The sequence below is a fragment of the Lynx rufus genome, unplaced genomic scaffold (genome assembly GCF_022079265.1).
Source record: "Lynx rufus isolate CCGP_SWC_20201006 ecotype Redwood Valley unplaced genomic scaffold, mLynRuf1.p SCAF_6, whole genome shotgun sequence".
Taxonomy (NCBI): Eukaryota; Metazoa; Chordata; class Mammalia; order Carnivora; family Felidae; genus Lynx; species Lynx rufus.
Window position 1 is genome coordinate 103,856,161 of NW_025814878.1, and position 133,142 is coordinate 103,989,302.

The 133,142-nt window shown below is 43.0% G+C and overlaps 2 protein-coding genes across 3 annotated transcripts; both read right to left on the reverse strand.

Moving 5' to 3' along the window:
* Positions 1-31,909: 31,909 nt before the first annotated feature.
* On the reverse strand, positions 31,910-80,285 carry CDC5L (cell division cycle 5 like). Of its 2 annotated transcripts, none has more exons than XM_047101935.1 (16): positions 80,052-80,279; positions 77,423-77,526; positions 75,778-75,939; positions 75,050-75,177; positions 73,613-73,712; positions 65,481-65,699; positions 63,955-64,099; positions 62,167-62,355; positions 57,506-57,654; positions 54,720-54,882; positions 52,048-52,212; positions 49,203-49,283; positions 48,672-48,914; positions 45,459-45,656; positions 33,102-33,314; positions 31,910-32,341 (listed from the first exon to the last, which is right to left on the reverse strand). In XM_047101935.1, the coding sequence occupies exons 1-16, from the start codon at positions 80,094-80,096 to the stop codon at positions 32,237-32,239; spliced, it is 2,409 nt and encodes an 802-aa protein (XP_046957891.1). In that variant the 5' UTR covers positions 80,097-80,279; the 3' UTR covers positions 31,910-32,236. The 2 variants fall into 2 exon arrangements, 1 of the variants encoding a protein (XP_046957891.1); XR_006966152.1 differs by lacking the exon at positions 31,910-32,341 and adding an exon at positions 43,054-43,201 and having other exon boundaries at positions 33,187-33,314; positions 80,052-80,285.
* A 7,104-nt stretch (positions 80,286-87,389) lies between these two features.
* Positions 87,390-119,989, reverse strand: SPATS1 (spermatogenesis associated serine rich 1). The gene is given in 12 exon segments (XM_047103030.1): positions 87,390-87,418; positions 87,669-87,784; positions 94,172-94,234; positions 95,313-95,433; positions 100,716-100,877; positions 103,209-103,333; positions 105,923-106,058; positions 106,610-106,616; positions 113,515-113,708; positions 113,987-114,230; positions 117,552-117,622; positions 119,974-119,989. Coding segments are annotated over 12 exon segments (1,284 nt in total).
* Between the last annotated feature and the right edge of the window lie 13,153 nt (positions 119,990-133,142).

Below are 133,142 nucleotides of genomic sequence, written 5' to 3' on the forward strand. Positions count from 1 at the left end.
ACATCAGCACAGGACGCCTTTGTTTTGAGCTGAGGCTGGTTTTCCCACAAGCGACTGAAATAAATTAGAGCATTTTCAACGAGGGCGGTTGAAAGCAGCACTCTTGGAAAAATCACAGCAGCTGCTCTTTATTGGATTATAACTAGGAGCAAAACACCCCAAACCACACAATCGCCTGCAAAGGGGGGAAAAAATCAAATCAAATGCAACATTGTTGTAGGCTCTGGAAAATGTTTCCCCAGGAAAACCAGCCTGGGAACCTGGTCAATGTTCTCTAGCTCGACTGCTCCGGGAGACAGACACTGCTCCTCGGGGGTCAGATACAGTTTGTCTACACACGGGCGGCCAGAGACACCGACAGACAGCCACACACAGGCAGGCTGGAGACAGGGAACAGGCACCCCAGTGCAGGCTGCCGCCACGGGGGTCTGTGGGGGCCCCACGAGAAGGTCCTATCTGCAAGGTGGCCCAGCCCAGGACCGAGCCACGCCGGCCCTCTTTGCAAGAGATCTTTAAAAGTCGGTGGAACCACCCTGTTTGTGGGGCAAGCAATCCCCACCGTGCCCTGAAAGCCAGAAGTGGGACACCTTCCCTAGGGAGCCCAAGGAGGCATTAAATCCACTGTTCAGTTCAGCAGCTGGCTTGAAATGGAGAGAACACTTGGCTGGCAGACCAGAAACCTGGGTCATTCTAACCCTGCCACCACCGAGCTCCGTGAGCGTAAGCAAGCTACTTGTACTCCTTTGAGCCTCATCCCTCTTATCCATAAAATGGGTATTATCTTGTTTTCCCTCTTTCCAGGGTGGTGTGGGAGGTGGGGGACAGTTGTTCATTAGCCTCCAGTGAGAAGCAAAAGGAGACAGAAATGAGAACAGTGGTTGTTTGGTGGGGGTGGAATGGACCTGGAAGGGGCAGAGGGATCTCTCTGGGTGGATGCAGATGTTCTAGATCTTGACCCGGGGGCCAGGTCCTCGAGTATGTGCGTCTGTCAGAATCGATCGAACTACGCATTTAAGATCTATGCATCGCACTGTGTTTAAAGATGAGAAATAAAGTGGGCTGCCTGGGTGGCTCAGTTGGTTAAGCATCTGATTCTTTATTTTGGCTCAGGTCATGATCCCAGGGTTGTAGGATCGAGCCCCCAGTCGGGCTCTGCACTGAGCATGGAATCTGCTGAAGATTCTCTCTCTCTCTCTCTCTCTCTCTCTCTCTCTCTCTCTTCCGGGGCACCTGTGTGGCTCAGTCAGTTAAGCACCCAACTTTTAATTTCGGCTCAAGTCATGATCTCGCAGTTCGTGAGATCAAGCCCCGCATCAGGTGGGGAGCCTGCTTGGGATTCTCTCTCTCTCTCTCTCTCTCTCTCTCTCTCTCTCTCTCTCTCTGCTTCTCCCATGCTCATGCTCTCTTTCTCTCTCTCAAAATAAACTTTAAAAAAAACCTCTCTCTCTACCCCTCCCCTGCTCACGTGCACACACTCTGTCTCTTAAAAAAAATTAAAATTAAAAAAAAGATGAGAAGTAAAGTTACAGTGCCGAACAAATGAAATAAAGGAAACTCGGCTGGCCTGCTGGGAACAGGACACTCTGAAGCAAATAAAGTCTCACTTCGCCCTCGGATAGGAGATTATTTTGAAGTTCAGGTTCAATAGTTTCAGAAAACACATATGTTTGTGTCTAGTTCAAACTGGCTTGGTAGGTATTTAAGAAAAAAACAGTTCAATTCAGAGTTCAGTTGAAAAATAATAATATTTGGATTCGGTTTTGGGTTCAGTGAATCGGGGCAGTGTTTTCCAATGTGGGGGTCATGGTTCGGTTCAGTTCAAGTTCTTGTTAGAGCGGCCCAGCATGGGGCTTGGCCCCTGGGACACGGCCAGCCTGGCCCACCAACCATTGTGTGCACACTTTCAGCCCCTCCAGATCAGTTTCGGTCAAGGGAGCCCTTTCCAGCCTCTCTCCTGCGCCTTCCAAAAAGAGAAACCAAAATACAAGAGAAAAAGAAAAGAGCTAAATTCTTTGGCTACGTAAAATCAAACTTGGGTCCTCACTGGTGTGCAGGGTGGGTGAGAGGCGGTGGTCGGTCCCTGAGATGCTGCCACCCAGCAGGAGGAAGAGGAAATAATCATGACATCCAGGCAGCTTATGCCCTGGCCATAGGGTGAGTGGGAGCTTCTGGGCCCTTCGGCAAGCAGTGGAACCCCGCGGAAGTGGCTTACCCGGTGCCCTTGTCAGGGGTGAAGACTATGCCCACAGCCAGGTCTACACAGGCAGTGGGCAGGTCTGAGAACCCCTTGCAGACCACCCCAAGCACGGGGCGGACTCCTTCACCCCACACTCTCTGTGCCCTGTCGGTCCTAGCAGGCACACGTGTGGTATCCGAACTCTCTTCTACAGACTTGTCATTTCTGTTGAGAGTAAGGTTCCCAACCTTTATTTCTAAGACTCCCAGCAGGATCAGGCCCGATGGGAGAAGACAGAGCTCAGAACTACCAATGGAGGTTTCTGGACGTCGCATTTATATGGTATGGGAATAAAAATCAGGGGAGCCTACAAAAAGAAGTGTTACCTCCCCGCTCTTCCCTCCTTGCGGCCCCCTTCTCTCCAAGTCCAATTCCTCCCATCCTCAACGACAGAACAACGCACAGAAGCCCAGACCTCTACCCTCTGGCCCCTGCCCACCTCGTCCCCCACTGTCCGCTCCTTGCACCCCACCCTCCAAGCAGCCTGGAGATTTTAGGCCTCTGCGCATCTGCACATGTTATTCCTTTGCCCACGAGGCCCCTCCTCCTCCTTGTCTTCCTGAATAACTTCTTGTGGGTACTTCCCAGGCAGAGGCGGCCACTCCAAGCACACTCCGGCCTCACTCCTGAACCCATTCATGCATGCCTGGCACTCCTCTTTCCTGACAAATTCCCTCCCAAAGGGTTCCTCGGCCCCTGACACAAACAGGCTTCTGTCGGCAGGACCACCATGTGCAGTCGCACAGTTTACGCACTGAACAAAGGCACCCAGCTGAGGGGGTTAGTGGGATCTGAACTTGCAAAGCTGTGCTGCCGAGAGCCGTACACATCCAGAGAGGGCACTTGTCCTTAACTCTCGCCTGTGAAGGCAGTAGCCCTGCTCGGCAGACACACGCAGATCCCAGGAGTGGACGGGTGACACCTTGAGCTCTGTCTTAATGAGCTCGTCACTCGTCCTGGTTGCAGTGACTTGCTGAGGAGTCTGTCTGCTGGGGGCCCAGGAGCTCTCACAGGCAGAGACGGGAAAGCTGGGGCTTCTCTCTGTAACACTGGCCCTGAGCTCGGCAACCAGCCTGGGGGGACAAGAGTTGCTTTTACCGGGTGGATCAAGGACCATGTGGATCATTTCACTTGGGTTTTCACGCTCGTTTGAGTGTTTCCCCAGCTCCCCTGTCAGAACCCAACACCACTTCATGACAAGCTGTGGAGGTAGCTGATGCTGTCCCTGCCCGCCCCACAAGGGGGATGACCGTGAACTTCCTTCAGGATCTGCTTCTTCCTGCTCACCCGATCCTGCTCGGCTCAGCAAGACAAACCCACAAGTCCTGAGCTCACCAGGCGTTTGTTCTTGTACCAAAAGACATTTAAAAGAAAGACAATTTTTTTTAATGTTTATTTATTTTTGAGACAGAGAGAGACAGAGCATGGACGGGGGAGGGTCAGAGAGAGAGGGAGACACAGAATCCGAAGCAGGCTCCGGGCTCGGAACTGTCAGCACAGAGCCCGACGCGGGGGTCGAACTCACGGACCGCGAGATCGTGACCTGAGCCGGAGTCGGACACTTAACCGACTGAGCCACCCAGGTGCCCCAAAAGATACTTTTCTTTAAATATCTGGGCTATCGAGGGGGTACATGAAATTGTCAGAGCCTCCTTGGTGGTGTGGTCTGTCCCCCCTCCGGCTGACGTAACCTGTGTTGTCCCCCCGCGAACCTTGTCGGCCCCAGCAGTGCCCCCTTGGCCTGGCCCGTTGCACATCCTCCTTCTGCGTGTGCCCTCGCCGACATGTCCTCATCTCCCCCCGGTTCCCAACACGCTGCTTCCCTCAGAACTGCAAGCTCTTGAGGGGCTCCCGGGCCGCTGCCCCAGTTCAGGCAGCGGCCGCAGCACACGTTATAATTATCTATGCCCACGACCCACAGCTGCCTACTGTTTGGGCCTCCCAGATTTGCCTCCGAAAGTCACTTCTCAACTCCCAACTTCGGAGGAATCCAGGAGGCTGTGGAGTGCAATGGAAAGAACACCGGTGAAATGGACTTTCATTCCAATGTCAGCTCTTTCCTCCCCATTCTGAGACCTCCGGCAGCCCCTTTAAGCTCTCTGGCCCTCAGTTTCTTCTTCGGAACAACAGAGGTGACAATGCTACCGCCGGTGTGGATTACATGAAACAGTGCCTGAAACGTGGCGGCTACCCAGTTAGGATGACCAGGGTGTTCCCAGCTTCCCTGGGCTTTCCCGGGTGTAGCACCAAAGTCTTGTATCCTAGCAACCCCTCAGCCCCTAGCCACCCGTCGCTGGGCAAATGGGACCACTGGTCACCCTCTAAACCCATTCAGGTGAGCTACTTCCTTTTCTCCTATGGTGCAGAGGAATAACTCAAAACCTAGAACAGGACCCTTCAAGAAAGAAAAACCAGGCTGGGGACTCAGCTTGCCAGACCCAGGCTGGGCCCCTCTTTGTTACACTTACACATCCCCCTTCAAGTTGTCCCATCCCCCTGCCGGATTATGAAGTCCAAAACACCTCTTCATCGGAGCACCCCGACAGCTCCGGGGAGAGCCTGGCAGGCAGTGGTGCCCTGGAGCCCGACGTGGCCAGGAGGCCAGGGAGGACACTGCACAGCCAACCTGCATGGAGTTCTCTTCCGCCCACAGCCTCCCGGCCTCTTTGGGGAAAGGAGGAAGGGGGGTGTCACCCCTTGTCTTAGGCAGAAGTGGGGACGTGGGGGAGAACAGGCTTCTAACCCTGTTATGGCCCAGGGTAAACCCTGCCGGGCGGGAACAGAGCTGTTTGGTCCGTGCGCGGGGCCGTCTGCTGGGGTAGCAGCGACACCTGCTGGTCCGGGCCGCCACCGCCACGCTCGGGATGGGCCGGGACCGGTTTGCCGCCGCACCGCACGGGAGCCTCTCTGCGCGCTCGGGGGCCCGCCTGCTCGAGGCCCTGCTCCCGCCTCCCGCAGCCCGGAAGGAGCACCTGGGGTCCGGACGGAGCTGCGAGGGCGTGTAGCAGCCCACACCATGTCCCCGATTTCCCCATCTCCCCTCGTAGTTCTCCAGATGCCCAAGAACACATCGTTTCTCCTGTAAAACTTTTTTCAACGTGTATTTATTTTGAGAGAGAGAGAGAGTGCAAGCGAGCAGGGGTGGGGCAGAGAGAGAGGGAGAGGGAAAATCCCAAACAGGCTCCCCACTTGTCAGTTCAGAGCCGGACATGGGGCTCGATCCCTCTAACGTCAGGTCATAACTTGAGCCAAAATCAAGAATTGGAGGCTTCGTTGACTGAGCCACCCAGGCAGGCGCCCCTCTCCCATAACACTTCTTAGTTGTAAGAATCATCCCTCTCTCTGAATCTTCTAGCCCTCATAGCTGGTTTTCGCTTCAGGGCTTTTTCCAGAACTTAGCGTTTTCGCAATGAGTGAGCATGACGAGGAGATGCCTCTGCCTGCACTCCAGCCTCACAACAGCAGCTTCGGGAAGATGAGGGCTCAGCAAAGTCACAGGCCATCACGTGCCTCTGGGGCCAATGATCTATACATTATACATCTATACATATCTATGCTAATTCCCATCGGACAGATGGAGAAACTGAGGCTCAGAGAGGTGGAGTGCCTTGCCCAGGCTCTCACAGGTACCTTCCCCCGATGTAGGCCACGCGTTCGGCTCCCGGAAGAAGCCATATACATATTTGGGAGGGTCATGATACCAACGAGAAGAACTGAACACAGCCTTAAATGTTTAGCAGTAGGGGACTGATATAAACAATGCCTATCCACTCAAAGGAATACTGTGGAATACTATGCTCACCTTAAAAAGTAGGTGATAGATACACACATATAGAACTATATGAATGCATTACTACTTTTGGTACACACACACACACACACACACACACACACACATCTGCATACGCAGACTACAAAACAATGTATGTGCTCACCATCAGTCAAGGTCCTACAAAACCTGAGGTGGGGCGATTTGGGGAGAGTTTAATAAAAAGGGTTCAGAAAGGAAGGCGGGAAGGAGGGAAGAGGGTGCCTGGGTGGCTCAGTTGGCTACGCTCCAACTCTTGATTTCGGCTCAGGTCATGAGCTCACCATTCATGGGATTGAGCCCACATTGGGCTCCGAGCTGGGTGTTGAGCCTGCTTAGGATTCTCTCTCTCCCTCTGCCCCTCCCACCCTGCTCATGCACACATGCTCGCTCTCTCTCTTAAAAAAATAAAATAAAACAAACAAAAACACCTAAAAATAAATAATAAATAAATTTTTTAAAAGGGTTCTTTATAGGGTTAAGGGAATGGGCAAGGCGTGATGAAGGACCCAGGGGCCAGCAGCACCCCCTCCCCAGCCCCCCACGCGCTAGAGTAAAGGGAGGAGGCGGCTGTGGGGATGGGCAGGAGGGAAGGAATGCACTTGACAGATGCTCTGACCCAGAACAGACACACCTGGCAGAGAGGAAGGAAAAAAACACCAGGACACTGTCCCTGCAGGGGCAGAGAGAGGCAGAGCAAGCTGGAGGAGTGAGAGTGGGCCTGGAGGTGTGTCCAGGGAAGAAACCACGCAGGTTGTACACAGATGAAAATGTCCAAAGGGACACACGCCAACATGCGAACGTGTGCGGACTGTTACTCTTGGGGGCGGGGGGCCAGAACTGCAGGCAGTAGGGGAAATGACATGTGACCTTTCACTGTCTGTGCCTCTGCCTTTGAGCTGATGACAAGTAGCATATATGAAACGTACCATGGCCACTAAGAATGAAATACTCAATCCTGGGCACCGTACCTGGACTTCAGGGAGCTGTGATGGCAAGAGCCCTGTGGGGGAAGGAGGGTGGCCTCCTTCACAAGGTCCTGCCAGTCTCCCTACTCCAACCACCCTCAGCCCTCCCTTCTCAGAGCGCCACGTGGGCTCCAGCTCACCTCGGGCTGTTCTGGACTGTTCCACTTAAACAAGGCGTGTGTCTCCACGGCTAGACAGCAGCCACCTCAACGTCCTTGCCAGCAGCCCAGCGTGGGGCACAAAGGAGGTGGCTGCGGCAAATACGCGGTCACGACAGACGGACGGAATGCACAGGGCGACCCGCGCTGTGAGTCAGTAACGTGGTGTCCTCGTCTCTCAGGTGCACAGATCGATGGGGGCCCTGCTCGCTGCCCGGGGCTGCTGTGAATGGGGAGCCTTCTGAGAAGGCAAAAGCACACGCAAACCCAATGTGTCAGGAGTAACACGCTTGGATTCATGCACCTTTGCGAACACTTTTCTTTTCGTTACACATTTTTTTTTTTAAGTGTGTTTAAGAAGAGTGATCATTTCTCTTCATTTCCTGCCCTCTCCCCTTCTCGGGGGCATGAGACGTTTCATTCAGGGTCGCAGATTCTGTTTCCGTCTGGGGGAGGCGGGCCTCGGGGGAATGGCCCCCTTTAGGAATTTATACCGGCTGGGAAATATAATCCAGTGTTTTCCAGCCATCATTTAGCAGAGAGTTGTCATCAGAGTGGTTTCCTCCCGCCCGACTTTGCCTCCCACCGCACCCCCTCCCGGCCCCCGATGGACCGACTTGGTGACTCTCTTCGTAGTTATGAACAAATCTGCGAAAACTCAGGAGGCCTCGGCTGAACCAAAACGTTTTTCAAAGAAACACTTTCCAGCCCAAGAAAGGTAATATCCTGGAGGGCTGCCCGCCTTCCTGCAATTAACTAGAATACCACCCAACGGCGCTTTTGTTGGCTACCATTTCCCGTGGAAATACCTCAAATGCTTTTCCTCCTGGTGGTTCAGCAACTAGAGACATGGAAACAGACAGCAGCCCTAAAATGGGACCTTTGTCTCTTTCCTGTTCAAGCCGCAGATGGGCAGCCGGGACCAGCGAGCCCTTCCTCTGCCACCCACCGCAGCCCAGGCGCCGTGGGCAAGGGACAAGGGGCCTGGCTCCCAGGTGGGCTCTGGGGGCCAGGGGCCCGAGGGAGGGAGAGGAGGGGAGAGGAAGGGGCACTGTCTTGAAGACAGGCCAGGGGTTGGGATTGTACCAAATGTGCATGTAAGTGCGGCCCCGCCAGAGAGCCGCCAGCTCTGTGACCTTAACCGAGTAACTGTACCTTCTCAAGCCCCCAAACCTCCACTTCCCTATCTGTTGAATAGGAAAGTAAACCCATCTGTTGTGGGGATGAAATGAGATGATGCTTTGTGCAAAGTTCCTGGCATCCAGTGGGTGCTCATGACACCCAAGTCTTTTCTTAACTTTTTTTTTCTTTTGAGAGAGAGAAAGAGAGAGTGCACGCATGCGTGCCTGAACTGAAATGGGGGAAGGGCAGAGGGAGGGAGAGAGAGAGAGAGAGAGAGAGAGACAGAGTCCTAAGCAGGCTCCATGCTTAGCAAGGAGCCCGACTTGGGGCTCAATCCCACGACTCTGAGGTCAAGACCTGAGTTGAAATCAAGAGTCAGACGCTCAACCGACTGAGCCACCCAGGCGCCCCTCCACCCTAGTGTTCATTGTGTTCTTTGAGTTGGAGCATTGCCCTCTCTGGTTGCCCCACTGTCTCCTTTTATAATATAAAAAGGAAGGGAGACCCTTAGAGGGTTTCCAGGAGCCTATCAGGAAGAGAAAAGGAGGCAGGTGATGGTGTCAGGCGGAGGGTCCCAGAGCAGGCACGTCGGACAAACCGAGCCGCAAGGCAGCCATGCTACCAAATTGGGGCCAGTAGTGGAGAGGTCCCCCCAGGCAAGCATCGGGGTACCTGAGCCCCAGGGACACCGAGAAAATGCCCATCAGACGCAAGGACTACAAGAGCCACCTCCTGTCCCCCCCCCACACCACCAGAGTTTCACCGCTGGCAGGGTGCCCAGGGGAGATGGCACGCAGGCCACGCCTCCAGTTTCCCGCCTGCCCTGCACCCACCTCCAGGGCCCGCTCTCCGGGTCCGCCGTCTCCCTCATCCACCCCGTTTAGCCTGCCTAGCCTCGGGAGGATCTCCTACCCCAAGCAACCTGTCCCAGCTGCAGTGTCTGTACCTGAAATCACACCGCTGGCTGTCGACCTGTTCCAACAGGAAATGTCCAGATCTTGAACACGTTCAGACCATGGGGGAGGAGGGGAAGGGGGAAAAAAAAAAAGTTAGAGAGGGAGGGAGGCAGACCCTAAGAGACTCTTAAAACCTGAGAACAGGGGCTCCTGGGTGGCTCAGTCGGTTAAGCGTCCGACTTCGGCTCAGGTCATGATCTCACGGTCCGTGAGTGAGTTCGAGCCCCGCGTCGGGCTCTGTGCTGACAGCTCAGAGCCTGGGGCCTGCTTCAGATTCTGTGTCTCCCTCTCTCTGACCCTCCCCCGTTCATGCTCTGTCTCTCTCTGTCTCAAAAATAAATAAACATTAAAAAAAATTTTTTTTAAACTTGAGAACAAACTGAGGGCTGATGGGGGGTGGGGGAGGGGCATGGAGGAGGGCACCTGTTGGGATGAGCACTGGGTGTTGTATGGAAACCAATTGGACAATAAATTTCATATTTCAAATAAAATAAAATCAGGAAAAAAATAAAGAAATAAACAAACAAACATTACAAAAAAAATTTTTTTAACTACTTAAGCACCAGCCCCTCATTGGGATGAATAATCTCAATAGCAATGAGAGCTGACACTTACAAAGGGCTTGTTCAATGCCACGCACCTTTTTAAATGTATTAAAATGTATAAATGCCACACACCTTTTTAAATGTATTATGTATTAAAATGTATTAAATGTATTTTAAAGGAGGCACCTGGGTGGCTCCGTTGGTCAAGCGTCTGACTCTTGACTTCAGCTCAGGTCATGATCTCATGGTTTTTAGGTTCAAGCGCTCACAGCTCAGAGCCTGCTTGGGATTTTTTTCCCTCTCCTCTGTCTTCCTCTCCCCCTTCCTGCACACGGTCATACATTTGCACTGGCTCTCTCTCTCTCCCTCCCTCTCTCTCTCAAAATAAATAAACATTTAAAAAAAAGTAAATGTACTATATACCTCACTAAGTACTATCATCACCACCATCCCCATTTTTACAGGTGAGGAATCAGAGGGCAGAGATATTTAAAACTTCAATGGCAGAGTGAGTCCAGGCTTCAAAACAGGCCATCTGGCAACGGAGAGCCCACCCACTCAGCCAAATAGGCTGCCCTCCCTCCAACCGCCTGAAACTTTGCACTTGACCCAACTACACATGACATTTCAAAGAACGACTCCCGGTAATTTTGTCAATAATTAGAGGTATGGAATATAGAAAGCTCAGCTAAGTTTATAAGGCCTAGAAAATGTTTAATTTAATTGCTGTTAGTTTAGCAGAATCGAAGATAAGCATCATTTATAGTATCACTGACATTCAGAATAATTTTCCACTTACGGAGGCTACACGTTGCCCAATGACTATAATTTAAGTAGGGAAATTGCCAGAAGAGCTTGGTGCCATGTCCTGCATCAAATCATTGTCCAGACAGGTTGCATCACTTCAGAAGGGTCAGCCACAGCAACCGGGAGCCCACACCAACGGTTGTTAAACGTGAACAAGTAATGTGGAAATTATCAGATGTGTTTGATGAACCATCTGTGCTACGACTTAGAGAGTAAAAGAGAATATGTTTTTTTTTAATTTATTCTGTCATTCTGAAGAAAGACAGACTTAAAGTCACTCAAGTTCTGTTTGTCTTTATTAATCATTGCACTGTCATTGTCCATTTCAAATCTGTTGTTTAAACCCAGAAGTACTCACCCGGGGGCTGGAGACACGGGCTGCTCACCAAGCCTGAATGCTTTTGAATAGCTGTGAACTTCTTCTCCAAGTGAATGTACACACAGTGAGTTCCCATGGGTCAGGGGCCACCTGTAGAACTGAGTATTCTCCAAATGTACCTCCAGGTAAAATAGTAACCTTCCTTCCTTTCTTTCTTTCTTTTTTTTAAAGTAGGCTTCACGCCCAGCGTGAAGCCCAACACGGGGCTTGAACCCACGACCCCAAGATCAAGACCTGAACTGAGATCAAGAGTTGGGCGTTCAACCGACTGAGCCACCCAGGTGCCCCAAATATTTATTGCTTAAAAGATAAAGGAGGTGCCTGGGTGGCTCAGTCAGTTAAGCGTCTGACTTCAGCTCAGGTCAACATCTCGCGGTCTGTGAGTTCAAGCCCCACGCCGGGCTCTGGGCTGACAGCTCAGAGCCTGAAGCCTGCTTCGGATTCTGTGTCTCCCTCTCTCTCTGCCCCTCCCCTGCTCATGCTCTGTCTCTGTCTCAAAAATAAATAACAAAACCATTAAAAAATTATTTTAAAGATAGATTAAAACAAGCTAATTTAAAGCTTATGTATATGTTACAACAATTGTTTATGACTTAAGCCAACAAAACATTTTTTCAAGGAGTCATGTTATGACTGCCATGGTTCAGAACTGCTGGCTTTATTGCTGATGCACAGTGATCGTGAAAAGCCAGTTTTTGTTGCTGTTGTTGCTTTCATTCTTTAGTCAATGTGCCCCCTTGCCAACTGCTCCCCCCATTCACACCACTGCCATGCTCAGAAGTGTTCCAGTTTAGATGATACATTATTTGGTTAATAATTTATTGGCATCTTTGTTTTTGCTTACATAGGGACCGGAGGGGGAATGGGGAGAAAATGGCCATTGGATACAAGTGGGAGAGGAGAGACACAGCCAGAAGCACAGAAGCTTTGAGACACAGCCCTGCACCTTCTTACCAGGCTGTCCTCTGTCTCTGTGGAACTGCCCCCCGCCCCCAGCCCTGCCTCTCTCCCTTGAGGTCCTGTAGAAGAAAATTAAGCCTCTTTCCCAGGGCCACCCTCCAAGTATTAGAAGAGGGCTTGTTATGGCTTGAATGGTATTCCCTCCAAAAAGGTGCTGAAGCCCTAAGCCCCCAGTACGTGTCAATATCTTATTTGGGAACAGGGTCTTAGCTGATAAGCAAGTAAAATGAGGTCATTATAGAATAAGCCTAACTTAATATGACTGTGTTTGGACACAGAGACATGCACACAGTGAGACGACCCCGTGAAGATAAAGAGATAGGGCTCGCGGGTCTACAAGCCAGGGAATGCCGAAGATTGACGGGAAACCACCAGAAGCTAGGAGAGAGGCACAGAAGAAGGAACCAACCCTACCAACGCCTTGATCTTGGCTTTCTAGCCTCCAGAACCATAAGACCACACATTTCTATCATGTTGGAACTTGGTTTGGGCAGCCCAAGGAAACTAAAGGGGCTCTTGCCTCATTTCACCCCATCCCACCAGCTCTTTCCTCAACCGGATCTCCCATAACACATGTCTGAGTCTCTTCACACTGATGGCCAGTTGCCCCCAAATTCAGAGCTCAACACAATTCCCGCAGTGGGAATTCTACTGAGGCTGCTGGTGTGTGGTTCCCACATCAGGCAGATTCTTCCATTCAGCCTCATCTCGTGGACCATATTGTTACATTCAGCTCATAAGGCTGTTGGATCAAAGTGTGCTTTGCATCTTTCTAATATTTTTCAAAATATCAGCTCTCCCAACTCATTTCAAATCATCGCCAAATGTTGTAAGTGTGCTCTTTAGGGCTTCAGCCAAGTTACTGCGTTATCTATAGGGTCAAGGTCAGAGCCACACCACCAGGTACCACCCTTGGGAGCAGCACTATTCCCGGCACTGGCCGGAGCATTTCGTCTTCCCGTTTCTCTCGCTTACCCACAGCTGAGCTAAACTCACCAGGCACCACCGCAAGCCTGCTTACTCCTGCTGAAATTTTAAGTAGTGCATTGGGAGAGATAATCAGCTTCTTTAGGGATGTCGTTGCATGTTCAGAAGTCCAGAGATGGTCCAACTGGGGCTAGTGTGTCCCTCCCTGGTGTCGGGGACCTAAGCACCTTTTATGTTCTTCTCTCCTAAGCCCGGTTTCCCTTCTCAGCATGTCCCTGTGGGACGGTCGGTGGCTACTGTGTCCTATCCCCAGTTCCTGGCACAGGGCTCCTAATCTGTTTGGAATGTCCTTGAGTGGTAGGGGTGATGGAAATGTCTTTTGTTATTCATAACAAGCCCTTTTAGACCATAAGGTGACTCTAATCTAATAAGGTGACTCTTGGTGGTCCCCTAGATGGTGGTAAGGAGGGAGGCTGGTCGCCAGAGGAACCGACCATGTGACTGATTAGAGGGTTGGAACTTTCAGCCCATCCCCCACGTCCCAGGGAGGGGAAGGGACTGGAGGTTGAGTGCAGTCACTAGTTGATTATGACTTTTTTAATGTTTATTTTTGAGAAGGGGGGGGCGAGTAGCAGAGAGAAGGGGGACAGAAGAGTAGGCTCTGCACTGACAGCAGTGAACCTGACACGGGGCTCGAACTCATGAACCATCTGATCATGACCTGAGCCGAAGTTGGACGCCCAACCAACTGAGCCATCCAGGTGCCCCATGATTTAGTCAACCGTGCCAACATAATGGAACCTCCATAAAAACCTGCAAACGACAGGATTCAGAGAGCTTCCAGATGGCAAATGCATCCGTCTGCTGGGAGGGTGGTGCACCCCAACTCCATGGGGCCAGAAGTACCTGTGCTTGGGACCCATCCAGACCTCATCATACATGTCTCTTCTTATGGCTGTTCACTAGTACTCTTTATCATATCCTTTATATCCCCAACCAGTAATAGTTGGGGCACCTGGGTGGCTCAGTCAGTTGAGCATCCGACTTCTGCTCGGCTCGTGGTCTCACGGTTTGTGGGTTCGAGCCCCGCGTCGGGCTCTGTGCTGACAGCTCAGAGCCTGGAGCCTGTTTCAGATCCTGTGTCTCCCTCTCTCTCTGCCTCTCCCCCACTTGTGCTCTGTCTCTCTCTCTCTCAAAAATAAATAACATGTAAAAAAAAAATTTTTTTTAAATAAACCAGTAATAGTTAAGTCGAGTGCTTTCTTGTGTTCTGTGAGCCATTCTAGCAAATTGTCAAAACTGAAGGGGTCATGGGAACCCCCGATTTGTAGCCGGTTGGTCAGAAGTGCAGGCGCCGGGGTGCCTGGGTGGCTCAGTCCGTTAAGCATCTGACTCTTGATCTTGGCTCTGGTCGTGATCTCAGGATTCTTGAGTTTGAGCCCTGCGTGGGGCTCTCTGCACGATTAGCACAGAGCCTGCTTGGCATTCTCTCTCTCACTCTCTCTCTTCCCCCTACCTCAAAACAAACAAACAAACAAACAAACAAACTTAAAAAAAAAATAGGAAGTGCAGGTGACAGCCCAGGACTTGTGATTGGGCATCTGAAGCGGGGCAGTCTTGTGGGACGGAGCCCTTAACCTGTGGGATCTGACACTAACTCCAGGTCAGTAGTGTTGGAACTGAACTGAATCGTAGGACCCCTGGGTGGTGTGCAGAGAATTGGGAGAATTGGTTGGTGTGGGAAACAAAACCCACACGGTTGGTGTCATAAGTGTTGGAAGTAAACGTGCAGAAAGAGGGACGAAGGGCACCCGGCCTCTTTTTAAGAACACATCTCTCACCTACATTTCTGCTTCCGTCCCACTGGCCAAACCTTAGACACATAGGTCTTTCTTTTCTTTTTTTTAACGTTTATTTTTTATGTTTGAGACAGAGAGAGACAGAGCATGAGCGGGGGAGGGGCAGAGAGAGAGGGAGACACAGATTCGGAAGCAGGCTCCAGGCTCTGAGCCGTCAGCCCAGAGCCCGACGCGGGGCTCAAACTCATAGACCGAGAGATCGTGACCTGAGCCAAAGTCGGATGCTTAACCGACTGAGCCACCCAGGCGCCCCAGACACATAGGTCTTTTATATGGCCTTGAAAACTTACCGCCAAGCCGTGCCGAGAATGTTAACTGAGAAAGTAGTAGTTATTTTAGAAAAATACGAAACAGGCTTAAAGGCTAGGCCGTGTGTAGGAAGTCTGGGGCTCGTAACTTTGGGTTCCTCTCCTAAGAGACGTGCGGAGTTTATTTGTAAAGTGAGTGTATTAGTCAGGATTAAGTTCAGCTGTAACACAAAATCCCAAAGTAACAGTGGTTTGGTTCCGTTTCCCGCTTCTGGGCGTTTTAAGTGACGGTAATACCTACCATTGACTGGAGGCCTGCTGCGTGCTGGGCACAGTCCGAGGCACTTTACATTTCATCGTCACAAGAGCCTGGAAAGGAGGATCTGCTTTACAGGTGAAGAAACAAGAAACCAAAGCTCAGAGAAGGTAGGTCACTCGCCCAAGGTCACACAGCTCCTTCGTGGTAGAGGCTGCATGAATCCAAAGCTCTTTCCACTCTGCTGTCTGGCCTTCTGGGGACAAATGCCCCCCCCACCCTGCCCACTTCTCCCCCATCAGCCTAAGGGAGGAAGGACATCACCCAGCTCACCGTACAGTTGACAGAAGCATGTTTTTCCAGACCGGCTTTCAGAACATATGTGTTAATGGTTGAAAAGGCAAACCGAAATGTGCTTCCACACTCATCACCCCCACACTGCTCTTCCTGTTAATTTGTTTAAATCCCACAAAGGAACATATTTGGGTTGTGCTTCTGGTTCACCAAGTACAACTAATCAGCACATCCACTCACTCAGATACAAACCAATGCCAAGGACTTCTGAGTCAGGACACTGTGGAATGAGGAGTCTGCAGGCACTCCCAGCCTTCCCGGCCAAGTCCCCTTTTCCTCCGCAGTCCCGTGTTTGGGCTCGGAACCTGATAGGGGGCTCGCGCTAGTATCTTTCCCCATGAACGATGGGTCAGGAAGTCGTGAAGAGCTTGGGTGGTAAGGAAGCTTTGCAGGCGTGAGCGCTCGGCAGCTCACAAACCCACCCTAACCGGACTCTCGGGACAATCCACGAGAGCAGAACAGCCGCATCGCGCACAGAGAAGTTCAGAGACATCAAGTAACCTGCCCCAAGTCACACAGCCTGAAAATAAACAGAGGCAAGACTCACACCCACGACTTGAGACTCTGAGAACAGTGGTTTCTCCTTCCCGGGACATTTCTCCTCGACGACTCCCTCTTCCCTTTCCCTTCTGTCCAGCCAGCAAAAGTAATTGTTATTTTCCAGATTGAAGGGCATCTGCTGGCATGGGGGTCAGGGGTGGGGACTGACAAGGGGACCTGTTTATGGGCCAGAGGTGCCAGGACACAACAGGTAGACGGGGAAGAGACACAAAGAGACAGAGACAGAGAGAATGAGCAAGATACTTAGATACCCAAGTATCTTTCTGAGGAGATGCTTGGAAGACATGGTTCGAAGAAGCTCTGGTCTAGCTAAGGAGTCAAGAGGAGACACAGGAAGAAATGAAGCCTAAAATACATGAGGCCAAGGAGCACCTGTGCGGCGCAGTCGGTTAAGCGTCCAACTCTCGATTTTGGCTCAGGTCATGATCCTACAGTTTGGGAGATTGAGCCCCGAGTCCGGCTCGGCACTGACAGTGCAGAGCCTGCTTAGGATTCTCTCTCGCTCCCTCTCTTTCAAAACAAACAAACATTTTTTAAACAAATAATAATAATAAAATTCGTATTTTTTATTCACATTTATTCGTATGGGGGCGCCTGGGGTGGCTCAGTTGGTTGAGCGTCCGGCTTCGGCTCAGGTCATGATCTCGCGGTTTGTGAGTTCGAGCCCCGCGTCGGGCTCTGTGCTGACAGCGCAGAGCCAGTCTCGGATCCTCTGCTTCCCTCTCTCTCTCTGCCCTTCCTCCTCTCTCTCTCTCTCTCTCTCTCTCTCAAAAATAAATAAAACATAAAAGAATTTAATAAAACAAAATGCGTGAGACCAGATACGCGTCAGCACCACAGGTGACAGAGGAGGGCTGAGTGGGGGAGGGTGGGCTGGGGCTGGCCTTGCTGGACTTGAACAGGGCCGAGAGGGAAGACAAAGACAAGACCGGCCTGAAGCAGGGGTGAGCAGGGGCGGGGGGTGCCCCGGCCCCAGGGCACAGGACTGCATAGCGTTCCATGGCGCAGATGTTGCCGTGAAGAATTGGATCCGTTTACGGGCATCTGGGCTGTTCCCAGTACTCAGTGCTGCAACAGAGTACCCTTTCGTCACCGCGGTCTCTGCAGGTGGCTATTCCCAGATGGGCCACTGTGCTAAGACGGCCCCAGAACCGCCCTCCTGCTTCTTTCCAGCTCAGTGGCATGGAAATCGGTGCTCCGATCGTGCATTGGAAGAAATGTAGAGAAATGAAGGTTTACAGGCTTATTCTGACCTTTTCAAATGTCCGAGGGGGCTAGGCAGGTCTGTAAACCCCACCCCGACTCCCACATACAGCAACCACCCTCTCTTTTATGTGCTGCGCGAAAATGTGTGGGGAGGACACCTTCCTCTGGCAGTGACCTCCGTAACCCCAGGCCCGAGAGGGCCACGCGGACATGAGACGGAGAACTGGGCTGAACCGCGAATGCCTCCCAACCTTCGCCCTCATCCTAACCTTATCTGAAGCTGGGGATCCTGACTTGGGCATTCCCTCCCTCGCGCCCACTTCCGTGCTGCTGAGTAAGCAAGCTTCCCCCTGTGATCACCCCGTGTCCATGGGATCTCAACGGAGTGCGAAATATTTTGACATAGGCTTCAAAGACCAAGGCACAGAGAGGAAAGCCTTCGAGACACCGTTTTACTTGTGTATGAGGAGAACCCATCACCAGGGCTAATAACTAAACGCGCCGAAAGAAAAAAAACCTTCTTATTCACAGAGGAAACAACAGCTAAGACGAGGTGCTTTGAGCTTGAGGCAGGAAATGTACAGACACATTTCGTACGTGCAAACCCTCACGCTTAACCGTTAGCCGTAGGAGAACGCGAACCCGCGAACACCTTTGTGTTTGAAAAGTACCATTCTGGGGCGCCTGGGTGGCGCAGTCGGTTAAGCGACCGACTTCAGCCAGGTCGCGATCTCGCGGTCCGTGAGTTCGAGCCCCGCGTCAGGCTCTGGGCTGATGGCTCAGAGCCTGGAGCCTGTTTCCGATTCTGTGTCTCCCTCTCTCTGCCCCTCCCCCGTTCATGCTCTGTCTCTCTCTCTGTCCCAAAAATAAATTAAAAAAAAAAAAAAAAAAAAAACGTTGAAAAGTACCATTCTGAGGAGCTGCCCACCGAGGTTTTGTTCTGTAAAACGGCCTGCATCGGGGTAAGTTTCGAACCTGTTCAAATCAAATCTCTCAAGCAACACGAAACTGGTACAGCTTCCTTGTCTAATACGGTTTCAAGAGCTCCCTTCTGCCATGTTCGCCGTGCCTCGTTTTCTTCCAGAGAGAATAATACGCACATTGCTGGAAGTGCAGGGAGCCAGGAGTGTCTTTTTTGTTATTGTTGTCACTTGTGGCCGTTTTACTTAACTGAATGAGGATCCGTGAGTTGTTGTTTTGTGTGTGTGTGGGGAGGGGGGGTTGGTGTTTTTATTTAGAGACAGAGCATGAGCAGGGGAGGGGCAGAGAGAGAGAGGGAGACACAGAATCGAAAACAGGCTCCAGGTTCTGAGCTGTCAGCACAGAGCCCAATGCAGGGCTCGAACTCGTGAACCGTGAGATCGTGACCTGAGCTGAAGTTGGACGCTCAACCGACTGAGCCACCCAAGGCGCCCCATCCATGAGTTTTCTTCTGATAAGCCTTGTGGGCAATTCAGAACGACACCATCTCTCTCCTCTCTCCCCGCCCCCCCCCCCCCCCGCCGTCTCTCTCTCTCTCTCTCTCTCTCTCTCTCTCTGGCACCCAAGCACACTTCCCAGTTAGTGACACACATTATCCTTAGAGACCACTACTGTCCCCTACTGTCCAGTGTGACACAAGGCAATGAAACATGGCCCACAGTTCCTTATCACTTGGGCAAAATGAGCACGGGTGCCCTGTTTTACTTGGTCTTCAAAGCATTACAGAACTGAAAGGCACACTTATCCCACCACGTCTAGGGAAGACCAGGCAGATCTTCGGGTCCCCTCTTGTAAATTTACTCTTGTGGGTTAATACTGCATGCCAGCAACCGACATGTCAACCCTATACAGCTTTCCCAAATAGCAATGCCCAACAGAACTTTCTTGGTGGAAATGTGGCCGTTGAGCACCTGAAATGTAGCTGAGATCACTGAACATAATTTTATTAAACTTAATTAAAATGTTCATTTTATTTTTTTTTCTTTTTTTTTATTTTATTTATTTTTTATATATATGAAATTTATTGACAAATTGGTTTCCATACAACACCCAGTGCTCATCCCAAAAGGTGCCCTCCTCAATACCCATCACCCACCCTCCCCTCCCTCGCACCCTCCATCAACCCTCAGTTTGTTCTCAGTTTTTTAACAGTCTCTTATGCTTTGGCTCTCTCCCACTCTAACGTCCTTTTTTTTTTTTTTTTTTCTCCTTCCCCTCCCCCATGGGTTCCTGTTAAGTTTCTCAGGATCCACATAAGACTGAAACCATATGGTATCTGTCTTTCTCTGTATGGCTTATTTCACTTAGCATCACACTCTCTAGTTCCATCCACGTTGCTACAAAAGGCCATATTTCATTTTTTCTCATTGCCACGTAGTATTCCATTGTGTATATAAACCACAATTTCTTTATCCATTCATCAGTTGATGGACATTTAGGCTCTTTCCATAATTTGGCTATGGTTGAGAGTGCTGCTATGAACATTGGGGTACAAGTACCCCTATGCATCAGTACTCCTGTATCCCTTGGATAAATTCCTAGCAGTGCTATTGCTGGGTCATAGGGTAGGTCTATTTTTAATTTTCTGAGGAACCTCCACACTGCTTTCCAGAGCGGCTGCACCAATTTGCATTCCCACCAACAGTGCAAGAGGGTTCCCGTTTCTCCACATCCTCTTCAGCATCTATAGTCTCCTGATTTGTTCATTTTGGCCACTCTGACTGGCGTGAGGTGATACCTGATTGTGGTTTTGATTTGTATTTCCCTGATGAGGAGTGACGCTGAACATCTTTTCATGTGCCTGTTGGCCATCTGGATGTCTTCTTTAGAGAAGTGTCTATTCATGTTTTCTGCCCATTTCTTCACTGGGTTATTTGTTTTTCGGGTGTGGAGTTTGGTGAGCTCTTTATAGATTTTGGATACTAGCCCTTTGTGCAATATGTCATTTGCAAATATCTTTTCCCATTCCGTTGGTTGCCTTTTAGTTTTGTTGGTTGTTTCCTTTGCTGTGCAGAAGCTTTTTATCTTCATAAGGTCCCAGTAATTCACTTTTGCTTTTAATTCCCTTGCCTTTGGGGATGTGTCGAGTAAGAGATTGCTACGGCTGAGGTCAAAATGTTCATTTTAATAGCTACATGTAGCTAACGTCCATGTTGGATGGCGTAGTTCTAGAACCGGCACTTTTTTTTTTTAATTTTTTAATGTTTTATTTTTTTATGAATAGTACTTGTCAAATTGGCTTCCATACAACACCCAGCGCTCATCCCAACAAGTGCCCTCCTCAATGCCCATCACGCATTTTCCCCTCTCCCCCACCCCCCTCCCTCCACCCTCAGTTTGTTCTCTGTATTTAAGGGTCTCTTGTGGTTTGCCTCCCTCCCTCTCTGTAACTTTGTTCCCCCCATCCTCTCCCCCATGGTCTTCTGTTAAGTTTCTCAAGATCCACAAACGAGTGAAAACATGTACCTGTCCTTCTCGGACTGACTTATTCCACTCAGCATAATACCTTCCAGTTCCATCCACGTTGCTGCAAGTGGCCAGATCATATTCTTTCTCATTGCCAAGTAGTATTCCATTGTATATATAAACCACAGCTTCTTTATCCATTCGTCAGTCGATGGACATTTGGGCTCTGTCCATAATTTGGCTGCTGTTGAGAGCGCTGCCCTAAACATTGGGGTACACGTGCCCCTACACATCAGCACTCCTGTATCCCTTGAACCACCACCTTTTTGAACTTTTTTCCTTGGATTTCCCGGCCTCTTTGTCAAAGTACAAAAATGGGAATTTACGGATACAGCACGAGTCCTTGTTCTCCCCATCCTCACCCCCTAACCGCCCCTGCCCTTTCTACCTTCCCCCCTTCCACCCAAGTTCTCTAGAGCTTTCTAGGACCAAATATTATTTCTAATAACAGAGCTTTCTCACTCCAGTTATAATCACAAATCCCTCTGGGGAAAAAGTCTTATAGAGAAACAAATGGCCTATCCAAAGGTTTCCGAAAATTGCTTTTTAAAAACTCTTTGGAGTGGACTATGCAGGGAAATGAAATAAGTATCAGGTTGGTTTGAGTAAGTTATCACATAAGCCCCACGAGCTCCAGGGCATGTTTTGAGAAGGCTTTTTTCATGGCTCCCAAATAACGGACAAATTGTTGATATAATGAGTGATCGAAGGAAGGGCTGGTCGGCAGCCTTCAGAGCAGAAAGGCCTCTGCAGAGAGGAGAATATTAATGCAGGCTTCCCGAGAGCAGGGGCAACCGGGAGAGAAACAAGCTTCTCCTTCACGTACAAGGCCGCTCCTGGGTATGTTTCCAGCAGTGTTTCCCGAACTTTAACGTGCATGCACGCCAGTTGGGAATAGCATTAAAACGCAGATTCCCATCCAGTGGGACCGGTGCTCTGAGGCCGCTGGTGCAGAAACCACACCTTGTGTAGTGAGGCTTAAGGCCTCAATGCTGCTGGCATCCACGGAGAGAGCCCACTGACGACAGCCGGCAGCTGGTTCCAGCGCCCTGACTCCCGGCCCACTCCTGCCTGCCGAGGGCTAGGTTCTCTTGCAAGGATCACCTCGAAGCCTGTCTCGCAGAAAATCGGCCCCGCTTTGTAAACTCACCTGCTGCAATCAGCAATCAACAGAACTCTGCGAAGTTGCCAGAACCCATCCGAACACAGAGGACCAACGCCCCGAGAGTCCAGGGTCTCTGGGAGAGCCAGCAGTCTGAGTGAACACATCTGTGCCACAAACTCACCGGCTCACAAGGGGGCTGTGCTGAGGCTTGGGAGTGGGGGAAAGACTCCGGAAGCCACTGTCAGCACAAATCTCGGCCCCACCTTCCAGCCTTATTCCATCGGTAATAATGTTGATATTTTCGCTGATTTCTTCTCGGTTCCTACTCCCTCACACTTAATTCCGTCTAAACTGGGGGTGAAACACTTGGCCCGTTCAAACCACTTTACCTCCATCTGGAAAAGGAGGGTATGAGAGCACCTACGCTTCTCGGTTTTGTGAGGATTAAGTTAGTGCACAGGGGTCTAGCACTGTCCCTCTTATGACAGGTACTTACTACACGCAAGCCATTACTATAGGCACTTTACAATGTTCATTCCATGAATAAATACAGATCAGTCTACAGTTAACGACTGCCCTCTGGGCCTCTAGAGCCAATGCCTGCTCGGTATTTCGCTAGAAGCAAACGTTTCACCTTTTCTCCAAAATCTGGTCCCCTCAGCATCTTCTGTCAGAAATGACTAACACGTAGCTTTTTGTTTGTTTGTTTTGCCTCCATATCCAAATGCCAACACTTTTCAATCCTGCCTTCACCTCTTGAATTCTTCTGCCTTCATTGCCCCCCCGCCCTTGTCACCTCGGGGTGACCTCACCTCAGGCTCCTTCGACAACTTTTCACCAGCCTTCCTGCCTCCACCTCTCTCCTTCCCAACCCCATTACAGAAACAGCCTCCAGGTCAGTCCTCCCCGAGCACCGCTGAAGAAATTCCAAACAATTCCAATAAGCAGTTCCAAAGACTTTTATTTTTAAGCAGTGGCGGCACTGTTGAAGTAAGCGCATGGCTTCCTAGGGGACTGCTTGGGAAAAGGCCACACAAATACACCCTGGCGCTTACGAAATTAGTCCACAATCAGTCATGGTACTTTAGAGCCACATCGCAGGTACTGTGTGACAGAGACGCAGACAGACCTTCGTTGCCTCGTCCACACTCAGGGAGCCCCCGCTAGGGCTAGACGGTGAGGCATTAACAGCTCAGTCTAGTGAGGGACAGACGTAAGTCTCGGGTTGGAGGAGCCCGTTTCTCAGACAGCACTGGTTTTGTTTAGGTTTTTTCCCTTACATATTGGCTGTGATTTTGTCATCAAGAAATCACTGCTTCTATTTCTTCATTACCTGCTAGGGATGTTAGGGCCTAGAATTATTTTGGAATTCATCTGGTTCAAAAATCAGGATTTCCAAAGAAGCAAGTTCCCTTGAAAATAGCAGTGACACTGGAGAATGAACATGTTCTGTTTCTCAGATTTGAAGGTCAAAAAGTCTTAACCCAGTTGTTGGTTCCTTGGTTGAAAAACAATTCCTCCACTTAACCACTAGATGGCACTTGAGCCGTGGTTCGCAGAGACAGCTGGGTGGAGTTTAGGGCCAAACCCCGCGGGGGCTGACAAGAGACTTGGAATTCGGAAGGTATGCAGCTACTTCCTTAACCAGACATAACAAGCATGTCGCTCAGAACTGATTCTTATTAAAGGCAAGAACAAAATACTTGACTATCAGCAAAGAAGTAGCAGAAAAGCAAAGAGATGACTTGGAAAATAATTCCACATAGGAGTCTAGGTCATGATTCTTCCTAGCCCCACCCTCTAGTTTCAGCTCCTCACCCCGTGAAAACGACAGCTTTTGCAGGTTAATTACTTCCAAATCCCTCTGGCTTAGCACCAGGTCCCTATCTGCAGGCCCATCGCCGCTAAGATCCCCGCCTTCCCTCTGAGCCCAATTCTCCAAGATGCTATCCTGTAAGTATTCAGAAACCATTCGTTCACACGGGCTCTTAAGTCATCAACCAGAAAAGTGGCTCATTGCCAAGCCTCAGTTCCCTTAGCCAAATACCAAATTAAAACATGGCTGTCATCCTCTTTCTTCTTCCTTTACTAGATTTTACGAACCCATTCTGAACTTTGAGGGCAGACACTGGACACTTCCACGGTTGTTAAAAACTTCTACATTTCTCAAGCAAGCAAATCCTGAATCTGGGCAGGTTTTCCGGACATCTCCTTCCTCCAGTAAAGAATTTTAAACACAAAACTAATAGTTGGCAGACCTGATGCTTTTTGTTGGGGAGTAGGGAGTTCTCCTTGGGAGAAATCAAGTAACCATCACCTACATATTTTGAACAGCTCTCTTCTCCGTCAGATACTAAATTGCCCTGCAAGGGCTCTTCTGGAAGCAGAGAGTAAATTACACATTTGATCTTCCAATTAATCCATAACATACCTCCTCGAGGCAAGCCATATGCATCACTTCTAAAATCTGGTCCAGCTTCTGTCTTTTGGCCACTTCACTATACCAGGACAATCTTCAAGTACATTCTGTCAGAAACTCTTGGCAAGAAGGGGCACAGGGACAGAACATCAAGTGATGCTCGGTGGGAAAGGGTGACAATTGCTCTTCCCTGAATCAGTTTCAAGGGTAATCAGTACAAGATAATACTCCTAAGATATAGAAGGAAAGTCCGTAATTATTCATTATTAAAGAGGGATTATTCAAAAAGGTGGATTTCTTTAAACTGAAAGGTGGGGCGCCTGGGTGGCTCAGTCGGTTAAGCGTCCAACTTTGACTCAGGTCATGATCTCACAGTCGTGGGTTCGAGCCCTGTGTCGGGCTCTGTGCTGACAGCTAAGTGCCTGGAGCCTGCTTTGGATTCTGTGTCTCCCTCTTTCTCTGCCCCTTCCCTGCTCATGCTCTGTCTCTGTCTCAAAAATAAATAAAACATTAAAAAAAAAATTAAAAAATAAACTGAAGGGTGATGAGTCAGTCCCAAGTTTATTAGATTATAGGAACGTACAGTGTTATTTCATTTAAAAACAAGTGTCCTTGGATGCATCTTCTTTGAGATTTCAGATCCCATGGTGCCTGCCTACAGTAGAAAAACCAGGTCTACACTCTGGACGTGGCTTGAACATCAATTTCACTATTTAGGCAAATCCCTTCCCCTCATGAGATTTCAGTCACCCCATCTGCAAAGGAAATTATACTGCACTAACCGCTTCGGGTTTCCTCATGACTATATTTTGCACACCTAATATCAAGAAAGAAAAAATAACAATAAAAACAACAAAATCTAACTAGTCACTTCTGCTATTTAAGTTGAAAAGCCCCAGAATCCAAGAATGAGTGTAAGGACAGGACAGTGACACAGTGCACACACAGGACACAGCCACCACCAGCCTCTCTCAGGCACATATATGTGGGGTGAGAGGCCCAGGAGGGCAGGGCACACCACACTTGTTTTGTTTTTTAATTTTTTTATTTATTTTTGAAGGAGAGAGAGACAGAGCGTAAGCAGGTGAGGAACAGAGGAAGAGGGAGATAGAATCTGAAGCAGACTCCAGGCTCTGAGCTACTAGCACAGAGCCCAACCCAGGGATCGAACCCATGGACCATGAGATCATGACCTAAGTTGAAGTCGGATGCTTAACGGACTGAAGCAGCCAGGTGCCCCATCTGCATTTTTTTTGTGTAATTTTTTTTGACATTTATTTATTTTTGAAAGACAGAGCAAGACAGAGCATGAGTGGGGGAGGGGCAGAGAGAGGCAGAGACACAGAATCTAAAGCAGGCTCCAGGCTCTGAACTGTCAGCACAGAGCCCGATGCAGGGCTCGAACTCATGGACCATAAGATCATGACATGAGTCGAAGTCAGACACTAAACCGACTAAGCCACCCAGGCGCCCCGCCCCATCTGCACTTCTGATCAAAGAGCAGAGAAAGCTGTGGATTCTCTGAGTAGATGTTCCTTATTTCCAGCCAGCTGGAATTAAGCAGTTCTCAACTGGGGGGGGCGGGGGGGGGTTGGTCTCAGGATCCCTTTATACTTTAAAAAAAATTGAGGACCCCAAACATCTTTTTTGTGAGTCACATCTGTTGATATTTACTGAAAACATCACACTCCCTGATTTCTAACTATATTACAAAGCTACAGTAAGTTAACACAGTATGGTGTTGGCATAAAAACAGACACACAGATCAATGGAACAGATTATAGAGCCTAGAAATAAACCCATGCATATATGGAAAATTAATTTACAACAAAGGAGCCAAAAACATACACCGGGGAAAGAACAGTCTCTTCAATAAATGGTGCTGGGCAATGGGACAGCCACATGCAAAAGAATGAAAGTGGACCCCTGTCTTATACCATTACACAAAAATTAACTCAAAATGGATTAAAGACTTAAATGTAAGCCCTGAAACCATACACCCTCTACAAGAAACATAGGCAGTAAACTCCCTGCCTTGGCAATGATTTTCTGAACCTGCCAAAAGCAACAAAAGGAAAAATAAACAAGTGGGGCTACATCAGACTTAAAGCCTTCTGCACAGCAAAGGAAACCATCAACAAAATTAAAAGGCAAGCTATTGGGTGGGAGAAAATATTTGCAAATCATGTATCTGGTGAGGGTCTAATATCCAAAATATATAAAGAACTCATACAACTCAATAGCCAAAAAAACAAACAATCGATTAAAACATGGGCAGACATTTTTCCAAAGACATACAGATGGCCGATGAGTACATGAAAAGATGCTCATCATCATTAACCATCAGAGAAATGCAAGTCACAACTACAATGAGACATTACCTCACACCTGTCAGAATGACTAGTGTCACAATTACTAGTATCAAAATGACAAGAAATAATAAGAGTTGGCAAGGATGTAGAGAAAAGGGAGCCCTCGTGTACTGTACTCAGGAATGCAAACTGGTGCAGCAAGTATAAAAAACAGTATGGAGCTTCCTCAAAAAAATTAAAAACAGAACTACCCTATGATTCAGCTGTTCCACTTCTGGGTATTTATCCAAAGAAAATGAAAACACTAACTCCAAAAGATATCTGCACCCCCGTGTTCATTGAACCAATAGCCGAGATGTGGAAACCCATCAGTGGGTGAATAGGTAACAAAAACATCACACACACACACACACACACACACACACACACACACACACACAAGAATATTATTCAGCCATAAAAAAGAATGTTCCCTACTTAGGTACTCTCTATCTGTCTACAAGTAGTAGTTCCTCTCTACATCTGCTAGTCCTACATTCTTTAAGGTTGCCTTTGTCCCTCTTAGTGATTGATCTCCTGTTACTAGCAAATAATTCTTCGTATTAAATTTCCCTGTTCAAATTACTGGTATGGTTTCTTTGTCCTGAATGGATCCTGAACCCTAAATGATACCATCATCATCTGTAAAACTTAAAAGAGAATGCATATTTCCTAAATCACTAAGAAAATTAAAGCCCAGGGCATTATAGCCCATTTAGGAAATGAGAGGAATCAGTGAGAAAGCATAAAACATGATCACAAAGACCAAAGTCAGTAATTAACATAAAAGCAAATGGATTAGTCTCCCCTATTAAATTGCAAAACCTCTCCAAATGGGTTGAAGTATAAAATCCAACAAGACATGCTCTTTAGAGAAAACAAAAAATTATATAAAAGTTAAAAAAAAAAATAGACAACTTATTATCAAGCAAGTATAAACAAACAAAGAAAAAGAATATTCCAATCTCAAAGAGATAACACATAAAGGACAAAAAGAATAACTTTATAGATTGCTTGTCTTCTTATGAATGATCCCCAATAGATACAAGTATTTACATACTAAACAACCGTATCAAAATAGACAAAGAAAAAGCTCCAAACAAGATAAAACTGAGAGAAAGAACAATCTAGAAGCCTTTAAGACAACACTACTAGTCTATGGTAGTTTACACCCAAAAATAAGAAGATAAAATTTCAATCATATAATTAAAGTGGTTCAGTACGTGTTCAGCTGTCCCACATACACTGAATAAACCTTCATTTATCCATAGCATGCTTTTTTAAAATGCTGGGCCCCAAAACCTCAATCAATTCTAAAAAAGCAGAAACTACATAAGCCATTTTTCCTTGCTACAAGTAACAATTATTTAAAACAAACAAAAAAAAAGCCAACCACACAGAAAAGTTTAAATATTCTTAATTATTTAACCAAAAGTTTAAACACAATGATAAACTACTTAGAAAAAAAAGACACGTAGCTGGGATAGGAACATATTTGAAATTAAAGATAACTAAAACCCTTCATTTGTATACATATAAAAACAAAAAATAAACATCAGACTCAAAAAGTTACAGGGAAAAATTCTACAGAAAACAAAAGAAATACACGTAAGATGAGAAATTAAAATATTTTAAAATAAATCACATGTGATAAATCCAAACAGCAGGGTGTTTTTTTTTTTTAAGGGAAAAAAGATTATCTTTATCAAGTCTAATCAAGGAAAAAAAGGAATGGTCAAACTAAGAAAAGGTCATTTCTTATAACTTAAAAGTAACAAACTTAATATTGAAAATTTCTTACCCTATTCAAATTCTCTGCTAATAAATGTGTTAAATTTCAACAAAATTCAGTTTTCTGGAAAAACATAAATCACTTAAATTTAACAAATAACAAACACAGAAGGAGAAATACATTTGAAACAAAATTTTAAAATCAGGTATGAAAATACTTAAGTTTAAAAATAGGTAACAGTCACAGAAGAAACTTGACAGTTATCAAGAAATGACTTCCAAACAGGGCTCTCAATTCAAAAGTTTTATAAGCGCAATCCTTCCATGTTTAGTGGAACAAGTCATCCCGATATACGTGCTTGATGCAAATACCCATATTTATCCTATTCACCTCATACAGCTAGCAAAATCTCTACGCCAAAAATTGGACATGAGCCCAAAAGACTAAATTCACTCACATAAAAGTGCCATTTTCCTAAATAACATATTAGCAAATCAAATTTTATAAGACCAATAGGGCGGCCACATTTGAGGAGAAATGCACTGCATGACATCACAAATTGCACAACGGATTTTCCCAGAAAAATAAATGTAAAAATCAGGAGAATAAAACGGTTGGACAGCAGAAGTCTACAATTGATGGTAGCAGAAACGCGGCATCATTCCGAATATTTCAGAGAGGAGATCCCACTCATGCTGGCGGGTTTGAGGGCTCTTTATCACATTTAATGTCTGTCCCAAAGTTACCGCCACTTGAACATGATTTTCAACACTAATGTTACCACGACCATTCAATGAATGCCTATAAGAGAATACGATAAATGTGAAAGTGAAAACAGTCACCAAAATCACTCTCAGAGTGGTACTGGTGAAGAACCCTGGGCTTTACAGGATGCTCACAGAGGAGGATGGCAGAACTCTTTACCAGTTAAAGCTTCACTGCTACAAAGCAAAAGCATGAGCCATCCACGATGCAGACTGCCAGTTATGAAATTACACAAACCGTGGTCATTCTTTAGGCTGGAAGTATGTGTGTACTACTTCAGATTTTGAAAACAAAGGGAGCCTTTAATACGAGAGCAACTATTTTAAATCCATATAATTCAAGTCTACACAAGATGCAAGTAAAATGTAAATCTTTTTTTTTTTTTAATTTTTTTTTTCAACGTTTATTTATTTTTGGGACAGAGAGAGACAGAGCATGAACGGGGGAGGGGCAGAGAGAGAGGGAGACACAGAATCGGAAACAGGCTCCAGGCTCTGAACCGTCAGCCCAGAGCCTGACGCGGGGCTCGAACTCACGGACCGTGAGATCGTGACCTGGCTGAAGTTGGACGCTTAACCGACTGCGCCACCCAGGCGCCCCAATAAAATGTAAATCTTAAAAAAAGTTCTTTTTTTAAATTATCTACCTGATTCCGGGAGTTCAAAGATTGGTTTAATGTTGGAAAAAATCGACTGATGATGTCATCACCAAACTAAATGGAAAAAACCCATATGACTATCTTACAAGATACCCAAAAAGTGTATGTGACAAAATTCCAGAGCCAATCCTAATTCAGATTCTTTAAAAACTAAAAATAGACGGGTATTTCCTTTCTAGATAAAGAAGAACTCAAAACAGCCAACCTCAAACGAAAATATTACGGACATTCCCATGAAAATCAAAAACAAGAATGTCTGCCATCATCGTCGTTTAAAACTGTTCTAAACATTTGTGCCAACAAAATATGCAGCAAAAATGAAACTACTAGAAGAAACATTACTGCTATTCACAGATGATGAAGTGTTTCCTAGAAAACCCATGTGAAATTATTGAAAAAAGTTCTAGAATTAAAGTGACTAGGTAACTAGAAACATATATAGTCTGAGGAGACCGCATACTGATTACTGCTCAAGTCCCTGCACCTGCCCCACGAGGACTGCCTCTATCCTGGTTGGAGTCAGTATTCTTGTTCATCTGCCATTACCTTCATGCTCAACTAAGTGGCTTCCCCACCCCCCGTCAGCCTGGTGAGACGTTATGCACTATGACCACAGGATGTTTCTAAACCAAATCTGATGCCATTCCTTTGCTCAGAATCTTCTCACAGCTTCCCATAATAGAATAAAAACCAAATTTCTTACCAAGGCCTTCTACATATGCCCCTATATGCCCAGGCCTTACTCAAATGCCATTCTTGACACCCTAGCCACCTTGTCTTCCTTCCTCTTCCTCAAATACCCCAAAGGCGCTTTGCCGGCATTGCTCTTCCCCACATCCTATCTTAAATGTTACCCCTTCAAAGACCTCTTCTGATCATCCAAACTAAAGTCGCCATCCAGTCACTGTCTCCCATCACCCGATTTTAATTCCCTCCATAGAATCAAAGTTCATGATCTGATACTTTTCCCTGTATGCTGAGTATCTCATACACTAATGTCACCTCCATGAGAGCAAGAAGTTTGTCTTAACTCTTTATCTCCAGCACTTAAATAAGTGTCTGGCACTTAAGAAGAGTCACTCAAAAAACATCTGAATTTTAGTCGCCTATCATCATTCCCAATGGACTGTAAGCTCCACAAACTAGGAGTCATACCTACTTTACTCATTGTTCTATCTCCATGACTCTTTGACACTGGGCGGTTAATAAATTACCTGATAACTGAATAAATCCCTCCTTCCCTCCTTTTAATCCCTAGGATTAAGATGGGGAAATATTCCTGGTATGTCCAACATACTGTTGGTCTATACTGAACTTGTAGCCAACTAATAACTATCCCAAACGATTTCATGTGAATTATAAAGTCTGGTCTTCCCACTTCTACCAATTCCCAAAATTCTACACTTGTGTAATTAACTTAGGATAAACACAAAGCTTTAATAAAGTGTGATAGCCTTGGGGCGCCTGGGTGGCGCAGTCGGTTAAGCGTCCGACTTCAGCCAGGTCACGATCTCGCGGTCTGTGAGTTCGAGCCCCGCGTCAGGCTCTGGGCTGATGGCTCAGAGCCTGGAGCCTGTTTCCCATTCTGTGTCTCCCTCTCTCTCTGCCCCTCCCCCGTTCATGCTCTGTCTCTCTCTGTCCCAAAAATAAATAAACGTTGAAAAAAAAAAGTGTGATAGCCTTACTGAAATTAATCTTCAACACACCTTTGTAGAAAAGACATTTAAAAGAACCTAACAGGTCAATAAAAATGAAATCTTTTGAGTCCTAATCCATAAACTGTGTGAGTAGCTGGGCAAAGAAGAGAACTTCTTAAAATTATACTTGAAAAAAATCCAAAAAACAAAAAAACAAACCCTGAGGTATTAAAATGTTAATCCATCTTGTCAGTGTATAGAGAAATGAGTGCCCTGTGCTAAAACTAGCGAGGCCACAAAAGGACTGCCTCTGAAGGAATTAAGATACCGGATCACCATTCTGATTACCCAAGAGTTACTCATTAAATATGACACACAGTACATGCTTGCTGGTTTGTGGGCACTCTAAGTATCTAATTACTTCAAACAAAAGGCTACACTCACAATTTTTTTATTTTGTTTTTATTCAAGAGTTTACTCACAGGCAGCACTTTAAAACCAGGCTTTTAAAATTAAAGGCCAAAACTAAAAAAATTTTTGCAAATATGACACTGCTAAAAGAATGATCATCTTAATAATTTAAACCCTAAAACATTTTGTGGAGTTAAAGTCTTTATACATAGACTATGTAAGATCAATATCATTTAAAGTAAACAACTGAAAAACCACAGATCGTAGGCAAATTTGTCAATGAAGATAATCATCAGTTTCAGCCTTCCAGAGTATGAAAACCAGCAATTAATTCATCCTGTGACAGAGTATAAACTATGCTTCAGAATTTGGACTTTAAAGTCTCTTTCTCCAGCAGCAGATCAGCATATCTATGCTGAAGTTCTTTTTCTCTTTCCTGTTGTCGCTGAACATCTTCTTTTAGACACTTGAAGAGACAAAAATATTAAATCATTATTTCGTATGTAAGCACGCAATGAAAATTAAAAATATCTTACGGCACTTTATCATCTTACGAACAGAAGGGTTAAGTCATGACTCTTAAGAGAGACATATTCCCCAGAGAAACAAGGAAGAACAACTACTTATGCTCTAAAGCCAGTACTACAACCGTTCTTTGGTCATACGACTACCACCTTGTTGGGAGAATCTCTGCTAGCTCAAACACACAAGCCACTGCTGCCCTATCAGTACCCACAAATGCACCTCGATAAGCCCTCACGGCCCTTTATCTGGGTAGGGACTATTATGCACACTTTGGAAATAAAAGTTAAACCAGATCTGGCCAGAGGAATTTCATGCTGTACAATGACCAGCTATATTCCCAGCATTCTAAATTACAAAACAGACAACGGTTTAATGTACCTCAGAGAGCTGTAAAAATGGGATGCAATTAGGTTTCAGGGGGACAAATCACAAGGGTTACTTATTCTATTTCACCGTGTATCTATATGCAAACCAGAAAATCAGTAAAGGAAAAGCCATTGTATCCACCACTGGCCTGGTCTATCCACCTATACACAGACAATTCTAGATAAGAAAGTCAAAAACTTCAGGCTCTCACTGAAAAAAGCCAGACAGTATCAACTTCAGAGATAAATCTGCACAGGAGAAAGAAAAAAACAGGAAAGCCCTGGTAATTTTTTGCAGTTCTCTTTTTAAGCAATGCTGCAAGACAATGATGTTACCTCTAGCCTCCGGGGAATAGCAGAATCTTCGTGTTTCTTGAGTTCTTCAAAAGTGCGTAACTCCAAGTAAGCCTGCTCGATTTGGTCCCATAAGTCATTCAACTGTTTCATAAGCCCCATAGCACGAGACTGGTAACCCCCAAGCAAAATTTTCATCTTCTTTTCCATCTTTGCAGCTCTCTTGGCTTCCGTTGTCATGTGACCCCTGTTTATCTGGGGGAACAGGGGAAGATCACATCAGCAGACATGAGAAAAGCAGGCTAAATAACAGAAAAGGCCCTGTTGGTTCATCTACCTCCTCAAAGCCAAGACGCATTAGAATTCCTCATACTTGAGCTACCATAACACAAAATGTGGCCTAAGAAGGATTTGTCTTGCACTGGAAGGGTTGTACAGTGTAGTCCCAAATAATCGATTTGTAATAATCTCACCCATAATTCAATTTCAAAGCAGGCTTGAATTTCACAGTGTAAGAAAAACTAACCTGCACTTCTGAAAATAACTTCTGCTATCATTAATCTGCATGGATTTGGGGACTGGCAGAGACCCGTCTTCACCAGCTTCATCCCGAAAACGCATTGCTATACGATATGACGACTACAGCTAAGACTCCTGTATGACGTACCGGGAAGTTGTTACAAGAGTAAATCTGAAGATCACAAGAGAGAATGTTTTTCTTTCTCTGTTTTCTTCTTCCTTTTCTTTACATTTTATCTATGTGAGATGACAGTTTTTAACTGAGACGAGACCGTGATAATCATTTCACAATATATGGAAGTCAAACCATCATGCTGAATGTCCTAAGTTTATACAAGGATGGATGCCAATTATTTCTCAGTAAAAGTGGAGAAAATGCACTTCTATATTATACATCCAGTACATTTTTAATAACTGAATAACAACCAATTACTGCACCACAGTTGTAATCAAAATGTAACCCCCTCAAACTATAAAACTACTGGTTATTTTTATAATGTTATAATTCTAAATTTGGCATAAAACGCATAAAGGAAAAACAATGCCACATTTGGCAAAGAAAAAAATACTTAGTTTTGGTACAGTGAAAAGACACCATAAAATTGAGAGATGGCAGTTTTCCTATTAAATATGTATACTGGGCACAGATGGGCTGCCTCCTCGGCTCACTCTAAAATTAGGGGAAAAGAGTTCAAAATATATAAACTCACAAAAGAACAGGAGAAGGACAATGAACAGGAGCAAGATATCAACAAAATTCTAGAGCTGAAGCAGGACAGAGAAGGCCCCAGTTGAGAGAGAATGAGAGAGTCCAAGGAGAGATGGATGAGAAGGGTTCGAAAAGGTATGTAATGCAGAATCCCATCCACATGGCACCTACGCCAGGTATCTAGTCTACGTCCCACAGTATAACCACATCATATTTTAAAGTGATCTGCAAATGCACATACGACACTTACAACTGTGAGGTCAAAGCCTTAAGAGTAACTATTAAATCTGTTAGCTTCTTATATTCAATCTGTGTTAATTTATTATCTATGTCTGTCCGTTCTTTTCCTCTCTCCCTCCCTCCCCTTACTTCACCTCTCTCCACTCTCTTCCATTCCCCCTCAAACTGATTTCATCAAGTGACTCCAAAACTAAGTAGTTTCAAGATAACATACACCCAAATGATAACCCATAATTCATAACAATGTAACTATAAACAAGGAAGACCATGTGACAATGTAAATACTCTTTTTTTTCTAAGATACCAAATGTGGAATAAATAGGATAGGGATAAGTAAACAGAAATGGTACCACGGATAAATGTCAAATGCAAAATAACTGATAGGAAAAACTAAACATAGGATGTTTTATTAAAATATTTAGAAACCATATAATCACCAAAACAAATATATAGCTTTCCAAAATAACAACTTTGAAACATCCACTTCAATGCCTAATATCCGATTTAAAAATAAACACATCAATTACAATGCTTTATGGTTAGAATATATAAGAACACCAAAAAATTAAAATGTTCCTCAAGGGCACCTGGGTGGCTCAGTCAGGTAACCATCCAACTCTTGGTTTCGGCTCAGGTCATGATCTCATGGTTCCATGAGTTCAAGCCCCCTCATCGATCTCCGCACTGACAGTGCAAAGCCTGCTTGGGACTCTCTCGCTCTCCCTCTCTCTCTGCCACTCGCTCCCTCCCCCTCTCTCTCTGCCGCTCGCTCCCTCCCCCCCCCTCGCTCTCGCTCTAGCTCTCAAAATAAATAAATAGATAATAAATAAAGTAAAATAAAACATAATAAAATATTCCTCAAAATACAAAGTATAGTTGAGCCTTGAACAACATAGGTTTGAACTGCACGGTTCCTCTCACATGGACTTTTTATAGTACTGTAAATGTATTTTCTCTTATAATTTCAGTAACATATTCTTTTCTCTAGCTTACTTTACTACAGGAACACAGGGCATAATACATACACAATAGAAAATATGCGTAAATTGACTTTATGTTATCGGTAAGGTGCCCCAGTCAACAGCAGGCTGTAAGTTTTGGGGGAGCCAAGCCATGCATGAATTTTGAACTGGGGGGAGGGGGGCGGTCAGCGGCCATAAACCCTGTGTTGTTCAAGGGTCAAGTGTATACTTTTACCGGAAAAGTAACACTTCATACCTATCCACCTCCAGCTTCGTTTATTAAAAGTCAAAGTCAAATAAGCCTGTGGGGTGGAAAGAACGAACATGTTGCATGTCCACGCCTTGCCTTAAAAATGTGAGATGGATCTAAAATTAAAATACAGCTTTTTAACAACCATTTATATCTTCGGCATTTTATACAAGTTAATAAGCTTTTATTCCTCTGCAATTCATTTGAAGAATAAATCCAAGAATAAACAATGTCCTTTATAAAGGGGCCACTTTCCTCTAATAGATAGCAAATCAAAGTAAGTTCCATGGCAGTTGTATGTCTTCTAAGGAAATACTGTGTGAAGTCAAGGCAGCACAGTATAGTGGGAGAGTGAGTCATTCTTTCCTCGCAGCACAGCCACCCAACTGTTGTGAATCGATACAAGTTATTTAACCTGTCTCCATTTCTCCATCAGTAAAATGGCAGTCACTACTAAGTTATTATGAAGCTTAAATAAGATAATGTACGTAAAAGCCCTTAGCCACCCAGTGACTGGCACAGAGTAAGCAGTTAACAAATGTCAGCTCTGATTACAATTATTTCATATATACTAAGAGTTTAACCATTTTGATATCCTCTCTAATGGACCAAGGGACTAATGATGAGGCTTTCAAACCTTCTTTAAAATTCCAACCTTAATTTAAAAATGACCTGGAATCCTTGCTGGAAATAAAACAAGGAAAAATAGCTGTTCCTTCTTTAAGAGAGCAGTTTGCCTCATGAGGACAACCATACCAAGTAACACGTACTCAAACACATCTTCTCAAGCCAGTGGTTTTCAATCCCAGCTAAACTTTAGAATTACCTGTAGAGCTTTTACAATGTACCAGTGTCAGTGCCCTAAACCCAGAGACGCTTATTTAAATGGTCTCAGACTTTGGTATTTTTAAAGCCCCCAAATGATTCTCCTGGGCAATCAGGATAGAGAATCTGTTTCAACCACTGTCATTACAGAAGCTGGACATCAATCAGCTGTTTTCTCTGAACTAGACCCACCAAAAAGCTCTCACTCCCAATAATAAGTGAACTAAATCAATGAGTTGCATGCAGTTCCTTAAATATAATTCAGCACGTTCTAAGATACTCTAATCACATGTGGATTCAAATAAACATTCCAAAAACCTTACCAGTACAGAATTTCAAATACACATAGCACATTTTTAAAAAAATAGACATACAAATTTTCATTTTCATTGGTCAAGACAATCCACTTAACTATACGCTGCACTCCATGGATATTCAATTTCCAGTTTGGTGCAATAGCTTAATACTTATGTTCCAAAAGTGTTTAATTAGTCATCAAGGCACATTTACTATGACTGGTACCTTGAATCCGGGGAATACCTTGCCTTGTACAGTTGAGTCATTTATGCTTCCCAAACTATCAAGGATTTTAAAACTACTAAGCTGCTAGGTTCCATTTCACGCCAACAATTTAATTTAGCTCAAGCTTTATATAAAATCTTCTGGCTCGAACACAGTGCTAAGATTTCAAGCAAATATGGAAATAAATGATACCCCAAAAAATTAAGTACAGGAAAAAATTTAGTCGAGTAACTATATAAATTTAATCACTAAAAGTATAAAGAAGAAATTAAATGCAGCTTTTAATATTCAATTTAAGCTCAGTTACTTTAACACTTATCATCTTATCATCTGATCATTAAAATGTGAAGGAAGAGATCTGTACACTTTGTAAAATGTTCTATGACTGCTCAATGTGCTTTAGGAGGGAAAAAACTAACCTATAAGGCTGGCGTTTTTCTAGCAACAAGAAATCACAAGCATGAAATAAATGCATATGCAAATTAGTCCAACCCCCCGCCCCCCATACACTACAGAAACATTAAAGTCCAACAGGATATAAGACCTTATTGTTTAAAATACAAAAAATCAGGGATGCCTGCTTGGCTCAGTCAGTTGATCACCCAACTTCTGATTTAGGCTCAGGTCATGATCCAAAAGTTGTGGGATCAAGCCCTGCATCTGGCTCCACTGCTTAATATTCTCTCTCCCCCTCTGCCCCTCTCCCACACTTGCTCACTCTTTCTAAAATAAAGAAAATTTTTAAAGATTTTAAAATACAAAAAAAAAAAAAAAAACAAACAGGGGAAAAAAAAGACTCTGATTTAATCATATTCGTGTTTCTAAACCTTTTTTTAAAAATTAAGTATTCACGGGGTGCCTGGAGGGCTCAGTTGGTTGAGCATCTGACTTTAGCTCAGACCATGATCTCACAGTTCGTGGATTCAAGCCCTGCCTCGGGCTCTGTGCTGACAGCTCAGAGCCTGGAGCCTGCTTTGGATTCTGTGTCTCCCTCTCTCTCGGCTCTTCCCCCACTCGCTGTGTCTCCCTCTCAAAAATAAATAAATGTAAAAAAAAAATTTTAATAAAAAAATATATATTAAGTATTAGCAACTGCCCTTCCTGAAGGACAACTTATTTTAATCAAAACGATATTGGCTTAAGGAGCTTGGATGGTATATTAGAGCTGACTTACAAAAAGTTCTCAAAAATTTTTTTCAAATCCTTATCTGCACTATAGATATGCACTTCAAATTCCTCTTCAAACATCTAACAGAGGGGTACAGAGGGGTAGCTGGGTGGCTCAGTCACTTGAGCATCCAGCTGGCGCAGGTCCTGATCTCACAGTTGGTGAGTTTGTGCCCCACATGGGGCTCGCTCCTGTCAGCACAGAGCCCACTCCAGATCCTCTGTCCCCCCCCTCCATCTGCCCCTCTCCCACTCGTGCGCGAGCTCTCTTTCTCTCTCACAAATACTAACAGAGACGGTAGTGGAGACAGGATTAAATACTTTGTTAACTTGTCACTAGACAAACCTACCAAATATGGTTATAATGGAAGTCTATGCTTTAAATACTTATCTGTATTTCTAATATCTATGAGGAAATTAAAGTAGGCAACACTTGATGTAATTAAAGCTGACTACGCCCAAAATGAAAGAGTAAAATTCAATCCAAGAGATGAATGAGAATATATCTACATATAAGTGTGTAGGGACACCAAGACGACAAATTTCATGTACCGTAACTGTTTTACAATACAATGTCTGGAATTTGGTTCAAAATAGTGGGGAAGGGAGAATGCCATATGAAAACAAAAGTGGCAGTGAGTTGATACAGCTGGATGATAACACTGGAGGACTCATTAAACTAATCCACTTCAGGATGTATTTGAAAACTCCCATAATAAAAGGTTTTATAAAATTCAAATTCAAGATCTACTGCAGAGGCTATTTAAGACTGTACACCACAAACCATGAAACACCAATACAATGAAATATAAGAGACATCAAAATTTACATGTCAACGATTTTAGCACACCAGATGTATATATGAAATGTTAAATTAAAATCCACAATTACGTTAAGATCCATTTATACTAACCAAAATCTGAGCCTTCAGTCTTACTCAATCTCTGCGAAAATCAACCCATATCTCCAATTTCAGACAGTCATCAAAACTTCTAGAATAAAAACTCAGCCACCCTGCTGTTCAAGGTAACAAAGTTACTTCATGACACCTAAAAGTATCAAACCAAGTTTAATCCAATTTAGACAACACTAACGGTGGTTAACAGACCTGAAGAGACATGGGAATTCCCATTTGCTAAAACTTGCTATTTGCTAGGCACACAGTATCTCACTTAATCTTACATTATCTCAAACTCTCACTTCCGTGAGATGAGAACTATTACCCACCCTAATTTTACAGGTAAGTATGAGGAAATACGAGGCTCAGAGACGGTAAGTAACTTGCCCTAGGCCACATGGCCACTAAGTGATGAAGCTATGAAGTATGTCCTACTTGAAAGTTCAACACACCACTACTAATAAACCGAATGTCCCCTCTGCCTCAGCCCGTGAAATGCAAACATGCCTGAAGAAATTCAAGCTGTGGGACTGAATGGCTTAATGCCATCAGACAGTTCCCTGAAAAACAAGTTATTCTAGACACATGTAAACAAGATCTTAATTAATGGATCTGCCCATCACTCTTTCCCTGATTGAGACATTAACCTACAAGAGTTTTATTTGCCACTTGAGAAAAGCTTTGACTTTCCTCAGCTTATCCTTTTAAATTCCTAACTCTTCTATTCTTAACAAGCTATAAAATTATAAGAACACAAACATTTCTCAGAAAAAATTTACAGGGAAAAAAAATGTTATTTAACAACTTCTCAAGAAGTTGGGCAGAATATAATTAGCATAATTGGGGATTTCACCAAACCAGATCTTTGCCACAACTCTATAAATGAGAGCAAGTGATCAGGTCTTTTTAAAATGGTATTTGTAAAACTTAACAGGAACCCATGGGGGAGGGGAAGGAAAAAAAAAAAAGGTTAGAGTGGGAGAGAGGCAAAGCATAAGAGACTGTTAAAAACTGAGAACAAACTGAGGGTTGATGGGGGGTGGGAGGGAGGGGAGGGTGGGTGATGGGTATTGAGGAGGGCACCTTTTGGGATGAGCACTGGGTGTTGTATGGAAACCAATTTGTCAATAAATTTCATATATATTAAAAAAATAATAAAATAAAATTTAAAAAAACTACAATGAGAAAAAAAAATAAAAAATAAAATGGTATTTGTAATATGTTATTAAATCTACAAAGTAGTATATGATGATTCCAATTCAGTTTTAAACATCTTCCTCCTTTCATCCACACACAGATGCATACAGTAATTTTTTTCTATATTTAATTATACACACACACACATATATTAATAGATATACACACACATACATATCCCTCAAAATGTATAAGGCGATTATGTTTGGATGGTAGGCTTCTTTTCAAATTGTTTTTTAATTTCTTTTTAAATTTTCTACAAAGTACAGGTATTATTTTTAGAAAAACGCCCACAAATGTTATTTTTTAAATGCATAGAAGAGAAACTGTCTAAAAAAGGCTGGCCAGAGACCAATGGAAAACTGATGGTCCCCAGGAGATGAATCAGTGGAACCATAAGTGTTTCCTCGGGTCATTACAAAAGGGGGCTGTATGGGACTTATAAAAGTGTAATTGTTACTTTCAAACTCACTAAGTTTGTTAAGGTTACTAAGCTTAAGTAATTCCAAAATAAACACATTATCCTTGGGTCTCCAATACTGTCTTCAGTTAAAGTCTGTTACAGTGAGGTTCAGAAACATTAAGAGCATCCCTCAGTGAAACTCTTGCTTGGAGGCCCAGAATATAACTTTACACCACTGGAAAAACAGGTTTAAGGATACCCAAAATAAATACATAGTTGATGGCAGCTCCACTTCCTAGTCCATCGTTTAGCAATATGATCCTATGGTAGTAACGATGTGGTTCAACCACCGAAATGTTTGCAAACAACAGGAGCCCATCAGTGCCTTTCCTTTCATCTCTATACTACTCGCTAGCATTAAATCGTATCAGTGAACCTTCTCCACACTGACGAGATGCAGGTCCAAGCATGTGATTATTGCTTGCATCTACCAGAGTTAGCATCCACCAGACTGCATCCCGGCAAAGCAAGCTAAACAGTAAGGCAAAAAACCTTACCAAAAACCTTTCCAAGAACAGTAATGTACCAACAAAGCAATACCAAGAGCACCTGACATCTGCATGAGCTAGGAAATGAAACACATCAACTGCATGAAAGAAATTCAACTCAACGTTGAGGCATAACAGAAGCAACACGACTGTACCAAGGAGATCTCTGGCCCAGCTCTTCTTGATAGAAAAAGCAAGAAATCTGCCAGTGCCCTTAAGGGTCAAAACACAGAGCAGAATTTGAGAAAGGGAGCATTCCAGAGTACCAGAAACTTCTCTCCTGTGCCCCATGTCACCCCTCCCCCACACGCACAAGAGAACATAAACCTGCCGAGTTACTTCAACATACAGTCCTCCATCCAGATTTGCCCAACAACTTGATCCTTACCCTAAATTTTCACTCTTTAAAGTATTAAGGGGATTTTTTCCTATGTAAAAATATCTGACTTTATAAATAAAATCACTGAGAAAATATGATCCATTGTACAGCTAATTTTGCTGAAATATAACCATTCAGTAAAGTCAGGGGTGCTCCTAAGAGTTCTACAAGTACACTGAGAAAGACGTGTTATCTGTGTTTTTCAAGTTACTTTATTTCCAAGAAGTCGATGTTACATAATATTTCTTGACCAAGCTGACTGTGCCAGTAAAACACAGAGAGAAGTATTACTTCTGGACCTAGTTTCCACCTCTAAGGAAAGCCTTTCCATTTTTATAGCTAACATGACAAAATCTACTTTTCAGCCAAACTTCCTCAACGCAGTTTAGATACTATTTCAAATACTATTAAATTTAATAGCAGGCCTAAATTCAGACTTCTCTTTTCACTTTTGCACCTCCTGGAAATTATTTCACTCAAAATAATTATGTCTTCAGACGATTTCCTATTTCCACTTAAAGTGGAAACAAATTAGAACACTTCAAATTCTATTTGCACTTCCCAAATACAGTAATGACTCATTTATCTGGCATCATCAGAAAATGAGGTTCTCCTCCACATGAAGCATTTTCCAGATAACTGATGTCCACAGAGCATAGAGCTTGTCCGCTTTGTTCCTGCTACATTCCCAGGTGCTAGAACAACGGCTGGCACATATTAGATGCTCAGTAATAGTCACTGAACATACGATCACATCAAGGACTATAAAGTCCTTTTATTTTTTACCATTTGATACAAACTTTTCCTACTATTTTAGGCATCCTTCTTTAAATATATATATATAACAGTGAGCAGAAATTAACCATTTTTTTTAAATATCTGGGGCATCACTACAGATAGCAATCACTCTGCTCTCCCACCACACACCCATAATGCCCTCAGAAGCTAATAAAATACTGTATCTAAATGGCCTCGACATGCTATGCTTTCTAACTTTTCCTTTTCTGATATTAGTTATCATTTCTGTTTGCTGCTGCTGCTGCCTTGTTTGACACACAAATGTATGGCACAGTTCTAAAATTAATTCTGCCTCCAAAGCAGAATAAAACACATGAACTTGGTTACAACTCAGAAGTCTTTCCCACTTACTTCTGACCTGTGACTACTTTCTGATTCCATTTATTTAACAGACTCCTTACACCACCCACCACATTCTACATAAAATCTGAGATGGTTCCATTAGTTTTAAGTGAGTATCCTAAGGATTTTCATTTAAATTCTGCATTTCAAATACTAAACATGGGTAATGGCTCAAAGACCCAGCTCCAATATAAACCTCAGGGCATATTTTTTAATCCATTTAGGAGACACCAACCACGACAAAGCTGGATTTCATCTTGCTTGATACACTGTGATAGGGCCATAATTTAGATTCGCTGTTCCAAAGTTCATGACAGCAAAAATCAAACACACTGGCAGCCATGGTGTATTGTGCTTGCACAGAAAGGCATATCTCCCTGAACCTAAGAGTGGAAAGAATAATTTAAGTATAGCATTTAGTTTATATAATACAACTGGAGTTCCTTCCCCACAACAAACTTTGAATAGTGTTTATAATTTAGCAATCAACTGAAATGATGAAAGAATTACCACAATTGAAATAAAATATTTATGTATTTCAAACCAGGAGAATTGTGTCTTCAAAAACTAAAATAAGCTAACACAAGCCTAGTTCTGAATTAGGGATGGATACAAATAAAATGGGGGAGTTGTTTATTTGGGTTTTTGAGTCTCTTTTCTTCTTTTTAAAGATTTAATGAACTTTCATTTGAAATAAGTGTAGTTTACTAAATTAAAGGATTTGATTACATATTCTTTAAAAGTAACTAGCTGGGTAAACAATAAAGTAAGTTATCCAGAAGTCAAGAAAAGAAAAATTACTTCAGACTGTTTTATGAATATTCTTCCAAAATCACCAATCCTTCAACAAAAATAGTTCAACGGAAGATTTCAGTTCCTGGTACTGAACTGAACAAAGAGAGCCACATGTTTTTAATGGTTGCTCATAAACGACCCAAATAAATCTCCAAAAGAACGGCAGTGGTTCTTTCTGTATTTTTCCCTTCAAAACTCACAAGACCAATTCAACATAAAAATAAAAATTACTGTACTTTATGGCACCACTCACTTCGTGACACATTTATTTGCTGTCACGAAAGTTAGTGCCTCAGCAAAGTAAATGAGATTTAGGGAAAAACTTTTTTTATATTTTAAAGAGCACAAAATGTCCTTACCACGTGGGGCATAAAACGTTTACCCACCTCAAATGAGAAGATTTTCAAACTAAGTGAGAGACCTAAGTATTTATATATAAAGGTTACAAGAAAGCTTTCCAAATAGCTTTCTAATCAATTACAATGCTGACCTTAGATCAGGATTACACTGCTAACTACCACTTACAAATAAACGAAGCCAACACAACAGAAAATGTAACTCAAAATGTGCCCACTAATGTTCTACTTTCCCTGACTTTAAATCCCAAATTAAAACACAGAACAACAGCACACCCTGCTGGAAGTTAGCAGTACAACAGAGTAACGAGCAGCAACTGGACTGCAAAGATTTCACCCACAATGAGAATTACTTCAAAGAGAAACTAATTTCCCACTAAGTGATAAAAGAGGCTCAAAGGCATTAACCACCAGATGCCTATATGTGTAGTCTTAAAGGTAAAATTAAGACTTAGAATAATTTCATATTACAAGAACTCTTTTTCCTGTTCATTTCCCTAGCCCCACATGATATCAACCACTCCAAGTGGTACTGCTATTTTTAACTCTAAATAAAAATATTTTCCAATTTGCTTTCTGCAAAGAGAAATTAGTAATCACAAAGGAGGAAATTGAGGCCATTTCTGCATGTGACTGCCTGAAGCACCCTTTTCTCCCCACCCTACCCTAGCCTCAGAAACATCCCTGAAGACCACCTTGAAAAATCCACAAGACAGCCCAGTGGTCCATGAACCACAATTTACATGCCATTGGCAAAATGCCTACACAGATTCTGGAATTCAAAACCTGCAGACTATATTAAGAAACCATGTGCCATGAAACTCCCATCTAGTACATTTCAACATTTCCTCAGATGTGAAAAAAATCACAGAAGCCATTATCTAAGATAATCCAGCTCGGTGCTCTCTAACAAACCCAAAGGAATCAGAGAATGAACAGAAAGGAACCAAAGTTACATGAATGTGCTCTCTTGGCTCCAGAAAAAAAAGCTCCTTGGTACCACTGAGATCGTTCTTTACAGAAAACAAGCTATTCTAGCATTGATGGACATTTTTCTGGGTGACCAGTGTTAACTTGTCTTCCTTGCTCCCACATTTAAAAGGTCCTGTTTGACCTGTGATCAACCTGGAGGGCACCATTCTTTATCATAAAGGCCAGCAATTCTGAAAAATCAATGAAAGCCAAACAAGACCAAACACTTTAGTACAGTTTTCCCTCCAGAGCTGCAAAAGCAAGGGGCACTCGGCTGGCTCAGTCAGAAGAGCATGCAATTGTTGATCATGGGGTCGTGAGTTTGAGCCCCATACTGAGTGTAGACATCACTAAACAAAAGAAATAGACTTTAAAAAAAAAAAAAAAAAAAAGGCAAGAATTGCAAAACCAGTAACTGCCTCAGGTCTATTTTTCTGTAATTGTCTCCAGTGGTTATTACTTGGTCCATTGTCTCAATCAAGGTACATTTAAATTAGAATTTTAAAAGGATACCAACCTCAAGCCTCTTTTCAAGTGACTCGATTCTGTCCTTTTTGCTAGCTAAGTTGGCCCGTGTGTAGCGGCTCTGCCCAGGAAGATACAAAACTTGACTGTAGCATTCTTCCCACACCTGGTTATAAGCTTCACTTGAGAGTTCTCCGTGGCTCATACCTTGTTTCACCACTTCCATCTCCTGTACCAAAACATCCTGGGCCTGTGTACAGTAATAATTTCAGTAAGCTTGGGTACCAGAATTACTTGTTATCAAGAGAGAACTTTAAAAAACTAATTTTTCCTCTTTCTTTGGGTAAAGGCAAGGTGTTGTGGTTGACTGTTTTTTTTTGTTTTTCATTTTGGAAGGGGGGAACAATATCTAAACAAAATGAATTAAGAAGCCAGTAAGTTGACGCAGACTGATTTGAAAGTCAAGCTTCCATATATCACCAATAAACATCTTTGCCTTCACTCTATTATTAACAGTAGCTACCATTTCTTGGACATCTACTCTATGCCAAGAACTCAATTTAAAAATTTTATCTACATTATCTCCAAACACCATTAACACATTACAAAGTAGCTGGTATTACTCTCTTATTAAAGATGATGAAACTAAGGCTCAGAAAGATTAAGCAATTTTTCAAAAACACATCACACTAGTAAAGGCAAGACAGGATCATGCCCCAAGCCGAATGGTACCTTCGCTTGGGTGTGCTCCTTCCACTCTACCAATTCCTCCATACACTTCAGACTTCACAGAATTATGAAGGGGAACCAGGCATTTATTGCTTCTGATACATGCCTTTTTTCTCATCTGAAGAGATGCCCCTGACATTGCCAAAGAATGAGATGGGGGCACAGATCAAATAATAATGGCTCACACACCAGCTTTTACTTTACTAAAGAGAGTTTAAGATGACAGAATGAGGAGAGATAAAGTTGGACAGGCCTGGGTACATATCATACCTTTACCATTTAAGTAGCTATCTGAACTTGCTTAACATCTCTGAGCCCATTTCTCATCTGTAAAATGAGGATAATACCCACCTGACATGTTTGTTATCAGAATTAAATGATAAAACATACACACAGAGTGTGGCCCAACTCGAGACCCAAGGACTCCACAAGCATACCACATCAACTTTTTCCAGCCCTTTGCATGCTGGCTCAAAACTGACAACTATCGTTTTGTGCCTTAAAGAAAGCTTTCGATCATTCCAGTACATCAAAGACCAAAATATATAATAAAATCAAATACAAAAACTTAAAACAACGGAAAATCATGTCTATAGAAGATAAAGAACGGATATTTTTAAACAAGATCTCTGAGAAAATAACAAAAACAAACCAATTTTAACACACTTAATGAAAACCCAACATTTCATAGTAACAGAAATGGTGTTTCACTCCAAAACTGTACACAGTAAAAATTTACAAATTCAGCTCTTATGATTATTAGAAGACAGTAGTACTAAGTTATCTTTAAATTTTTTTTTTATGTTTATTTATTTTTGATAGAGAGACAGAACATGAGCAGAGGGACAGGCAGAGAGAGAGGGAGACACAGAATCTGAAACAGGCTCCAGGCTCTGAGCTGTCAGCACAGAGCCCGACGCGGGGCTCAAACTCACAGACGCAAAATCATGACCTGAGCTGAAGTCGGACGCTCAACCAACTGAGCCACCCAGGCGCCCTACTAATTTATCTTTAAACTGCCCATAGAGAATCTGCTCGCTAAGTAAATGCTGTTTCAAATTCATTCTGGAACAGAGAAGAATATAAATACATACAATAAAATATGAAAGAATATTTAAACTAAAAAAAAAAAACAAAAACTAGGGCTGCATGGGTGGCTCAGTCAGATAAGCACCCAACTCTTGATTTCAGCTCAGGTCACGATCTCACTCATGGTTCATGGGTTTGAGCCCTGCATAGGGCTGCACACTGACAGCAGAGGCTGCTTGGGATTCTCTCTCTCTTTCTCTCCTCTCTGCCCCTCCCCTACTCACCCTCTCTCTCAAAATAAACTTAAAAAAAAAAAAAAATTCAAACTACTTTGTAATGGTTTCCAATAATTCTAAAGCACTACCTACAACTATTATTTTTAAAAGTTTTATTAGAATCGATTCCCCACAGAACCTTCTGTTACGTAACAATGTGATCCTTATTTCAGGTTTCCATACACACAGTAAATTTCTCAAATCCCATCTTCCCCTATTTTCACTTTAAAAAGAGGAGACTGTTCAAGTATGGAGTTCAGAGTGTAATTCTCAACCCCAGTCCAATGGTAAAATGTGCCTGCCACAAGCGTAAGCATTCAACAGATGTCAGTTTCCTATCATACTTACTAAGAGTAATTCAAGGTTACTCAGAAATCAGGGGCAAACTGTCCTTCCTTTCTCTAATTTCTAAAAATCCTTCAATAAACACGTATTACTTTTGCAAAAAGGAAAATAGAAAGCAAGAAAAAAAATACGGGTAAAGAGCAGGAGAGAAGACAGAAAAAAAATATATATATATTGTAGGGATTCTCTCCCCAAGTATTCAATAACCCATTCCAATCAACAAGTCTATAACTGCCCCTCAGGGCTAAGGACTAAAGAAATAAGACTAAAGCTAATGACCACTCTGCTTCCAACCATGACACCAACTGTATTTTCTCATACCATGGAACAGATTTCTATTCGCAATCACAGCTGTTTGCTCTGTCAGAACAGAAAAATCAAATGCATACGGAGGAAGAGGCAGGACAGACTTTACACAAGAAAATGTTCCTGCATTTCCTTATCTAAAAAGATAGTGGGAAATGATTTAAGGGAAAAAGATTCAATAAACCGTATTTCTTTTCTTTGAATAGGTGAAAAAAACATTTTTTACGCATGCCTGTTTTTTCATATTAATCTAAATAAATGAGGTTTAGGTATTAAAGGTATTCAATTCAACTCAGAAGTAGCAGAGTTAAACACAGAAAATGGCAATCTGCAGCAACTGTCCATGAGGCATACACCCATGAAACAAAACACCTCACCACCTAAGCCAGTGTTTACCTGGAAAAGGTCTGTCACTGAATGAAAAGGGGGGGGGGTGATTAAGTATGTCTTCTTCATAACACTTACTATGAACACTTATCTCCTAATCATGAAATTCACTTGTTTATAAATATCAGAATGAGAAAAGACAGTGTTTGTCCATTATACACAGTATTTAATGAATACTTTATAATCAATGATACCTTTTTCAGCTCTTCTTTGGAGAACTTTTCATAAGGGTTATGTTCCAGATAGGCAATGTGCTCTGAATTATTAGTACCAAATCCTACAGTTTTTCCTTTTTTATTTCCAGATGGTTCATAAGGGTGATGTAGAAGGTCATAATGAAGCATTGTGATCATTTCTTTTTTGATTAGTTCTTCACTTTTTTGTAAATCTGTTAGAGGTGGTTCTACATTTAAGGGTCTTAGAATAGTTTCATTTACCTAAAATTTTAAAACAAGTACAATTACCAAACATTATCACTCCAATGCTGATGTTATTACTTGTTCTAGCATGAATTAAAAGTAGTTTTACATTTTCAAAAGAATTTTGCTTTCCTTCTAAGGTCTTATTTGTACCAGCAAAACATTTTACATTATATCTGGGAAGTGCTTTACTATATTCCAGAAAGAATATAATATTTTGTTTCACAAACTTTATGAATGATATAAAAGCATCAATCACATAAGAAGAAACTCAAAACTTCCTAAGCCAGAAATTCTAATACTTACTTCTGATGGTCTTGGCAGATCTTTCTGGACAGCTTTGTGCATTCGCTTCATTTCCTTTACACGCTCTGCCTCTCGTATAGCCTAGAAAAATTATTTTTATATCCATTATTACAGCTATATGGTATTTGCCACATTTCAATAAAGTTGAAAACATGCATAAGAACATGTATGTTCAAGAGTTAAAGCTGTCGAAGTCTGTGTAAGTTTGTAGAAAGGTAATATAAGGCAACAGAAATCAGTCTATTCATTCTCTCATTACAATACAAACTAAGAACTGCCAACAGCTACTAGAGCATTCTCCAAGTTTATGTGGCTCCATCCATCAGATAATCATTCTTTTCTTGTTTAATTTGGAATTCTAATAAAAATCCTAGAAGAGAGCATAGGCAGGAATGTCCCTGACACCAGCTGTAGCAACATTTTTCTAGATATGTCTCCAGAGGCAAGGGATATAAAAGCAAAAATAAACTATGGGAATTACATCAAAATAAAAAGCACAATGAAGAAAATAATCAACAAAAGACAACCTGTTGAATGAGAAAAGATATTTGTATACAACATATCCAAGAAAAGGTTAGTATCCAAAATATATAAAGAACTTATACATCCCAACACGAGAAAACAAATACTCAGTTACAAAGTGGGCAAAAGACATGAACAGACACTTCTCCAAGAAGACATCAAGATGGCTAATGGACACATGAAAAGATGCTCAACATCTCTCATCATCAGGGAAATACAAATCAAAACTACAATGAGATATCACTTCATACCTGTCAGAATGGCTAAAATCAAAAACACAAGAAAGAACAAGTATTGGCGAGGATGTGAAGAAAAAGGAACCCTTGAGCACCGGTGGTGGGCATGCAAACTGGTACAGTCACTGAGAAAAACAGTATGGAGGTTCCTCAAAAAGTTAAAAATAGAACTACCCTACAATCCAGAATCACACTATGGGGCATTTACCCAAAAAATACAAAAACACTAATTCAAAGGGACATGCACCTTTATGTTTAGAGCAACATGATTTATAAGAGCCAAACTACAGAAGCAGCCCAAATGTCAATGGATTGATGAATGGATAAAGAAGTTGTGGTGTGTATATGTGCATATATGTATATACCTATAAAGATAATGAAGATGTAATACACATACACACACACACACACACACACACACACACATATATATATATACATGGAATATTACTCCACCATGAAAAGGAATGAAATCTTGCCATTTGCAACGACATGGACGGAGCTAGAGAGTGCAATGCTAAGTGAAATAGAGAAAGACAAATACCATAAAATTTCACTCATATGTAGAATGTAAGAAACAAAACAAACCAGCAAAAGAAAAAAAAAAAGAGAGACAAACCAAGAAACAGACTCTTAACTATAGAGAACTGATGGTTACCACAGAGGAGGTGGGTGGGGGGAATGGGTGAAATAGGTGATGGGGATTAAAGAATGTACTAGTCGTGATGAGCACTGGGTGAGGTATGGAATTGTTGAAACACTATACTGTACACCTGAAACTAATATCACATTGTATATTAACTAAATTGGAATTAAAATAAAATTTAAAAATTTAAATAATCAATTGGAATCCTAAACTTAGAGGGGACTCTTATTTGTTCCTCCTGCAACACAACCCTCACTTCCACCCCAAAAGCTACTGATTTTTCATTTAAAAAACTAGCCAATGTGTTGTTTCCTGATTCTTAAATCACGAATAATGTAAGTTAACATATTAGAATTTAAGGCATTTCTGAGAGTAAATGTAAGGCAAAGTAACTAAGAAAACTAAACATAAAAAGTAATATCCTGGGGGCACGTGGGTGGTTCAGTGTGTTAAGTATCCAACTCTTGATTTCACTTCAGGTCATGATCTCATGGTTCATGAGTTCAAGCCCTGCACTGGGCTCTGTGCTCACAGTGCGGAGCTTGCTTTGAGGTTCTCTCTCCCCAACTCTCTCTCTCTGTCTCAAAATAAATTAACTTAAAAAATAAAGTATTATCCTGTACTACCAACTAAAAAGCACATTCAGGGGCGCCTGGGTGGCTCAGTCGGTTAAGCGTCCGACTTCAGCTCAGGTCATAATCTCATGGTCCGTGAGTTCAAGCCCCGCGTCGGGCTCTGTGCTGACAGCTCAGAGCCTGGAGCCTGCTTCGGATTCTGTGTCTCCCTCTCTCTCTGACCCTCCCCTGTTCATGCTCTGTCTCTCTGTCTCAAAAATAAATAAACATTAAAAAAAATTAAAAAATAAATAAATAAAAATAAAAAGCACATTCATGTTGACTTCTCTCTGAAATACGTTTACATTGATGCTATTCACACTTGAGTCCCATGAAATTCCATTTCTAAAATTATCCTAGGCGTGCCTGGGTAGCTCAGTCAATTAAGCATCCGACTCCTGATTTTGGCTCAGGTCACGATCTCACGGTTCACGAGACTGAATCCTAATTTGGGCTCTGTGCACTGAACATGCACTTGTTTTTAAGACTGATCAATAACACCTTTTCTTGGCTAGAGTGAAAATCAATGTCTAAAAGAGCATTTATGTGTATTTTAAAGAAGCATAATAAATTTGACAGGAGGTATTTAAGTTATGTACATACACATATACATACACACATTTTAAGACTGCCTATCAAGATATTCTTGTATATTATTAATTACATGAGTACATATTATTAACTATGTTAAGCAATTTAGGGTAATTTTTTTTTTTAGATATTGAAAAAACTTTTAAATATGGACACATTTAATGACCATTCTTCATTCTTTCAGCCTACTGACACAGTCAGCGACTTCACACTTCTTTTCTAGCACAATTACCCACCTGCTTCCGTGCATCCACATCAGCAGCATCTTCAATGTAAGTATCATCTATTTCACGGTCTTCCAGCTCCTTCTCAGCATTTTCTGGCAGAACAATCTCAAAGTCATTCTTAGGGGCAGGGAGGCCCAACAATCCTAAACGGAGATGCTCACGAGATTCTCTTTCCTGTAGAAAAAAAATTGATCTTCTCAATTCATACATCTTAAGTATTCAACCTCCATTCTTAAGAGTTTCTAAAAAATAATTAGCCTAATTTTAATTCTAGAAAAATGATCCCTAATTTCAGAGCTGAGACAAGGTTTGATTTCTATCTCAGTTCCTTCTCTAAATTAAGATCAAAAACTCTGATTTGTGATCCGTAAAGTTACTCTCGGATATTCTAATAGAAGGTTTGGGAATTATCTCTGCAGGGCAGAAAAAAATCCTTCAGAATTTCCATTTAAGGAATACATTTCTGACCATGAAATTTAATAGCAAATGAAAGAACAAATTCAGAAGTCAATTTGTTCTTGGACTAATAAAATCTAATCTGAAAAGATGCCTGATTTTTTGTGTGTGTTTATTTTTAATAGAAATTACCAAATCATGGGGTGCCTGGTTGGCTCAGTCAATAGAGCAAGTGATTCTCGATCTTGGGGTTTTGAGTTCAACCCCACATTGAGGGTAAAATTTACTTAAAAACAAATTAATTAATTAAAAAAGGAAAAAGAAAGGAAGAAATGACTAGATCATATGATGACCAAAGAATACAGTCCACACTTCCCAAAAGAAACTGCCTGGTACCCAAAGTTTTCCCCAGTACATCCTTGGCTTACCTTTTATTCCCCATAGCTCCATTACACGTATGATAGGTGTGAGGCCCAACCAGATGACCTGCTATGTCCAAAATACACTCCATGCTTACTCATTTTGTGGCCTCTATCTGAGACAGCCCCCACCTCTCCTTCTGAGCATACCTCAACGAAGGTTTTCCTAGTACCCACCCAACAAATGTGATTATTTCCGTCTTTGGCCCTCCCAAGCATGTTGGTTTTACACAGAAAGCTTATTTTGTTCTTACGTTACAATTATTTGTGGACTTGGTTTAGCATTGTCAATCTCTCCAGAGTATAAACTTCCTTAAGACAAAGGACATCTTTACTCAACTTTAGATCCTCTGAAGTCTCCAAATCAGCGCTCTGCACACATTAAATTCATTTGTTTAGCTATTATGTAGCCATTCACAGTTGACATTACTTGATATCAAGCTGGGCATTAAAAAAATTCTAAACTCAGGATGCCTGGGTGGCTCAGTCAGTTAAGCGTCCAACTTCAGCTCAGGTCATGATCTCATGGTTCGTGAGTTCAAGACAGCGTCAGGCTCTGTGCAGACAGCTCAGAGCCTGGAGCTTACTTTGGATTCTGTGTCTCCCTCTCTCTCTACCCTCCCCAGCCTGCGCACTCTCTCTCTCTCTCTCTCTCTCAAAAATAAACTAAAAAAAACACTCTTTTTAATAAAAAATTCTAAACTAACCAAATCTATACACTAGGTTAGAATTAATTTGTAAACTGGGGCGCCTGGGTGGCGCAGTCGGTTAAGCGTCCGTCTTCAGCCAGGTCACGATCTCGCGGTCCGTGGGTTCGAGCCCCGCGTCGGGCTCTGGGCTGATGGCTCAGAGCCTGGAGCCTGTTTCCGATGCTGTGTCTCCCTCTCTCTCTGCCCCTCCCCCGTTCATGCTCTGTCTCTCTCTGTCCCAAAAATAAATAAACGTTGAAAAAAAAAATTTTTTTAAAGAATTAATTTGTAAACTAAAAACAGGTATCACTGGAACTCATTAAAAAAAAAACAAAAAAACTCACAATGCTTTTCTGTGGCATCATATAAGACCCAAGAGTGACATAAGAAAAGCAATAACATGGGCAGAAACAAAACTGTGGCTTTTATGATTAGCTGTCTGTATCAGCTTGCAAAATATACAAAAGAAAACTTCACTAAGATAAGCAATAAACATCAACTTAATTTGGCTTTGAGATCTAGATAGTTCTTCTAAAAGTCTAGAGCAAACAAGAATCAAGGCTCAAAATCTAATTTATGAGGCATTCCAAACTCACAATTTGTTTTACAGAAGTTAAAGAAAAAAGAGTGCCATTCAAGAAAGTAAACTATTAATTAGTAAATGATAAAAAATAAAATCATATGACATACAAGGAGAACTACTATCAGCATAATCGGTATTCACAAACACATTAAAAATTAGTCAGCTTAGGGGCACCTGAGTGGCCCAGTCAGTTGAGCGTCCGACTTCAGCTCAGGTCATGATCTTATGGTTCATGGGTTCGAGCCCCACGTCAGGCTCTGTGCTGACAGCTCAGAGCCTGGAGCCTACTTTGGACTCAGTATCTCCCTCTCTCTCTGCCCCTCCCTTACTCACATGCTCCCTCTCTCTCTGTCAAAAATAAATAAATATTTTTTTTTAAACTAAAAAAAAAAAAAAAGAGTAAGTAGGCTTAGGAGACCAAAAGGTTCTCCTTCTCAAGTTCTATAAATCATTTTCCTTTTCTGGAATCCATAGGTGTACAGTTATCTTAAAGTATATGTAATATGCACCAACAAGGGAAAATATTTTAATACAACGTCCATGAGATAGAACAGTTTAAAAAAAAAAAGAATATTAAAGGGATTTGACATGTACCATCTGCTTCACATAAGAGGGATCACTGTAGTCTGCCATTCCATCCTCGGGATTAATGTTTAACTTGTCTCGAAGAGGAGTTCTACCCGGGGTGGAGTTAATAACTGGTTTGGGAGTTGTCCCACTGCGGGGAGTCAACCCTTCAGATCCATGAGAAGGAGTCCTAGAAAGACAGAAATTCCAATTAATAAAAGTGCCAATTTTATCTGGATTGTGCTTCCAAATATTTTTCACATAAATTATTTTACAAAGAAAGCATGAAAGAAACTAAGATTGCAGAATATCTGTCTTCCTACCTGGTTTTAAGTGAGATCTCTACGTTGGAGTACAAGTTTAGTTCAACTAGCTTAGTATTTACACACAGTATTTTTATTTTAATGCCTTCAAGTAAAGTTATTACATTTGACATTTTCTTGCCTTGCTAAACTAGGCCCACCAAACATTATTTCAACCTTTTCTTGATGCATTGTGGGGTGGCTAAGAACATACCATGGGCAGAGGGCAGCCATAATGCTCAAAGACCCCTAGGAAATTGTTTATAAGTTCACAATAGTGTCTTCATCTTATTATTTGCCCCTCACCACCAGTAGCTGCTGGCTAGAACACCACTATCATAGGTATGCATTCACTTCAGCGGTTCCTCCTTTACGTTCTGTTTGGAAACTGAATGCCATGTCTACATATGAACAGTTCTGAGTGAGGGCTGAGACTCTCTTTTTTTTTTTTTTTTTTTTTTTTTTTTTTCAACGTTTATTTATTTTTGGGACAGAGAGAGACAGAGCATGAACAGGGGAGGGGCAGAGAGAGAGGGAGACACAGAATCGGAAACAGGCTCCAGGCTCTGAGCCATCAGCCCAGAGCCCGACGCGGGGCTCGAACTCACGGACCGCGAGATCATGACCTGGCTGAAGTCGGACGCTTAACTGACTGCGCCACCCAGGCGCCCCAGAGACTCTCTTAGCAATAAATAAAATCCACAGACTTTGCAACTGATATCTTAGTTGTTCAAAGCCTGTTTTTGGTTGGTTGGTTGGTTGGGTGCTTACTTCCTATACCTTAGCTCTGTTCCAGACAAGTGATCTGCCAGGCAGATGTTCCCAAAGGTGAGATGAGGTGTTATCAAAAGACAGGGTCCCTGCCCCCAAGGAGCTTACAATCTAGTTGAGAGACAAGACATACACAGGGAAAGAAGGATTAGGCTCTCTTACAAGCCCTGCAAAAGTGTTAAGTTGTATATTAGGATTTGGCTGCCAATGCTTCTTGATCCTGCTGTCAGGCACAGTTGTAACAGTTTGAGACACTCCCATACTAAATAACCAGTACGAGGACATATCCTAACACTGAAAATTAAAAACGAACCTAAAAGTTTTCCAAACTTAAAAGCTCAAATTTCATTTTAATATGACCTGCTTCTACAAGGTTTCTATCTAAAAAATTCCTCTTAAAAAATAGTAACTTAAAAAAAAATCATAAAGACTGAACTCTGGACTCTAGTTAATGATAAGCACAAGAAAGTGTCAGAAGTGAAACGGACTGAAACCTGCAACTTATTTTGAAAAGCACTAAATAATTAGATGGACTGATGGATGGATATGTGAAAAGCAAATACGGTAAAATGTTAACAACTGTAGAATCTAGATGGTGAAATATGGATGTTTGCTTTCCCATTCTTTTAACCTCTCTGAATGTTAGAAATTTTCAAAATAAAATGTTGGGATATGGGGCATCTGGGTGGCTTAATCGGTTAAGCATCTGACTCTTGTTTTCAGTTCAGGTCATGATCTCACAGTCATGAGATCAAGCCCCACAAAGGGCATGGAGCCTGCTTAAGATTCTCTCTCCCTGAGTGTGATGCTAAGTGAAATAAGCCATACAGAGAAAGACAGATACCATATGGTTTCCCTCTTATGTGGATCCTGAGAAACTTAACAGGAACCCATGGGGGAGGGGAAGGGAAAAAAAAAAAAAAAGAGAGGTTAGAGTGGGAGAGAGCCAAAGCATAAGAGACTGTTAAAAACTGAGAACAAACTGAGGGTTGATGGGGGGTGGGAGGGAGGGGAGGGTGGGTGATGGGTATTGAGGAGGGCACCTTTTGGGATGAGCACTGGGTGTTGTATGGAAACCAATTTGTCAATAAATTTCATATAAAAAAAATAATAAAAAAAAAATAAAAAAAATTAAAAAAAAAGATTCTCTCTCCCTCTCTCTGCCCCTCTCCCGCTTGCTATCTCTCGCTCTCTTTCTCAAAAAAAAAAAAAAAAAAATGTTGGGAGAAAAGCAATAGTAACACATACAGATAAAGGACTACAATTTTTATAAAATTCAACAAATGATCAAACGAACATTGGACTGATTTTTTCTTTTAAAGCAGATAAAATGGGGGTGCCTGGTGGTTCAGTTGGTTAAGCGTCTGACTTCGGCTCAGGTCACAACCCTGCAGTTCATGAATTCGAGCCACATGTTGGGCTTTGTGCTGACAGCTCAGAGCCTGGAGCCTGTTTCAGGTTCTTTTTTTTTTAATTAAAAAAAAAAATTTTTAAGTCAATAAATCAGATAAAATGTATTCAGAAAAAAAGGGATAGCATCAGAAACTCTGAAGAAGAAGACAGTTCCATACAGTAATAACCAACTCCTGGGTATTATTATGTTATTTACTACCATGAGTGAGAAGAAATCAAAAAGCATGTTAAATACTTATTTCCATTCTCTGTCAACATTACTAAAACAAACATGTCCAAATCCTTGAAGTTTTTCTAAAACAATAAAGATGTATTCGTTTACAATACCTGAATGGGGTAGAAAGAACTGTGTTTGGAGTCTGTACAACCTGCCGCTGTGGAGTCACACCTGAGAAGTCGCTCTCATGCAAAGGGGTATTAAGTCCACCTTTCAATGGGGTGTCCACATTGGTCAGGGCCATGAGGTTCTGAGCTTCCTGATAAACAAGAAGGTAAAGAAGTGTGTTTTAACAGTTCAGCCAGAATAGCCGAATCCTCTCTTCTGGTCCTACTATATAAACCTCAAAGGAGACAGAATTTTTATACATTTTCTTAATGAACACCAACAGATAAAATGAACTCGCCATGACAGAATTCAATACTTCCATTCCTCTGTCAACCTAACACAGCAGATCAGAAGTTTTGGAATAAAGTTTTAAATATCAAAAAATGTTTTAAAATGAAAGTATCATGACTCAAAAGCTTCTATTACCTGTGCCAAATCTCTTTACAATCATAAAGAACTAAAAATGGAAATTTCCCAACGTGAACTTAGGCTAAATGTCAGAATACCCAGATTTTAGTCTGGCTTTATCATGACCTCTCTCCAGTGTTCATTAGCCCCTCTGACTCTCAGTTTCCTCTACTGGGAAGTTAAGATACCTCTAACTGGCCAGTCCAATCCACTTCCTGAGAAAACACACAAAGGCAAATTCCTTTCGGAAGTCTTGTCCTCTTTAGGCAGGCCTGCCAATGTTCTGAAGTCTTTAGTCCCTCTGCCACAACCCTGCAGCACTTACTACTATCACTGCACCCACAATCTCCTAATCCCCAACTCCGGGCCTGTGAAAGACTACATCTTCCAAGAAAATGACAGCCATATCTCTCATCTTATGTGCTCTTCTTAGAATCCAACCTTGATACTCCTCCCATCATGAAGTGGAAGTCTATGTCCCCTCCTTTTGAATCCAGGTGGCCTTGTGAATTACCTGTAACTAACAGAATGCAGGAAAAGTGACACAGCTTGACTTCCAAGGCAGGGTGAGCAAACATACAGCTTCCTACCACACTCTTTACAACACCCCTAATGGAGCCTTGAGACACCATGAGAGAAGTTTAACTGTCCTGAGGCCACAGGCTGAAAGAAAGCGCAAGCTTTGGAGAGGCCACATGCAGATGCATTCCCCATTCTCAGGTGAGGACCCAACCCACAGCCAGCATCAACCACCAGTCATGGAAAGAAGATGATTCAAGTCCCTATGTGTCAAGACACCCCCCAGTGCTGAGTCTTCTTAGCTGAGGCCCTTGACATCATGGAGCAGAGACAAGCCATTCTTCCTGTGCCCAGTCCAAATTCCTGACCAAGAGAGACCATTAGCATCAATGACATGTTTTAAGCCAGTAAGTTTTGGGGCAAAATGAAGATAACCAGGGGCACGTGGATGGCTCAGTTGGTTGAGTGTCCCTTGACTTCAGCTCAGGTCATGATCCTAGGATCATGGGATTGAGCCCCACATTAGGCTCTGTGCTGAGCATGGAGCCTGTTTAAGATTCTCCCTCTTTCTCTCCCTCTGCCACTCTCCCCCACCCACTTGTGCACACACTCTCTCTAAAAAAAAAATAAATAAAAATGTAAAAAATAAATGAAGATAACCAGAATAAGGCTTATTCCATTATCCATTACTCTGTTCTTAATTCATGGAAAGAACCTTGAATTTCATACTACCAAAGTCCTGTGTGTGTTCTTTTTGCTAGTCCAAATACAAAACACTTTCCCCAACTAGGCTCCTAAAAGTCTGGCCAGCTTTATACCTTTGGGCAGAAAATTGGAAGCTACTTTTCTCAAGAATCTGACTAACCCAAAAGATGTAGAATACTGACATCAAGAATTTGCCAAAGAAACCCAGCAGACAGTTCAGCCTACAGGGAAACCTGGAGTTGAGGAGCCTTACCCACACCTAGAGAGCTTCTAGTCTACTTTTAACTGCCCTGCCCTTAACCCCTAGATACAGGCAGAGAGCCAAAGATCAAAAGATATTTGAGGAAACATCCAATATGAAAAACAGAGAACAAAAGAAACTTAAATACTATACAGAGAAAAGAAAACATAAAAATAAAACAAAACCATCATTAATAGCTTCAGAGAAATAAGACAAAATATTCACTAAATGAAACATTTAAAAACTGAATACATTTTTTAAAGAGCTCTTAGAAATTAAAAATGTGATTGTAGAAATTTAAAAACCAAAAAATGATAAAATTCACAGAAAATCTCCTAGCAAGAAGGCAAAAGGTCAATTAAAACAGAAAACCAGAGAGGAATAAATAAGAAAATTCTTATTTTATTTCATAAGAGAAATAGACCAATGAAAGGGAGGAAACAAAGTTTTCAAAATAACATCCTAGAACTGAAGGCCAGGAATCTCCAGAATGAAAAGATCACTAAGTTCCTAGCGAGTGATTGAAAACAGACCCACACCAAGAACTATGCATGTGAAAAAGAGATCATATTAGCTTCTAGAGAAAGGAAAAAATGGATTTGCTAAATGGCAGAGATCTCAATAGCTATAATAGAAGCCAGAAGACACTGGAGCACTGCCTTCAAATCTGTAAACAAAAACCATTTCAATCTGGGAGCACCTGGCTGGCTCAGCCAGTGGAGCATGCAACTCTTAATCTCAGGGTCATGAGTTCAAGCTCCACGTTGGGTGTAGAGTTTAAAAGACAAAAAAAAAAAAAAAAAAAAAGATTTCAATCTGGAATTCTATACCCAGTTATACTATAGACAGACCAATAATTCACAGCTATGCAAGGTCTTAAAAATTCCATCTGCCATGAACCCTTCCTCAGAAAGTTATTGAAGGAACTTCCATAGCTTCAGTAACCTTTCACTAACAGACATAAACCAAAAAAACCAAAGACATGGGAGCCAGGAAAGAGGTGATCCAAGAGACTTTCTAGGGTGCCAGTAACAGGAAATCAAGAGAACAAGCTGTAAACAAGATCTAATCGTCCAGGGGTATTTGGGTGGCTCAGCTAGTTAAGCACCGACTTCAGCTCAGGTCATGATCTCATGGTTTGCGGGTTTAAGCCCCAAGTCAGGCTTTGTGCTGACAGCTGGGAGCCTGAAACCTGCTGTGAATTCTGTGTCCTCCTCTCTCTCTGTTCCTCCCCCATTCATTCTCTGTCTCTGTCTCTCTCAAAAAAAAACATAGGGGCACCTGAGTGGCTCTGCTGGTGAAGCATCCAACTCTTGGTTTCAGCTTAGGTCATCATCTCATAGTCTGTGAGTTCGAGCCCTGCATCAGGCTCTGCGCTGATAGCACAGAGCCTGCCTGGGATTCTTTCTCTCCCTCTCTCTCTGCCCCTCCTCTGCTGTGTCTCTCAAAATAAATAAACTTAAAAAAATAAATAAATAAGTGGGGCGCCTGGGTGGCTCAATTGGTTGAGTGTCCAACTTCGGCTCAGGTCATGATCTCACGGTCCGTGGGTTCAAGCCCCGCGTGGGGCTCCGTGCCAACAGCTCAGAGCCTGGAGCCTGCTTCAGATTCTGGGTCTCCCTCTCTCTCTACCCCTCCTCCGCTCACGCTCTGTCTCAAAAATAAACATTAAAAAAAATTTTTTTAAAAAGAAAAAATAAGTAAAAATAAAACATTAAAATAAAAAAGATAAAATAAAAGAGTAATCGTCCAGAATACAACACTCAGAAATTCTGAGAAAGACTTTTTCAAGAAGCTGAGAATATCTAAAATTTTATCAGATTACAAGAGATTTGCACAGTGTCAATCTAGAGTTGAATTTGTGCTAAGTCATCAAAAAATTTAGCATCTGAACAAGTATTAACTAAAAAAAAAAACATAATCATAAGTAATCATAAGGCACTTTGTGGGCTCAGCAATGAATATAGCTTGCACAGTCATAAAGTAAACCACGAATACAGAGCTAATCAAAATTATGATATAACCATAATGGAAAATGAGGGAATAGAAAGAGTGTGCGTGCATGATAGAGCAAGAGGGTGGGAGAGCCAAATGTTCAAATCCCCAGGTGGAGAAGTGGCTAAAACTGAAAATAAAATCAACAAGTAACAAGTGTCCAAGCAAGAAGATGGTAAAAACAGAGTTGTAATTGGTGCCTCTAGAGAGCAAGCAATGAGGAGCACAACTATTTTTCTTACTAAGTTTTAATAGGAACCATGTGACTCCCAATAAAGACCTTAAAATTGTACTTCTGACTATTAGAGAAGAGGAAATGAGACGTAAGGATGTTCAATAGTGTTTTGTTAGGTGTGGCTATTCTCTGGCATACAAACCCCCTACACAGAGCTGTATACCCCATGTGTTTAGGAGAGAGAGGGAAACTACTGATGGCAGCCTGTGCCAAGCTAAGCACAGAAATGCAAGGAAATTTTAAAAGTTACTGACTACATACATCTGACTTCTTTCTAGGACTGCTAAGCAATGTGAAATTTTAAAATGCTTTGCTTTACTAATAGGTACTAAAGATTTCGAAGGGCTAGCTTCAAAAAAACAAAACAAAACAAACAAACCTATGAATAAATGTGGAAATGAAATCACCTCATTATTGAATCTGCTAATTTAGGTTCCTAATAACGAAATCTCTAGGATCTAGTTTACCCCTTTTAAAAGAAAAAAACCAAATCACTTACTATGCTCCTTCACTTTCAAGGACAAGAAGTGAAAGGCTCACTCTACTATCCGACAGCTTACCTGCAGAATTCTGTCCTGGGAAGCCGGTGTACGAGGTGTTCTGAGAGCGATGCTGTTGTTGGTGACATTGTACTCAGACAAAAGCGTACTGGAGGCAGAGTTTGTTATGCCAGATTCCTCAGCGGTCTGACGTGCGATTTCACTTGCTTGGCCTACTTTTACAACCTCCTGGAGTTCTGCATCTGAAATCTGAAAATCATCATACAGCAACATTTTAACCAAAGAATACAGCCTAAAACTTCCATATTCCAGAAAGACGAATCACTGAAGCTGTGTGATGAGTACACAGGGGTTTGCTGTACTACTTTCTTCACTATTGTGGGTTTGAAAAATTCTACAAAAAAGTTTTTAAGTCTTCCCCATATAATGTGGGGATAAATTCCATATATGATATACTATCAAAAGCGGCAAAGTCTTGTATTTCTATAATGAAATGCTTTCAAACCAACTAACACATCAATAAACCAAGAACATAAAATAATCACATTTGTATACAACCATCAAAGGAGGAGGGCCTAAAAACCAATTAAAACATCAAAGTCCACTGAGCCATAAGATCCCTGAGAAAATCAAAAAGCATTATCTTAGTAATTTTACAAAAATAAGTATCCTAGGGGCATCTGGGTGGCTCAGTCGGTTAAGTGTCTGACTTCAGCTCCAGGTCATGATCTCACAATTTGTGGGTTCGAGCCCCACGTCGGGCTCTGTACTGACAGCTCAGTCAGCTGTTCTCGCTCTCAAAAACAAATAAACATAAAAAAAATAATAAATTTTTAAAAAATAAGTATCCCAAAGAGAACTAAGAAAAAAAAATCACAGGCAAAATCTCAATTTAAGAAATATCACTACTTTAGGGCACCTGGGTGGCTCAGTTAAGCAATCGACTCTTGATTTCGGCTCAGGTCATGATCTCACAGTTCGTGGGTTTGAGCCCCGTGCTGGGCTCCACACTGGGGAGCCTGCTTGAGATTCTCTCCCTCTCTGCCCCTTCCCCATTCAGGCACATGAGCACTTTCTCTCTCTCTCTCTCTCTCTCTATCGAAAGAAATAAATCTTAAAAAAAAAAAAAGGGAATATCAGTACTTGGATGGCAGCATCTGACAAAATTATGTCATGTTTATGCCCAAGAATTTTGTGTTGACGTAAGTGCATCATTTGGATAAAGAAAGAAGCTCTTCTGGCCTCCTAAGTCCATCCTTCTGCTCCATTAAACCAAACAGTCCAATTCTACAGAGCTGTACTATTCAAAATAAACCAAGAACTTTTTCAAAATTCCCATGGTTCTGACCAACTATAATTAAGTCAAAGGAAGAGAAGGCTCTTCCTTGATAAGCTGAATGATAAGCTGAACGAGGGTATGTTTCTCTCTTCACATCTCCCACATTAATTTTCACAGCTGTTGTCTCAAAAAGAGAAGTATGACACAACAAAGCATTCCCTATAAGAAAGCAGCCTGAAGTCCACACAGCCAAATACCACCTGTATCCTAATCGGCTACAATAAGAGGCCGGGAGCCCTAACCTGCTCACAAATTGCTAAAAGCTGACAATTACTTACTAAACCATCACGGGGCAATTTAAGGCCAGATATAATAATTTATACAGAGAAGTTGTTACTTATCATAGTAAATCACAAGGACTTATCCTTATGTGGCTCACCTATTACACTGTAAATTTCTTAAGGGCACCCAACACCTAGCAAAAGCCTGGCATGTAGACCCTTCAAACATGTGCTAAATAAACTATAAGCATATGAGTTCACACAATAAAAAAATTATTATTAGATTACCTGAGGGGCAGGGAGTACTAGTTTGCTTCTTTTTTTAGTAAATTCAGAAACACCACTAGTCTGAAGAATAGCTGATGGTAAATCAGATTCTTTTTTCCTTTTTAAATGCTGCTTGTCTTTTTTTCTGTCTCTTCCTTCTTTTTCCCTACCATGAATCAAAGCAGAGAGAGATTTTTAAAAGTTACACATAGACAATAACAGTAAAAGCCATATAAATACTCATACACTTCGAACACAATAATCCCATTCCTAAAAAAATTACTGATAAAAAGACAAAATCCAAATACATTAAGCTGTGCCCTACACCATTACTCACCCACTATACTCAAGAGGAATGCAGGCTGAGAATAGCGACAGAATTAATAAGAAGATATAGTACTAAGTAACTTACATATTAAATATTAAGCCTACATAAAAACTATGATGATAAACAAAATTTTATATATAATTTCAACAAGAAAATTAAACTATTCCTATATGATGATTACATTCTTACAAAAGTATGTGCGTGCACTTGCGAAAATGATGGAGACAAGCATATAAAAAAACGGAAAACAGTAATACAAAGGGGATGGGATTAAAACACTGAATTTTTAAGTTTCCCTTTAAAACTGTTCTGCAATTGTTCATTATGATTCTTTTAATTCACTTGTTTTTTTAAAGGATATTTCAGTCCTGACAAATGGTTAAAGTCTAACGCCAGGCTCAAGGCCACCTCTGAAAGCTCCAAGAATGCCTCTTCCCAGTCTGGGTGTCAGCCTCTTCCCCATCCAGCCTGTTCCTTCCAGATGAGCCGCTCCCACTTCCACCTCTTTATTCAAACAGCCTACCTCATACAAGGTCTTAATTTGAGAAACAAATACAATGCAGTACGTCCGAGAAAATCCTGTTTCATGGTGCCCGACACCTGTCATTTAGTCCCAATTCATGTCAACAGAGTGGAAGGTCAGTAGGGGAGTAGAAAACTAAAACTCTCTGACAACCATAAAAAGTTCTCCCCACAAAATTCAGATGGAAGAAATAGAGAAAACTCTAAAAATCCCTAGAAATAGGCAAAATCCTCTGCACCTTTAGACAAACATTTTATAAATACACTTACGTATCCCCATAAAAAGACTTAGGTATGCATCGGTAACTTTAATTTCATTCAAAGAAAACAAGATAAAATTTTCACTAGAATAGACAAAAAACCAGACCAGATTTTGACAGATTCCTCAGTCCCTTAGCAAAATAACTAACTTGTTCACAAATGCACATCAACGTTAAGACTGTGACTCAGTGAGTAAAGACTACACTAAGAGCCAAGTGCTGACGTGTCAGGAGATGCAAACAGCCTTCTATGCCAAAGACACGACCACAAGGGTCACTGGTTTTCTCAGAAACGTGAATCCAGTAAATAAATAAAAACATTATGTAGGTCACATTGTCCTAAATAATAAAAATCTGGCTCTGACAAGGATAGCGCATGGCCCTCCATAAAATTCCTACTATACTTTTCCATTTTCAAAATCAGAAAGGCAACTTACGATCTTAGTTCCCCATCAAGATCTTGTTGTCTTAATTTTCTGAAATCTGCATCAAGAGCCTGGTAGTTTTCCTCAGAAGTATCATAGAAACCAAGAGCAGGCTTTTTTTCAAATGGGATTTCAGCATTATAATCAACTCCTCTCTTCTTTTTTCTCTTCTTCTGAATTTCTATGCCAGCTGCTCTAAGTTCTCTTCTCTTCTGGAGGGCTGCAAGACGCCTAAAGAAAAACAACACAAGATCACCCTGAAAATCACATACCATGGGGAAGGGACAGATCATCTAATAGAGTTAAGAAAACTACTTGGGGGGCGCCTGGGTGGCTCAGTCGGTTAAGTGGCCGACTTCGGCCCAGGTCATGATCTCGCGGTCCGTGAGTTCGAGCCCCGCGTCGGGCTCTGTGCTGACAGCTCAGAGCCTGGAGCCTATTTCGGATTCTGTGTCTCCCTCTCTCTGACCCTCCCCTGTTCATGCTTTGTCTCTCTCTGTCTCAAGAATAAATAAACACTAAAAAAAAAAAAAATTTAAAAAAAAAAAAAAAACTACTTGGATATTTGGGGAAGAAATATTTATTTAAATTTTTTCTTGATGTTTTTATTTATTTTTGAGACAGAGAGAGACAGAGCATGAGCGGGGAGGGGCAGACAGAGAGGGAGACACAGAATCTGAAGCAGGCTCCAGGCTCTGAACTGTCAGCACAGAGCCCGACGCGGGGCTCAAACTCACGGACTGTGAGATCATGACCTGAGCTGACATCGGACGCTTAACCGACTGAGCCACCCAGGCACCCCAAGAAATATTTATTTAAATCCTCACCTCACAACCATTCACCAAAATAAATTCCCCTTTTGATTTAAAGATACGCACACACAAGCAAAAAGAAAAACCAGAAGCAACTATATAAGTAAGTATGCATCTTATCTGTGGTTGGGAATTACTCACTTAATATAAATTAAATAAAAGGCAAAGGTAAATACCCAACAGCTTTGAGTTTTAAATTTTATATCTCTATAGAATTATTTTTTTTAATCATAAAACAAAAGTTAAACAACAGGAAAAAACATTTGCAATTTATATTGGGAATGGTTAGATATAAACAATCTATTCAGGTTTTTTTGTTTAATATATTCCAAGGGGGGGGGTGGGGGAGGAAACAGAAGAAAACAAATAGTTCTCTAAGGAAAAATATGCAAATAGCCAAAATGATAAAAGGTATACTTAGCTAATCATCACAAATTAAATCAAGTACCATTTCTGCAGATCTAATTAATAGTGTTCAGTTTTTTGTTTCAATGGCAAGTACACAAAAAGTGGACAGTCACCCTCAGTGGTAATGGAAAACAAATGGGTGTAGTTTCCCCAAAGAGAATTTGGAAATACAAATTAAAACCCTGAAGTTTCTCACATTTTTTAACCCAATAATTTCATTCCTCAGCCTTTAGCCTAAAGAAATAAGTAACATAAACAAGGCCTTGGCTGCAAGACTTCAAGCAGCATTCATAAATAAGCTAATAACTGGACACAATCTAGACATCCAACAAGAAATTAAGAAAACGTATAGCATAGTTATAAGCTAGAATATTAGACAGCCATCTATATAACGTTTAAAAAACCTGTAATTTGCCAGGGAAAGATGCTCAAGACATACTGGTGTGTAAAACACGTTACAAAGTTTACACGCTATAGAGCAACATGTAAAAATTACATGCATATATCTATCAGTGAATATACGCTTGTAAGATGTGAAGGATGTCCAACAAAATATGAACAATAATCACTGGAGATTAGAATTTCATTTAATCTTTACTTTTTTGTATTTTCCCATGATGCTATAATTCTAATGATATAATGACAAGAAAAGTTATTTATAATATTAAAAGGGGAAATCAGCATATAAGAACACTTTCCAGCATGAGGCTCTGCAGACCTACACCCCCAGTAAAACTGACAAAAATTAGAAAAAAAAAAAAAAAAAAAGTTTAAGTATCTGGAAAGGATCCAAAGGAGATATAGCACATGATGAAACATTTATTCAAGAAAACCTGAGGGGTCCCTGGGTGGCTCAGTCAATTAAATATCCGACTTTGGCTCAGGTCATTATCTCACAGTTCAGGAGTTTGAGCACCACGTCAGGCTCTCTGTTGTCAGTGCAAAGCCCACTTCAGATCCTCTGTCCCCCTCTCTCTGGCCCTCCCCTGCTTGCGCTTTTCTCTCTCTCAAAAATAGACATTTAAAAATCTTTTCTTTTAAAAATTTTTAATGCTTATTTATTTTTGAGACAGAGGGAGACAGAGCACAAGTGGGGGAGGGGCAGAGAGAGAGGGAGACACAATCTGAAACAGGCTCCAGGCTCTGAGCTGTCAGCACAGAGCCCGACGCAGGGCTCGAACTCACGAGCTGCGAGATCATGACCTGAGCCGAAGTCGGACGCTCAACCGACTGAGCCACTCAGGCGTCCCTTATTTTTTTTCTTAATGTTTACTTTATTTTTGAGAGAGAGCATGAGTGAGGAGGAGCAGAGAGAGAAACACACACACAGAATCTGAAGCAGGCTCCAGGTTCTGAGCTGTCAGCACAGAGCCCTACTGGGGGCTCAAACTCACAAACCAAGATCATGACCTGAGCCCAAGTCAGATTCTTAACCAACTGAGCCACCCAGGTGCCCCCCCAAAAATATTTTAATTGAAAAAAAAAAAAAAAAGAGAAAGAAAGAAAATTTGAAAGACAAGGCACCTGGGTGGCTCATCAGTTAAGCATCCAACTTTTGATTCTGGCTCACGTCATGATCTCAGTTTGTGAAATCAAGCCCCGTGTCAGGCTCCGAGCTGACAGGTCAGAGCCTGCTTGGGATTTTCCTCTCTCCCTATCCAACCCCTCAAAATAAATAAATAAACTTAAAAAAAAAAAAAAAAAGGGAAAAAAGAAAATCTGAAAGAGGGCTTCAACTACCCCCATTGTGGTATCAGTCTGTACTTTTTAAATTTTTATTTATTTTTTTAATTTACATCCAAGTTAGCATATAGTGCAACAATGATTTCAGGAGTAGATTCCTTAATGCCCCTTACCCATTTAGCCCACCCCCCTCCCACAACCCCACAGTCTGTACTTTCTAATTAAGTTCTTCTTTCCAGCTTACCCCCTCAAGCAATAAGGACTGCCCCAAGCCAGTAAGACCCTGCAGGTAATGAACTCCAAGACCTTGAGTGCCAGACTTTTCCTGCCCACCTGCACATACCCACTGACCTTTGTCCCACTTTCCTTACATAAACCAGGAAGTATTTTTGGCACTTTGGAGACAGTCTTTGAAACGCTAGTCCAAGTCTTCCCGGCGTTGGCCTCACTGAAATAAATTTCTGTCTTGTTCCACCACCACTCGTCCCTCCGCCTTTGCATTTTGTCAATGGGGAGTGGCCAAATCTGGTGTGTCTGGGACACCCCAGAGCCAGGTACTCTTGCACCCCTGCACCCCAGCTACAAATCTAGTAAAATTCATTAAAGAAAAGTGAAAGTCTATAGTATCTGAATTAAGACCCACTTCCTCATCTCCTACCCCTGTCAGCACTGGGAGATATAAACTCTACTCCACACTGGTGCAGCCAAAACCACAGGGTTCTCTCTCCCCTCCAGTTCCCAACAGGAAGGCTTTCATTACAAGAGGGGCACAACATCAGCAATTTTCATCCTGCCTCCAGATACCTGTTGCAGAGGTTACATTCCAACAAGAGTGGCCCAGAACCAGGGCCACTTCTTTCTTGTGCCCAGACAGAGGCTCTATCTTGGACACAATGCTGCTAAGAATGCTGGGGCTCCAGGAGTCCTTGCCCTAGCTTGCAGGATGAGGCTTCCACACTAGGAGAAGCAAGCGGAGGAGACCTAGGGCTGCTGCCCACACGGAGCACTCAGCTCCTGAAACGGAGATGTCATTCAGAGAGACAAACACACCACAGCCCAAGGGTAGAAGAGAGAATGCCAAATCTCCCCGCAAAAAAATTGACTTCGTTTGCAACAGAGTATGGAGGAAACGTTCAAGCCTAAAAGCACTCTCAAAAACAGTGGAACTTGTGGTAAGAGGTAACTGGGAAGAAACTGGTAGATTCACTGAAGAAAGAGACTAAACTGTTGGCCCACTAGTTTGCCAGAAAAAAATGGGAGGAGACTTCCTGGGGTCAGAGCAAATACCAAGCACTGATCTGAGAAACTATGCCTTCAACTGGGTGTTGTAAGTGACAAATGAATCACTGAATTTTACTCCTGAAACCAATATTGCACTGTATGTTAACTAAAATTTAAATTTAAAAAAGGAGGAGGAGGAGGGAGGAGGAGGGAGGAGGAGGGAGGAGGAGGAGGAGGAAGAGGAGGGAGGAGGAGGAGGAAGAGGAGGGAGAAGGAGGAGGGGGGGAGGAGGAGGGGGGGAGGAGGAGGGGGGGGGGGGAGGAGGAGGAGGAGGAGAAACAACCATCCTTTCAAAGGAGCCCAAATTTAATTGGATAGGTTTGTGGAACACTTTATGTCCCAAGACATTGTTGAAAACAATACACCAATCAGCTGGCAATTAGTAGAGCTTAAGATGTGGGTATAGCTAGGGAAAAAGATGCCAAAAAGTGTGGTCAAAACCACACCATCCCAGGTGACTGTGGGCATACCCAAGACTGCACCCCCCATGAGGTGCAACACCAGAGGCTTTGCATTCTGAGGGGGCCGCTAGGGGAGAACAGACTTCACTAACATAACCCACACACAAGCAAATAACAATAAAAAGTCTGGATGGAGAGAACATAGCACCCGGAATTGCTACAATGTATGATATAAAGTGTCTAGTTCCCAACAAAAAAAATTTGAGACCTGCCAAGAAACAGGAAAGCAAGACCCATATGGGAGAAAAAAAGCTGGCAACAGAAACTGCCAGTGAGAGCAACTAGATGTCAGATGTAGCAGACAGACTTCAACGGACCCATTATAAATATTTCCAAAAAACAAAAAGAAACCATGATTAAAGCAGCAAAGGAAAGTATGATGAAAATATTGCATCAAATAGAGAAAATCACTTAAAGATAGAAATAACTTAAAAGAACCTAGAGAGAGATGGTAAAGATTAGGCAATCCAGAAAAAAAAAAAAAAAAAAAAAGAACAGAGCCTCACAGAAATGCAGGGCATCATTAGGTGCACCAAAAGGAGAGAGAAAAAGAGTAAAATATTCAAAGAAACAATGGCTGAAAATTCTCCCAAATTTACCGAACCTACACATCCAGAATGCTCAATGAACTACAAGTCAGATAAAGAAATCTGCACACAGGGGGTGCCTGAGTGGCTCAGTCGGTTAAGCGTCCGACTTCAGCCCAGGTCGTGATCTCGTGGTCCGTGAGTTCGAGCCCCGCGTCAGGCTCTGTGCTGACAGCTCAGAGCCTGGAGCCTGTTTCAGATTCTGTGTCTCCCTCTCTCTGACCCTCCCCCGTTCATGCTCTGTCTCTCTCTGTCTCAAAAATAAACGTTAAAAAAAAAAAAAATTAAAAAAAAAAAGAAATCTGCACACAGAAACATCATGCTAAAAATGTTCAAAGCCAAGGGAACTCCAGTAAGATTAACAGCTAACATCTCATCAAAACAACATGTAATAATATCCCATTTTATACAAATATTACTGTGTGTATATGTACACATAAATGTACCTCTGTATTGAAAGAAAGGCTTGCAAAGACACACATTTCAAAAATAAAGTTATTTCATTCTTTTTTTTTTTTTTTAATGTTTATTTATTTGGAAAGAAAGAGAGCTGGAGAGGGACAGAGAGAGAGGAGAGAGAGAATCCCAAGCAGCCTCTGTGCTGTTACCACAGAACCAGACATGGGGCTCAATCCCATTAACCGTGAGATCATGATCTGAGCCGAAACCAGGAGTCAGACACTTAACCGACTGAGCCACCCAGGCGCACCAATAATTTCATTCTTTAAATAAAAGAAATAAAGACTTCAAATGACATCAGAAATGCTTTCACTAAGTGAATATAACCAAGCTAATAGCATCATATCAACCTCAAAAAGAAAATAGTGCAATACCGGAGGAAAAACGTATTACATTTATAATCAATAAAAAGCTTTAATGGGAATGCAAGCTGGTGCAGCCACTCTGGAAAACAGTATGGAGGTTCCTCAAAAAACTAAAACCTATAACCCAGCAATTGCACTACTAGGTATTTATCCAAGGGATACAGGTGTGCTGTTTCGAAGGGACACATGCACCTCAATGTTTATAGCAGCACTATTGACAATAGCCAAAGTATGGAAAGAGCCCAAATCTCCATCGACAAATGAATGCATAAAGAAGATACAGCATATGTATACGATGGAGTATTACTCAGCAATCAAAAAGAATGAAATCTTGCCATTTGCAGCTACATGGATGGAACTGGAGGGTATGATGCTAAGTGAAATTAGTCAGAGAAAAGACAAATATCATATGACTTCACTCATATGAGGACTTTAAGAGACAAAACAGATGAACATAAGGGAAGGGAAACAAAAATAATATAAAAACAGGAAGAGGGACAAAACAGAAGAGACTCATAAATATGGAGAACAAACTGAGGTTTACAGGAGGGGTGGTGGGAAGGGAGATGGGCTACATGGGTCAGGGGCACTAAGGAATCTACTCCTGAAATCATTGTTGCACTAGATGCTAACTGATTTGGATGTAAATTTTAAAAAATTAAAAATAAAATTAAAAAAAAAAAGCTTTAAAACACATCTGTAATTTAGCATTAAAGAAATAGTCCTGCAATGTATTTTACATACAGACCAATCTGGTCTATTACAAGATATATGTACAAGTTAAGACACACAGATTCTACAAGAAAATCTACAAAATAAACCAGAGAAAATTTAAAACTGTAAAACAGTATTTAAAGCAAGCAATACCACTTATACTTAGAGAAGCATCCTTAGCCATCCATGGTTAAAAGGCTCAAAATTATTTGGTCTCCAAACAATGGACGAAAATGGAAAAGTGAATTTTTTTCAACCCTACTCACATTATTTAACCCTAAATAGTGTACAAAATACAAAAATGACTGAAACTGGGCAGAAAATTGAGTATCTCCTCTTGGTTTCTGTTTATTGTTCCAGGCCATTCATACTTCCATTAAGTAACTATTCTGGACTAGTGGCTGGCCAGCTTAGCTATGCCAAGAAGCATCCTCAGGTATGAAAGAATCCTCCACCCCAAGATCTGGCACTTCAAAGTCACTACTGGGGAAACCATCAACATAATGCTAGTCATCAGGTCAGGAAGGACTTCCTAGTGTGGGGACCAAAAATGGCAGCTGTGTAGGCTAGGAAGGTCACCCCAGTACCCAAATTCCAAAAGCTAATAAGCTCTTAGACAATTCAGATTTTCCCTTTAACCATTTCATGGTTTCTGGGCCATAGGAAATGAGCTCAATCATAGATCTAACCAAAAGGAAAAAGGAAGGGGAAAGTGGAGAAAACCTTGAGCAGACGGCAATGATACGACTCACTTTTTAAACAAAAATTTCTAGAAGGGCCTAAAATTTGGTTCAAGGCTCATTAACTCCCTCTACATTCAGCCAAGTTTCTTATTTCACAGCCAATACCTGCACAATACTAATCAAGGAGAGTAAGTAAAAATCGCATAGCCTTGTATGTCCTCTAGCCATATGACTCCAAGATTCCTACAACAAATGAAGCTCTCCTATGTTAACAGAACAAATCCAACATAATCAAGCGATCACCTGGGCGTCACTTCTGCCAACATCTTTTACTTCTTACAACATCTCTTTAAAGACGTATTTTTTTTCTGTGTCTATTCTATGATGGTTAGGGAGAAAAAAATAAGATTTTTCCAAAGTATAAGGGTGTCTGGCTGGCTCAGAAGAGAAAGTATGCAACTCTTGATCTCAGGGTTATGGATTCAAGCCCCATGCAAGGTGTACAGATTACTAAAAAAATAAACTAAAAAAAAAAAAAAAACTTTTCCAAAGTATAAAGGAACTAAAGAGTATTAGCAAAACTGGAATCGGACAATTCTAATTATTACACAACAGAGTTGACAGATCACAGTTTTATGGGGTCTAAGGATGCACAAACTAATTGTTCAACTACGGATGGAAACAACTATACCTTGCTTCTTCCAACTGTTTCTCTCTTGCTTTCCTCTTGGCTTTCTTTCCCTGAGTATTTGCCAAGCGGGCTCTAGCTTCAGAAAGCATCTCAAGTTCATCTGCAAAAATAGAGAAGAAAAACTAAGTTCTTCAACAGAAGTATGGTATGTGAGAGATATACTGTAGTACTTAAGAAGAGAAAAACCATAAATATAATCATTACATGGTGTTGTATGGGTTTTGAAGTCAGAGAAACCGAAGTTAAAAACCAGGCCCACCACTTGCTAGCTCTGTGACCCTGAGCATGTTGCATCATCTATAAAAAGGGAATAACAAGTCTTATTTCACAGGAATGTTGAGAAGAGCTAAGTAAAATATAATAGGTAAAGCATCCAAAAGTATTCATTAAATAGTAGCTATAATTACCATATCTCTCATTATCATCAATTAACTGGCACAGCACCAATCATAACAAACTACTGTAAAAACTACTATTTAATTATAAGGAAACAGATACTCTATTAAACAAACCTTTTTTTCCTCAGAAAAGGTTTTTTTCTCCCCTCCAATACATTTCCACAGCTCCCAAAATAGAATAAATTTCATTACTGATGCCTTACAGCAATTCCTGTATAAGGTTGTTGAGTGGAATCACAACTTTTTTTTTTTTTAACAAGATAACTTTTTAAAAAACTCAGATCCCAAGATTACCCACTCCATGCTGCAGCTTACTGACTCATCTCCTGGGGAGACCCTGGTACTCGTATTTTTAGAAGGTCACCACATAACAATGATGCAGGTAGGAACCACTACTTTTAAACTTTTAAATTTTAAAATTTCAACATTCACTGAACACTTCACAACATCTCTGTTGAAGTAAGATAGATATCATTATTCTCTATCTAGCAGGAAAGAGAATCAAATCTCAGAAGGATTATGATCTTGCCTAAGATCAATAGCTAATAAGTGCAGGCAGGAGACTAAAATCCAGTTCCTCTGATTCTTGATTCAGTGTCTGAAGAAGGCATCATGAGTCTGCCTCCTAGTACCGCACTGCTGCCTTACCACAAAGATTAAATTACCTGCCTGAAGTCAAAATAGTTAACAGGACTGAACTCCAAATCCTGTCGTGGTGCCTCTCTCCACAGAATGGGAAGGAGAAAACAGAACTGTCAAGGGCTTACAACTAGCCTTTAGGGAATCTGTCCAGTAGTATTACGCTGCTTAATTTATTAAATGAAATGAAAAATCAAAAAATAAAGAGACACTGTCCAGAAAGAACAATTACTCTATAATAGAAGACTGGACACAATTAGAAAGAGAGAATAACAACTGCAGACAGAACTGGGGTTCTAAAAAGTCGGAGGAGCTTAGAAAGAAAACTCAAAGAGTTAAAAAGAGGCCTGAGGACTCTATGGTTACCAAAGAAATAAAGTCCTCAGAAGCACGCACTCACCCTCATCCATATCAATCGGATCAGGCCGTGCTGGTTTTGTTTCTGGATTTGGATCTATTTCCCCAGGTTTAAGTTTTCGTGGATCATCTGTCGTTTCCTCTTCATTGTCTCTTTGTGCAGCTTTATCCCTAGAAAAAAGCCCATAAAAGTTAGTCACACTATCACACCATTCAGTCTTAAGAAATACCAGGTTTCCTAGCACTGGCACTCTTTTCTTTCAAAAACCCAACAGATGGACATTCACAAAATAAAGTGATTCTACTTTAGAGATGGCATTCAAATTCTAATTTCAATGAGTGTTCCATTCACTATGAAACAGAACCCAAGGAGCTCCTTAATCACAAATGCAATAAAGTCATACAAAAAAAAAAAAAAAAAAAAAAAACTTTTCGTGAAGAACCAAGATGTTCTGGTTCACACTTAGCAATGTAATTCCGGGTGTAATTATGGGTGATTATTAGCTTTTTTACCATTTTTTCCCTAATTTTCTAAAAAAATAGAATATGTATGATTATATAATTTTAAGTTACTCTTTTAAAAAGCATGTAACAAGTATGTAATATTATCAATAACATGAGACTTAAGAGTATATATTCCGATAGCTTTAGCTCCTTTGGCTTTACTCAGATCTGTAACTGAATGTTTAAATACAGAAAATGCTAAACGCTTATTCAGCCTTATTCAGGAGATATACATACATTTTAATACTGATTTGGAAATTCACTTACAAAAGAAATTCATAGTGTTCCAAGCACTGGGCAGCTGTTCTTCCAATGATTGGCGCAATGGTCCTCCACTGAGTTGGCATCAACTTGGCCAAGTGCAATAGTTTTTCCTCTTCTTCTCGGGACCATTCTGTTTTCTTAATGCTTGGATCTAGCCACTCATACCTATTAAAATGATACCATTTGATACATTCATTAGTCACTCGGCACGAATATCCTATTTACACATTAGATATACTAACTTCTGGTATCCCAAAAACACAAGCTAACTCTCACCCTTCAATTACAAAAGCTGTTCTTTTTAACACTATTTGGTTAACTTTACCCCATTTACTATTCCCTATCTCACTGACTTCTACTGTTTTTTTTAATTATGCAAGACTAGTAATGCTTGAAAAAGGTACCCTAACTGAAACATGATCATATGCCTTCTTTCTCTATCAATTGTTTTCATTTATTTTACACTTTATTAGAGGTTTTGAAATTACCTGAAATAAGACAGTACCACCTCACATTTTTAGTGTTTCTAGTTTTCATAGTACTTTCTCACACTTTTTTTTAATTTTATTTAAGTAATCTCTACACCCAACATGGGGTTCAAACTCCCAACCCCAAGATCATGAGTCACATGCTCTTCCGCCTGAGCCAGCCAGGTGCCCCTCTCCTACTTTGATTCAATTCTCACAATACCTTGGCTTACTTTAAGTATCTGACTTATACTCACTAAATGCTTCCCCAATATCATATGATTTTGGAGTTTTTTAATTTAAGTAAAACTACTATGCCATCCTCTATCTTTCCTATTGTCCAACCCAACCCACCTTTTCCATCCAGTCTACTTAGCTGCAATTAAGATACAAGCCTTACTAAATATTGGGGCAGGAGCTTAGCTCCATTAAGACAAGCAGAAATCCAAACTTCTTCAGGCTGAGGACAATCTTCCTCTTTGGGATCCAATCTCTACATTCTGATCCTTTCTCCCACCCAGGTGCCTAGGAAATGAAATCACTCTTGTACAATCCAAAATATGATCTTAGTACCACATGGGTCAAGGCTGGGGCCAGATCACTCATGCCAAGAGCTTAATGTGTCCACTACCCTGTGACTTAAAAGGAGACACCACAGGTGCAGTGTTGAGTTAAGTTATATTTTGGGATAGCAAATACACAATATTTCAACCGTGCTGATGAGGAAAACTCACTACTGTGAGCTAGCCTAGAAAACTAACCATTATTTATCATTAATTTCTTTGAGAAAGTAAGTTCTAAATCAACTTACAAATTTTTGGAACACAATCCACTTACAAGCTGGGGTCCATCAGTACTAAAAGTAAATTTATTTTATGCTTAACAAAACACTCTCAAGCACATTAACTCATCTGTACCTCGTATCTCCATCAGTTAGTAAGGATTATTATCCCCAATTGGGAGAAAACAGAGACAGGAAAGAGGGTATAAAAAAAATGCCTTGCCTAAGATCACACAGGAAGCAAGTGACAGCTAAGGCTTAAATCTGAATTCCCATCTCCCACTCCATACTTTCTGTTGTATCACACTGCCTGCCTTCTTTGGCAAGGTTCAAAGAACTGACATTTTCCTCATCATAATTAAGGTCGCTTTCTGTTTTCTACTCATTAAGTGGTACATACCATCTGGCTTTGCACTGCTTTGCTGATTTTCTATGCAGCAGTGAGGCAATCCTAGACCACTGGTTTTTTCCATATTTCATTACTGCTGCTTTCAGAATTTCATCCTAAAAAAATTGTCAAGGAAAAACAATATATTCAATCACAAAATTCCAAGTGAGAACAGACAAAATTTCTCCCTAGGATTGATAGGGAGAAAAGTCATAAACACACACACACACACACACACACACACACACAGACCAAGGCCTGGAAAAAAATACAAAAATTTCATTTACTATAACAAACAACAAGCCGGAATTGGCAAAATGCAAAATATTAAGAAGAAATCCCTCCGAAGGACATCCTACCCTCCCTAATACACAACCTCCCCACCCTAATAAGTTGGGAGTGAGTACAGCCCAATCTGAGAAACACTACCGGGCAGTGATTAACAAAAAGTACTCTCCAACGTTTGGCTGTCATTCTCAAAAGGATACAGCTCCATCATTTATTCATTCACTCAAAAAACATTTCCTATTTCCTGTACTAGGTCTTCCATACTTCAGAAAAGAGAATGAAATAGGTCTCATCCAGCCCTCAAGAAGCAAAGCAAGACTCTGGGAATCCATTCTCCACTCCAGTTTACAAATGTCATTTTCTCTCCAGTCCCATAACCCCTGCTCTGACCCAAAAATCCACAGGTATAACTCAAGAATTAAGTATTTTTCCCCTACTACACCAGTCAGCTCTTCTTCTAGCCTTTAGTTACTGTTTCACCAGGGCACCCATTCCGATTTGGAATTCACTACTCCCAGGGGAGTCCAGAAAGCTAAGCCATAGATAGACACCAAGGATAACAGAGCAACAGATGAACGCACTTGGGGCATCTCACTTTTAGGCTTTTTTCTTTTTTTTTTTTTTTTTTTTTAACATTTTTTTTTTATTTATTTTTGGGACAGAGAGAGACAGAGCATGAACGGGGGAGGGGCAGAGAGAGAGGGAGACACAGAATCGGAAACAGGCTCCAGGCTCTGAGCCATCAGCCCAGAGCCTGATGCGGGGCTCGAACCCACGGACCGCGAGATCGTGACCTGGCTGAAGTCGGACTAGGCTTTTTTCCACATTGAACTTGTAATACATGCCTCATATATGAGCCACTCCACCCCATCCCACCCCCTACCTCATCATCAGAGATTTAAAAAGACTGCAGGGCTTTGGCCACTACACAGGAATCCTGCTGTTACTTGATTTTGTACATCTGTCTCTCCCCCAGAAGTCATCTCTTCTCCAATTTAAACAGCCTGGTTCCCTCTGTACAAACTGTGAGACAAGGTTGTCACTGATTTTACGTGTCACTTTGTTACAATACGCATCTTGAAGTAAAAACAAATAGCAACTGTCCACCCTACTAGATTCATTCTGCAACCATTTGCCAAAAAAATTATTTCATGGTGGTTACTGTCCGAGGTTCTAGGGATTCCAAGACCTGGTTCTCTTGCAGTGCTGTCTGCTTTGCAGTGCTGTCTGCTGGGGAAAAGCAATGTCAACTAGCACTTACTGAAAGACTACTATGTGCCAGACTCTATTCTAAATGTTGATTCATTTAATCTATAAAAGAAGATTACTGTTACTATTATCATCCCCAGTAGAAAACTGAGGCTCTGAAAGGTTAAGAAACTTATCAGCATCACACAGAAGAATATGATGCTTGCAAAAAGATAAAACATGCTATATCAGATGGATGAAAGATGTACCACGGGGCCACTTATTTTTCCAGGGTGATAGGGCAAAAATTCAAGAGTTTCTGAACTGGGTTTTGAAGGATGGTCAGAAAGATGTCAAGCAGTAGGGCATTCTGAGAGGGCACAAGAAGTAAAAAGACACAACATAAAAAGATAAGATGTGCTCCTGAAACTGAAAGTTCAGTGCACTATGAACACAAAATGCATCAAAATCTTACTTGTATTTTACTTTTTCTCTACTGCCCTTTAGCTAGCCATTGGCATTATCCATTGCGTTTCCGAAGCAAAGAGACTACTGCAGGTAGTTTGTCCTATCTGGTTTCTATCCTGGCTGAGGCGGAGGGACAGGAAGAGACAGGCCTTGGGATCCGTCGTGAGGACAAACAAGTTATGCCTTGATAAGAGATAACAAGAGGGATGCAGGCATACACGGGCCCTGAACTTGGCACTCAAGCTGCTTCCCCTCCGCAAGGAAGTCAATGAAGGAACAAAGTTGTGGCCACAGCACTTCTCTATATTTTATCAGAGAAGCACAATGCCCAGGCTGAGGGACGGGGGTGTGCCAGATAACCAACTCTCCCAAAAGTCCTATCCCGCCCCTTCTACACAGTGAGCTCCTCCATGGCAGGGGCGCGTCCTCAATTCAACAAATATTCACTTAGGGCCTAACAAGTGCCTGGCACGTCAAGTGATTAAATCACGGTCCCTGTCCTTGAGGTGCTCTGATGACTCAACGCCGGACATCAAGTTAAGACCTCGAGGGTCCGCCCCGCGCTGCACCCCACCCCCCGCACCGCGCCCACGTAGACCCCGCAGGGTATCCTCCTCGCCTCCCCGACCTCCGCGCGCGTGCGCACAGGCCGCCGGAGGGGGCGGAGGGCAGCGGACGGCGGGAAAGGGGGACTTACCTCGGTATTCCTCCACACGCCCCCCTTGATCATAATTCGAGGCATCTTGGCTGCGGGGTGTCTCGGCAAACGGCCGAGAGGAGCTTCACAGAAGTAGTAACGGCGCTACGGCCACGGGACCTGAAGCCGACACTTCCTCCAAGCGCGACCTTCTGGCTTGAAGAGAGGTGCGCAGGCGCAAGGTGGGGGGCAGGGGGAGCAGAGTAGCAAGTCTCGCGAGAACCGAGGCTGCTGAAAGGACTAAGTGCCTTGTTGTTATAGCTCTGGTCTAGGAAGACTGACAGAAACCCATCAAGCCCCTCTGGCTAAAGCGCTCTACGCCCCGCGCATGTCCAGAACAGGTTGGAGGAAACCACGACTCTCGCGAGATACCGCCGGTGGCTCTTAGTAAGTAAGGTTGTGGTGGGATTGATCGTGAGGTCACCTAGTGGCGGAGAAAGGGAACATCACGCGTGCAGAATTAGCCAGCTGGTTTAGGAAGAGCTTTGTTAACTTATTAACTTAGCATTTTATTAGGCATGTAACTAATAGGAATTTACTCGCGGAATACTCAGGAAAAGGAAATAATTTAACCCTAATTTTTTTTTAAGTTTATTTTGAGAGCGTGGGCTCGTGAGCGAGGGAGGGGCAGAGAGAGAGAAAGAGGGAGAGAGAATCCCAGACAGCCTCCGCGCTGTCAGTGCAGAGTCCAGCGCCAGGCTCAAACTGAAGAACAAGGATATCATGACCTGAGCTGAAATCAAGAGTGGGAGGCTTAACCAACTGAGCCACCCAGGCATCCGTAACCCTAAATTTTTTAAGCTGTAAAATAGGGATAATAGTATAGCAACCTCATAGGGTCGTCCTAAGGATTAAATGAGATCATAAACCTAGGCCAGTATCTGATATATATAACTACCCCTAAAAGTGGCAGCTCTTATTACAAAGGCAACTTCAGATGATCGGTGATTGTCCCAGAAACCCACAAAAATATCTCATCAGTTTTTCATATATTTCTATTCAATCTATGTGGATTAATAATAAAGTGTTACCATTGATAGGCACTGGTATTAGACAAACTCAGGTTGGATTGAAATCTTCGCTCTCTCATTAGTTTGGGTAATAACCTTGCTGAATCTCAGTATCCTCATCTAAAAAGTGGAGTTAACAATACCTACCTACATAAATTTGGGTGGCAAATTAATTGATACATACCTAAAAACCCAATGAGGTAGAGCTTGTCAAAATGCCATTCCAGCACCCAGGGACTCACTCAGTGTCTACCACTTCTACGATGTAAATCATGCCCCCTAAGGGCATGCATTATACAACCTGCCCATTGGGACAGAGCAACCCTGTCAAAATGTCCCCCAAGACACCCTTGAACATGCAGACTGCATGTCTCACTTAAGGATTCAGAAAATGCAACATCATGCCACTTCCATAATGTCTAAAACCAAAGCCAATAGCCATGAACACAAGAGACTGTCCTCCAACATCGCGTGCACTGGCCAAACCCCCACAATATCACCCAAGCCTCACCAGCCAGGACTCAAGAGTCCCCACAAAGAGGCCATCACCATCCCAGCTGGCAACACTAGAACTAAGAGAGAGGCATGCTATATCTCCCCGCCTTGAGCACCCGAGAAAGAACCAACCTTGCTGACACCTTGATTTCTGATTTCCAGCCTCCTGAACTGTGAGAGATTAAATTTCTCTCACTGTAAACCACCCAGTTTGTGGTTTGTTACAGCATCCCTAGGAAACAAAAAAGCTCCCTTTTTAATATAACATTTCCAAACAAAGTTGACCCTGGAAACATTTTTTCTTATACTATCTATTGGTATTTAGGAAACACAGTTTGAGAAACTCTGGCCCAGGAAAAAGAAATTGCCTGCCTCACTCGGTCAGTGGAGCATGTGACACTCGATCACAGGGTGGTGAGTTCAAGCCCCACGTTGGGTGTAGAGAATACTTAAAATAAAATCTTTCTTAAAGGCCGGGGGTTGGGGGGTGGCACATGGGTGGCTTAGTTCGTTGAGCATCAGACTTCAGCTCAGGTCGCGGTCTCACGGTTCATGGGTTCAAGCCCTGCATCAGGCTTTGCACTGACAGTGTGGAGCCTGCTTCAGATTCTGTGTCTCCCTCTCTCTCTGCTCCTCCCCCCCCCAATAATAAACATTAAAAGTATTTTTTTTAAGAAGTTGGCAGTCCATCCAGCTTACAAAAGAGTAACAGGGATGTTAGCAGGAGGGTTTGTAGGTTGCAGTGTCCCCCATTTCTCCACCTCTCATTCCTTTCTGAGGAACCAGTTCTGACTGGGTTAACTTTGCTTAGCCAAGAAAACAATCGAAATTTTAGTTTCCTCCTTGTCCAGTTTTTACCATCAAATTGTGCAGGAAAAAGGGCTAAAGTTAGGGTCAGAAGCCTGTGACAATACCAAGACATTGGGGGCTGGGGTTATAATCTTCATCATCTCCCCAAATAAGCAGATGGAATTTCAGTAGAAACACTGTGCTGCTTTGCAAATACAATTTCAAGACCTCTAGGCCTGCCCTGTCTATTGGATTGCTACCCCTAAGCCTTTCCCTTCCATTTAGAAACCCTTCAGCTAATGTTGGAAAAAGCTAATGTCTGGGTAGACATGAAATTCCACGCACCCTAAGTGCCGGTGATTCATACTGTAATGCTAACCATGGTTAATCATCTAAGTTGGCTTGGGGATGACTGGGTGGCTCAGTCAATTAACCTTCGGTCTCTTGATTTCTGCTCAGGTCACGATCTCACGATTCGATTCTTTAGTTTGAGCCATGCATCAGGCTCTGTGCCGACAGTGCAAAGCCTGCTTGAGATTCTCTCTCTCCCCTTCTGTCTCTGCCCCTCCCCCACCTCAAAATAAACTTTATTTTTTTTAATATGAAATTTATTGTCAAATTGGTTTCCGTACAACACCCAGTGCTCATCCCAACAGGTGCCCTCCTCGATGGCCATCACCCATTTTCCCCTCCCTCCTACCCCCCTAAATAAACTTTAAAAAAACAAATAAACTGGTTTGGGTTTCGCCTACTGACGCTTCTTCATGGTGGACCCAGTTGTAGTTTGTAGTCTTTTTCTCAGGTGCTCATATTCATTATTTCTAGGGAGTCCCCTATGCCCTGGGGTGGCAAAGTGTTCCCAAAGAGGATTTGGGTTTTTTTCTCAGGCCACAGAGTTTCAGAGCTCTCTTTGAGCGCCTATCTTGGTTTGGGATCAATATTCTGATCAGGTTATTTATTATCTAGACCCTGCATCCACATGGCACTGGCTTGAGATTCATATTTCTCACAGGAGCCTTTTTTCTACATTCACATACCAGTCCCCAGTGCATATACCCAACTACATCCCAAACAATTCCACTCTGTGTGTGTCACAGTTTCCTCAAATTCAACTTCCCAAAATTGAGCTCCCCCTAGACGACTTCCCCAGCATTCTCTGTTTCACCAAATAGCACAGGGCTGCCGTGTATGGTTGTGTAAGTAGTTCACTGCACAGGGACAGAAGGGGGCTGAAATCTAGCTGGCACACTGCTTACCAGGCAATGCATCCACACAACTATCTCCCCCAAGAGGGCATCTTTCCCTAAGTGTATAAAGACACCACGTGCTGCCCTGGCAAGGGCACCACCAGCCACCTTGTTGCTACTTGTACTTTTCCCATACCTTCCCCCTACCCATATCCAAGTCTTTTTACCTCCTAGTTAGCCCTCAAATCCATCTCCTTTGTGCGACTTCTGTAAGTTGCCAGATTTAGCAAATAAAAATACAGAACTCCCAGTTAAACTTCAATTTCAAATAAAAACAAAACAAAACATATTTTTAGTATAATTATGCCTCATGGGTCCATTCCGTCCTCTCTAAGAGGACCCCGCGTGTTACACCAACCCACACTGTACCCAAACAAAAGAGCACATTTCTAACCAGATGATCCTAGCCACGCTCACACCATCACCACTAAAAGCTGCCCCCACACCATTTTTATATTTGGTGGAAACCAACACATTTCCTCAGAAAACAAGTCATGGGGTGGGGAGTGGTTCAGTTGGTTGAGCGTCAGACTCTTGATTTTGGCTCAGGTATCAATTTTGGCTCAGGTCATGATGCCAGGGTCGTGGGATCAAGCCCCACATCGGATTCCACACCGAATGTGAAGCCTACTTAAGACTCTCTCACTTTCTCCCTCTGTCCCTCGCCCCCACTCAGTCTTTCTCTCTAAATTAAATTAAATTAAATTAAATTAAATTAAATTAAACAAGTCATTGGTATATTTGGCTTCTCTTCGTATATGAGGCTGGGCCTCCTCCCCCATGCACATTAAGAAATGTTTACTTTTCATATTAGTATTTCTTACAAGGTCCGGGTTTCAGAGCCTCAGTGTTGGTTCCTCAAGTCGGTAGTGGCGCCCCCATCTCCAGGAAGGGTTTGGGCCATAACCCTTCCTAGAGTTGCCCAGCATCAGAAAGACACCACATGGGTTCCCACGTCCTTTCCCAGAGCCCACAGGGAACTTGGCCAGTAGACCCCCTGCAAGTGCCCCATTTACATCAGGCCCATTGCTCAGTTTCGGGTCAAGGTATCACTGTGTCCTGATTTTCCAGCCGAGAAAGAAAAGCCTCTCCGTCAGTAGCATGATCTGGAGGAGCTCCAGCACTGATATATTTCAGCAAGAAATCCTATACACAAGGCTTCTATCTGCCCAGCTTTTAAGGATCAAAGGCCCAAGAGCAAAAGGAAACAGTCTAACCAAATTGGGTAGCTCATACCAGAAATGTGGACAATTAATGAAATTATACAGAATATTCATAACCCGTTTGTGGAACTGTAAAAGTTTAACATCCAAATATCTTAACATTTTGATGACTAGGAGTGCAGAGACTATAGAAACAGTCTTGGAATTGTCTTCATTTAGCTTATTTGGACTTGAATGTCACCAGCTGTATAACATAATATTCCCTCCAGTCCACAGAGGCTAGTTTTCATTCTTCCCAGGATCTGAAATTAGAATACCCTGTGTACAATATGAAGTTGTTACTCTAATGAATCTACTTGGAAATGTCATGTACAGGTTGCTTCCATTAAGCTTGAGAGTTTCAGTGATTGAAAGTAGGAGGCGAACACACACACACAGGTACACACATGTGCACCTGCACCCACATGCTTATTTACCAAGGAACCTGCAGTGAGGTGAGGGGGGTTTTCATGCCTTAAAAGGTCCAACATTTTTGTGCCTAGGAAGAAAGGACTGGGACAGCTAGGACACCCACATATTTTTGCCATTTGGCCATTTAGTCTATGCCTTACTCTCCCCGTAAGTTTTGTGAGTTTGAGCCCTGCGTCGGGGTCTGTGCTAACAGCCTAGAGCCTGGAGCCTGCTTGGGACTCCATGTCTCCCTCTCTCTCTGCCCCTCCCCTACTCACTCTCTCTCTCTCTCTCAAAACTAAACAAACCTAAAAAAAAAAAAAAAAAAAAAAAAAGGACTGATATAGACCTCTTTGAAATCTTGAGGCCACTATACATCTTCCAAAACTGTACTCTGGGTGTTTTTCTCAATACCTTTATTATATAGGACTCCTTCCCTCCAAAACACCAGGGTCCCCTCTGAGAGCAGTTTCCTGGTCCACCTAGATACTCCCACCTGGAAATTCCTGCAGAATCCTTTTTTTGCATCTATATCGTGTTCTCCATTATCCATCCAACACAGGTGGTTGCCACTGAGTTTTTTATATTTTAAATAATAGAAGCACAAAAGTTCTCTTTTACAGGAGTAGGTGTCTTTGAGAAAATTTGTTGGCAGCCTCTTTTTCTTCCTTTTCTAAATTATTTGGTTTTGTTTGTTTGTTTGTTTATTTATTTATTGTGGATTTTGTCGGGGATAGCGGTGAGCTTTGCGTCCCAGGGGCAAGGGAACCAGCGCAGAGGTATGGTGATGCTAACCCAAAGAGTGGCCAGACACAGTTGCTGGCCGTGGCCACCATGTTGTCTTCAAAGGTGATCCAAAGGTGTGTATAAAGACAGCAAGAATGTACTCCGTTCTAAACCCACTTTATTTACTTCACTTATTGGCTACCTCTGGAGACAATGTTTTCACAGAGAAAGAAGTCGTGTCTCGTGTCTCGAACAATTTGGAGTCTCAGCATGGGCCCCAGTTCTCTCTTTGCGCTTTAACATTTCGCGAGACCAGACCCACAGCCCTCATTAGCCAGCCAGTGGGGTCTCCTTAGTAATGGAGGTCGGCTATGAAGATGCTGAGTCACTGGCTTGACTGCCGAGGGTCACAGCCTGAATGTATATGGTTGGCTTTTATTCCTATCTTTTCTTCCAAATATTTGCTTCTCGCCTGATTGATGAAAGGCCCTAAGACTCAACGACTGGCACTCACTGAGCTCTCGTCCTGCTTGGCTGTGTGGTCAAACAAATACAGGAGTGAGGGAGGGAGTTACAGGGGCAATGGTATGAGTCGCCTGTGGCGATCCAGCCTTCACATTTTTCTGACATGTACCACATGAATAGTAGAGAAAATCTTGAATGGTATTAATGAGAATAGTTTTACCAAACTAAAGCTGACAGCTGCATTTTACCATTGATATGAGGGCATTCTTAGAAAACGAAATTTAACTGACTAAAACTGAAGGTGGACCGTCAGAGAATTGTTATCAATGTTAGGTTCCCCGAACTTGTTATTTTGTATTGCAACTGTTGGCGCATATCCTTGACCTTAGGAGATGCATATCGAAGTATATAGTATGTAGGAGCATAGGGTGATGATGTCTGCCACTCCTTTTCAAACAATTCTTCAAAATAATAACAGGAGGGGCACCTGGGTGGCTCAGTCGGTTAAGCGGCCGACTTCAGCTCAGGTCACGATCTCGCGGTCTGTGAGTTCGAGCCCCGCGTCGGGCTCTGGGCTGATGGCTCAGAGCCTGGAGCCTGCTTCCGATTCTGTGTCTCCCTCTCTCTCTGCCCCTCCCCCGTTCATGCTCTGTCTCTCTCTGTCTCAAAAATAAATAAAACGTTAAAAAAATTTTTAAAAATAATAACAGGAATGAAAGAGAGAGAAAGAACACACAAATTCTGACAAAGGCTAACCACGGTGAATTCTAAGTGAAGGACATGTAGGTATTTGTTCATTGTATGATCCTCACAACTTTTCTGTAAGTTTGAAGGTTTTCAGAACATAGAGTTAAAAAAAAAAAAAAGGCAACACACAGTGATTACTTATCAAAGTCAAACATTTGACTTAGAGCAATCACACTGACAGAAGCGACCAATTGGAAGAGGCTCTCCAGAGTACAGTCAGTGCATGCTCTGTGGGCCTGTTTCTGCTTAGGATTGTCTCGGCGAATCCAAAGAACCTGTGGATAGAGGCACGGAGTTGAAGGTTGTGCCCCATTACAAGACTAATGGTGCTCAACCAACACACTCAACCAGTGATGCATGGCCATGATAACAGCAGCCCAAGGGACCACGGTGTGGGGCAAAAGATACCATCCACTCTGGGAGAGGCTTTGCCTTCTCTCCTCTCCACTTCGAAGCCTCTCAAAAGCCTGCATTTCTGGGCTTGCCTCCAGTTTTATACTATTCTTTGAAGGTTCTTTAACCCACCAGCAGGGAATAACCTGTGCACCAAGGGGACCGCTGGGTGCCAATTGTCAAGCTCCTCCACCTCTCTTATCTCGGTCTTCAGCCTGTTGGCCTTCTCCTTCACCCAGAAAGGCAAGCTACAGGAAGAAAACAACACCTGAGTTTGAGTTTGTCTAAAGCAAAATGCACAGACACAATCAGTGGATAAGGTACTACATCCTCTGAAGTAAGAAGGCCTCCGATTTAGGAGATCAGTGACAAAACACCATGTGAAGTTGTTCCGCATTTGCCCCTCCCTCCAAACCCAGATCTCTTTTCTGCCCTTCTCTGCCCAGGGAGCTGACTCCTGCAACTTGCATCACCTTGATTCCTCTGTGCCCTCACCTTTGAGCTGGGCTTAGCTAATGGGAGGCACCAGTAAGAGACCAGAAAGCCAGAAGAGAGAGAGGTTGGGGTATTTCTCACCTAGCTTCTCTACTCCCGCTCATCTCCTGAGGCACCTCGGTTCCGGCAGTGAGTGCACTCTCCACTGCCACAACCCCTTCCAGACAGCCCATCTCCACCTCCCCCCACACAGGGAGGACAAGATCACTCTTCCTGCTGCTCAGACATGTGAGTGGTAAGAGCTGCCCACTGGTGGGAGCCCCTGGATGCTTCGCCCTTCCATGTGAGTTCCCTCGACTGGTTCACACATCTGTAAACAGTCCTTTCATTCAGGATTCTTCAGAATCCCATCTGAGCATGCCCTCTGTTTTTCTAACGCTGACAGCCAGCATCCTCCCAAGTCTGTTGGGATTTGAAAGGACGTATGCTGAGCCACACTGTGTATGTTCCAAGAGGTACCAGGAATTGTGACTCCTGGGATGAGTCAGAGAAAGAAGATGAAGAATTTTTTTTTATCTTTTAGCAGCTTTGATTTCCATACATTTAGGGAGAAATGCACCATGATTGGGAAAATGGCCCGATACACCTGCTAGGGATGTGGAAGTTCTTGCAAGAAGGAACAGGGTATTACCACATAGGTAATAGTTGGGAGTCAAGGGCATCATGTAAAGCTGACAAACCAGTAGGAGAAGCCCAAATAAGACCAGCAGGATGAAGAGCAGTACAGAACGATTCTAGCATAAAGAATCCCTAGAACAAGGGGCGCCTGGGTGGCTCAGTCGGTTAAGCATCCGACTCTTGACTTCAGGTCAGGTCATGATCTCACAGTTTGTGGGTTTGAGCCCCACATCGGGCTCTGCACTGACAGCACAGATCCTGCTTGGGATTCTCTCTCTCCCTCTCTCGGCACCTCCCCTGCTCGCTCGCTCTCTCTCTCAAAATAAATAAATAAGCTTTAAAAGAAAAGAATCTCTCGAACAAAACCACCATGGTAAAAATAATATAGTACACATAATAAATGTAACAAAATATTAGGATAGAATTGAAACAAATCTGTCGAATCATTAATGCAATAGATCTTAATTCACCTATTAAAGACAAAATTTTTCAGATCAGCTCACAAAGCAAAAATCCAACTCTGTGTCTATAAGACAGACCTAAACCAAAGTGCTTTGAAAGTCTAAAAACAAAAGAATGGGAAAGGTATATCAGTAAATGCAAACAAAACAAAGTAAGAGTTGTAATCTTAATATCTGTCAATGTACAATATAAGACAAAGAGCATTAAGTGAGAAAAAGAAGATTTTTTTATTTTAATTCTTATCTAGTTAATATACGATGTTATATTCATTTCAGGTATGCAATACAGTGATTCAGCACTTCCATATTACTCAATGCTCATCAAGATAAGTATACTCTTGATCCCCTTCACCCATTTCCCCCATCTCCCACCCACCTCCCCTCTGGTAACCATCAATTTGTTCTTTATAGTTTAAAGTCTGGTTTCGGTTTGTCTAATAAGATATTTTTATACTGTTAATGGCTATACTTAACAATATAGATAGAAATACATTAATATTAGCACACAATTAACACACCCATTTTCAGTCCTAGCTAGGTCAAATGAACAATTTTAATCAAAAAGATAAATCTTCTGGGGGCGCCTGGGTGGCTCAGTTGGTTAAGCGTCCGACTTCGGCTCAGGTCATGATCTCACGGTCCGTGAGTTCGAGCCCCGCATCGGGCTCTGGGCTGACAGCTCAGAGCCTGGAGCCTGCTTCACGTTCTGTGTCTCCCTCTCTCTCTGACCCTCCCCCATTCATGCTCTGTCTCTCTCTGTCTCAAAAATAAACAAACATTACAAAAAAATTTTTGTTAAAAAAAAGATAAATCTTCTGGGTATGTATCTAACTTTGCAGCCTGATGAAATAGATACACCTTCAAATGCATAGAGAGACAGTCCCCATGTTGAGCATGTATTCAGTCACAATGAAAAGTTGGCAAGTTCCATAAAATAAAAATAATAAAAACAATATCTTCTGATCATTGGGTGATAAAAGTAAAAATGAATTGCAAAATAAAAATCCAAAAGCTCTTCCACCTGGAAATTTTAAGTCTATTAAGTAATTCTTTAGTCAAAAGGAAAAGACCAACACAGAATTCTTTTTAAAAGTAAGGATAATCTACACTTCAAAATTTGTAAAATAAAAGGAAAGCAGTGGTCAGAGGTGCTTTCATAGCCTTTAATATATATAGTAAGGAATTTAAAAATGAATTAAACATCCCATTCAAAAAATTTAAAAAGTGGGAGCACCTGGGTGGCTCAGTTGGTTAGGCATCCAACTTCCGCTCAGGTCATGATTTCATAGTTCATGGGTTCGAGCCCTGCATCAGGATCTCTATCAGTGCAGCGCCCACTTTGAATCCTCTGTCCCCCTCTCTCTCTGCCTTTCTCTCTCTGCCTTTCTCTCTCTCTCTCTCTCTCTCTCTCTCTCTCTCAAAATAAATAAACTTAAATACATAAATGGGGCGCCTGGGTGGCTCAGTCAGTTAAGCGTCAGACTCCTGGTTTTGACTCAGGTCATGATTTCACAGTTTGTGAGTTTGAGCCCCACGTGAGTTTGACCTTTGCCATCAGGCTCTACGCTGATAGTGTGGAGACTGCTTGGGATATTCTCTGTCCTCTCCCTCTCTCTACCCCTCCCTCAGTCATGCTCACTCTCTTTCTCTCTCTCTCTCAAAATAAATAATAAAAATAAATAATATACAAGTGATGAGTTTACTTATGGGGCTCCTAGATGGCTCAGTCAGTAGAGCATGTGATTCTTGACCTCAGAATGAGATCTCAGAGTGAGTTTGAGCCCCACATAGGGTGTAGAGATTACTTTTTTAAAAAATGGAAAAAGAACAAAAATAGTAGAAAGAAGAAAATAATAACAATAGAAGCAAAGATTGATGCTTTAAAAACAGAGAAAGAGACAGTATGAAAAGAGAATACAATTTTTAAAGCTGCTTTTTAAAAATAACAAATACACAAACCACTATCTAACCTAATGAAGAAAAGGGGGAATAAAGCACCAACACACAAAATTAACGATAAGGGAGAAACAAGTGAAAGAAGACAGGAAATTGTTTGGAACAATTCTATGCAAATAAATTTGAAAACCTAAAAGAAATGGATAGCATTCTGGAAAAATTAAACATTACTCATAAGAAAGATTAAGTTTGAACATATGCTGAGGTATGTTCCCACTGTACCCAATTCGTTGAGAGTTTTTATATCACGAAACGATGGTGAATTTTACCAAATGCTTTTTCTGCATCTGTTGAGATGATCATGATTGTTTATCCTTCATTCCGTTAATGTGGTAGATCGCATTCATTGATCTGCGGATGTTGGACCATCTTGCATCCCTGGAATAAACCCACTTGCTCATGATGTATGATCTTTTTAATGTAATGTTTAATTTGTTTTGCTGATAGTTGAGGATTTTTGCACCTATATTCATCAGGGATACTGGCTTGTAATCATGTTTTCTGGCAGTGTCCTTGTCTAGTTTTGGTATCAGGGTAATGCAGACCTCATAAAATGAGTTTGGAAGTATTCCCTCCTCTTCTACTTTTTTGGAAGTTTGGGAAGGAACGAAATTAGTTTCTTCTTTAAATGTTTGATAGAATTCACCAGTGAAACCATTTGGTTTCAAGTTGGGCTCAAGTTAACAGATTTCTGATTACTGGTTCTGTCTCCTTACAAGTCATTGGTCTGTCCAGATTTATTTCTTCAAAGGGGCACCTGGGTGGCTCAGTCGGTTAGCATCCAACTTCGGCTCACGTCATGATCTCATGGTTCATGAGTTTGAGCCCCGCATTGGGCTCTGTGCTGACAACTCAGAGCCTGGAGCCTGCTTCGGATTCTGTGTCTCCCTCTCTCTCTGCCCCTCCCCCACTTGCGCTCTGTCTCTGTCTCTCTCTCTCAAAAATAAATGAACATTAAAAAAAAAAATCAATAAATAAAAAAGATTTATTTCTCCATGATTCAGTCTTGTTAAGTTGTATGTTTCTAGGAATGCACCCGGTTTTTATAGGTTGTCCAATTTGTTTGGTGGATAATTGTTCATAGCAGTCTCCTAAATCCTTTATATTTCTGGGATATCAGTTGTAATGTCTCCTTTTTCACTTAATGTTATTTGAGTCCTGTCCCTTTTTTCTTTGGTTAGTGTAGCTAAAGGTTTATCTATTTAGTTTATCTTAAAAAAAAAAAAAAAAAACAGCTCTTCATTTCATTGATTTTTTTCTATTACCTTTTTAGTCTCTATTTCATTTATTTCCCCTCAGGTTTTTGTTATTTCCTTCCTTCTACTCACCTTGAGCTTAGTTTGTTCTTCTTTTTCTAGTTCCTTGAGGTGTAAAGTTAGGCTGTTCATTTGATATCTTTCTTTTTTCTTAATGTAGGCATTTACTACTCTAAACTTCTCTTTTTGATCTGTTTTCGCTGCATGCGTGGTTTTGGGGTGCTGTATTTCCACTTTCACTTGTCTCGAAGTGTTTTTTTTTTTTTTTAATGTTCCTTTTTTGATTTCTCCTTTGACCCATTGGTTACTCAGGAGCATGCTGTTTAATCTTCATATATTTGCACAGTTTCCAGTTTTCCTCTTGCAAACGTTTTCTATTTTCACACCATGTGGTCACAAAAGATACTTGATAGGATTTCAGTCTTCTTAAATGTATAGACTTGTTTTGTGCCCTGGCAATTACTTTTATTTTAAATATTTTAGAATAGCATTTACCAAAAGTGTGCAGTACACAAGGTACCTTGGTGGCTTGGTCAGTTAAGCATCCAACTCTTGATCTCAGCTCAAGTCTTGATCTCAGGGTCATGAATTCAAACCCCACATTAGGCTCCACACCCAGCGTGGAGCCTACTTTTAAAAAAGAGAAAAAGTATACAGGGGTGCCTGGGTGGCTCAGTCAGTTAAGTGTCCAACTTCGGCTCAGGTCACGGTCTCGAGGTTCATGGGTTCGAGCCCCTCATCTGGCTCTGTGCTGACAGCTCAGAGCCTGGAGCCTGCTTCGGATTCTGTCTCCCTCGCTCTCTGCCCCTCCCCAACTCACGCTCTGTCTCTCTCAAAAATAAACATTAAAAAAAAAAGTTTTGGGGCGCCTGGGTGGCGCAGTCGGTTAAGCGTCCGACTTCAGCCAGGTCACGATCTCGCGGTCCGTGAGTTCGAGCCCCGCGTCAGGCTCTGGGCTGATGGCTCAGAGCCTGGAGCCTGTTTCCGATTCTGTGTCTCCCTCTCTCTCTGCCCCTCGCCCGTTCATGCTCTGTCTCTCTCTGTCCCAAAAATAAATAAACGTTGAAAAAAAAAAATTTAAAAAAAAAAAGTTTTTATGTATACACTACAGACATGAGAGGCCCTAATTATCTGCTTCATGTAATAATGCCGTATAATGAAGGTATTAAGGCTCCCAAGTTTGGAATAAAAGGCTTTTTATTTCCACTGAGCTCCAGGGTTTGGTTTCCCAGCTGGACTCCAGTGGGTCAGACTGTGGGTCACTTGCCCACTCTATCTATGTTTATATGAAACTGTTTTGTATTAGAAAGCGAAATTTTTTATACTGACACATATCTTTTTCTAGGTCTAAACCCTCCTTGGGCAACTAGATGAGGTTCAGAAAGGACCTGAACTTAAAGTATGACATCAGAGGAATGATACTTCCCTCTAGTGCGAGAATATTCTGACAGCTTTTTCTCTGCCTCTTCAAACCCTAACCATCCTCCCTGGCTGGACTCATTTAAGCCTGTCCTTCTTTTCTGACAACTCTTAGGTTTTAAAAATCAGGGACCCTGCCTTTTTTCTCCGTATAAACGTCCATTAGTGCATACCTACCACAACACATGGCATCCAGTGGGCTGTCCATCATATGGGGTGAAGACGTGGACAGCCCAGCTGATAGACTGCACAGCACTTGCCCTCCAAGTGTCTCACTAAAAACGCTCCATACAAACTGCCCCACCCACCAGCTCAGATTCTAAAGGTCCTTCTGTGTTGGGTGTCTATGAGTTCGTCCACAGGAGAAAATAATAAATAACTGATAACTTAATAAAACTTGGATAATATAAAACATGGTGAGAGAACTCACATAGGAATTTGTGGAAGAGGCTCAAGTGGAATAAATGTATCAAATTTCTTTTCATACGGCACTCTGAAAAACAGAAAAGGCAACCATAAAATTGGTATGGCATCTACAGCAGAGAGATCGATAGAAACATCTTTGTGTTCAAGAAGATGTCTTGGGGGGCGCCTGGGTGGCGCAGTCGGTTAAGCGTCCGACTTCAGCCAGGTCACGATCTCGCGGTGCGTGAGTTCGAGCCCCGCGTCAGGCTCTGGGCTGATGGCTCAGAGCCTGGAGCCTGTTTCTGATTCTGTGTCTCCCTCTCTTTCTGCCCCTCCCCCGTTCATGCTCTGTCTCTCTCTGTCCCAAATATAAATAAACGTTGAAAAAAAAAATTAAAAAAAAAAATTATAAAAAAAAAAAAGAAGATGTCTTGGGACCCCTGGGTGGCCTGGTTGGTTGGGCGTCCGACTTCGGCTCAGGTCATGATCTCGCAGTTCGTGAATTCGAGCCCCGCGTCAGGCTCTGTGCTGACAGCTCGGAGCCTGGAGCCTGCCTCGGATTCTGTGTCTCCTTCTCCCTCTGCCCCTCCCCCCCTTGTGCTCTGTCTCTTCCTATCTATCAAAAATAAATAAATGTAAAAAAAATTTTTTTTTAAAGAAGAATATGTCTTATTTTCTGGTTTAATGGCCACCTATGGGCTTCACAACTATAAAGGTCATAATTCTTATTGTAATTTTTATTAAACATCAGTAAACCAAACATAATTGATTTTTTAAAATATTAATATAATACACCAACTTTTTTTCTTTTAACTTAATGATCCTCTTCTGAATCGCTTTGGCCTAAGTTTAGTTCCAAGTGTACATCAATCCAAACAGTAAACACTAATAATCTGATTCAGTATGAAACCGAAAAGTCCTCAGATTTGTGGTAACAACAATAGTGACAAAATTAACAACCACCTTTTTGTAGTCAAGATCCTGTGTATAAGTTCAATTGCATACGTACACGTGTGTAGACACTAAGGAACTAGAGATTAACTTTTTAAGGAATTTTCAGCAACCATGTTTTGTTGGAATCTACTCCTTATGAAATATAACATATATAGTACAGAGAGCTACAATTCCTTTATAATTAACTAACCCTGCTATTCACATACACTTACATTGAGAAATTCACTGGTGGGAGAGTTGAGCCTGCTTTGTGGAAGCCTTTACTCTGTTCTGGGTACATATATGGATTATCTCCTGGAGTTAACTTTGGTATTCCATTCCTAGGATCAATATCTGTGAAATATTTAAAAACAAGATCATAAAAGGGACTGAAGGTGATCTACAGATAATGCTCTATCCATATGACAATGGAAACAGGATAATTTCATGTTTTATTATGAAGTACATAGAGGCTTCCTAAAGTTCTGTTCGTGATCATCTTGCCTGGAGAATATGAAGATAAAAGTGTGCTTGAGAAACACTGTGTTTGGGACATTGTTCCAGAAAGTGTCCCGATTACCCCCACCCCCGGAAAGAACAGTAGCTTAGGTGCAGGCAGGATGTTTTGGTTTAAAATGAGGGGCACTTGGGTGGTTCAGTTGGTTAAGTGTCCGACTCTTGATTTCAGCTCACAGTTCATGAGAAGGAGCCCCACATTGGGCTCTGTGCTGGGCTTGGAGCCTGCTTGGGATTCTCTCTCTCTCTCTCTCTCTCTCTCTCTCTCTCAAAATAAATAAATATACATTAAAAAAAATAACTACAGTTGACCCTTAAACAAAAATAAATATATAGATAGATAGCGAGATAGATAATATAAGAAGTGAATCAAAGGTATCTGCAAAGGAAGAGCAAGAACTCTGCTTAAAATTTGAGCATTGGTGTACTTTGAATCCTTGTGCCCTATGAATCTTAAGGAGCAACTATAATTGGGCTCTGCCTCTCTGACTAGATCTCAGAAGGGAATTAGCTAATGAGGAAGAGCTACAGAAGAGAAAAATCAGTTTCAGGTCAATTTCCCTATCACCATAGACAACATTTTGTTCTTCTTCCATGACAACAAATTAGGCCTTTAAGGAACTCCACCAATGGCCTGATCATAGCTGATCATCAGAGTTAACTCTTAATGAAATACATTTTGATTGGATTTTTTCTATAATAAATGTGTTGAATTTCAGTTCATAATGGAAGCTGACTGGCAGTCATAAACGCTGCCTCTCCGTCTTGTCCAAGAAGTAACGAGGGAGAAGAGAATAACAAAGAAATGTCCAGTGCCAAGCTTAAAAATATTAAATGCTGCAAGAGATCAAGGAAGAGAAAAAATGGAAAAGAGACCATTGTATTTGAGGTTTAAGGAAGCCACTGCACATTACCCAAGAACTAGTCACACTAAAACGAATCGAGCCTGTATATCCAACTATAAGTGTACAAGAAATACACAGGACAGAGAAACCTGTTAAATGGTACCAAGGGATGTAATCAGCAAAATCCTGACTGTGGCAAACTTTATAGGATAAATAACCTAGTTTCTTCACCAAATAAATTGCAAGAAAAAAAGAGGAAGAAGACATATATATTAAAAAGAGATTTTAAAGACATTTTAATTAATTGTTAAGCGTGGACCTTTTTTGGACCCTGATTCAAACTCTAAATATTTTTAAATTGTGGCATTTGTGAGGCAATTGACTATTTGAACACTGACAATATTTGGTGATATTAAGGAATTATTGTTAGTTTTTTTAAGATATGAAAATGGTATTGTGGCCATTTAATAAAAATAATCCTTGTCTATTAGAGGTATACACAAAAACATATACGGATGTAATTATCTGATGTCTGGAACTTGCTTTAAAATAATCCTTGGGGGAGGGGGATAAAAATTAAATAAGATTAGCCACATGTGATAATTGTCGAAACTAAGTGATGGGTACATCAGGAAACAGTATGGTCTTCTCTCTACTTTGGCAAATGTTTGAAAATGTCCCCCATAAAAAGTTTTTCTTTGTAATAAAGGTGGAATTGGAGTTACCTGTGGAGTTGGGGGAGGAAAGATGTCATATTCAGGGAGGGGCCTATCAGTAGCTTCAAATATAAAGACAGTACTCTATGTCTTAAATGGAGTAAGAAGCATACAAATGATTGTGATGCTTAACGGGAGCCCGGGTGGCTCGGTCAGTTAAATGTCCTGCTTGGGCTCAGGTCATGATCTCACAGTTCGTGAATTCGAGCCCTACATTGGGCTCTCTGCTGTCAGCACAGAGCCCATTTTGGGTCCTCTGTCTCCCTCTCTCTCTGCCCCTCCCCTGCTTGCTCTCTCTCTCTCTCTCTCTCTCTCTCTCTCTCTCCCTCTCAAAAATAAACAAACATTAAAAAAAACACAAGTGAGGGGCACCTGGGTGGCTCAGTCAGTTAGCCATCCAGCTTCGGCTCAGGTCATGATCTCACAGTTTGTGTGTTCAAGCCCCGAGTCAGGCTCTGTGTTGATAGCTCAGAGCCTAGAGCCTGCTTCCGATTCTGTGTCTCCCCTCTTTCTCTGCCCCCCCACCCCCGCTCATGCTGTCTCTCTCTCTCAAAAATAAATTAGAAATTTAAACAAAAACACAAGTGATTGTGATACTTTATTCTATATATTCAATAAATACTTCATAAATATACCTTTGCATGCATTCAGTATGTATAAAAACCATAAAAAGACAGAAGAAACAAATGAAGGAAGGATGGAAGGGAAATAATAATAAACAAAATTCAGGGGTGCCTGGGTGGCTCACCCAGTAGCTCACCGGACTTCAGCTCAGGTCATGATCTCACAAGGTCATGATCTCACAGTTCGTGGGTTTGAGCCCCATGTCGGGCTCTGTGCTGACAGCTCAGAGCCCGGAGCCCGCTTCAGATTCTGTGTCCCCCTCTCTCTTGACCCCTGCTCAGCTCACACTCTGTCTCTGTCTGTCTGTCTCTCTCTAAAATAAATAAACTTTAAAAAATAATAATAAACAAAATTCAGGATAATATTTGAGTTAGGAGGGAAGTGATGGATTAGGGTCAGGACTTGAGTCATCACGATAATACCATTTATTTTTGATAAATACTTGTCACTGGCCCAGTTCTAGTCAGTGAGACATGAGTGGAAGGAAGTCTCCTAAGGACCATATGGGAAAATTTTTCCCTCATTCTAAAAAGGGAAGGCAACAAGAGAGATTCCTCTTTTTCATGTTTTGAAATATAGACGTGATGCTTGGAACTGCAACAGTTCTCTTGTGACCATAAGATGACAAGTGTGAAGACAAAAATCCAACAGAACTAAGAATAGCAGCACATAAACACAAAATGAGCCTATTATCTTTGGGGCGCCTGGGCGGCTCAGTCCGTCAAGCATCCAACTCTTGATTTCGGCTCAGGCCATGATCTCACGGTTCGTGAGTTCAAGCCCTGCGTCGGACTCTGTGCTGACAATGCAGAGCCTGCTTGAGATTCTTTCTCTCCCTTTCTCTCTGCCCCTCCCCTGCTTGCTCTTTCGCTCTCTCTCAAAATAAATAAATATACTTAATAAAAAAAAAAGAGCTATATCTTTGGTGACATCACTGGGCAATCAGACAATATAGACCACCTAGATTCCAAAGCTTCTCATGAAGTATATAATAAATGTCTTATGATTTAAGCCTCTGACAGTTTGGCTTTTGTCTGACCGTGGCTGAGAGCGTTCCTAAGTACTATACAGCTAAACTTAGTCCCTTCTTGGTCTTTCTCTGCTCTTTCATGTTTAAACCAGTTAAATAAATCTTTCCTATTCTACCCTATGGCTGCAACTCAGTTGGGGGTGGGGAGCAAGCGTGTGCACAACAGGCTTATGTGATATCAAGGCTTTGGTATAAGCCTTTGGGTCCTGGATCACTGTCTGAACCACCCTGGTGTCTGACCCTCATCTTATCTCTGCTACTCTCTGTAGGTTGGTATCTATTTCCGTTGTCTGCTAAAATGTGTCATCTAGTCTGATCCTCAGGAAGTCAGCCCGCTCCACAATGCATCAGGTGAGACATAAAGTCGTTCTTATGACCCCTGGCTTGATGGTCCACAGAGCCTCACACGGTGGCCTCCTGCCGTTTTGGTCGTGAGAGCTATGGAGCTCTCCTGGCTTGCTCTCTTTCTTTCATTCTTTCTATGTGTCCCGACCTCCAGAGTCCTCACGGGGCACAAGAATGCAGCTATTACCCACGTCTCCTGGGTGGGTGAGACCCTGCATCTGGCTTTCTGCCCAGACATTGCCCACAGCTATCACTACACTGAGGTTCCCCAACCACAGTCTGAGGCAGAAGCCCCAGCTAGAGTCACATCTGATCACCGACTAGATTTTGGTCCCAGGAACTGAGCAGGATACAGGACTCCTCAAAACACCCACCTCAGCGACAACTCTCCCACCTCCTCTAGTATGGCTTCTTATATATTCTCTATCCAGACAAAAGCCTTGATCTTTAAAACTTTATCTCTGGGGGCACCTGGGGGGCTCAGTTGTTTAAGCGACTGACTTCCGCTCAGGTTCCCGAGTTCGAGCCCCGCATTGAGCTCTCTGCAGTCAGCACAGAGCCCGCTTCAGATACTCTGTCCCCCTCTCTCTGCCCCTTCCCAACTTCCCCACTCACATGTGCTCTCTCTCTCTCTCTCTCTGTCTCAAAAATAAATAAACACTTAAAACTATTTGCCTGTGCAATGAGTTTAAAAGTCCATTTTAGGGGCACCTGGGTGGCTCAGTCCTACTCTTGATTTCGGTTCAGGTTGTGAGATCGAGCCCTGTGTTCTCCGCGCCGAGCATGGAGCCTGTTTGAGACTCTCTCTCTCCCCCCCTTCTGCCCCTCTCTCCCCTGCTGGTGTGCTCTCTCTCTCTAAAGCAGAATAAACAAAAAAAGTCTATTTTAAACCTCAAAAATGAAAACTTTCTATTTCTTCCTCTTTGTATTCCTGCTACAGCAATCCTATTCATCCATGAAGCAAGGGCTGCCTCCTGTATGGTATTTCTATGGAAGAATGTGCTATAATGATCCATTGGAACTCAGCAACACTAGGATCTTTCCATAAATCTATTATGGGTAGGTTGGGACAGAGAACTCACCAAGTAACAAACTATATGAGTATATACACACACTCATCTCAAATTACCTTTAATAAGGTATGAAATAACAGAATGCACTTCAGGCTAAGGTTTATGGGCTATTTTCCTTTTGAAGAATATAATGTGTAATTTAAATACATATCATGGGCAGCATCTAATTGAAACAAATTATTTTCTTCCGACTTGAATGAAGGTTTCTATTAATAAGTATCTGAGAGAACTTGTCTGATGACTTAAATGTCACATTAGCATTTTATGAAATGCAGAGAAAAACAAAAATGTGGATCAGCATATGTTGTCAGTTCTTTGCCAAAAAGAATTGCCAAACATCCCCTTCACTTTCCTATCTTCCTGGCCGCCCTACAGTAACATGGTGACCCCCGAGGGCTGACACCAGCCATGGAATGTTGGCCTGGCAGAACCACAACTCAAGTATTTTCAGACATCGCACAGTCAAGGTCCAGGAGGAAAACATTACCATACTTCTTCCTTCCAAAGCACTTGTCCACCATTCTCTCTGATAGAGACCTCCTGTTGCCGAGGAAGACCCCGTTAAAGAAGCACTGCTTTCCAACATGGTAGGTGTGGATATTGCTGCTAAACCTCGGGTAAAATGTCCATTCAGGACGGTGCCCATCCTCTGCAAGACATCAGAAATCCTTCCATCAGCTCCGCTGCCAGCCTCATAATGCAATTAAATGACAGAAAGTTGTCCCAGGCATTCTCTGACTGTCTTTATCAACATGTTTAATTCCTTGGGTCTACATCAAGGGCAGTGTTAACCTCTGGGGGACTCAGCACGAGAGGAAGGGAACGGGCACCTGGGTGGCTCAGTCGACTAAGTGTCAGGCTTCAGTCAGGTCATGATCTCACGGTTCATGAGTTCAAGCCCCACAATGGGCTCTGCTTGCAGTGCAGAACCCGCTTCGGATCCTCTGCCCCTCCCCTGCTCGTGCTTGCTCTCTCTCTCTCTCAAAAATAAACATTAAAAAAAAAAAAAAAGATAGGTATCTAAGAGGCCTCTTTTTTTTTTTCCTTTTTACCCTCTCCTCCAAAAATAAAGCCATCTTTATGGTTGGAAGCGATGTCTGGAATGGGAAGCTAAGAGACAGTTGTACAAGCACCTATGATCCAGCCTTCACTCTGATGAGTGGGTAGGAAGAACAGAATGCCCATCAACCAGGGAAGGGCTGGGCCAACCACGGCAACTTAGTGGATGGACCACAGTGTTGGCAGCAATGATGGGACACGCGTGCACTAGAGTGACTCTGGGAAATGTAGACATGCAACTCTGGCAAATGAGAAAGGCCATCGCGAGACCTCAGGCAAGTCACCGGACCTCTCAGGGCTTTGTTTCCTCGCTCAATTCTTTTCCTACAAAATGGCTAAAGTGATTTTAAACAACGAAAGATCCTCTAACAGCTCTAGGGTTGTTTGAGAAACACTTGGGCTCTGTGGTGGCCAAGAAAGAACACAGGCTCTGGGGGCAGGTGAGCCTGGAGTCTAATCCCATCACTGTACTTCCTAGCCAGGTGGTCTTGTACGAGTGACTAAATCTCTCTGCGCCTCAGTTGCCTGGGGTGTTAAATGGGTAGGCCTATATTAGCCACCTAGATTTATGTGTATTGACACAGAAAGAGGTCCATGATCTATTTGTTCTGAGTGAAAATAGTTTGTATACTATTTTCCACTAGTGAAAACATGGTTGTATACTCCAACCCATGTAGAGATAAGTACATACATACCAGCACATACACGCTTCAAAATTCCTCACGGCTACAGGGCCCATGGGGGATACATTGGAGAACACTGGGGAAGGGGTTTCTATACTCTACCTTATATACTCCTTTATTATTTTAATACTTTGCTATGATACTTTTATGGTTTTTATATAAAGCCATGTCAGTTTGGGAAAACATATCATGACAGCTCCCCAGCAGAGCTGCTGCGAGAATTAGAAAACCTGTCTGGGAATGCAAGCTGGTGCAGCCACTCTGGAAAACAGTATGGAGGTTCCTCAAAAAACTAAAAATAGAACTACCATACGACCCAGCAATTGCACTACTAGGCATTTATCCACGGGATACAGGTGTGCTATTTTGAAGGGACACGTGCACCCCATGTTTATAGCAGCACTATCGACAAGAGCCAAAGTATGGAAAGAGCCCAAATGTCCATCGATGGATGAATGGACAAAGAAGATGTGGCATATATATACAATGGAGCATTACTCGGCAATCAAAAAGAATGAAATCTTGCCATTTGCAACTACGTGGATGGAACTGGAGGATATGATGCTAAGTGAAATTAATCAGAGAAAGACAAATATCATATGACTTCACTCATATGAGGATTTTAAAATTTTTTTTTTTTCAACATTTATTTATTTTTGGGACAGAGAGAGACAGAGCATGAACGGGGGAGGGGCAGAGAGAGAGGGAGACACAGAATCGGAAACAGGCTCCAGGCTCTGAGCCATCAGCCCAGAGCCCGACGCGGGGCTCGAACTCACGGACTGCAAGATCGTGACCTGGCTGAAGTCGGACGCTTAACCGACTGCGCCACCCAGGCGCCCCCATATGAGGATTTTAACAGACAAAACAGAGGAACATAAGGGAAGGGAAACGAAAATAATATAAAAACAGGGAGGGGAACAAAACAGAAGAGACTCATAAATATGGCAAACAAACTGAGGGTTGTGGGAGGGGAGATGGGCTAAATGGGTAAGGGGCACTAAGGAATCTACTCCTGAAATCATTGTTGCACTAGATGCTAACTAATTTGGATGTAAATGTTAAAAAATAAAATTAGAAAGAAAGAAAGAAAGAAAGAAAGAAAGAAAGAAAGAAAGAAAACGTGTCAAATGCCTGGCACTTCGTGAGTCTTCAGTGAACTGTGCCCAACAGTACAGCAGACTTCTGGAAAGCCCTGGGTATGGAGGCACGCAGAGGGGAGGCTAGGACGTACTCACTTGTCTGCAACTTAAGCAGGCTGAACTCCTTGGGATATTTATCCTTGGGGACTTCAGGGAATGAGGTTTCAGAGGACTGATCAGAATGTGCGGAGGAGGATTTCAGATCCAAATCTGTAGCAGAGCTGGAAAGGAGGCAGAAGGATTAGAATCTTCTATGTGTTTAAATTGGTAGTTAGAATCTGATTTTATATATCTTACGCTAGAATTATGCTCACGTGCGTCAACTAAGCCTACCCCCCCATAAACGTCCATAACATATCATTTACTTACTTACAATTTGAGGGGGCTGAAACAGAGCCCAAAGGTGCGTCCTTAAAAACAGTGTGGTGGTTCCTCAAAAAGTTAAATATAAATATATATATATAAATATATATATAACCCAGCAACTCCACTCCTAGGCACATACCCCAAAGAATGGAAAACAGGGACTTAGACACTTGTAAACGGATGTTCTTCGCAGTGTGACTCACGTTAGCCATGCAGTGGAAACCACCCAAATGTTCACTGACAGATGAATGGATGAGCAAAATGTAGCGCTGACATACAATGGAATATGATTCAGCCGTAGAACAGAGGAAAGTTCTGATACATGCTACGACACGAATGAAACTTGAAATATTGTGTTAAATGAACTAGGCCTAACACAAAAGGACAAGTATTATATGACTCTACTTCCACAAAATATCTAAACAGGTAAATTCAGAGAGACAGAAAGTAGATTAGGTTAGCGGATTAGGGTGGATTAGAGTACCGAGGTCTGGGAGAAATTATCGCCTAATGGGTACAGCATTTCTGTTTGGGCTGATGAAAATGTTTAAAAAATAGCAGTGACGGCTGCACAACACGGAAAGGTAATTAATGCCAATGGGTAAAAGTGGATAAAATGGCAAATGTTATGTTAATATATATTTCACCCTAATTTTTTTAAAAAAAGGAATGATGTGGGGCGCCTGGGTGGCTCAGTCGGTTGAGCATCCGACTTCGGCTCAGGTCGTGATCTCACGGTCTGTGAGTTCGAGCCCCGCGTCGGGCTCTGTGCTGACAGCTCAGAGCCTGGAGCCTGTTTCAGATTCTGTGTCTCCCTCTCTCTCTGACCCTCCCCCGTTCATGCTCTGTCTCTCCCTGTCTCAAAAATAAATAAACGTTAAAAAAAATTTTTTTTTTTAAAAAAAAGGAATGATGTGCTGATACATGTTGAAACCTAGATGAAACTTAAAAATACGATGCTAGGGGCTCCTGGGTGGCTCAGTCTATTGAGTGACCAACTTTGGCTCAGGTCGTGATCTCACGGTTTGTGGGTTTGAACCTCGTGTTGGGCTCTGTGCTGACAGCTCAGAGCCTGTGCTTCGGATTCTGTGTCTCCCTCTCTCTCTGCCCCTCCTCTGCTTGTGCTCTGTCTCTCAAAAATAAATAAACATTTAAAAAAATTTTTTTTATGATTCTAAATGAAAGGAGCCAGACACCGAAGACCACTTATTCCTTTTATATAAAATGTCCAGAGATAAAAAGTAGATTAGTGGCTGTCTAGGGCTGGGGGGAGGAGGGGGGGAGGGGCAGGTAGAGTAGGGGCCACGGTGGGGGTGACTGCTCAAGAGGATGGGCTTCTTTTTGAGGTGATGAAAATGTTCTAAAATTGATTGTGGTAATGGTTGCACAGCTCTGCTGACTACACTAAAAACCACTGAACTGCACACTTTGAAAGGATGAATTACACAGTATGTGAATTACGTTTCCACAAAAACTGCTACCAAAAGATATGCACGTTCAATAAAACCATTAAATGGAAATTAAAAATCAACAAAGATAAAGGGAAGGGGAAGAAGTAACCAAAAAACAAACCTAAGCTGAAATGGTTGTAATAACAGAGCATCGTGTTTCGCGAAGTTCCTGGCCATTAAAAACAAAAAACCAAAACCAAAACCTACAACAAACTATTTTCAGCGGTAAAAGCAATCACTTCTTGTTTAAGTAGCTTTACAGTTGACAGATGGCTTTGGTCTTCAGGTATAGTTATCAGTTATCAAATCATGGGATGTTTTTTCACAACATTACATCGCTCTCCCGGTTGAAGGGCTTCAAAGCAAAGGACGCTGGTCTTCTTTGCTCCCTTCTAATAATCCTGCGATGTAGGCAGGACCCATATAATCATTTTCATTTGAAAAGGAAATAGGGGGCACCTGAGTGGCTCAGTCCACTGAGTGGCTGACTCTTGATTTCGGCTCAGGTCACGATCCCAGGTTATGGGATCGAGCCCTGCATCGGGCTTTGTACCAGGCACGAAGCCTGCTTAGGATTCTGTCTCTCCCTCTGCCCCTCTCCCCACTCGCTCTCTAAAATGAAATTTTAAAACATTAAAAACAAAAACAGCTTAGTTTCGCTTGCTTTTACATTTGATAATGACAACCATGCATATAACATTTATTGTGTGCCAGAGAGTCTTGTGATCACTTTCCATGCATTACCTCCTTTAATCCTCAAAACCATCCTATGAAGTATTATCTCCGTTTTGCAGATAAAAAACTGAGTCCCAGGGAGGTAAAGTGATTTTCCCAAGTTCACACAGATGACGTTGGCAGACCTGGGGTTTAAACCTAGACAGTCTGGCTCCAGAATCTATGCTCTTGCCAAACATGTCATTCTACCTCTTAGACTGTTGGCTTCCCAGTCAGAATTTACGCCAACAGTATGGACTGTACTGGCCTCTTACTTACTCTAGGTGAACGGACACTTTGCCGGGAACTGCAGGCTCACTCACACTAGGACATGTTGCAGCAGAAGATGAGGGGCTGACCTTTCTTCCAGAGGATGTTGTGCCAGCAAAGCATCCCTTAGATTCCAGAAAATCACCTGCAACACATCACCATTGGAGTTCGTTAATGAAACGAAATATCTACCCCTCCATCGTGTCCCCTGGATTACAAAAATTATTTTAAAAAAGAAAACAAAAAAACTAACGTTTAGGGGCACCTGGGTGGCTTGGTTGAGCATCCGACTTTGGCTCAGGTCATGATATCACGGTTGGTGAGTTTGAACCCCACGTTGGGCTCTCTGCTGTCAGCACAGAGCCAGCTTCAGATCCTATGTCCCCCTCTGTCTCTGCCCCTCTCCCACTCTCTCTTTCTCTCTCTCTCTCTCTCAAAAATAAATAAACATTTTTTAAAAATAATGTTTATTGAGCATTTATTGTGTATTGGGGATGGTGTTAACATCTTACACACATTATCCCACTTAATTCCCATAATACCCCACAGACATAAGCATTGCTTATCTTTCCGTTTTACTGATGAGGAGACCAAAGCACAGATGGTTAAGCAACTTGCCTAAGATCACACAGACAGCAAACATCTAGATCTAGATTTGATCACGGTTCTTGTGATACCAAAGTCAAAAATCCTAACCACAATGCTACACTACTTGTCCCTCCGGAGTTTGTCTACTTTGAATTAAGTGGTAGAGATAACCTCTGAATCAAGTTATATTGAGCATCTCAATACAATTTTCCAAAGGATTGATTCATAGAAAGACTGATGAATAATCCAAAGAACTGCCATCAGAAACTTCCATGAGGGGCGCCTGGGTAGCTAAGTCGGTTAAGCGTATGACTTCGGCTCAGGTCATGATCTCACGGGTTCATGAGGTTGGGCTCTGTGCTGACAGCTCAGAGCCTGGAGCCTGCTTCGGATTCTGTGTCTTCCTCTCTCTCTGCCCCTCCCCTGCTCATGCTCTGTCTCTCTCTGTCTCAAAAATAAATAAAAACATTAAAAAAAAAAGTCAGATGAATGGATATTGCATTTCTTTATGCATAACTTTAGCCCAATAGACACAACGTTACCTCCGGTGATTAGAAAATTACAAAAAGGGGCGCCTGGGTGGTTTAGTCGGTTAAGCATCCGACTCTTGATTTTGGCTCAGGTCATGACCTCACGGTTCGTTGAGCCCTGCATCACGCTCTGTGCTGTCAGTGTGGAACTTGCTTGGGATTCTCTTTCTTCCTCTCTCTCAAAATAAATAAATAAACTTTTAAAAAATTAAAATAAGAGTCAGACTTCTGTGACTCTTGAGTACATTCCCCTCCCCTCCCAGTATCCCCATTCTCAGGTTGTTCAGGGTATGGCATAAAGACTGCCTGCGTCAGAATAACCTGGGAGGCCTGTTAAAAATACAGATTCTCGGGGCACCTGGGTGGCTCAGTCGGTTAGGCGTCCGACTTCAGCTCAGGTCATGATCTCACGGTTCGTGTTTCGAGCCTCAAGTTGGGTTCTGTGCTGACAGCTCAGAACCTGCAGCCTGCTTCGGATTCTGGGTCTCCCTCTCTCTGCCCCTCCCCCTCCAAAATAAATAAAACATTAAAAAAAAATACAAATTCTCATATCCCATCACAAATCTCTCTAAGTGAGGCCTGGGAACCCACATTTTTAATTTGCTCGGTCATGAGAATCATCTTGGGGCACTTCTCCAAAACTCAGATCCCGGAGCTCCAACTCAGACCTACAGGGCCAGACCCGGGTGTCAGAATGTTAAAGAAGCACCTCAGGTGATTCTCAGAGCCCGCCAAGTGTGGGAGGAGCCATTCTGGAATATGCCACAGCACCTAGAACAGCCCTAGGTACAGAAAGGGTCAACTGGTTGCCTGAGGTGTGAGTAGCAGAGATGGACTGGAGCCCAGAGGAGGGGAGCTGTGAAGAGGAGAGCACAGGGTCCCGGTAGCCAAAGGCGTAACCACCCACCTACAAACCACAAAAGTAGCGTCAACCAATGTAACATAGACCACACTCTCTGACCACAATGCAATACAATTTTAGGGATCGATAATAAAAAGACAGCCAAAAACATCCATGAGCTTGGAAACTCAAACCACACTTCTAAATATTTCACATAAAAGAAGAAATCGTGAGGGGAATCACGAGGTGCTTAACGGTCAATGACATACGTACTATAAATCAAACTTGTGGGACTCAAATAAAGCGGTAAGTAGAAACTAGAGCCCGAAATGCACCTACTGTATTCCACCAAATATGAGACATCAGCAACTGTAATAACATTATTATTTTATGTACCACAAAGAACAAAGGTTGCCAATTAAAGTAGGAGAGAATGCTCTACCACTTAGAATGTTTACTATATATTTATTGAAGCATTCTTTCAGACTTACTTAGATGTATATTTTAAATACATATCATTCATGTGCATATTTAAAGAAGGAAAATATAAGCAAAATAAATTGGTTAAGACCTTTTTTTTTTTTAATGTTAATATGTTTTTGCGAGAGAGACAGAGCGTGAGCAGGGGAGCGGCCGAGAGAGAGGGAGACAGAGAATCAGATGCAGTCTCCAGGCTCTGAGCTGTCAGCACAGAGCCCGACGTGGGGCTTGAACTCACAAACCACGAGATCATGACCTGAGCCGAAAAAGAGTTGGACACTTAAACGACTGAGCCACCCAGGTGCCTGGCCTTCTTTTTTTTTTTTTTTTAAGTTTATTTATTTTGAGAGAGAGAGAGAGAGCGCGCACACGCGCACGCAGGGGAGGGGCAGAGAGAGAGAGGGAGAGAGAGAATCCCAAGGAGGCTCCACACTGTCAGTGCAGAGCCCAACGCAGGGCTCAATCCCACAAACCGTGAGATCACGACCTGAGCCGAAACCAAGGGTCAGACAGTCAACCGAGGGGCCCCTGGTTAAGGCCTTCTTAAATCTTACATTCAAAAGCCTGATTACTGAATCACTTTTCAACTCAATCACTGATGTCCACATTTTCCACCCAAATTGACCTCAGTGCAACAAGAACATGGGTGATGCAGCACGTCTTAAATAAGCGTTCCTCGATTGCCTCTGGAATTTTCTTCCAAGACACAGACACACCCTCTATATTATTCAGGGCTCATTCAGCAAAGCTTATAAAAACTACTTCACACCTGCTGCTGGGCCCACAGCTCTGGTAAGACCAATCCAACCTCAGAGATGTTCACACGCTGAAAAATGTCCATCTTAGAACTGACAGGTGGTTAAAAAACAAAGATTCCAAAATTAATGAGCTAACTTGCAATGCAAAAAAATAAGGAAAAAAGAATAAACCTCCCAACGTGGTTTAAAAAAAAGGATATTATAAAAATAAAAGCAGAAATGAATGAAATAGAGAAGATTATCAGAACTTTGGTATGGCTTCGTGGAAAGTACCAATAATATAGGTAAGTGAAGTTCAAGAAAAAACAATTTTTAACACAAGTAAACAGTATTAGCAATGAAATACCATAATCATAAATGGAACAGAAATAACTTTACACAAAAAGAAATTGAGGGTCAGAAATGTCCAGTAACCTATTCAAGGTGACAGAGCTATAGAGTATAATTTATAAAATATAGTTTAATGTCACATAATCAAGATGGTACTGACACTGACTCTAACAGATTAATCAAGAGAACAAAATAGAAAATGTAGATAGAATAAAACTTTATATAATCATGGCATTTCATGTTGTGGGGAAAGAATAGATTATTCAAAAATATTGCTGAAACAACTAATCATTTGGAATGAAAATAAAATTAGTTAATCCCCAAATAAATCCAGATGAATGATAGATTTGAATATCAGATTTAAAATAAAAGATGTACCTGAAAAAAATGATAATTTAATGTTTACATAATCTTAGACTGGGGAAGTTATTTCTAAGAAAGATATCAAATACAGGCAAAATAAAGGAAAAGATACGCGAGTTGAAAACATATCCATTTAAAAGTTCCACAGAAAACTATAAACTGGGGGAAAGTTTATAGCATACAACAAGAAAAAGAGTTAGTAGTCATGCCAAATTGTGAGTTTTCATAAATTTATAAAATGAAAATAAATACCCAAGGAAAAAATGGGCAAAAAACATGATTAGGTAATGAATTAAACACACACAGGGGCACCTGGGTGGCTCAGTTGGTTGAGCGTCCGACTTCGGTTCAGGTCAAGATCTTGCGGTTTGTGGGTTCAAGCCCTGCATCGGGCTCTGTGCTGACAGCTCAGAGCCTGGAGCCTGCTTTGGATTCCGTCTCCTTCTCTCTCTGTCCCTTCCCCCTTTGCCTCTCAAAAATAAATGAATATTAAAAAAAATTTTAAACACACACACACACACACACACACACACACACACAAATAGCCAATATACATTTGGGGGGGAAAAATCCATCCTTCCTAATAATCAAAGAGCTGAATTTAAGCCACAACACCAGGGGCGCCTGGGTGGCTCAGTTGGTTAAGCATCCAACTTCAGCTCAGGTCATGATCTCACCATTTCTGAGTTCGAGCCCCACGTAGGGCTCTGCGCTGACAGCTCAGAGCCTGGAGCCTGCTTCAGATCTGTGTCTCTGTCTCTCTCTCTCTCTCTCTGCCCCTCCCCTGCTTGCACTCTATCTCTCTCTCTCAAAAATAAACAAACATAAAAAACTAAAAAAAAAAAAAAAAAGACACGATACCAGTGTTTGCTAGGAGTCTGCAAAAACCTAAGATTGGCAGAGGTTAGAGGAATGGCTTTCTTGTACATTGCTGGTAGAAATGTCTCCATCTTACTAAAACGCACTTTGGCCATATGCATCCTCCATAGTCCGTGAGAAGTGCACTTTTGATCCGGTGCTTCTGTTTCCAGAAACATAGCTATGAAAAAAGTATGAAACTTATCTATAAGGAATCAGAAAGAATCCACATATGTAGAGAAGACAAAAGCAAGAGCAGATATATCTTCTAGGTTGATAATCATATGTAAGCTCTGAGTTATTACAGCATTTACTGATAATAATTTTTGCCCCTGGATTTTAACAGTGGTTGCCTTTTCATAGCATGTAAACATTCTAATTGTATGTTTGCCACTAGAGGACTTACAAGTTCACCAAAGCAAGAACTGGTTGCTATGGATGGCATTACAAAACAAACACTGTTGTTTTGGGGGTTTTTTTAGGGGCAAAATTTAAATATATTATATAACCCTGAGCAGCAAGCAGTGAAATCACATGTACAAATTTAGCATATTTCCTTGTTTGCTTAAGAAGCTTTGTGTTGGCAACTCTCTAGAAAGTGGCCTGTGGCTGCTTTGAAAGGGAAAGCTTATCTGACAGGCAAGCACAGGAAGAGCGGTCTCTCTTCTAAACAGGCAAAGGGCACATCCTCCAAATCCAGCTTACTACAGGATCTTCCCAGAAGTAACTCAGCCTCTACAGCCTGGAGACACTTAAACGTGGCCTCTGGCTGCCTCTCCACGTGTCCTCCAGTAGAAGAGGCTGGAATTGCAAGTCTGACCCCTTCTGTTCTGACACTGATGCTCGCCTTGTGTAAAGGTAACATCCAGTTACTTCAAGTAAGTCAATTACCTCTCCAGCCCAGCTCCCAACACCTGCCCCCCTTCCCTCTAGCTCACTAGGCTGAGATGATACAAAGAAGCTAAGGCACATGCTTCTTGAAAATGTCATCATTTAGCATGATAATTGTTATTCAAATTCAATGTCCAGGAAGCCATAAGATGGGAAATTCTAACAACTTGCCAAAACACAGTGATATAAGAAAAGATGATTCAACAGAAGGGACCGAGAGAAGGTTCTGGCGACTAGAAAGAAATTTAGGGGGAAATGGAGAGTTTAGAAGAAAGTCTGTTTCTTTGGTACCATCTGTGGAATCCACGCTAATTATTTCCATTTCTTTAGGCAGGAATAACACCTTACATAACCAAGGAACTTTCACATACTTGTCATCACAGCTGATTTACACAATAGCATGGTCTGGCAGGGAGAAAATGATACATGAAGCCAAGTTAGCTTAATGTGGTTACCTTTTAACCACTCAGTTTCTCACCCCTGCTTATCTGCTCCACAAACAGCCTAAGGGTCTAGGACTGTGGTTTTTAACCCTTCGGATCACAGACTCCCCTGGAAAGTAATGAAAACAACAGCCCCCCCCTTGCTGGAAAAATGCATATACACCCACAGTTTTGTATTCATGTTCAACTGGTTTGTGGAGCCCCTTCCTTCCCGAAACCCCTGGACTCCATGTGAAGCTGAGTTCAGATATGGTCTCCTGAACGGACACACCTATGTAGCAGGAAAGGAAGTCATGACTCTCTGGTTAATGTGGTCTGGGGATCTCAGACTCTGGTGCTCCTCCAGTACCCCTAACTCAGAAACATGAACCCCCTCTCCCCCACCTTTAAAACAGCAGCTCCGTCTGTTACCTGAGCTCAACATGGGAACTGCAGAAAAGCCTAGAGCTTAAAGTTAGAATCCCCAAACCTTTTTCTCTTGCTGACCTGGCCACATTGGGCACTCTGGGTTCCAACTCCTGCTCTTCTGGTCCCCGCTTACAGGTGCATATGGTAAGTCATACCTCCCCGCTCTCTGTGCACTTGTGAAGGAGAACGAGGAGACAGAAGACCTGTAATACAAAGGGCCGAGGACCAAGCTATGATCTGATGGGGCACAGACAGAACATTCTACAGCATTCCCTGTTTCCAGCATTCAGGCCACTCACCTATAAAGGCCAACCTAGGCATACACTCATTCCAAGGTTTTCTGGGAGACTGTGGCTGTTCTGCTTCAGGATTCTGTTCTCTAGAGGCAGTGTGCCCCCCAAACATCCTCCTCAGCCTTCAGAACCAATTAAGGAGCCACTATCCATTATTTTAATTTAAGCCTTTCCTTAAAATGTTCATACTTTTTGCCCGAGCTGCCCATCCAATAAATAGTGCCACAAATCTAGTAATATTTGAGCAAAGAAAAAATTGAAGGACACAGGTTTGGGGGGGCAGAAGACTGTGGTTAATCCTCAGATTTACCATTTATTGACCGTAGCACTGGGCAGGTCAAAACTCGGGCTCCCCCGACCCTTTATTTTTTTTATTTATTTATCTTGAGATTGAGAGAGAAAGAGTGAGTACACAAGTGGAGGAGGGGCAGAGAGTGAGGAGAGAATCCCAAGCAGGCCAAAGCCCCATGTGGGACTTGATCCCACTAATGGTGAGATCATAAACTGAGCCAAAATCAGGAGTCTGACGTTCAATGGACTGAGCCACCCAGGCGCCCCTGGCTCTCTTTACTCATTAGTAATATTCCTCTGGGCTGTTATGAGATCCAAGGACTTAATTTGTGAGAATCTCTGCTTTGAGCTGCTATCCGCTTCATCAGATCTTGGGTTAAAAGAGACATAAGCTACTTTTCAAAGACTACGTTTTATATGCCCGCAAACTGGCCTCCCCGTACACTTGAAGTGGTTTGAACTTCCCGGCTCTGGTATACTTGGATCTGGCGACCAAATCCACACCCAGCCCTTCTGATTTCTTCAACTCAACTGTATCTCTTCTCCATCGTGGTCATGCCAGGGTCTCCTTCCTCTTGAACCTTCTCCAGCTCTCTGCTGCAGGTCGCTCTGGAGATGGAGGGGAGAGAACAGTCCCGGGGACCTTTTCCAGGGTACGTGGACTCATCTATGCATGTGTTGATTTTAAGTACGAAAAGCAACCCGGAGACAAAGAAAAGACCTTTGTAAGAAAGGCATCAAAGAAAGCCAAGAGAAAGTCCACAAGCCATTTAAAGTCAAAGAGGGCAGGGGTGGCATCTTAATCAGAACTTCCCTCCCGCCCCCTCCTCGGGCTTTTCTCAGGTCGGGATGCCCCCGGGGTTCCCGTGGGTTCTCTCCGCCGCCCACACTCGCTGCCCCGCCCGCCCAAGGTGCTCCTTCCCTTTCCACCTCCGGGTCTTCCACCCCTTCCCCCAGCGGAAGCCTCCTCGGGCGAGGCTGCGAGATCAACGCACCCACTGGCAGCCGAACTGCCGGGCGCCGGGCGGGCGAGGAACCGGAGCGGAGGGCCGGAGGGCCGCGGGGCCACCTGCTTCTCCCGCGGAGCCGCGTCCGGGGGTTGCCTGGACACCGGCCGCAGCCGCGCGCGCCGCCGCGCTGCGTCCCGCCAGGCGCGCTCCCGGTCCTCCTGCCTCCGCGTCCCGGGCGCTCCCGCCCTCCTCAGGCGCCGGGGTCCCCCGAAGGGCAGGGCTACTCGCCCCGGCTAGTGGGGGCGGCGCCATCAAGGGCCGCCGGAAAAGCTGCTCAGTGTTTCTGGATTTTTTTTTTTTTTTAATTTTCTTAAGAGTTGTGGGTTTTCTCCAGGCAGATGTCATTATTGGAACCGTAGCCTCTGGTGGCAGTGAAGGATGGGCCGTCCGCAAAGCCTGCAGATGCCTGTTCATAATTGGCACTGATTAGGCAGGATCACCTACCACTTTTCTGGGCCAGGCGCCCTGCTGGATGTTATCTTCCCTAAGCAGCTGCATTTTTCAAAATAGAAAGCCGAATTTGAGCAAGGACTTGCTCAAGGTCACCCAAAAAACTAGGATTCATTTCCAAGTTTCCTCACTCCAAATCGACCACTCGTTCCATCATACCAACTCGAATGGATCTCTAATTCTTTCCAGCATCTAACTAATCTTGCATGGAAAATTTTTCTCCAAGTCTGGCTTACGTCCCTCAATTCAAATTCAGACCTAGTTTCTCCCTTGGTGAAGTGGAGGGAAAAATTAGACCATGTTTTTATTTTTGATAACAGTTTTTTTCCGATTAGAAAAGAAGTCATTGTAGAAATCTTGGAAAACATAGAAAAGTAGTGTTGATACCCAGGATCCCACAATCCTAAGTCACTTCTTCTGCATATCGATTGCTAGATAGCAAACCATCCCCAAACTCTGTGGCTTTAAACAACCATCATCACGATTGTTAAACCCTGATTCTGGGGGTTGGCTAGGCTAACCCTTCATGTGTGGGGGTGTCTCATGCAGTTGCAGTCAGAAGGTAGCTGGAGCTTTCTCATTCATATGTCTGGTGACTTGTGCCGGCCATCAGCAGGGACCTCCGCTGGGGCTTTGGTGTACATTTCTAGCAGGTTCTATAGTGAGGTCATTGGGAGTGGCCTGGTCTTTAGCTCCCAATTTCCCACTCTGACGTGCAGGACCCCATTTTGTGTTCACTGACTGGGATCAGCTCTGAGAAGGGACAAACGACAGAAGGCAGGGTGGTGGTGTAAGAAGGTTACAGGCAGAGAGGGTCCCTGCTGGTTCTCCCTTGGCTCAGGTGCCTCCTGTGACCCTCCCCCCCCCCCCCCCGGCCCAGACCCTTGACAGCAGCTGGGGCAGCTCTAAGAATTAGGTGCTCAGCAATTCAGAAAAAACTAGACAGCAGACTGGGAATAGCATCAAATAAATTCTACCCCGTCCCCTTTGGCCAAGGCCAAACGAAAAATGCCTAAGAAATCTAATCCTAGAAAGATGGCATTATCTGATGGCTGAGCGGTGAGGAACATTGGTAAAAAGCCTCTTGTGTTTGGTAAGCCTCAGGAGTTGCAAGCTAAATTGGGGAGGAGGTCTTAAACACTACCTCTCCCCCCAACAGGATTGCAAACAGCCCATAGAGGGGAGCCTCTCCCAATGTCAAGAAAACGTCACCGCAAACCCTCATTGAACACGCTTATCCCGTAAGCACACAGCAGAGGGCAGTGTAAACCAGGCCATGGAAAATACAAAGCGCCGGAGAATCTTGACTGCTGCCTTCAGGCTGAGGCATTCCAGGGCCTCAGACAAAGAGGGCGCTGAGAGAATGGGGGCTGAGTGGATTAGTGACACACAGTCGCCTTCCAAAACCTTCAGTGGTAGGCAAGGGGGCCTGGCAAAGATGAGAGAGAGAGAGAGAGAGAGAAGGCGCATTAATTGCCTCAGAACCTGCTAACACTACCAGCACCCAAATCCTCAAAGAGCCTCACCATCAGTTCAGGTCAGGAAACAGCTCCAAGCACCTTCTATGTGTCAGGCACTGTGCCAGGGGCAGGGGGTTCAAAGGTGAGTAAAACCCAGCCCCTTCCCCAGGTGAGTGCCTATGATATGCCAATCCCTTTGCATTCATTATCTCATTTAATCCCTACGATAATGAAGTGCCATAAAAACCATCCCCATCTTACAGTTGAGGAAAGACAGACTCAAGGGGGTGAACTACTAGTCCAATTAGCCAGCCAGGCTATCGCCATTCCCATCGTAGGCTGCCAAACTGCCTGGGAGAGGTCTGGGGTGATGCTTGTCCCCAGAAGCACAAAAATCCCCTTGGCCTGGATATCAGAGTGAGATAACTAAATGAGTAAGATTTTAAAACATATATATAACATTTACAATGTATGAAACAGACGCACAGAATAAGGACACCGGCAAATGGAGTGCAAGTTCTGTTCTCTGTAGATTCAGAAGGAAGAAGGCTGGATTTGATGGGGCTGTTGGGGGAATTCCTTGAATACCAGGTTTGACCCAGCATGGAATGATCCCTGCAGATCCCTCTGTGGAAGAAGGAGGCAGAAGCAGTGCATCCTCATATCCTCCCTGGGCCCCTCCAGGTCAACTCCCCACCCTGCTCTGCTTCCAGAGGCTGATCTGTATGGAAAGAATTCCCCAGCTCCCTCAGGAGGCAATGGACCAAAGGAAAAAGAGGGACAGAGGGAGGGTGGGAGGGAGCTGTGCACCTCTGGGCAAGCTACTCATCCTTTGTGAGACTCAGTTTCCTCGTCTGTAAAGGGGGATAATAATAGTGCCCAGTCCAAAAGGTGATTGAGAGGATTCATGAATAAACACATGTAAAGCACTTAGCTTAGCACTTACCAAAGCCATGCACTTGGTAAGAAGCCAATAAGCGGGCACTTTTGTGAAGAGCCTTTCCTTCCGTGACTGATTTCTATAATGAAATACAAACTCAAATCCGATGCAAGAGGAACTGAACAGCATTTGGCCTGTTCTCTTGGGGAAGGAGAGAGGAGAGAAAACAATAGAAGCGATTTTCATTGTTGCAGGTTGTTGAAAAGTTAGAGGCCTTTGGGGAGAGAGGAAGGTCATCCCCCTTACTCTGCTCACCCTAAGCTCCATGAAGAGGGCTGCTAAATCCCCGTGTGTCCCTGCTCAGGTATTGAACAGGACCAAGGACAAAGAGCCTCCGGAAGGATAGACTGTTGGAAGCGAATGCCTTCTGGGGCAGATGGGCTCCTCTGCTCAAACTCTAAGAAACATGTAACACTGGCTGGGCAGGGAGCCCGCTGATCTGGGAAATTCTTCCCTGGAAAAGGAGCATACAAGACAGATCTAGAGCAATCATAGGCAGCAGATTAGGAAAAGAAATGCAAGTTCGTGTTTAGAGAACAGTCTAGCCAAAAATCCCCCCGCCGAAGTTGTGATAAAGGTCATCGGAACCTTTTTATAAACCAGAGGTGCGACAGAGGGGTCACCCAGCTCTCGGTGGAAGAGCCAACTAGAAAATGATGCTGCCCACAGCCCACGCTGGTGGTAAGATGGGGCATCCTACTGACCTCTGCCATCTGCTTCTTCAGGTCTATCTCCACCTTTTTCCCCCCTACAAGCTTAAGAAAAATAGATTTCCCTGAGAAAAAGAGAAACGGGAGAACAAAAGCCAGCGGATCGACTGATGTGGGCTGAAGAATAATAAATGGTGGGAGAACAGCCTTCTGCTCAGAGTATCGCCAGCGAGAGTTCCGGACTTGGTCAGGTGTCATGGACCATTGGGTGGGACTCCTGTCTTTATTCAACATCTAGGCTCAGAAAAACAAGACACGTCAATGCCTCACTGAACACTGGATATCAGTTCTTTTTACAAGATAGCATTGATATTAGTCTGTGGAGGGCCTCACTCTGCCCCAGGTACCGCGTCACTCTCTCTCACAGCTCAAGACAAGCCTTCAGGTAGGTCATTACTATTTCCATTATCTCTAAATGTCAGTCTGGAGAGATTAAATCGCCTCCCCAAGGTCACAAGACCTTACAGACCCCAGCTCACACCAGGCACTTGCGCTTTGGAGGGCCGGTTCCCTGCTTAAAGTTAGGGCGCATCCCAGCTAGTGGTGCTAATACTCCCTTCAGGGGAGTCCTCAGATCTCACATGCCCCGCCTTCCCATTATTGCAACCATGAGCCCAGATAGACCCTAAAATTGGAAGTCTAAACCTTCCTAGGAATCAAACTTCTACTCCCTGGAAACCTCTCAGACAACATTGAACGATGACACCAGAAAGGTCCAGGGCTCACCAAAGGCACAGAGGGACTGTGTGTGTGTGCGTGTGTGCGTGTGTGCACACGCTGCTCCTGCCCATCCCAACACCTAAGGGAGCTGCCGCCATAGTACTCCTTGCCTCTCATCTTCTCCTTATTCTTCTTGGGGGCCCCTTTTCCACTTGCTCTTTGTTCAGAGCCACCATCACTTCCTTCCTTCCTCCCTTATGCGCCCGTCAGCCATCTACTTCACTTACTCTTTTACTCCCTGCTTCTGCATTGTGGTCTTTGTATTAGTCATCTATTGCCATAATAATGCTCTGTAACAAACTTCCCCAAAATGTTGCAGCCTACGACCAGCATATATTTAATAACTCATGAGTTTAGAAGCCAACCAGGTCAATATACTTTAAGCTGCAGATCAGCCTGGCTCCAGGGTGTAGGTCAGGTTTGCTCCCCGAGATTTGTCTCATTCTCCTGGGTTCGGAAGCTCCGTCATGCATGTTCATCTCATGTCAAATGGCATGAGCACCAGAGGGCTGAATGAAATGGCACATTGTCACTTCCTCCCATATTCTGTGGGCCAAAGCAAGTTACACAGGAAAGCCTAAGATCTCTGAAGGGAGGACATAAACTCCATCCACACCGGTGGGGGAATAACACAAAGTCACATGGCACAGGGCGTGGCTGTGTACTCTTTTTTTAAGTTTATTTATATGTTTTGAGAGAGGGGGAGCAAGCGTGAGCAGGGGAGGAGGCAGAGAGAGAGGGAGACAAGATCCCAAGCACAGAGCCCGACTCGGGGTTCTGTCTCACAAACCGTAAGATCATGACCTGAGCCAAAATCAAGAGTTGGACACTTCACCAACTGAGCCACCCAGGTGTCCTAGTCCTTGTTACTTTAAAGTGGAAGGATGGGGCGCCTGGGTGGCTCAGTCGGGCTCAGGTCATGATCTCGCAGTCTGTGAGTTCAAGCCCCGCATACGGCTCTGTGCTAACAGCTCAGAGCCTCAAGCCTGTTTCAGATTCTGTGTCTCCCCCTCTCTCTCTGACCCTCCCCCATTCATACTCTGTCTCTGTCTCATAAATAAATAAATGTTAAAATTTTTTTTTAAATAAATAAATAAATAAATAAAGTGGAAGGAGGCTCAGTCATTTAAGCGTCTGGCTTCAGCTCAGGTCATGATCTCATAGTTCGTGAGTTCGAGCCCTGCATAAGGCTCTGTGCTGACAGCTCGGAGCCTGGAGCCTGTTTCAGATTCTGTGTCTCCCTCTCTCTCTGACCCTCCCCCATTCATACTCTGTCTCTCTCTGTCTCAAAAATAAATAAATGTTAAAAAAATTTTTTTTAATAAATAAATAAATAAAGTGGAAGGAGGCTCAGTCATTTAAGCATCCGGCTTCAGCTCAGGTCATGATCTCATAATCTGTGAGTTCGAGCCCTGTGTCGGGCTCTGTGCTGACAGCTCAGGGCCTGGAGCCTGCTTTGGATTCTGTGTCTCCCTCTCTCTCTCTCTCTCTGCCCCTCCCCCGCTTGTTCTGTGTCTCTTTCTCTCAAAAATAAATAAAAACATTAAACATTTTTTTTGGAAAAAAATACAGTGGAGAGAAACACCTTCTCTTCTGTCTTCTCCAACTCCTATGACAAAATCATGATCCACTTTTCTGACGCCTGGACTGCTCACTGGGTTTGCTCTATGGGGCTTTGAACAGAGTAAGGCCTCACCTGCAGGACTACCCATTTCCTCCAAACGAACCGTCCTCACGATTCTCATGCTTTGGAGTAAGGTATGGACACGTCCTCCCAACACACATCGATCTTTTTCAAATTTCTATTCTCCTTTTTCATTTTCCAGAAACACTCCAAACCGGATGTGCCTTCCTCTCGGATGAAACAGGCCTCTAAAAGTTCCAGATGTTCCTTGCTCAGCTACACAGGATTCAGATTTAGGAAAGGAATCAGGGCAGGAAAGAAACAGAACTGCCTACTCGACACATTTTTCTTCTAAGCAGAGACTCTTGAATACAAACCCTTCGTAGTTAGGAAGCGTTTCAGAGCAGAGGAAGAAGAGAAATTCAGAAATCAGAAATTCAGAAATCAAAATTCAGAAATGGCTTCGATTTATTCTAAGAGATGGCATTCAAACCACCACCACCGAGCACTTAACCGAATCCACTTAAGGAGGAAGGAATTCACTTATTACTGTGCTGGGCAAGAGAAGTTAACTGGGAAGCTGGCGTCTCCTGTAACTCACACTGGAGACCGTGGTCTGCCACTGAAACAGTAGCCACAGAGCAGTTTCTCCTGGTGATGACGGCAATGGGAGAAAAATCTACAAGAACAGTCTTCAGGGCATCCTGGCTGGTTGGGGACTGTCATCACACAGCTGGACATTAATAAATTCACACCAAGTAGAAAGAAATGAGAGGCACATTGTGTCTCATCTCAGAGTCTCGGCCAGTCCACTTTATATCAAAAACCCATGGCCTGGGCACTTGGGTGGCTCAGTTGGTTGAGCATCTGACTTTGGCTCAGGTCGTGATCTCTTGCGTTCAAGTCCCACATCGGGTTGTTTGGGATCTCTGTCCCCCTCTCTCTCTGCCCCTCCCCTGCTCTCTCTCTCTCTCTCTCTCTCTCTCAAAAATAAACGTTAAAAAAAAGAACTAAAAAAAACAGTCCATGGCCATGTAGGTGGTCCCCAGAGGAATCCAATGCATAGAGACTGAAAATAGAATGGTGGTTACCAGGAACTGGGGGGAGGAGAAAAGCGGAGTTGGTGTTCAGTGGGGACAGAGTTTCAGTGGAGAGTGACGGAAATGTCATGGACGGTTGCACACCACCGCAGCTATACTGACTGAATGCCGCTGAATCGTATGCCAAAAACAGTTGAAACGGTAAGTACATCGTATCTTTTTTACGGTAAAAATAAATTAAGAAAAAAATGTTTTAATGTTTTTGTTTATTTTCGAGAGAAAGAGACACAGAGCAAGCAGGAGAGGGGCAGAGACAGAGAGAGAGAGAGAGAGGGAGACACGGCATCCAAAGCAGGCTCCACGCCCTGAGCTGTCAGCACAAAGCCTGACGAGGGGCTCGAACTCGCGAACTGTGAGCGCCAAAGTCAGACGCTCAACCAACTGAGCCACCCAGGTGCCCCTACAATAAAAATGAATTTGGGGGGGGGGGCGCTCCTGGGTGGCTCAGTCGGTTAAGCGTCCGACGTCAGCTGGGGTCATGATTTCGCAGTCTGTGGGTTCGAGCCCTGCGTAGGGCTCTGTGCTGACGGCTCAGAGCCTGGAACCTGCTTCGGATTCTACGTCTCCCTCTATCTCTGCTCCTCCCGTGCTCGCCCTCTGTCTCTCTCGTTCTCAAAACTAAATAAACATTAAAAAAAATTTTTTTTAATGAATTTTTAAAGCCCATGACTATTGGAAAATCCATCCAGCCATCCACCTAAATGCGCTTTTTGGCCCCTATAGTTCAATGACAAGGTTTCTTTTTTGTAATTTTTTCTAACTTTTTTAATGTATTTATTTTTGAGAGAGACAAAAGGACAGAGAGAAAGGGAGACACAGAATCCGAAGCAAGCTCCAGGCTCCGAGCTATCAGCACAGAGCCCAACGTGGGGATCGAACCCACAAACCATGAGATCGTGACCCGAGCTGACGTCGGACACTTAACCGACTGAGCCACCCAGGTGACCCCCAATGACAAGATTTCAAATGGTGGAGAAATAAATGTGAGGACAAGGACACAGATAAGTACTGTGAAGAAAGTGAAGCCAGGTAGGGGACAGAGAGGCAGGGCTTGGGACCCAGATCTTGCCAACGAGCTTATAGATGTCACGCTCTCTCCTAAGAACATCAGGAAGCAATCTTATACTTTCTTGGTTTGGGTTTGTTTTGTTTTGCGGGGAGAGATGAGATTAAAATTCAAGTGCTTTGTGCAATGTGCCAAAGAGTTACTGCTCAATACATTTATCTATTACGTAAAAGAGGACAATGTTCATTCAGAACAAATAGAAGCCTTCTCATTTATAATTGAAATTTATCATTTCAGCAAAATTCAAGGGCTTTTATCCGCCTATTTTATTTATTTTATTTTTAGGATCTTTTTTCATCCAGCCACAGTTTTGCATGAAAAACAAATGTGGTAAGTCTTTGCTAGAAGTCAAAGAAAAACATTTATATGTGTATATATACATATACATATGTATATACGTAGGTGTGTACATGTATATATACACATGTATATGTGTGCACACATATAGGGGGGACAATTTACCTTAAAATCAAATTTAAGCAATTTTTACAAATTTTTTTATTTACAAAAACTTTTTTAATGTTTATTTATTTTTGAGAGAGAGAGAGAGAGAGAAAGAGCGAGTGGGGTAGGGGCAGAAAGAGCCAGAGACGCAGAATCCAAAGCAGGCTCCAGGCTCTGAGCTGTCAGGCCAGAGCTCGATGCAGGGCTCGCACCCACGAACTGTGCGATCATGACCTGAGCCCAAGTCAGAGGCTTAACCAACTGAGCCACCCAGGCGCCCCTAAGCAATTTTTTTAACTTTTTTTTTTTTTTTTTAATTTTGGCTTTGACTTAAGGCCCAGCTAAAATCAGACCCAGGTCTTAACTTTGGGAACTAAAGAGGTAAGCAAAAATTTGGGGTGAGACCCCAAGGAAGCCAGCCTCGAACCTCAGTTCAGGGAAAGACAGCTCTTGACTGCTCTTCTCTACCTTTCCTAGCTTCTCCTCTGTGCTCTGCAGCTCAGCCCTCTACCCCAACTCCCACAGTCTGGATGCTTCCCCTGAGTTAAAACTGTCTGGGGAAAAGAAAATGTCAAGTGTCTTTCAGGCATCGATATTTCTGCAAGTCTGCTCCAAAGTAATTAATTACTGTTCCTTCTCAGTCTGCCAAGTGCCATCTAATACCTTCGATTGATCATTCCCTGTAGTCCCTTGCTGCAGTAAGGGTAACATCATCATCCACAGAACTGACAACCAGAATTAAATAATTTACCCGTTATCTATCAGCCTGTCGTCGAGGACGAGACAATGAGCCAACTCGTGCTTTTGTGAGCACAGATTCAATTTCAGAGGCTCCCGGCCACTCCTTCAGCTTTTCCCACTGCTTAACAATGAAAGAACAAATGCTATTTGCTAAAGACCCTTCTGATTCCTGGATGATATATCCCAGGTAATGTCTGCTTACCCACATCCCAAGAGGGTACATTGCTCACCCTAAAGTTTGCTGGATTCTGTCTCATGCATGAGAAGATCTTGGAATAAGAAAGAAAGGAGAAAGACAGAAATTCGAAATGTTCGTTTCATCAGTTATATTTCTCAAGGCAGGAAAGCCTCTGAACGGGCTTTTCAGCTCGGGCTTTCATAAGACACAAATACCCCGCTTTTTTTTTTTTTTTTTTTTTTAATTTTTTTTCAACGTTTATTTATTTTTGGGACAGAGAGAGACAGAGCATGAACGGGGGAGGAGCAGAGAGAGAGGGAGACACAGAATCGGAAATAGGCTCCAGGCTCTGAGCCATCAGCCCAGAGCCTGACGCGGGGCTCGAACTCCCGGACCGCGAGATCGTGACCTGGCTGAAGTCGGACGCTTAACCGACTGCGCCACCCAGGCGCCCCATACCCCGCTTTTTAAGGGGAACTTAACACTGCCAGGAGCTAGAACATGGCCAGCATGACTCTGCTCAGCCTTGGGACTTGGCTGGGATGTCCCCACACACCCCCTACCCCACTATTGGGTCCCTGAGGGCACCTAGTAGCCATGCCATAGATATTTGTGGGACTGAACTGAATTTATATCCTCTCCATATTACATCAACCAAGTGGAGTACAACTCCTTTTTCTGCCAGCATTTGGAAAATTCCTGGGGATGCTTCCAAATAAGTAAAGTTGCCCCTGTTGGGACTTAAACCTTGTCATTGAACTCTTTCTAAAATGCTTTGAATATTTTCTTGATTTGTTACCAAAATACAGCAAACGTACTGTAACCTTTCCTTGATGTCCTGGGTGTATTCGCTGGCTTGTGAGTTTGGCTGCTCTAAGAGTGAGATTAAAATAGCTTAAACAGGGGCGCCTGGGTGGCTCAGTCGGTTAAGCGTCTGACTTCGGCTCAGGTCATGATCTCGCGGTTCGAGAGTTGGAGCCCCACATCGGGCTCTGTGCTGACAGTGTGGAAGTCTGCTTGGGATTCTGTCTCTCTCCCTCCCTCTCTGCTCCTACCCCGCTCATTCTCTCTCTCTCTCTCTCTTTCTCTCCCTCTCTCTATAAATAAATAGATGAATAAATAAATAGATAAATAAATAAACTTAAAAAATGGATTAAACGGAAAAGTTGGTTCTCTTGCCTGGAACAACACGGGAACGACTAGCACAGGGCGCCCATGTCGACTCCGTAGGATCAGAGTGAAGCTGTTTTCATCCCTTGCTGTTATCCCTGAGGGTTTCCCTTGCCCCGAAGACTGCATCCCAGCCGGTGGACAGGAAAAGGCAGAGGGCAGAGCTTGTGTGACCAGGCACATCTCACTTCTCCGAGTCCAGGGACCACTCGACCATGCTTAGCGGTAAGAGAGACTCAGCAGCTGCAGTCCTTGGAAAATTTGGGGGGTCCTATTACCAAGAGAGAGAAAATGGGAACTTGAACGCTGGGGAGAGCTTACAGCGTCTGCCACAGACTCTGTAACTATCCTGTGCTTTGGTGGTTCCCGCAAGGACAGCTGAACTGTCCTGTGCTTTGGTGGTTCCCGCAAGGACAGCTGAAATGTGCAGGACTGACTCCCAGCAAGGGCCCAGACTGCTCAGGTTTGTGGGTTCTTCTCCTCCATCACCGCGAGGCCATCTCTTGATGTTAGGAATATGCTCGCTTCTAGCGGCCCCGCTTCCTAAGGTGCCCAACGCCGGAAAACCAACTTCCGAAGCTTTTTAGGATGACACATTTTAAACGCACGCAAGCGGGCATGCAAACACGCGCTCAGACAGGAAGTCAGGAGAGGTGGTTAACAAGATAGGTTCGGCAACCAGGCGGCCTAGGTTCAAATTCCCTCTCCATCACGCACTGTCCTGTATATCCGTGAGCAAGTTACTTAACCTCTCTCAGTTTCTTCATCCGTAAAATGGGAATAATAATAGCAATTTATCTCATTGGGTTGGAAGGATTAACTAAGTTATAACATATAAAGCATGTTCCCTGGTACGTTGTAAGAGCCCAATTTTTCATGTTTATTTATTTTTTTAATTAAAAAAAATTTTTTAACATTTATTCCTTTTTTGAGACACAGAGAGACAGTATGAGTGGGAGAAGGATAGAGAGAGGGAGACACAGAATCTGAAGCGGGCTCCAGGCTCTGAGCTGTCAGCACAGAGCCCAATGTGGGGCTCAAACCCACAAGCTGTGATATCACAACCTGAGCTGAAGGTCGGATGCTCAACCGACTGAGCCACCCAGGCGCCCCAGGAAAGCAATTATTATTTTTTTTTTAATTTTTTTTTTCAACGTTTATTTATTTTTGGGACAGAGAGAGACAGAGCATGAACAGGGGAGGGGCAGAGAGAGAGGGAGACACAGAATGGGAAACAGGCTCCAGGCTCTGAGCCATTAGCCCAGAGCCTGACGCGGGGCTCGAACTCACGGACCGCGAGATCGTGACTGGCTGAAGTCGGACGCTTAACCGACTGCGCCACCCAGGCGCCCCGGAAAGCAATTATTATTAACATAAATAAGTTAGATTCCACAGGCTCTGAGTGAGGGTGGGAAAGACCCTCCCTTGAACTGAGTTTTTGAGCTTTATGGCAGGACTTGTCACTGCTTAGGGGACCATTTTCCTCACTCCCACACTCTGGGCTGTGTCCCAGACGGTTAAAGCTGCTAGAAGCCAGAGAAATGGCGTGTCAATGGAGACAGGAATCAATTTGAATTTTGATATGTTTTATCTCACTCGCATCCTGATGCATTTTTAATAGCATCTCAAAGACAACGGAGTAAGCTGATAGCAAATGAAAATTGCATTAATGTTAGGATTCCTAATTCTGTGTTTAGCTTTCCATTCTCCAGACGTCCTTACAGACAGAGGCCCCATTTCCAGAAGGGATAATGGAAGTCTGTGTTCTAATCTATTCAATACTTTTTGCGGAAGGGCTTCTCATCAGAAGTCTCTAGACCAAAGCCAGAGTGATTCTCTCTCCATTCCTAAAAGCTCAAACGACAAGAAGGGAGCCACAGGGAAATAAGATACCCTTGACAAGTGGGCAGATTTGATTCCCAGGAACCATAAACATCACATAATGTCTGCTTCTGTAGCGTGTGCTCTGAAAGACACTATTTTGCATCCCCCAAACTCCATGAAGGCCGGGGCCTGCCCAAATATCTTTGTGAAAGGAGAAGGATGTGATGACAAACATACCTGTAGAATAAAAAAACAAAATTTAAAAAAAAAAAGCGAAATAAAATCAGTGTCAAAATAACAGCAGAGCCACATGCATGACATTTGTTAAGACACAGAGTCGGTCTGTCACGGTGTAGTGCCAGCCTCTGTGACTGAAATTATGATTAGTCGGGAAATACCAAAGTCTTAAAGTCTTCCATTTTCACGCATTCCAAGGAACTGGAGAGCACTGTCTCATGTCATTCTACATTCTCTCTTTTTACACTTTATTTATTTAATTTATTCACGTACATAGTTTGCAAAATCGAAAACTGTAAAAGGTGGGGTGCCTGGGTGGCTCAGTCACTTAAGCGATCGGCTTCAGCCCGGGCCATGATCTCATGGCCTTGGGAGTTCGAGCCCCGCATCAGCTCTCTGCTGTCAGAGCAGAGACCACTTCAGATCCTCTGTTTCCCTCTCTCTCTGCCCCTCCCCCACTAGCGTGTGTGTGTGTGTGTGTGTGTGTGTGTGTGTGTGTGTGTCTGTGTGTATGTGCGCGCGCGCGCGCGCGCGCGCTCTCTCTCTCAAAAATAAATAAACAAAACAAAAGAAAACTATAAAAAGGAGTACGAGGAAAGACTCGCTCCCACTGCTTCCCCATCCAGCCAGGTCCTACCTCCACTCCATCCCAACAGAAGCCACTCTTACGTCCTGTGTATCCCCTTCTCCAGAACTGTACAAGCAAATATGTGTGTGTTTTCTCTCCATCCCTTTGTGCACGGTAACAGCATACACTCACTCAGTTCTTTTCACTCTCGGAGATATTTTCACAGCATTACAGAAAGCACTTCTATACCCTTTTTTTTTTATAATTTTTTTTAACGTTTATTTATTTTTGAGACAGAGAGACAGAGCATGAACGGGGGAGGGGCAGAGAGAGAGGGAGACACAGAATCGGAAGCAGGCTCCAGGCTCCGAGCCATCAGCCCAGAGCCCGACGCGGGGCTCGAACTCAGGGACCGCGAGATCGTGACCTGGGCTGAAGTCGGACGCTTAACCGACTGAGCCACCCAGGCGCCCCTATACCATTTTTTTTAAAGTAAATTTTAACCCCAACATAAGGCTTGAGCTCACAACCCCAGGATCAAGAGCCACATGCTCTACCAACTGAGCTAGCCAGGAGCCTCCAGAATTTCTGTCTTCCAGGTTCTCTCAAGGAAAGAAAACACACTACACAGCACCCCTGGCCTTGGTCAACACTGATAAGAGAATAGATTCCTTTTTTTTTTTTTAATTAACTCATATTTATTTATTTATTTATTTATTTATGAGAGAGCGCTAGCAGAGAAGAGGGGCAGAGGGAGAGAGGGAGAGAATCTTAAGCAGGCTCTGTGCTCAGCACAGACCCCGACACAGGGCTCGACCCCAGGGGAAATCAAGAGCGGGACGTTCCTTTTTGGGGAAGACACGGTCACAGCTACAACGGAGCTTTGGAGGCCCTGCTTCTGCTCCTGACTCACCGCTGTTTGCTCTCACCGAGGAACAAGTTGGTCAGGAAGCTGCACCTGCAGTCATGGGTTTTAAGGACACCGGGAAGACAGCCATGGGGCCCGGGGTGGCGATTCACCGAATTAAAATTACTCTAACCAGCCTCAACATAAAATCTTTGGAGAAGGTATATGCGGACTTGATCAGAGATGTATAGGCAAGTCAAACCCACAGCTGAGCAACAAAGCGGGGCTCATCAACATGCTGTCTGTGTATTGTTAACATGAAAACCACAAACTCAAAATGGTGTCGCTTAGGTTAAGGCCCCAAGTCAGTAAACCAAGACTTAACTACCTTAACTGCAAATTCAACCCCCCAGAGATGTGACCTTTAATCAGTCAACACAGGAATTTCTGGGGCAGCAGTAAGAAATTCACTGAGAGACCCCTTCTCTTCCCTTTAGAAGGGCAACCTTGACTAAAACAATGGATTCTTCCTTTATTCTGCTCCCTGTCTACCTTTAAAAACATTTCCTTTTCTGTAGTCCTTTGGAGCTCCCCTCTACTTGCTAGATGAATCAATTCATGAATCAATTAATCAAGTCGATTAGATCTTTAGAATTTACTCAGTTGAATTTTTGTTATTCAACAATATCTTGGGGCACCTGGGTGGCTCAGTCAGTTGATCGTCCAACTTGGCTCGGGGCATGATCTCACAGTTCATGAGTTGGAGCCCCAGGCTTTACGCTGATAGCTGGGAGCCTGCTTAGGATTCTCTGTCTCTCTCTCTCTCTCTCTCTGCCCCTCCCTACTCATTCTGTCTTTCAAAAATGACTAAACATGGGGTGCCTGAGTGGTTCAGTCAGTTAAGCGTCCAACTTCGGCTCAAGTCATGATCTCATGGTTCATGAGTTCAAATCCCACTTTGGGCTCTTTGCTGACATCCTGGAGCCTGGGGCCTGTTTCAGATTCTGTCTCTCTCTCTTTCTCTCTCTCTCTCTCTCTCTCTGCCCCTCCCCCACTTACACTATCTCTCTCTCTATCTCTCTTTCTCTCTCTCAAAAATAAACAACCAAACAAAAAAAAAAAAAGAATAAACACTAAAAAAAAAATCTTACCCCTTCTTCCAGCCTGTAATGCCCCCAATTTCGAATCCGAGAGACCACCAAGGAGCCGATACCGATGCAAACGCACGAGGGTTTATTTGCAAGCTCGAGCTTGGGCCCAAGTATACCCGACACAGCGGAGCAGGGACTTGGACCCCTGGGTTAAGAGGCGTAGCAGTTTTATAGGGGCCAGTGGCCAATGAGATTGTAACACACACAGAAAGTTGCATAGTCATGTCAGTCCACAGGCAGGTAGCCAATTGAATTACAATTTACCCTATAGTAACTGTTTGAACTAGCCTATCACTCTGGTCAGAATTGGCGCGCAAGTTTGGCGGGCAAAAGGCAGGGTTTACATTCCATGGCGGTTAGGGGTTCCGTATTCCTATATGAGCCAGTTTCCAAGAAGGGTGTGCTCAGCGGCTTGACTAGGGTGGGGGTTATACATGAGATGGTGGGGTAGCACAAAATGGAGTTAGTCTTGCTCTGCTTGTCCAGGGGGTAGGGGATTTTTGTTAAATTCCTTGGGTCCCACAAGCCCCTCACAGTACCCGAGTATCTCAGGCCCACGACTGAAAGGTAGCTTCCCGCACAACACAACCTCATCATTCACAACCACACTTAAATGAAGCTACTCAATCTTCAGCTGTTTTACAATACACATGCTCCTCTTCTGAAGTTAGAAAAAATTTAATAAATACTACTTTTTACTAATCAGTAAGTTATGATGCCCTATTAACACGTGGCCTACACGCTTTGCGTCTGTTTCTATGCTGTCTAAAACAAAGATCTCTAAATTCATCCTATTTCTGATGCATTTCACAATATGTTACAAACATCAGAAGACTTTACCCCTAAACAGTTCACCCTGCATATCATCAACTAGACTCAACATTGGTGTAGCGTGGTTTTGTGTGTGTGTGTGTGTGTGTGTGTGTGTGTGTGTGTGTGTTTTAATTATACACAGTGAAATGTTTTGACACGAGTCTTGACAAACACCTATGATACCTCCTCGGTTAGCAAAGATCGTGATGTACAATTTTCTATCTGCCACTCAGGTAAAGTCTGCTTTGTTAGGGGCTGCAGCTGAGATGGCAAGAGAAAATCCCAGCAGACTCAACATTAGTGACAAGTGGATACTTGATTTTGCTCAAACCAAAGATGCGTTGTAGGAATAGAATACACAGAAAAATGCCACTTTCCAAAGCATCAGAAATGGTTCCATGTACCAGCTGGGACCAGGGCAGGTGAGAGGCATGAAAAACTCACAGGATTAAAATCCAAACAGAATTCATAGAGACCATAAACTCTGAAAAGGGTCTGAATTAAATCGTCTGGGTACTCTACTGGCTATCTATCTCTATGATCACCTTTTCTTCTTTCTTAGCACCTCCAGTCCCTCAACCATGGGTTACTTCCTGTACCTCTGACTCTTCCTACAGGTGGCATGCAAAGGTGTGGATAGGAAGTCATGGATGGGGCGCCTGGGTGACTCAGTTAGCTAAGTATCTGACTTCGGCCTAGGTCATGATCTCAACGTTCCCAAGTTCCAGCCCCGTGTCAGGCTCTGTGCTGACAGTTCAGGCCTGGAGGCTGCTCCAGATTCTGTGTCTCCCTCTGTGTCTCCACTCCTTCCCCATTCACACTCTTGTCTCTCTTTCTCAAAAAATAAATAAACTCTTAAAAAAAGGAGGAGGAGGAGGAGAAGAAAAAGTCATGGAAAATACCCATGGGATAATTGGCTTAAGATGCCACACCTAATCCATCGGGTCACGTGAGGAAAAAATCTGTTAACAGAAGAAATGTAGTGTCTGGAAGGGAGAAGACCAAGGGTCAAAAAAACGTAAGTGTGGGTCTCCAGCCCTGTCCAGGGGAGAGTGTGCTAACTCCGGCCAAGGCAAACATTCCAGTTGGATTTGCAGGCCTGCATCTAACCACCCTGAGTAACGTCAGCCACTAAGCCGCCGTCCCACTAATTCCCCTTGCCATGTTGCTCTGCCCTTTAAGGAGGCTTCTGAAGATATTTGTTGCTCAAGCCCACGGGAGAGAAAATGCAGTGACCATCTGCCCCAAGCGTCTGATCCGCTTGGCAGTTCCAGGTCTCGCGCTCCTGGTTTGTTAGTAATCTAGCAGTGGGCTAGCAGGATCTGGGCACACATGAGACCCTCAGATGTCTTAATCTCTGGATTTGCAATTCTGAGAGCCAAACTCTGAGCCCTGGTACTATCATGCCATTTGGAAATCTTGCACAGTGGCCGGCTGCGTTTCACGGGCTCACATTGCTATCTTGGCTCTCTCTCCCTTTAAGTGCCAAAGACAACAGGAAAACCAGTAAGCGATATATGTAATCTCTTTACCTAAGGAAATTCAAAGGTGGATTGAAATCACCCTCCTTCTTTCCCACTCTCCATACCTGGTCCCCCTTTTCTTTAATTTTTAATTTGTGTTGAAATCCGAGTTAGTTAACATACAGTGTAATAATGGTCTCAGGAGTAGAATTTAGTGATTCATGGCTTACATATGACACCCAGGGCTCATCCCAACAAGTGCCCTCCTGCAGGCCCATCACCCATTTAGCCCATCCCCCCACCCAACACTGATCCAGCAACCTTCAGTTTGTTTTCCGTATTTAAGGTTTTCTTATGGTTTGCCTTCCTGTTTTTACCTTATTTTTCCTTCCCTTCCCCTATGTCCATCTGTTTTGTTTCTTAAATTCCACACAGGAGTGAAATCATATATATGTCTTTCTCTGATGGACTTCTATGCTTAGAATAATACGTTCTAGTTCCATCCACATTGTTGCAAATGGTAAGACTTCATTCTTTTTGATTGCCAAGTACTATTCCATTGTATATATACACCGTATCTTCTTTATCCATTCATCAGTCAATGGACATTTGACTCTTTCCATAATTTGGCTATTGTTGATAGTGCTGCTATAAACATTAGGGTGCATGTGCCCCTTCCAATCAACATTTTTGTATCCTTTGGATAAAAACCTAGTAGTGCAGGGGCGCCTGGGTGGCGCAGTCGGTTAAGCGTCCGACTTCAGCCAGGTCACGATCTCGCGGTCCGTGAGTTCGAGCCCCGCGTCGGGCTCTGGGCTGATGGCTCAGAGCCTGGAGCCTGTTTCCGATTCTGTGTCTCCCTCTCTCTCTGCCCCTCCCCCGTTCATGCTCTGTCTCTCTCTGTCCCAAAAATAAATAAACGTTGAAAAAAAAATTAAAAAAAAAAAAAACCTAGTAGTGCAATTGCTGGGTCATAAGCTAGTTCTATTTTTAACTTTTTGAAGAACCTCCATACTTTTCTCCAGAGTGGCTGCACCAGTTTGCATTCCCACCAACAATGAAACAGGGTTCCTCTTTCTCCGCATCCTCGCCAACATCTCTTGTTTCCTGAGTTGTTAATTTTAGTCATTCTGACAGGTATGAGGTGGTGTCTCACTGTGGTTTTGATTTGTATTTCCCTGATGATGAGTGATGTTGAGATCTTTTCATGCATCTGTTAGCCATCTGGATGTCTTCTTTGGAAAAATGTTCACGTCTTTTGCCCATTTCTTCACTGGATTATTTGTTTTATGAGTGTTGAGTTTGGTAAGTTCTTTATAGATTTTGGATGCTAACCCTTTATCCAATATGTCATTTGTAAATGTCTTCTCCCCTTCTGTCGGTTGCCTTTTAATTTTGCTGATTGTTTCCTTTGCAGTGCAGACGCTTCTTATCTTGATGAGGTCCCAATAGTTCATTTTTGCTTTTGTTTCCCTTGCCTCCAGAGACATGTCTAGTAAGACATTACTGTGGCCAAGATAAAAGAAGTCGTTGCCTGCTTTCTCCTCTAGGATTTTGATGGTTTTCTGTCTGACATTTAGGTCTTTCATCCACTTGGGTTTATATTTGTGTACGGTGTAAGAAAGTGGTCCAGGTTCAT

What these genes read in the sequence shown, in the direction of transcription:
- CDC5L (XM_047101935.1), bottom strand. Translation starts at nt 80,096, where the DNA reads ATGCCTCGAATTATGATCAAGGGGGGCGTGTGGAGGAATACCGAG. An exon ending in CTTGATGGGGAACTAAGATC is followed by an intron (nt 64,100 to 65,480) that starts GTAAGTTGCCTT and finishes GATTCATGGTAG; the next exon opens with GGAAAAAGAAGGAAGAGACA. An exon ending in CCAAAGAAGAGCTGAAAAAG is followed by an intron (nt 45,657 to 48,671) that starts GTATCATTGATT and finishes TACTGTACACAG; the next exon opens with GCCCAGGATGTTTTGGTACA.